Source organism: Homalodisca vitripennis, chromosome 4 (genome assembly GCF_021130785.1).
Source record: "Homalodisca vitripennis isolate AUS2020 chromosome 4, UT_GWSS_2.1, whole genome shotgun sequence".
Lineage (NCBI taxonomy): Eukaryota > Metazoa > Arthropoda > Insecta > Hemiptera > Cicadellidae > Homalodisca > Homalodisca vitripennis.
Window position 1 is genome coordinate 84,550,248 of NC_060210.1, and position 144,179 is coordinate 84,694,426.

General features: G+C 33.9%; 1 long non-coding RNA gene across 1 annotated transcript; it reads right to left on the bottom strand.

Annotated features, from left to right (window-relative positions):
* Positions 1-6,488: 6,488 nt before the first annotated feature.
* On the bottom strand, positions 6,489-105,117 carry LOC124361459. Its single transcript, XR_006922303.1, has 2 exons — positions 104,967-105,117; positions 6,489-6,922 (listed from the first exon to the last, which is right to left on the bottom strand). It is a non-coding gene; the product is annotated as an uncharacterized LOC124361459 (long non-coding RNA).
* Between the last annotated feature and the right edge of the window lie 39,062 nt (positions 105,118-144,179).

A 144,179-nucleotide genomic window follows, 5' to 3' on the forward strand; every position in this document is an offset into this window, starting at 1 on the left:
TGGCTAGATTTGAGTCTGAGATTCTCGAAACTGCCACAAAAATACAAAAAGTTACAATATAAGTAAACTGTACAATATATACAAGATTGCAATATATTAATGTCCATGGTCTGAAATAAAGTGATTGTGTCTTTTTAAAATTTTGCCCGACATTGTGCCTTAATGATGCCCTGACTATCTAAATCAGCGGAGCCCTGAATTTCAGTGGAATGAGGAAAACAACTATAATTCCTGAACCACACCCATAAAAGAGACTCCATGTAAAAGAGAAATTTTTACATACATAATTCATTATGATAGCTTCATCGCCTTAAAATCAGTATGGTACCAACAATAAATTATCTAAACTAAGTAATAACTAAAGTAATAGTTATTACGTGTTAAAAGCTATGTGTCTTAATAATTGAGAAGTAGTGAAGCATTGGAGCATTAATCACTTGGGCCGAAAATCACTAGCTGTTTTACTTAATGACTAGATATTATATATACTATCTGGGTTAATTACTTCGGCTGTGACATACACAAAAACGCTAATCGTCTGTAGCCCTGGTTTCTTGTATCTTGAAAATTAATTGTTTGCTGTAAATATACTGACTTCTTGCGAGTGAATTCCTTTCAAATGAAAATGACTTCTGTTACGGTTCATATAGCGCTGCAACGAAGAGTAATTTGCAGCTAATCTGTTTGAAGTTAGAACCATATCCACGACTAATAACTCTGCCGTTTCTGTCTGGCATTCGTTACGCGATCTATTCAGGGCAGAAGATTGTTGAGACTTGCCTTTCAAGATTATAGTAACGCGAACCGGCTGCGGCTGTGGGTCGACCTGTGCGACGGAACGGAACTAATCCATACTCTTGGTGACAAAAACTAGCGGAACGACAGAAAGACGGAAGGCGGAATGGAGGAACAGACAGAGCAGTGAACATGTGACCACGCGTGGCGAATCGTCCTCGTGCTGCGATCTCTCGGCGTTCATCGTAAGCTCTTCCCTCGCACACCGCAGCCGATTGGGAAGAAGCGGGAAATTGTGTTTGACAAGAAACTCCGAGTGAGACAGTCTTGAAGTGTCAACACCCACAGCTGTAAAACATTCAGGAGTAATTCCTTGCTGATATTTCTAAATTTACAGTACTAGAAGTTACCCACTTCATCACACATAATTTTCAGTATCGTGTGTCTCTTCAGAGCAAAATGGACCCACTGCACTTGATAGTTTTCTTCCATAAAATATTGCTGTTTGTGTCCATTGATTTTTAATTCCATTTTCAATGGTCACTGGCTCACTGCGGCCGTTTCTTCCCCCAAATTATAATCACAAAACGAATGGTTTGTATAGTCATGTTAGTACCCGATACCTCCGTTTTTGTTGTCGTCCTACAATGGAAAAGGTATCTAATTTCGAGGATCCAAAATAAACTAAATAGTCAAAATTCATCAATACTGCTATCCATAGTTAAAGTTGATACCATGATTTGCAATTCACTACGTTGGTTGGCATTTTTCATAAAAATACAAAATTCTGATATTTATTTTATTATGAGCAATATTTTGTAATAAAAATATGTATATATGTTATTTACATATGTATACATAAGCAATATACATGAAAAATTACGTTTTAAGTCTTTCCACTAGAATCAAAGCAGTGAATTATTATAAAAAATCTAATCACCCATAATATTTACAATTATTAAAAATTGCAAACATTATTATTTACATGCTTTCGCATATTTATAATGATAGGATGATATTGGTATCATTCTCTGTTTGTATTGTTAAATGTCATATTGAATAGAATGAACGTGGCATAATTTCGTAATATCTATGGTACTAGTTCCTGATAATTTCTTATCAATCTGTATAATTTTAATAATTAAGTTTTACATTTTACATTTTTACAATTTTTATACTCATATACTCGTAAATATATACTCGCATATATATGTTTAAGGAAAATATGGATTAAACTTTTTGAGAAACAGTTATTCCTATTGAATGCAAAAATTGTAATTTTGTGATTAACTGGTTAGTATTGCCTGAAATGTTTTGATTTACACTACTGACAGTGTATACCAGTATATAGCAAACAGTACAAACCAAAATTCCGGATGTAAAAAAACCAGGTGAAATCGTTAAATGGTTAGATAGCAAAGATTTTCCAAAATTAATACAAAAATATTATTCAATGCGCCATAGTCACAGCATAAAAATAAAAATTACAAATTCTAAATAACATAATCAAACTTTGGCGGTAGTTATATTTCAAAGGAATGTATCTATTGCAATCCTAACCTGCCAAATCTGATATTGGCAAATTATTAACGTTGTCACAAAGAAAGAGTTAAAGTGAATAAAACCCCTTTGTTCTCCAAAATAACAAAATGTATATAAATGTTATTTTTGCATCTCTTTGATGTCATTATCTCCACAATCTCATGAGCTACAACAACAAAGCTACCGGGTTCTTCTACATTCGACACTGACATTGTATCCTACTTGGGTCCGAATTGGTACTGTGTTTTTATCGTTTGAAAGGTCGTTCAAAATAAGTGTCTTAGAAATGTATCCTGATGTTCTACCGTCTACCTCTGGTTGTTTACATTTAAGTACGTAGTGTTTATTGATGAATACAAATGGAAATACATTTTTACATTTCAACCGTTATTAATTACATAACAGTATTATTATTATTTATATTAATTTCAAATTTATAAATGCTATGTGACATAAATTCTAAACTAGGTAATTTAAGTAAATTGGATTTAAAGAAGAGATTAAAATAATTAGAAACAAAACTTGTAAGCACACATCACTTTCCATCATAATGTTCCATGTGAATATATGATACAGCGCGCAATCGTTTCTGGGTTAAGGTCATACAAAAATGTTAGTCGGCCATTTAAGATACATTTCCTAAAGACAAAAACAAAAGGAAATTTTTTTCTCTTCCTAGGGATTATTTGCATTTAAGTTATGAAATTAAGTAATTTTGTAACTGGGCGCAAATAAAAATGGTTAAAGAAACTGCCCATTTTCACAGCATTTATATGTCGTTTCGGGGTGTAATATTTTTTAATTTCGGGGTGTGATATTTTTAAATTATTTATGAATTCAGGATATTATTTTTTTGTTATGTTGTATGATTTTTATATGAATAGGTAAGGGAAGTAATTTTTGATAAATAATATTCCTTCTAATCATCTTTTAAAAACATACAGTAAAAAGTTCATATTATTATATAATTCAATGATTTTCTTTAGCCCTGATGAAAAGGTGCACCTAAAATCACCTTCAAATGCTCTACATGTCTTGCAATGATAAAAATCTGTACATTGTTATTTTAAAGAATTGTAACCAAGACTCTGTTCTAAAAACTATTCTAATAAAAAACATGCACTATTTCAAGTAATCGGAATTCACACATTTTTCCAACTGTTTTAAATTTGTCGACTTAGCACTAGAATTGCAATTAGTTACATTAAGTGAAGCAACTATTGAAGCAAACTCTGTGAACGTGATTACGAATAAAGCTAATCAATAGACTGTGCCAATTAATGGTTAGTAATCTGACTTTACAGATGTAATAATAATTAAACTGTTAAGGTTCTTAACTGGGTTATCGAATCGGATTGTTCCAAGTCACTGTTAAGAAGCGTTCTACCCGATTCCAGTGTCTGCCTTGCAGAATTTATCAATATAAATGTCATGTTGGGGTTTTATCTTGTAAACATTATACTTGATGGTAATACAATAATTAGAATATTCTTATCAATTCCTGTGGAAAGATGTGTGGTTCTAAAGACATGGCTCTGTGAATAGATGCGCAACTCTCACATCACTAAGTAACCTTTATTTCCATCAATTCTTTTGAAGATCCATGTGTCCTTTTATATTTCAATGAAATTCTTTGATAATTTCTTTATCATACTGTCGTATATAGTTATAGACTTTAGCTTACTGGTAATACACATCGAAATAGAAGTAATACTAATGGAGCTAAAATCAGAATTCGCATTACTAGAAATAATTGTTTTTCCTTATTCCAAATGCTTTAAGTCACGTGATTTTTTTTGTTGTCCTATATATTCCATTCTTGAAACTAATATTTTTCTATGTGAATTTGGATAGACTATTAACAAAGCCCTTTATTGAATACTTATGCCAAGTCTATAGTTTAGCCAGTAAAACCCCAATTATTAGAACCATTGATTTTACGAGAGATAGACATTGGAACTATATGAAGATTTTGTGCGGCAAAGTTAGTTCTGCACGGCGACATGTAGATAGCGCTACCATCCCAAGACTTTGTTTAGAGTAATAATCCATTTGAAAATTTCTGTAACGTCCTCATTTCATTTAATTAATTCCAAGTGTTACTTATTTTCATTATTGTCAGATTTTACTCAAAATAACACGTTTAATAATTTTCTATGATATATTTTTATCACAATTTCTATCATTTGCTTCTATATATTAACGCGCTGCCAAATCGTTTCAAGCTACAACGAAACTTCACTAAATAGGTAAATATTTGGTTATGTGTGAACTACGAAGCCAAAACAACACTGTAAATTTGGTATCATAAGTCTTATACAGTAACAACTGAATATCGTAGATTAAAAAGTACTATCCCCTAATTTCCTTCTAGCTCAAAAGATAATATTTTAAAATGTTGAATTACTTGTCGAATATGTCCAATACACAATTTAGAAAATGTTCCAGTACATTCGACTCTCATTTAAATGTTGTAACTATAATTATTATATACATTACACATATACTAATCAAACATAACTTTCAAAGTGGGATTCACACTTACGCTCAGAATATACCTCAGGGCTGAAATACCCACGTTATTAATGTACCTATAGCACATACCATATGTAGCTTAATGTAGTAGAACTATGCCTAATAATAAGTTTTACACTAAATTTGTGTCACAATTCTGTCTATATCAAATTAAATGATGATTTGTAGATAGTTATTAATATATACATCGGATGCCTTCTACATCTTCTTTCTATACGAGGCACTAAATAGTTTAAAAACTTCCACATGCTAATGTAGTAAAATATTAATAATTGTTTCTAATACACAATACGAATTCGCATGTCCTATCACAACAATCATTAAATGACGATTATGCAGTGCAACTAAAATAGAAAATTGTTAATTTTAATCCTCTGCACATCAAATAGAATACAACGTCAAAGGAGCTAAACTTCTGCGTCACATCGGCAATGTTGAATAATCAAATGCTGCTTTGTTTTAATAACAGCATTGCATTGCCAGTTTTTAAAAATAATTTGTTTTACGGTTAGTGCTTTATTCTGTATACAATTCAATCCTTTTGACAAATAAAGGGTTTTAGTTCAAGGTTTTAACGCGTTAACAATTGTTTTCTTCTCGATTCAACTATTGTATTACACTCATATTAGATTAAAGTACTTGTATAATTATGTAAAACTGAATAAACTGCTCTACTTTTATCGCTTTCTTGTAAATTTTATAGTAACGTTATTTTATATATAAAGTAAATTGCAATTATTGTCTGCAAAAAAGATTTTTCTGTAACATTTTTGAGAATATAATTAATAACTACAATATTATCTGTAAAGAAAAAGTTGAAAATAGCCATACATTTAAGTTGTAGATTTCAATGGCTACACAGAAACCGATAAATTAGGAAAGCAAAACAAAAAGGCCCAATTATTATTTTACCCAGATACGAATTTTCAATGTGTATATTTAAAAAAAAATGTATTTTGTATTGAAGTAAATAATATAATCATAATGTTTACGTAAATGGTCAGATCAATCGATTTTCTTATGGACGCATACGTGACTTGGGATATGACAAGTCTATTTGGTTTATTAACCATTACATAGGAACTTAGTCTTGAATCCGAGCAACTAAACTAAAATCTCTCATCAAAATAAAAATTATATTTGGAATTCAAATTCAAGAACTCCTAACAATTTCAAAAGTTTGGGAACGATTCAAATAATATATTTGTAATTTGAAAGTAATTATATAATATATTATGATGTGATTACTATTCGATTTACTATTGTTATTAACATTAATACGATTATTTATATTATTAGTAATACATCCATTCATTTTTTACTATGGGAAAATTAGTTTACAGTAAGTGGAGGAATCCTATGCATGAAGCAATCTAAACATATTATGTTGTGCATGAGGTATATTGCACAAATTAATAGCCTCACCAAATATTTAGTTTTGGACTTAATAATAATCCTAATTGTGTTATTCAATAAATACATTAGATAAAAGTTTTAATACTACATCATGTATTTATTCTTTGGGAAGAATTGATAAGAAGTTGCACGCTTTAAGTTTTATAATTGTTTTAAATTGTCGGTACTGCAATGTCAAAATGTAAATTCGTAAGAAATAATCAATTACGTATTTTAAATTGGGAAAAAACCACAATATCAGTACACATTATTTCTATTCCTTTTTATTCTTTTCATGAATTCTAAGCAATTGAAAAGCGTAAAATCAACAAAACACAAGACCAACGAACAAATCCACCATTTCATGCATGTGACAAAGTATATTCAGGAGACCTCAACTACATGGGCGTGATCTATGACATATTCATCAGGTATTGTCAAGTGAGACCAATTTTACAATTTTGGATACAAAAGGCCTCACAGTAGTGTTCCGAGGTTGGCACTCCCTTGTGTTGGCGACACTGACACCGCACCACTCCCAGTGTCCATTGTTCCAGGATCTTCCACATAGTGTATGCGCACCACGCCACTCCTGACCCCACGTGCGTCCTCCTCTTGGCCCGCGAAGGCGGCGGGATGTCTCATTCTTCTGAGTCAGAGGCTACCTTTGACACCCGGATTCAACAGAGAATTGGTGGATATTGTAATTCTTAACCTGAAAGTAACCATAAGTTAAACTTCCTGCGTAATTGACACTACAAACGTGACAAAACAAATTACTTATTTTGTTTTAAGAAAGGCTTCATAATGCAAAGGCTGGATCGAATCCGTGCATAAGCAATCATCTACTTCGGTTTGGGTTTTAATTATTAATACATTGGGACAGAATCCTTACGCAATTCGTATTATGTTACCTTTTCTTAAATGTGATAGAGTAAATGGAAAAATATTCCATTCTTACTCGGAGTATTAGGATAAATTACTAGTACCAAAAAAACTATTAGTTTAGTTTCGATTCTGCATAAAACTTCTCTTCATTATTAAAATGTAATGTATGGAAATCTTGTGAACATTACTTAGGTGTACTGTTTGTTTGATGGGCAGATAGATACCCAGTGAGAAAGACGGAGGGGCTTGCAAACTGGCTTACAAGAAAGTAACCCAATGTATGTTTTAAATTTATTTATACTAATAGCTTTCATGGTATATTTTAAATAGTAATATCCTATATCAATACCAATCTATAGCCAGTTGCTATGTGTATAAATAATCATTTACTTCTTCATTGCGACCAGTATAAAATAAGTATTTCCAATTCAGCTCTACCAAAACTCGGTTTGTAACGATCAATCAATCAAGTCGTACGTTACCTGGCTCCAAGTCAGTTACATAATTGTCACCATAGAAACGATCGAACATTACAATAACAATCGGTACAGACCGGAAATGTCCGTTACACCGGCTCGTGGGGTAGGCCAACTTCCGTGTCAGGGTTGGGGGAGGGCCACAAATTACGTTTCGAGGGCTGGAGGGCGAGCGACTGCTGTCCAAACACAATTAGCAAACGGTTCCGTGTTTGACGAAACAGGAATCGGTCGATAATCCGCTCGGTCGGTAATGAAACCGTCAAATCTGCGGGTCAAACAAGGGAAACTGTATCAACATCCCGATTGACGCTTGGGATTTCTTTCTGATTCCTTCATACTTTAGTTTTAAAACTGGTGCTCACTGTTTTAATGGATTTCTAAAACATCAAATAACGTTCCTATTTATTATTATTTTCTACTATTCTGCAGACTAACTTATCTCAGATATGGTTTGTTCTTTGTTAAAACGAGGTGTTAAGAAACTGCATTGAATTACTCCCTTGGAAAGGTTGGAATGAATAACAAAGATTACACTTTGGCCTTTTGGGGTTTTATCAAAGTTAATTTATAAACTCACTAGTATATATGCATTGATTTCTGACCAAAAGATATAATTTGGTTACAATGTTATTTCTTACACCATATCAATAGTGTTCTCTACTTGGTAAACCGATGATCCGTTTCAGTAATTCCCAAATTAAAAGATATGACACTCAGTCAAATAAATATTTTTAACCATTTTGATTTAATTTTGTTTTAAAATTCTCAAAATATTAATGGTTTAACATAAATAAGTGTTAACTTAAATAAATAAATGAATTCTTTACTAAAAACCGATGGCATATAAACATAGATTGTCTTAGCCCATGTGAAAAACACATTATAATTAGCTTTAAAACTATCAGAAACAGGAAATAGGAGGGTTTGGCTACAGGTAGCTCATTATATTACTGTAGCCAACAGAAGCTTTTGGCGCTCCTCTCTTTATTGGCTATTCGCTGTAGATAAGAAGACACATAAATAATAAGGACCCGCCCTACTTAGCAACCCAGCCCAGACGTCTCGGACCCGTCCCTACCAATTTCGAGTGGCGACCACCAGTGTCTTGGATCTCGTCTTCTGTCATATAGCGCAGTCGGTCCCAATCTTACCCCAGCTGTCTGGCTCCCAGTCCATTAGGAACGGGTATGCACTACTGCAGACGATTCCATCATGGATTCAACAGTAGACATTGTAAACTAAAAAATACGTCGTTTTCTGGAAGGGATTATAAGCGGCAAATATTCTCACTAAAAGCTTTACGAACCTAATAGTTATCTTTCAGTCAAGCTAAGCCACTTCAAGTGCACATTTTAATTGCATTTCAAACCATTTTATTTAATCTAATAACCAATATAAACGTATATAAAACTAAGGAATCAAACAGAATAACGATTTAATCCCTAATTAATTAGTTTGAAAGTTGAAAGAAGCGGCATTACTTAACCTGAATAATTTACTAAGTCTTGATAGCCAGCAACAACCGTTCAAAGAGCGATAAATTATTCTTTACGATCGCGCTTAATTAAAAAAGGTTTATCATTAGTTCCTATTAATTTTACAAGTGTTCATTTTTGCTTAATTCCTCCGAGCGGTTCAACCTTTTCATCAATTCGTGTTCTTTGTAATCATATTAAATATTTATTAATCCTCCTCATTCCATTCGTAATGATTTTTCACACATTATATTAGAGTGCTATGTTATATAAAACATTTTTGGATGTCAAGATTTTAATTCTGTTGTACATAAATAAGGATGTATAAAATATAACAGGTATTATTCCAACCAATGTATTTTACAGACGTCTTCGCATCTTTTTGTCCTCTTTAAAGGTTACTCTTCGGTGGCTTCGACGAAACTCACTCCCGACTTAACACCACACTTCAGCGCGTCGTAAACTAGTTTTTACGCGTATTTTATAAGACGATTTGCGGCCAAGTGGGGGCATTAGCGAGGATCGGCGCGGCGGCTCGTCGATACCGCTGTATTTCATCGGTTAACTCCGCGCCCGTTGACAAGCAACAATCATCTTTACGACGTTCTGTTTACGGCTCATGTCCGCCTGCTCGCCGCGCACCTGAGAATCCACGGGGCGGATGGGTTTATGAGTCTTTGTGCAAGTTTTAGATCCGGTGGTCCTGGCCGGGCTTGACTACTGGGTGACCCTGCGCGACCAGGACGCACTCTGCAGGAAATGTATAGTGCACGACATTTGCCGCGCAGGAATTTCCCTCATACAGGAAATTAAATATTGCGCGAACTTTGCTGTCACAAAAACTATAATACTGGGAGACCTTGGCTACTACTGTATGTTTACAGCTGCCAAAACTTTATTCTTACAGGAATCTTTCTACTTATAGAAAGTTTCTTTTCTAGAAACGTTGCTGAAGGTTACTGCTGATGGTATGTTACTACTGCAGGAACTAAATTTTGATGAGGGACAGTTGAGATTATATAAGGAATATTGTTAAAGCTGCCAGTTTTTATATTTATTAAAATATCATAGGATCCCAGGGTTTCTCAAATCCCAAACTGACTATTCCCAGCGAGATGTAAGCATACGAATACCACTGCTTCAACCTGTTTGTAATAATTATGTTGTAATAAGCATAAGCGATACTAAACATTACGGAACAAACAATGGACACCACACGGGAAAGAAAATGAAAATACCAAATATGAAAGAGCACATTATCAAATTAATTTCTCAATGGCACACGGTATTAAGTAAGCAAGTAATGAAAACGTTGGAAAGAACTCTTCCTCCCTACATTAGTTTGAAAATAAATACTCTTTGTTCGCGTTCGCGGGAGAGCTACATTAATAAAACACTGTTTTGGTCAATGGCGAACTTCATGTTTGTTAATTTTAGAACATTTTCTCTGCTGTAAAACAAATACTGGATGTTTATTCTCGTTTACAAGTTCTATTTTGCTTGTTTTTGTTGGTTTTTTAATAGGGGAGAGATAAATGCAACGGGTGGAAGGGAGGTTTCAAAGGCTACAGTCAAGAGAATGAGGTTTTTAATTGGTTATGAATTAAAAGAAATTGCTGTACCTGTACTGATATGTGGCAGTATGCTTAAATTAGAAATACGATTTACTGCCACTTCTCGTATGTATACATATATGTATGTGTTATACATATATACATGGTAACGTTATACATGTGCTTATACTTCTCATACTGCCGAGGTAGTGTGAATACCCATAGCAATATTACCTTGTTATTTGAGTAAACGAGATCTTTGATGCGATACTAAAGCAAAATTAGGTAATAATTCTATAAACTATATAATTGTTATCGCACTCAAATTATTTAGGTATTAAAACAGTTTTGAAATATTCACTACCACAAAGAACACAGATTACAGTATAGTTTTTGAAAAATGTATTTCAAAACTATTTCTATAGCATTATTTATGATTCATTAATAAATGATTTTCTGTACCGCAATTCTATAGTATTTTTCTCCTCGCAAATTGAGCTTACAACAATTAAGGACAATAATGAATCATCACTACTATTAAAAGCAACCTGAAATTTCTAAGATTTTTTATAATTGATGTTTTACATTTTGCTATTTCAAAATTAAATATAATATAATTTATACGTACAATCAGTTAAATATGTTCAAATATTTACTAAACTTTCGTACAAGTTACTCGGTCTCTACCGACAAGGACAGTGCCGTAACACGTCACCTCGTTATATCTGCGGTCATAGAGTGACATAATGTATCAGATCCACCGCACTACAATGCAAGGCTGCAGTTTATATAATATCCACCGCACGATGGTTTATTTGCCGCAGCCCGGACAGGGACATTAATTAATTATTTGCTGTCACAGTTGGCAATATTGTTCCCACCCCACACCTCGCCATACAGTGCGATTTATTATTCCGCTTTATTGGCCCACGTGTGTATAACAAATGTTTCTACTTAATTAAACAATTAATTTCTCTAGCAGTAATGAAAAGAAAGCAGAGACAGTGTGGGGGTTAAAATTAGTTTATAAAATATTTCACGCCTCGTTAAAACAAGTTTGTTGGTGTTTCGTGTGTTTGTGCTGAACGTCACCACAGTAGTAAACATCGTCTGGTTAGACTCGTGTTCCGGGCCTTCCATGCACCGCAGTCTACCCCGTCGCTAAAATCACTTTATTGTTGACGGAAGGGACACAGCACATCCCCCCGAGTCTCGTCGCCCGGGGCGTTGTCACGTCCGCTACTGAGTTGACACCGTCTACAGGCCTCTTTCCCTTGAAATTGCCGCAATCTACAAAACTACCTCCTTCAGTTCGTCACCAAACGTGACACATGCATTCTGCAGCAAATGAGTCAGGGGGAAACGAGTTTAGTGACACGAACGCTGGCGTGTGCGCTTACGTGTTAAGTGCTCTGAGCGAGGTTGAAATGTGAACTCACAGTTTACGATGTGAAAACTGCTAATGGCTGAAGAAATCAGCCAGTGGTGTTCTAGAATCAGAAAGGGAACTAAGGTTTGTGGTTAGTAATAAAAGGAAATAATTACAAAAGCGCGAAAATAAATGTTAAATTAGTCTAAATAATGAGAACCTATATATAAGTTTTATTTAATGCAACTGGATCAATGGATCAACATGAAAATGGATCAATTTCTATAAACTTATATGGAGAACCATAAATATAATATCAAATGTTTTTCTATTTGATGACTCCATTAGAATAATTGAGTCAAGATATTACTATTAGTGGGTACAGAGTATTTTTTAAGTAATAACATTTAATTTTTCCTAGTAACATATTCAACGTTTTGAGCGCAATAGAGTAGAAACATCTAAGTTATGAGTTATCAGACTCAATCCGAAATACAAGAAAATTGGAAGTTACTTTAAGTCGTGAACTGATTACGAATTCTGATCACATTCTGGAGTGTTGGGTCGCGACTCTAACTTTGATTAAAGGATTGAATGATAAAACCCGTCGTTACGTGTGAAAACTAGGGCTAAGAACACAAAAAGTGCATTCCTGAGGATTGATGCCTGCACACCTGCTCTTGGCCTGTGCGTGCCATGTGGTGCGTGGTCGGCCAGAGAATCAAGGGATGAGCTGTGAAATTGCCTGGCCGAGGCCTAATAATCCTTCACCCCTTCACCTTCAATCCTGTGATACATGTCCTTCGAGCCGCCGGCCGAACCCCAGGGTCGCGCATTACTCAGGCATTCTCATTACTTTTTCATTTTTCATCAGCTAAGTTCTTGGACGATGAGTCACTTTTGTAATCCGATAAAGGGATTACAGCGTCTGTACATCTCTAATAGGACAGTACATTCCACTGGTGAGAGGTGGTAATGGTATAGAAGAGAGTGTGTCAATCACTCATTAACGAAGTGTGTTATATTGTTTTATCAAGATATTTTGAATCCAAAATTGAGATGGAATTAAAAAGGCACATCATAGTCTGTCGTCATTATACTTTCTCTTGATTTCTTTTGATGAATTAGTTTATTACGGTAATCTTATTTTTCACTTTACACTTTGACTTGGAAACTTTATCTGATTATTAAAAGCTACTTAAATTTCTCAGGTTTCAATATCTCCCTTCGTGCTGTATTCCGAAAACCGCAATATTGCTGTAAACTCCAAGATTATTTAATTTATAAAGATAAAGTAGATCTCCAGGTTGTCAACATTAATTTCTCGTAGACTTTATTTTTTCAGTTCCTGCATTGAGATGAACCAAATCTTAATCGTTTATTCTAACCCTTAAGAGTCTTTTTCTTCATTACTATCACCATCATCATTAACAACCCAGTCTCCTACCCGTAGTCTTTACTTCGTAAAAAACATCACAGCCTATCTATCAAAGACCAAAGTCAGATCCCAAAAGGGTGACCGGGCTCTACGAGCTTTCGGATCCCAAAAAGGGTCAAAGACAAAAGTCTGATTTGCAAAATGTGGTACTTTGGCAAGGCGATGCGGATGTTATTGTTTACATTTTACCATCCACATCCTGTCCTAAGGTGTGTGTGTGTGTGTGTGTGTGTGTGTGTGTGTGTGTGTGTGTGTGTGTGTGTGTGTGTGTGTGTTGCAGCGAAAATTTGCTGCTTCTACGCACGAACTTCTTAGCTTAAGAGATGAATCGAAGTCTAAACAGAAAATCCGCAAATATGTCAAGAGCGTTAGCTCAAAGAATAAGTTTCCATTTACACGCAATTCAAAAGCGTTTTGGCCGTCACGGAGTAACGTATCCCAAAAGGGTGACCGGGCTCTACGAGCTTTCGGATCTCAAAACGGTAACCGATCTCTTTGTAACAAAGCCTTTTCGTCTGGACAAAGTATCTTGCAAAATGGGATCACAGGGATCCCAAACTTCGCCATGCTGATGAGTTCCGAAAATAGAACGAAAACAGGACCAAACGCAAACTGGGTCATAAGTGATTGTCCCATTTTCAACACTTTGTCCAGACGACAAGGCTTTCTCACAAAGAGATCGGTAACCCTTTAGGGATCCGAAAGCTCGTAGAGCCCGGTCACCTTTTTGGGATCTGTTACTCCTTCACGGCCAAAACGCTTTTGGATTGCGTGTCAATGGAAACTTATTCTTTGAGCTAACGCTCTTGACATATTTGCGGATTTTCTGTTTCGACTTCGATTCGTCTCTTCAGATAAGGGGTTCGTGCGTAGAAACAGCAGATTTTCGCTGCAACACACACACACCTTATGACAGGACGTGGATGGTAAAACTTAAACAATAACACTGCCTATTTATTGTGCTTCTTATATCTCTATTATTTCTATTCTTACAGTTTAGCCCTATTTTTTTCTTATGTTATATCTTTTTTATACAAGTTTAACAAACATTATATTCTTTGTTAATATATTTGTTATGATATTTTTTAAAAGGAAACATTATTATTGCTACAAACATGTAAAACGGTCTACACTCGTCAAAAAAGGATACTAACAACATTATTGTCACCAATAGTTAGAGATAATCGGGCAGCGAACAAGACCTTAATTGAAGGAAAGTACGTCTTATAGAATTTTAATGGACACGCGGCCATTTGATATTACCATTAGTTATTGCTATTCCAGACAGACGACGCCTGGTGAACTATTGCGGGCCGGTAATTGGCCATGACTCGAGAATTAGATGTCCTGATGATATTTCCGAGTCTCGACGAGTTTTTGTCACGGCCCGCGGCCGCAAGATGGCAGGCGCTACCCGCAATTAAACCGCGTGCCATCCATCTCTGGAAAGGTCAACGCTGCGCTCTCAAAGATGCGCGCTAATATAACATGCACACAGAGCGGCGAAGGGCAGTGCTAGGCCAAATTAACAAAACCATGGAGTAGGGCTGGAAGTGATTAGTTTTGAGATTATTTCTATAAATGGCAGTTACATCAATAACCTGATCGTGGATGAGAATGAAGATTACGTCATAATCGTCACCCATGTCTCATGAAGGTAGTTGGCTCTCATAAAGATCGGCAGGTTGGCTGAAACCTATCGTTCCATGTTTTAGAAGTACATTTTAATTTTCCTAGCATTAACTCGGAATAGGTACTTAAAGCAAATTACTTATTCACTGCATTGATTAAAAAGCAAAGTACTAAGAGTAAATATTGTTAATGCGTGTGAAGCTGTAGTCCAGAAATAATGTATAACAAATATTCAGGCAAAAACCCGCTAATATTTGTTCTTGCGTGAAAATCCAGTGCTCTACATGAAATACTAGTCCAGGCCTTTTCTTAGGTGATAAGCTGAAACCATTCAGCTACAAGGTACGGCTAAGTTTGAGGAGGTATAATAGATTTTATAAATTTAGGCATTTTACTATAAAATTATTAAGAATGAAAGTGTGAACATGAGATTAGTAAGATTTTTTTATTTCCAAAACATTTGTTAAGTAAAAAATCGATTGAACTACCAAATAGCAATAATTGTATAAATAGGTGTTTCGGTTATTATCTCTACTAATAAAACAAGTGAAAATAGATACACCCATTAACAAGATCAGTGGTTCACAGATTTACTTTTTCGCTTAATGTTTTAAATTAATGTATCACAGTTAAACACTTCATGACCATACTACGCAAAACATTTTTGGTCGTATTTTCTAAACTAGGACATCATTTTAAGCACATTAGAAAATTTCAGAAATTTTACTTTTAAAAATATAGGTTTTATGCACCACAATAAAAACTAAGCATAAGTCTCAGACAGCTATAATGTCATTTAAAATTTAGGTATAAATACATCATTTCTAGACCCATTATAAAGTCTTACCGTTGGTTATACAAGTTACACAAATTGTTTTGTATTAGCAAAACCACAGGTCTTTCTTAGGAAGCCAAGTTGTCTTTTTAATAATGAAGCCAACAAAGCAGTTTTATTCTTTTTTATGCAATAGTAAACGTTGATCTCACATTTTATAAAAGATTTGTTATTGCATAAAGGGTGCTTAGACATTAGGCTGTCCTCCGTGAAGATCGATCAATGTCCGACACTGTCATGACAGACTGACTACTGGAGGTGGTATGGGTTTTGTTAGCTACCATAGCACGTTGTCATAGAACTCTCTATCAATTCTTGTTGCCAATGTTGCAGGTTACCCTTGCTTAGAAATATATGTCACCAGTTTTCATTTTATACAGACTCTGCCATTCTTAAATCAAGAAGGTCGAAGAGACTTGAACCTTTTAAGAGAAGATAAATTTTTATGAAGCTTAAAATTTATGGAAATAATCCATAATACAGTGCACGAATTGCATTTTCTTGAGTATTCAGTGATTGTTCATATATAGCCTATTGTGTGGTACTTGGCACGAACTGCACTAGACAGTTTTTTACTTTGGTGCCAGGAGACCCATTTGTGGCACAAACACATTTTCATTCATGGTTTTCAAAATGGTTATATACAGTAACATAATTATACAAACATACTGGAAGGTATTTTACAAAATTTCCTTTATGGCACGAATTTATAAAAGAGGAAGCTTTCTCTTAAAGAGGTAAAAAACATAAAAATATTTAATAACTTTAAAAACTACAGTGTAACTAATAATAATAATATTCTCTATTGCGTGAAACAATTACAATATTGCATGGCATGCGTCAACGTAACTATATAAAGTACATAATTACTTCAGATAAATGATGTTGGACAAGGTAAATACAAACAATACAATACGATTCTTGTATGTATCAGAACCGGGGATTTCGTGGTTGTTAATTTCAAAAATTTTCAACCCAGCGGCCCATCATGAGTTGAGTAAAATGCCTTTGACATAAGACAATTTTTTAGTCAAGATTTGAAATTTTTTGTATCATTAAGTTGTTTGATGCCTTAAGGGAGCCTATTGATTAGTCCGACTCCAACTTGAGATGGTAAGCGTTCGAAAGCTGCCGTTCTGTGCTGTTCGACTCGAAAGTTATTCCTGCCTCTAGTCCCATATTGGTGGACATCCCTACCCCGCACCAACTCGCATTTAAGTCGGCAGTACAAGGCCAACTTAATAATAACTGGGCCATAACTGAGATTAGGACCATCACTGAACTGAAAGAGTTGAAAAATAAAACGCCAGAGTACTTTGAGTGTTGAGTGTTCAGGTCTCATAAGGGAATGTGCCACAGAGGGACCAATATGACCAATGTACGACATTGATCAATAGGTTTGAGTAGATAAATAAATACATGTTATACCATATACGGCACTCTGCTCGTTAAAAGATAAAGTGGTTAAAATGAATAATGTTCAAAAACCTAATTAATTCGACTTTATATAGTGATTTTGCAGAATCTCTAAGTAGAATCAGTGGGTTTTGTATAATCTATATTACGTTCTATCGATCTGTAGCCTTCGCGTATGTTCTAAAAATAGTTTCCAATAAAATATCTTGGATTGAAACACATGAAACCGATTATTTAAGTTCACTATAAAACCAACAACCGATTGGGAATTCTTGTTTAGAACTACAAAGCAAATAGTAAAGGAGATGAGTTTCTATTTACTTTAGCAAGGTGAACCGTAGTTTAGTATGTCTAGTGACCTCATTGAAGAGCTAGTCACAGCTTCTTTACTCTGACCAGAACCAACGGTTTAAAGTTCAACTCCTCTCCCGTATTACTTTTATGTATTTAACGTGTAATCAAATATGCCACTGATCAAATTACCATTGGTTAAGTCACCTTATTAAGTACTACAACATTAATTAACATTTAAAATTATTTGAATTTAGTTTTCATAACATTAGTTTTATAAATCTTGTTCCTTGGATGGTGATGGTCACCCTTATCATGGCTCCATACATGTTATAATTATTTGGCTACCAATTCCCAACTACAAGGTAGGAGTATCCCACACTACATGTCACATAACAGGAAAATTTCAAGTCAATTTGATATGAATATGAAATATATATATCAATATGATTGTACCCTGTTTACAAATTTACATATTCTAATATTTTCCTCTTGTCAAAATGGTTACCCATAAGACCATTGTAAAACTTTCCTCTAACTCAGTTTAGTAAGGAATAATATTCCCATCATCAAAGTAATATGCACCATCATCGAACTCAACACTACCTATATAGTTGATGATGCAAAATCTTAATAGCTTATATAAAATCTTCATTCATTAGGTCTGTTTGTTTTCGTGATATTGTGCACACAGGCAGAAAGTTAGATAGGAAGAAATTAATTTTTTCCAGCCACTCGAGTGATAGCCTATTTATTTATTATTGGTCTTTTAAGGCACCTAATCTTGAATATTTCTTTAAATTATGTTATGTTTATGGCAATGTTTACATTCCCCAACACTAAGACCAGCACGAACAATTCTGGCATGATTGCGACCTGTTCGTGTGGGATTGCGCGTAGTTATTATATTTGTATAAAAGTAGCTGTGTAAAAACACCGTTTAATTGTTCAGTCATAACTACTTTTCTTTTATTATAAATTCTTTAATTAGCATATCAATGGAAACTGAAATAAAACTACGAATGCTTGCGCAAGTCAACAATCATTTGCTGTTTACGTAATAAATCATGAATAATTCTGTACCTAAAACATTAACCAGATCCATACAATTAGATTAGCAAGGCTTCAGGAAAGAACCACTATAGAATTGTATATGTTGTATATGTAGTAGAAGAGAAAGAAAAAAAATATTGTATTGTGTATGTTAGTTTACTGACAGTAAGTCTATAGACAGGACCTAGATTTGACGCAGAGAATGACATTGTTTCATCCATCCATTATATACCATTTATAAGGTTTTAGTTTACATTTTCCACACATAAAAATCTATAGAAATAAACAAATAAATCAAAATAACTACAATAACAAAATAATAAATAACAATAACATTAATAATTGTTAATAATATTTTGTTATTATAAAATAATAATAACAAAATAAATAAATAAATCTATAGTAACTGTAATAAATAACATTTCAAATAGAAGAGATCGAACTTCTCCCCCTTATTTGATGTTATGTAAGATAATATTATTTTTTTACTTACCTTTCCAATTTGATAAAAGTTCTCTATCTCATTCTTAAAATCCGCGGAGTGTATATAGAAATAAATGTTTTAGGAAATACTCACAAAGACATGATAAGAATGATTTGTGCATTTCAAAGCATGGTCTGTATATGTTACTCGCTTTCAATGATTGAATAACAACATAAAGATTTCTCCAAATTATAATAACTAACTAATAATAAGGATTTATGAGAATATGTCGCTGTAATAAATAAAGTTTCTATGTTTTCAACTTTAATGCAATCTCGAGCTTACGATCTGGTACAGCGTGACTGGAAGTGTAGAGGTATCATGACTTCTAGACGACTAATGCTAACTGACCTCAGAAATTATTGGTGAATATGGTAGTGACGGGCGCGGCGTGAGGAAGGTCGTGGCCGATTCCATCACGCGTTCTTATTGAAAATTTAACTTGTAGTATTTAATACGTAGGCTCTTCAAAATTGTGGAATTTCTCAAAATTTAATCATAACACACATAGTCTAGAACAATTAAACCACATTAAATGTTACTTACAGAATTGAGTATTTATCCTTATTACTTCCTTAAATATATTTCACTTCATCTGACTCCATCTTTACACTGTGAAATTTTAAAATTCAAACATTCTAGAATGCAGTGATCTATGTTAAAATGACTGACGTTTTCTGGGATTCTGTAATTGATTAATGTTTGCATTTCTGTTCTAGATTAAGAAAATATGTAATAGACATCCATCATAATCTGGAAAACAGAGTTTTAATTTAAAACTAAGTTATTGAACTGTTATAAAATACCATCTAGAAACTTGGGTTAGGGACAATCTTTAAGGATTATACGTCTTATAATTTGAAATAAACGAGTGCAATTTAATTTTCTGTGTCAACATAAACTTGCAGTCATATTAACAAACTTTATTGCTACTTTAGATGATGAACTCGATAAAAATATCGCATCTAAGTCCGCAATGGCACATGTAGAGAAAGTGAGTGTATGCCAGTAGGGCAAGTCGATACTGCCAGACTCCAGCTGTTCCTGCTACCGGCTGGAGAGCTACTTCACACTCGACACTTCAGTCCTGCTAGTAGTCAATTATTTACCGTGCCAGTTGCAGCACTATGTATCTACCTCCGCCCCGCCCTCACTCCAGAAGTACCCACTCTAACGTTTAAGCGAACCTTGAGTTAAGTAAAAACGTGTGTTAAACAAAAAGGTAAAGATGGTCTTGCACAATGTCGTTTTTAATTTCAAAAATTGCACTTATTTGACCTGTACCAATATTTTTCTTTGATACGAATCTGTACCCATGTGTATGTTGGATGGTGATATTTTATGGTATGTAACTACAGGTGAATATTTGAGGTTCAGGAATCGGGTACAAAAATGTTTTATACTAATTATAAAAACAATTAAATACACATTAAAGTCAAACTCTTTTAGTAACATTTTAAAATATAAGCTCTGAATGTACTCAAAACGTGTGTATATATGTAGATATATATAATTTTTAATAAACATTGAATCAAAAACAGTAATTGCTCCGCCGGGACACAAACACGGATTCTCACTTGCCGGGTGAGTGTGCTACCACTACATCACAGAGCTCCTACTTTTTACAATTCAATTATTTTATATTTGGCTGTATCTGTCACATATGCGTTTAAATAACCAAAGTAACATATGATCGGAAGATCAAATACCTGTACAACTACTTTTATTTTCATTAATAAAATGTGTATAAATGGCAATAACCTAATTAATTTTTCAATAAAGATTGAATCACAAAAAGTTCTTGCTCCTCCGGGACAAGAATCCGGATCTCTCTTTGCAAAAGCTGATGAAGGAGTAACAGTATCAAAGCAACCACTCCATAAAAATGTTGTTAACGACGAACCACAATATTTGCTTATAGAAAAGTATTAATTAGAAAATCTTATAAAGCAATATAAATCCTCGAACAATTACGATACATTCCATCTTGATCTTGATTCATATATCCATATGTATGTACTGTACCAATTTTTGTTGTAATGACAAACGTATCAGAGCCACTTTCTTTTCATTGATTGCAAATTAAATTGTAATTGATAACTATTCACCACCACCGAGTTGTCTATGATCCTTGCCAGGTGATTCTGATCATTCAAACCAGTCGCAGCATTGACTTTGGATCGATTTAGTTACCGGGAAAAGTAAGCGAACGGTGACTTGCTCACAGAATAGAGTTTGCTACCTTTGGATGTTTGTAGTCGTTCTGTTTATTTACCGGCGACTCTGTAAACATAATCTTCAACAAGTTTTGAGATGAAGTTATTAAAATATATGTAAATATGATTATTAACTTATAAAATACTCCTATAAAAAGCTCAATAAATACTGAAGTACAATAATTGTTTTAACGCCGGAAAGTTCATTTCCTGGCAAATCTAGCACATGATTTCCAATAATTAGACGCTTTCAGATACTCTAATGGTATTAAAACGTGACTATTCGAGAACTGTTTAGTTTCACTACTAGCAATGCACTGTGGGTTAGTCATCGTAGTCATAAAGAAAACAGTTTATATACTGTCTAAAGAGTTTATATAAACAGTTCCTCTACACAGCAATGTAAACAACTCGTGGGTTACATGTGGGGTCAACCTAAACCTGATAGAAGTATATTTATTGAACTAAATTTCAAAGAATAATACATATTATATATTTTAATACCTTTTATAGAAAGGACAGCGCATACAAGACATATTTATAATATTAATTCAGTTATTACCAAGTGAACCAACCTCATCAGGTAAAGAACCACTTTACATTGATTTACTAAGCATTTAAAATGAAAGTAGGCAGAATTTAAAATTGCAACGATTAAAATGGTATAAGAATAGCAAAGGATTCAAAATAGGTTCAAGAATATTTCATAATTTTATTAAGTTTTTAGATTTTTCTCAATGTACATCACCGCTCTCGGCTAATTCTTGCAGGCGACTTGGATACCTTTGCTTCAACATCCCTAACCCCAGCATTCTCTAGTTAGTGGACATACTGTAGTGCGAAACGCAGTCTTAAGTAAAGACGGATTTGGTTTAGCTTATTGCCCTTTTGTATGTGCCAATTTAGTGGCATACCTGGTGGTCTTCAGATTTCATCCAGAAAATTAAAAAAAAAACTGTTTTTTTAGAATCAAACATCCAACAAAGCGACTGCTACCGACATTCAGCACCATGAAATGTAATGCGACTATCATGCGTTCTTTGACATCTTCATATTACGTACGCATACAGTTGTCTCAAATACAAACCGACCGGCACAGTACAAATATGTATAAAAATATATGATACATATAAATGCCACTTTCCCGTTCTAATTCAAGCTCTTGTTGGAAGACAGATGATTTTCAAATCAAAAAATTGATGGCTCTGTTCGAAATGAAAAAAATAACGATTGGATGAAAAAAGCTTTGTAACCGACCAAGTATCAAACTAAGGATAGTAACAACCAGAAATACTAAGTATATTTTATCATATACACATTCAGGGGTCATACACAGCTTAGGCTAGACGAAATGCAATTGAACTGAAACTGAACAGAGTAATGTAACAATCACAATATTACTAGCATAATGGACCAGTACAAATTTGTGATAAAGATGGCAAATAAAAAGTAATGCATAATTTTGAAACATTGCTGTGGCTTCAAAAGAGTTTTCTTTATTCGATCAGGATGTAAGAAATTTTCTCCAACCACATTTTTCAGTCCCAAATTGCCCTTTAGTTTGAATAAAAAGGGTTTATAACGGACTCCTAATTCTCAAAGCGACAACACTAGCTTATTGCGCACCAAAACGGTTTGCCTACCATATAACGTACCCATGTACCTTAAACCTTAGGTCCAGGAATTTCTGTCCAATGCTGTCGTTGGATCCATAACCTGACTGTGAGGTTCCAAATAGGGTTCTTCTCCTAACCTCAAGCCTCTCAAAATCCAAAATAACGTGATTAGCAGTCTGATTATGTAGTACAAACGTAGGATTTTCAGTACTGAGTTCCAATGTGTGAATGTGTTTCCTGAATTTAACATATCCAATAATAAAGAAATTGACTTGTGTCAGAATAACTTCATTTACCTTCATCAGCCAGTTCGTGATTTGAATGTGTCTCTAATGACCTTGCCAAATTATTGCCGAGAGAAACTCTAACCAACTCCCTAATAACTTGGCAGATGCTATATACCAAGTATATATGCTATACACTTGCTTATATCAAAACATTTTGCAGGTGCAACTTGATTTGAACTTTAGATTCACGCTGTTATAACACCATTCTCCAAAAGCAGATATCTAAGGATAAAAGCAATCCTAAAAGGTATAACTATCAACGGGGATGCCTAATGGTAATTCTTTTTTTAAACTTCATTATATAAATTTGTAGAATAAAAAGAAACTCCCATCATGATTAAGAACTATTATCTCCTGATTAAACTGTTAAATACGAAATACACGTTTTAAAAGCAAATTCTATTCTGCAAATTAATACTATAGAACATCTTAATACATGTCAATTTGTTAAAGTAAATCTCGTAAAAGCCTCTGAAAAAGGAAGGAGCACTGAAGGTTTTCGTAACTACAGCAGCAGCGACTTCAGGATTCGGTCGTCAAGTCCTCTTTGACAGGCGGAAGACGTAGATCTGAGAGGCGGACCTCCCAGAGTATTCTGGTTTTGACGTGAAGGCGTCTATAAATTGATCCAGATCTTTTTGTTACACCCATTATTTACTTAACAATGCACAATAAGATGAGTCCAGTGCCTGTGTGACGCGCCCACGCGCACTGCACAAACACAAGCACGATCTATGCATTATTTATTGCCATGATTATAATCATATTCATATCACTGGCTTGATTTGCATTGGTGAAAGGTGATCAGGGTCATTCATTAGGCGACGATTTGTCGCCTGTAACAATCCTCCTCCACACCATGTTCACTATGAATCTCATGTTTCGATACTCACATGAAAGCCACCTCTCTAATGACTCTAATGAGTTGGAATTGCTTTCGTGTCTATTTTTGACGTCGTTTTTCATTCGTCATACACGTCTCTAGTTTCTTTGTTTTTGGGGAGATAAAATGTTTACATTATCTTAACATCAACCTCCAATTTTTCTTGATTAGTCGTGTATAATTTTTCATATCTATTTAAAATTCCTAAATTCGTCTTTGCTCCACCCTCATAAATGATACATATTTTATAAAATTTGAAAATTATCGTTCTTTTGTAATTCCCTTTTAACAGAAATTATATGACGTGTCAAATCATCAGAATATTAATGTAAATACTATTTATTATTGTTACCTTGTTACATATCACATTATTACATGAAAACTAATCTTTGATTACTATATGGATTTGTTCGCTTACTTTGCTGAAATAATTTCAAAACTGAATTTACTCATTGAATATAATTTACAAATACAAAAGAACCAGCAAAAATATAATTGTCTTATAAAAATATAAGTCTTAGGCGATTTAGTGTTAACTAACAATCCGGATATTATATGATCAAAAATTATACATATCTAATCTTAATTTCTACATAAAAATACATGAATATTCATTTTGTTTTTTAATTAATTAATTTTTTGCCATGTAAATAAAAACAAAGATATATGATGTTGTTATTATTATTATATACGAGTATTCAAGTTTTATATTTTGAACATGCAAGTCTTTTTTAATAAACTACATGTTCTGTTAAACTGGTACCACGACAGTACCTCAATAGAGGCCGCGGTTCCCCGTGTACTCCTCGGCAGATGTATCTCTTACCTAGCCTTTCGCGTGCCCCTGACCCGTTACAAGACGCTACATAACTTACAACGGTTGTATAAATCTTTCACATACTCTGCCCCTCTCTTCTCTACAAGGGAGCTTTGAATTATGACTGGTGCATTCCTGCCTGTCATCCTTTCCACGAGGGAAACTTATGCCCTACAAGTAAACTTTTCTTTCGTAAAAAACAAGTTTTTTACAATATTTTCCCGCTGATGAGTTACTTTTCATAATTGTGGCCATTTTAATTTTTGTGTAATACTACGTATAATTTTTTAAATGCAATGATATACCTAGTCAACGATTGTTTCTTTAATTAAAAGATTAATAATTAAATTTAGACACTGATAATAATTTATTTCAAATATTATTATTTAGGTGGAATAATCCTCTTCTGAAAAGGGGTTGGAAGGGTAGCACAAAATGAAGAACAACACAAGAAGGGAAATGAGGGTAAAATTAGAAATGCTGGCTCAATGTATCGATAAAGCACAAATGAGGAGAAACACTAAGAATATGTAGAAATAAATGTTTGAGATAGCATTGTCATTGAGAATTGTTATAAAATATATTTAATTATCTTCTAGAGATATTTTTGTAGAAAACAGTAGAAGCAGTTTTCCTCTTTAGCCTTATTCTACCTCTCCTCATGGACCACCTGTCTTTACGAGGATCTTATGAAATAGTAAGGGGAGAGTCAATACAGTACAAAGAAGGTCAACTGTACTGATAAAAAGCGCAAAGGTCACACACAGCCAGTATTCTAACCTGCGCTATCTTAACTGAGACTCGAAGTCCAACGCCCTAGATCCGCTTGGTCATCGGATTTCCCCATAATGTACACATTTCATTATTGATCGAGAGTTATAAAATGTCATTAAGTTATGAGTTATAGGCAAAGAGTTTTAAGAGCTTTTGATATCATGTAGATGACAGATCAAATGGGGAACTGTTCTGAATAAAATGAACAATTAAATTATTTTTGCCATATTACGCACCTCGGAACATCTTCCTGGAAAAAAATAAATTAATGTGCAGCTTGGCTTGAGGTGAAATTTGTAATTAAGACTGAGCTATAACAAATCTGCCAATTTATTATCTGGGGGTTTTATCAGTTTCAATATAAATTTGTTTTCCCTGAAAAGAACCTTGCGGATTACGTGGATTCTCGCGACGAGAGCTTTTTGAATGTTATTTCTGGGTTAATGGTATCATTTTCCTTTTTGCATACTTAACTTTGTTTATTTTAATTTAATTTACTGACATTTCGAGATTATAGTTACTCTCAAGGATCCCAAAAGGACAGAGATATAAGAATATTTAATTATTTGTGTGTTTTTTATACTTAGCACACATTGTTATTTCCAATTACTACCTAAACACCTCTGTTCACTTGTCAGACAATCCCAGATCGCTACACTCACTTGTGTGCAAGTATTTTAGTATCGTCACGTCGTTAGAACGTACATAAAGTTGAGTCCTGTGCAGCCAGCATCATGTTTCGCCTTTGTACTACAATAACTAAAACCAAGGCGTAAAAGTACCTTTAGAGGTGGGGATGTTTACATATATACATAATGCATCCTGTATATATATATATATATATATATATATATATATATATCAATTGAATTTGTATAAATGGCAATAGCCGGAAAATTTCAATAAACTTTGAATCACAAAAAGTACTTCCTCAGCCGGGACTCGAACACGGATCTCTCACTTTACGGGTGAGTGAGCTACCTGCCACTAGACCTTACTTCTTACTATTCAATTATATTGTACTTGACCGTTTCTGTCACAGCCAATTCCATCCCCTTTTTATCTTGACTGAAGATTAAGTACTATCAAGTACATGGAGTTTATAATGAATATAAAATAAATTTTTACTTTCTAAATTTCGATTAAATTCATATAGGCTAAATTATAAATCAAAACTCATGTTGAAGTAAATTTGGCAAATGTTCTGTGACATGAAGTCTTTGAGACACTGAAGATATAATTTTGGCAAGAAATGTGTTGGGGAAAGGGTTTTTTCGAAAACGACCAATTTACAAGACCGTATCTGTCATTAACTGTAACAGATAACAAACAACTATAAGAACAATATATGTATATATGTATTAATATTTATCCGCTTCAATTTTATATACTTTTAAATTTTCTGTAGGACAATACCCTTCTCATACATTGGTGAAAAACCAAAAAAGGGAAATTTGAACAGTTCAAAGAATTTCTTTTTCCTTCTTCCGCCGCCCCAAGGTTTGAAGTGTTTTAGTATGTGATATTACTAGATACCACGAACGACGTCCAATAGTTGGGGTTTCCGCTTACTGACTTTCCTTATAAGCGAAGAACTTATAACTAAACCCTGTGGCATTCAACAAGTAACAACTCCCTATTCGGAATAAAGTTAAATGTGTAACTTATACACTTGTTTTGCTTTCTGAGCTCATTAAAATTCAATAAGTGGTCAGAAAATGTAGTAATCTTAATCCAGCTAACTAAATTTAACTTAGAGAGTGTATGTATACGCTCTAGAAATCTTTTAAAACCAGAAAGAGTAATAATTGTGCCTATCTGTGATTGCAAGCGTTACGACACTAGCGCCGATTTCTCATTGTGTGGTTTCTATCAACAATATTGGTTGTCATTGAAGATTGAGTTTTATTTATGGCATGAATGTTATTTTATTTTGTAGAGATACTTGATCAAAATCTTGATAAGGGGACTTAATACCAAACAGTATTATCTTTCTTTTATTTCTTTTTTCCCACCTGACTTTTTTTTCTTTTGCAGAAGAGGAACATGGTAGGCGTTGTTTTCCAACAAGAAAACCCGAAGAAAATTGGTAATTTCCAAAAATTTTCCATCTAGAGAACATAGAAATTCTTATACGTAATACTATTATTAGTGACCTGGGTAAGATATAAATTCACTTATGTTCCCCTTGTTATTGGTCTTACTAAGATAACTCTTACAGGTCTCAAATCCATTTGGGTGTTCTATTTTATTCCTCCATTCCGGCGCACTGATCCTTGATGGCGATACATATCAAGAGCAAATGTTTCACCAAGTTTTACCAACGCACTACTTCATTAAATGTACTATAACTGTGTTCGAGTTTAATTAAATTTGTATCGTATTCTATTTGGATAGTGAATTGGACGCCGCATAGGCTGAGATGCTTAGATCAAAATTAGAGATGGCGCAGGTTTAGATAAAATATTGATAAGATTTGTACTTGTCACCAATACTGTCGACCTTCTGTTGTACCGCTCTCCACCTTATTTTGTTTAATAACATCCTCACAAAGACCAGTGGTTCTTGAGAGTGGGTAAAATAAGGCTAAAGAGGGAACTGGCTTTTCATAACAATAAGTTGTTTGAAAATATTACCCATGAATTTAGCAGTTTCAGAGATAAAGAAACATTACCTCCCACTTCGAGGATTGTAAGGAAATGAAAAAAATAAATTGGAGTAAAAATATTTATTACATTGTTTTTTTGTATTGTACATACCGTGGGAAGACATTTAGAGTTAAAAAGAAATAGTGTAGTTAGTAGAATCGTTTTGGTTGGTAAACAAAGCCCAAGTTTTGGTTGGTTAGCTACAGTGTAGCGTTGGACTGGCGGGGGTATCAACCACCACAATCAGTCTGATGACCTTCCATTTACTACCGGCTGTTCCAGAGACAAAACTCTCGGTTTACGAGCGAAGTGGTTAGCTACAGTGTAGCGTTGGACTGGCGGGGGTATCAACCACCACAATCAGTCTGATGACCTTCCATTTACTACCGGCTGTTCCAGAGACAAAACTCTCGGTTTACGAGCGAAGTGGTTAGCTACAGTGTAGCGTTGGACTGGCGGGGGTATCAACCACCACAATCAGTCTGATGACCTTCCATTTACTACCGGCTGTTCCAGAGACAAAACTCTCGGTTTACGAGCGAAGTGGTTAGCTACAGTGTAGCGTTGGACTGGCGGGGGTATCAACCACCACAATCAGTCTGATGACCTTCCATTTACTACCGGCTGTTCCAGAGACAAAACTCTCGGTTTACGAGCGAAGTGGTTAGCTACAGTGTAGCGTTGGACTGGCGGGGGTATCAACCACCACAATCAGTCTGATGACCTTCCATTTACTACCGGCTGTTCCAGAGACAAAACTCTCGGTTTACGAGCGAAGTGGTTAGCTACAGTGTAGCGTTGGACTGGCGGGGGTATCAACCACCACAATCAGTCTGATGACCTTCCATTTACTACCGGCTGTTCCAGAGACAAAACTCTCGGTTTACGAGCGAAGTGGTTAGCTACAGTGTAGCGTTGGACTGGCGGGGGTATCAACCACCACAATCAGTCTGATGACCTTCCATTTACTACCGGCTGTTCCAGAGACAAAACTCTCGGTTTACGAGCGAAGTGGTTAGCTACAGTGTAGCGTTGGACTGGCGGGGGTATCAACCACCACAATCAGTCTGATGACCTTCCATTTACTACCGGCTGTTCCAGAGACAAAACTCTCGGTTTACGAGCGAAGCGCAGCCATCGACGGTTATTGGTCGTAATTCTCAATAGCTTGTATTGACATCTCTGCCCCGCCTACGTCTTATTTCACTATCTCGGAAATGCTGCGTAAACATTTCTCCAACATACAATTCCTCTATATCCGTGCACATAAACATTAATTTTTCCGCAATGATTTATAAATAACATTGATAGTAAACAAACTTGAATGATTTGATTGATTCCAACTTAGCTTTCTATTGATAAGGGGTTTCAGTAAATACTAGGGATATTATAATACTTAACTATGCATTTCTACTACCATAATTAAATAGAGCTAGTATATATAATCTACATTTTCAAAATATTATATCTATAATCTTTGAGATCGTGTTTATTTACGTATCATGACTCCCAAAGTACCATAATCCAAAAATAAAGTTTCACATCTCATAAAAACTTTACAAAACGGCAAATATATCAACCAATACTCATGGAGGGATCGTTATAAATCGTGTTTTTGAGCTAATCAGTGTTACATTTTTCCAATCATATACATAAGTATACATATATTGTACATATTTGAGTGTTTTACGTTTTAAAATTCTCATATTTTACGATTTTCGATTTTTTCTTAGAGTTTTTTTGGTATAACCTTACAGTCCACTCACTACTCAACTTTACAAACACATACGTGTTTGACAACAAAACCATTATTATAAAAAATGTGTATACAGCAGTTGTTTTATTGTAGCTAATGAACTATGAGCCCAATAGTCTTTAGAAGTTCATTTATAGATAAGATAAACTATTAAAACACCAAATTTTACTTTTAAAATATTTGTTTTATCGTGTGAAACATAATAGAAATATGTATTTCAATTTATGTTGCCTTATATCAGGTGACAGAAGTATGTGTTACAGTAAGATTTTTAGGGAAGAGCCTTTAAATTTTCGGCATCCTATTCTACTATCTAACATTACAGAGAATCGTCTAAACGCAGATGGGCAGTATATGTTTAAACCTTGGAAAGGAATCTTTAGATAAAATATAACGGGACAGACAAGTTGTTTTGTATCGTAATTGGTAGTTAGTACGCAGTGTCTGGCCCACTAAGGCGCATTCATGGCGTTGATCGTTATACAAAGCTTTTTTGTTGCATTCTATGACAACTTCCAGTATACTCAGCTCGTTATAGCATAGCAACTCTCTTTTATTTTTATTGTATAATTTTTCCTTGAATTTACAAAGGACATTTCTTACTGTTAAAATTACATACTCTTTAATTTTTAACCCTTAAGTCTCTTTACAAGGGTATGTTATTTATTGCAATATATTGTATAAAATGAAATGAAATGAAAAATGTCTTTATTGGAGGCGAAGTTAGGACTATAAAGTCCTCTCTACTACTTAACCTCGTAAAAAATTAAACTAACATACATATACATGTACAACTAAACACACACACACACACACACACACACACACACACACATATATATATATATATATATATATATATATATATATATATATATAAATTAACCTTATACGTTACAAGAATCTTAGCTTTAAAATTAAATAAAAAAATAAAAATCTATAATTAATGTAACTTTATAAGTATTATAAGACATACACGCATTCATTCAACTTGCATTCAGTTGCCCTAAGTACCACATTCCAAAGCCGCCAACCGCTATACCCCCTGAGCCCCCAGCATCAAGGCCCCGACCTCCGCCCCAAAGCGAGCGCGCCTTTCAATGGCTCTGATGTTTATAGGTAAGGCATTCCACAATCGACAGGCAGAAACTGTAAACGACTTACTAAAGGTAGTTGTTCGATGAACTGGGATAGATAATAAGGATGTACCCCTCCTTGTACTTCGTTCACTTATTTCAGACATAAATTTCCTAGTAATAACCTAATATTAGTAATTTATTAGTAATAACCTAGTAATAATTCCTAGTATTTTTCAGTATTCACTGGATGGTCAACCTCTGGATAGAGTATTCAAAATTAAGGACTTGGGTGTTACCTTCTCTGCTGATCTTTCCTTCAATGACCATGTCGATGAGCTGTGCAGAAGAGCGTATAGGATGTTGGGATTCATCAACAGGTCTACTCGTGGAATGACAAGCTCTGCAGTCTTAAGGACTCTCTACTCATCCTTCGTTCGCCAGTTATTGGAATATGCGAGTCCTGTTTGGTCTCCCTACCAGCTGGGTCTTGTCGACAAACTGGAAGCGGTCCAAAGGAGATTCCTGAGACTGGTGGGACTGCGGCGAGGACTGCTGTTTAGAGACATTCCTGTTGCTGAGCTGCAGGCCGAGCTTCTTCTCCCAGATCTTCGGACCAGGCGCTGTGTGGCGGATGTCTTGTTGCTGATTCGGCTGATAAGGGGGGAGCTGGACTGCCCGTCGCTGCTTTCGCGAGTGGATTTTCGTATACCATCGGGGACTCGTTCGAGGGAGTTGTTTGGGAGGCGCCAATATTCAAGAAACTATGACTTCCATGGTCCACTTGCAAGGATGATGAGGATTGGCAACCGTCACTGCGGCGGGTTGGATCTCTTCCACGACGGGGTTTCGACCATAAGGAGAGGAGTATTGACAGCCGCACAGCAGGACTCTACATGAAGCGTCCTACCGTATCTATTCTTCATTTGTTATTATTTTTTTGCATACGTACAGATAGTATTTATTGATTGTTATTGTTTTTGTTACTATATATGCATTTTTATCGATTGTTATTATTCTTAGTATATTTTTCAAGTTGTTACATACTTTGCTCGTATTTATATCTGCATGTATTCGGTTGCTGGTATACTTATTGTTTGCTTGTTATAGGTTTGATTTGTAAACATTGGTTTGTCTTTTATTTCTTGCATACGTACAGATAGTATTTATTAATTGTTTTTGTTTCTTTATATACATATTTATCGCTGTTATTATACTTAGTATACTTTTCAAGTTGTTGCATACTGCTTGTATTTATACTGCTTGCATGCTAGTATTCTGTTACTAGTATATTTAAGTATCTGCATGTTATAGATTTGATTTGTAAACATTGGTTTTGCCGTTGGAATGAAATAAATAAATAAATAAATTGAAAGTTGTTTGAAAGATAACTGGGACAATTTGTATTTAAAAGAGCGTGCAACAGAATGAGTGAGTGATAGTCTCGAAGATCTTGTAATTTTAAGATAGATAATTGTTTGAAGAAGGGCGTTACGTGATCATCACGTCTGAGATTGAAAATGAACCTAATGCAAAAGTTCTGAGCACGCTGGAGTCTATTTGAAAGCTAACTGTTGTTCAACATTTAATAGCCTACACTTTAAAGCTGATAAAGTTTCACTATGTACAGTAGTTAGTTCTAGCTGGTTGTCTAAAAATAAACGGTTCATTAAATGTTTACATTTTTCTTGAAATTTGGTGATTTCTAAAGGTGAACTATCACTGTTCAATTCACTGCACCCATGTTCTAATAAAATCACTTTTTCACTGAGAAATTATACTTCCTGATAGTGATCTATTTTTAATAGGCTACTTGCAGTAGGTAAAATATTGTTTCTCAAACACTGTCTTAAGGACTTTCTAAGTTCATTTACTGTACTGTCACTTTTTAATTTAACACCTCTAGATATCAGTTCAAATAATAACTCATCTTTAGACAAATACTCTATTTTAATGGCAGGCATTCTAGCGTTTTCACTCAGTTTCACCTAGTTGATGGCAGAGTAGGCACATCAATAGCAGATTGGCGCAATCAGTATGTGTACCGAATGACGATAGCACATGGGGGTGGTGACTTCTGAGGTCGTAGTAATAAATACTCGAATTGCAAAGTTTACTTATAAGTTCAATTTAATTAATGAAACTTACAAGCACCACTTTTAGTTGGTAAATTAAATGTATGCCTTGCCACGTTGCTGCCAATTAGAGTACAAGAACTAAAAATGTATATCCGATAGGTGGCCTAAAAATATCCAATGTTCTATTGAATTATGCCTACGATATTTTACTTTATAAAACTTTAAGATTTTACTTCCCTTCGCAATATGTAGACTCACAACCTGGGCGTCGGCGTCTTGGCACGAGACATTGAAGCTGTAGTCTAAGAAGGGTTATTTCTACTCGTAGTCGGTAATTACTAGAAGAGGAGTAGAAGTAATGAAAGTGGTAGCAATCTACTCAAATAATACGTGAGCTCGTCTAAAACAAATTCGCGACGGTATTAGCCATTTAATGAGACAAAAAACTTATCACGACAACGTGCTCGTCAGAAGGACGACGCCACAACTTGTATCCATTTCAATCAAGCAAATAAAAGATCTTCAAGGGTAAGTTACTTTACTATTTACAACTTTACTTTACGTTACATGTATTTTTATATATTTGGCATCAAAGGGCTAATTTAATAATACGAAAATATAAATTTTACTTACGGACATAGCGCGCGAGGTGAAATCGGTCACGTAGTTGGGCTGCTACGAAGGGTTACAATAAAATATTCATACGCGTGCCAATTAGGTAGTTAGTCCGTCGATAATTTAGTTCCAGAACATTGGATAAAAAATAATATTAAGTTGTACTGGCTAACTAGGTTGTGAAATGTTGCATTATATAAAATGGAACTAACTAACGGTACATATTTAACTAGCATTATAAAAAAAAAATATTTTCGCTATATATTTGCTAGAAAAATCTGTAAAACCTCAACTTATTATTGTTAACAAAATTTAAATAATTTCTTAATATTTATTCCTTTTCTTATTGCAGCAGAAATATTGTTAAATTTTTAATGCAATTTTCTAATCGTTTAAAATTTATTCTAAATGGCCATTCGACACAAAAATGTCATCACAAGGTATAAATCCATACCCGGCATTTTTATGTCAAAAAGCCTTGTGGAATAAATTTAACACTACTGCAAAATTGATAATATTTTCTACTGCAATATAATTTTTAACAGGCTCCTCTTTTAGTTCAATGTTTGCCATTCATTACTTTATTTAACAACATAATTTTAGTGATTCAAGCTTCATTTATGTTAAACTCGTTAATGCAATTAAAATGAAGCCATTCATACCTATATTTAGGCCAGTGGATATTAAAATGTAAACCTCTGACGATGATGTAGATATATTGTTTTCACCTAGATACATTTTTATAGTGGAAGATGTAATTATTCCTTTCAGGAACGAGCGTGAAAGCTTGAAAGAGTGATTTATTACCGCATGTCTTATTATGTAAATAACCGTTGGTTATTGTTTTACGTTCGGTATTACCTTCAGGAAATGTTGCCACTTTGTGCGGGCTGTGTCTGCAGTAAAACTTTTCCATTTATTCCCACTTATTACTTCTCGTATATATAATGGTAACTCCGCATTGTTGACTTTTCTGATGACAAAATTAGTTTTGCATTGCTTTTTGGCTGTAATGTTATATAATGTGATTGAAAACAGACATTCAAAAGATTATATTTTGATTAATTTTGTATAACATAATGTTTCCATTATATGCTTAAAAAAATAAATTTGTTACGCAATCGATGCTATATACTCAGCATATTTAATAATAACTATTCATTTATGTGAAATTGATCGACAAAGCTTAACAAAACTTCATGATATCGCACCAGAGATGACACAGTATTTGGTTTATTATGTTCGAAGTTGTATACTCAGAAGTTAAAGTCTCTTGAATATTTGAGAGTAGCGATCTGTTATAGCACAAAAAAGAATATCTAAAAAAGTGGCCTCTTGGCCAAATATTATGGTGTTTTGTTACGTAAACATTGTTTTTTGACATCCAAATCATGCGTTTAACAAATGGTTAATTAATTTAACCGCTATTTTTCATTTTTACATTTATAGACTTGTAAGCATGGAGTTAGCTTGATAATTTCAAAACATAACTTAAACCTGCAGACGCTGTAGAGCAATAAATTATAAAACTATATAAAAATATCCTTTCAGCTGTACATTTTAGCAAGGGCAACACAGCAAACTCAGTTGCGGCATCAGAAATATCTAAACTGGAAGTAAATTACAATGGCGGAACGTATGCTTAAAGTAGTGCTTATGATAGAAATAGGCTTCTCAGACTTATGTACGTAAATGTGTGTGTGTGTGTGTGTGTGTGTGTGTGTGTGTGTGTGTGTGTGTGTGTGTGTGTGTGTGTGTGTGTGTGTGTGTGTGTGTGTGTGCGCGCGCGCGCGCGCGCGCGTGTGATTGATCTGAGAAACAAGGCAAAACTAACTATGGATAATACCAGAGTAAATGACAATTAATTCCCACTAATGTATTAATGTATATTTCTTGACATATATTCTTTATTGTGGTAATCTTAATATTGGACCCGGAAATATAATCCTATCGTATCCGGGGTCTTGTGATGAAATTGCGTGTGAAGCCACGGAGAACTGCAGTACAAATATAATTACAATATTATACTATCATATGGGTACAATTATCAATATATAATGATTGATACAGTAGCGCCGAAACACAGTTGGTCGGTATTTAAACCCGCCATCTAGAAAAAGATATAACCAAAATGACAGGTATGTTTAGAATAAAACGTTAAGACTTTGTAATAGTCGTTACTCCCCTATTCCTTTGCCTCTTAATCCTGAGACTGTTCACCGTTTAATTATCCAATCGGCATTTTAACCCGGGAAAACCGAACCGTTCATTCAGGTATCTTCTATCTATCTCAAGACGGAGGTTGGGTGAGTATGTATCGTTATAGTGTTCATTGTTGATACCCCTGTGTCAATCACATAAGATAGTATAAAGTAATATATTATCTCATCAGTATTTTGACAACGACTATCACTTAAATAAAACATTTAGCTGTAGTTATTCGTACAATACACAAGAAGAATAATTCATTTTCTTTATATTATCTTTACACCGTCTTAATGGCCTAAGATGATCTAAAAAGTTCATGTGAAAAATAAAAAGTACAATATAAAAACAAGAATATATTTGTTTATTTTGGATCAGTAATAATTAAATTATAAATACTAAATCAATCTCCAAATATGCTTCCAGACCTTCTATCAAATCTCTCACACGTGTTTACGAACGAATAAAATTACTCAAGATGGAAAATTACGTGGGGATTTTTTTATTATTTTGAAACACTCAAATATAAAAATAAAAACAATTTTATTTATTTTCCTATTAAACTTTGTGTGTTACAACTAAACATTGCAAGAAGAAACGTTTACAAATTAATATTCACGATTTAGATTATTATATTCCTTTATTGACCGGACTCATTGAATTAAATTAACTCTAGGTAATAAATATCGACAAAATATACTAGTTTGTATAATTTAAGAACTAACGAGCTTGCGCTGTATTACAAAATGAGAGCTTTACAGGTAGACAATGTACGCTGATGTGGGTTGGTCAGTAATATCCACTATCCAAATCTAATTATTCACAGGTATAATCATACCAAAAATGTAATTGTTAATTTTCCTTTGAGATTAGTTTCTAATTCACTTTCCATCGGTCGATTATCGCACTAACACCGTTCCAGCAGAAACTCCCGGCTGACGGGTGGGTTAACCGAACGTTTACCGACATTCACCGCTTCTCCTCTCAGTAAGGCCATGCAATCTGCGATCTGCGACCTCCAGAGGAGAGGATGATTTGACCAACACCGATTATCGTCCCAGTAACCGACAATTTCCGCTGATCTAGGACACATAAATACCGATTATGGGCTCAATGCCACGAGAAATAAACTTTCTTGAGGGATCTTCACTAAATTCATTTGCTGTGGTATTGGAAGACCTACTATTGACAGAAGCTGCTATATTTCAAGTGAAACTATTACAAGTGAAGCTTGACCTGTTGATTTGGTACTTTCATCAACAAACTTTCCATGTTTTATTCCTTTTTAATTTTGCCAATATTGAATTATTTCCAGACAAAGCGTATTAAAGAGAGCTGGGAAAACAACATTTTTTATTAACAATAATCCTTTTCTATTTATATTAAATGTGCCTTTATCCTGTTAAAATTTAAACAGCTTAAATTAAACCGACTCTTATTCTTATCCAATACCTAGTTATTAGTTTTATTTGTAGAAATGTTTTAAAAGGTTTTCTGATAAAATACTTACTAAGCGATACTCGTGATGTTCTTTTTCTCTGCAGACAGAACAAATCTTCCAACGTTATTATGAACATAATTAAGATATTTAATCCTATAGTATTCTACCTAATTGCAGCACTGGCACTTAATATGGCACTTAATATAATATTATTTATAAATATTTTATTTCGGATAAAAGTGAGTTTAGCAATAGTTTAGCCTGCAATTTCTTCCATTTATAGAATTTATCTTCTACGGTGTATTTTTTTAAATTTGAGCAATAAACGTTAGCAATATATTACAATGTCAGTAGTGTTTGTGTTTGTATCGCAAGAATTCCCTGTTTCACCAATCCTGCACATGATTTTTCAACCTCATCACTGAGGCCACATTACCTAAAGTGTTTGTAAAAACTTCTGTTAAATGTTCATTTATCGTTTATTAAATCTGTATAAACCACAAAATACAGGTCACCACCAGATGTTGTGGTTGGGCTTACTATCTTAAGCAATCAAGATGTCGAATCAATAAAATGTGCTTGTGAGCATATGCGTTGTTAAGGTACAGAAGGTAAGTATAAGGAAGTGAAATTAAAATTATTTAATTTTTAATCCTCCCTTCCACTCAACATGTAAAATTAGGGTAATTCAGTGACACAAATAAAAAACGAGGTCGTATTAATTAAACTAGATAATAGAACTGCATTAAGTCAGGTGTGTTATAGTAGTATCATGTAACATATTTCTCTGAAAAAAGCCATTTCTGAACCATTAATTTTTTGCTGAGTCCTTATTAAACGAAATAAGGAGAAGAGTCTGTACATTACAATGTCGAGAGTAGAGACTTGAAGGTCATGCTGGATTTTTGAGCCTTTGCTATATCTAACCCCAACTTCTGACGACTTTTTAGCGTATCGCTACCAGCTCCCTATGGAAGTAGTTGAGTGGATACGTTATCTAATATTGAGGAAAATTTACTTTTACTCCAAAAATTAATATGGAAACAGTTAATTGTTTTGTAATTCTCACAAAGGGGTCTAAAAACGTCAATGGGAACAAACAGAAAACAGTATTCTTTTACAAGAAAATATAGCACTTTAAAAAAAAATGCGTATTCACTAAAAAAGCATGTTTTGCTTTGAATGAGTTTTAATACTTAACAAATCCATAACGACCGGACAGCGTTGACCGTTCACGTGGCCTCAATCTGATAATGTCAGAAGCAGTATACAGATGGAAAAAAGAAGTACATGAAGTGACAGTGACAGTGGAGGGCGAGAGCGTCAGTTGTCCATTTTGGACGGGCAGATAACATCGATGGCCGAGGTCGAGCCCACTTCTACCAGCGCTACTCTACCGGCCCAGCTGCGTGTTGTCGTGTTGGGTGAGCAAATAACAGCGATGGCGAGGTCGAGACCACTTCTACAAGCGCTAATCAACCTACCCAGGTGGGTGTTGTCGTGTTGGGCGAGCAAATGAAATCAATGGACGAGGTCGAGACCACTTTTACAAGCGCTACTCAACCGACCCAGCTGCGTGTTGTCGTGTTGGGCGAGCAAATAACACCGACGGCGAGGTCGTGCCGACTTCTACCAGCGTTACTCTACCGGCCCAGCTGCGTGTTGGGCGAGCAAATAACAGCGATGGACGAGGTCGTTCCCACTTCTACCAACGTTACTCTACCGGCCCAGCTGCGTGTTGTGTTGGGCGAGCAAACAACATCGATGGTCGAGGTCGAGATTTATCCTAAAATAAATTCTTCAATTTACAAATACTTTTCCATAAAATAAAACCAAACTGCAGAGTTATTACTTATTTATTTGAAAAGAGTTTACATGTACAGGATCAACATTTTATTAAATACTTTTATAGTTTTAGACAGATTTATAACACAGTCATTATAACACAAAAGGCAGACACAATACCATGTACTGTAGACCATTACGGAGGGTTTTAAGTAAACTAATTAACTACTTCAAACGAAGGCGGTGCGCCCGAAACTTGTAACGCCAACACAATGAAACGACTTTTACCTCAGCCTGGTATAGCACAAAATAAATTTGAATATACTGTTTTTTAAGTCCATGATTTTTTCTATTTTGTCAATGTTGATAGGTAAAACATAATGTTTAAATATATTTAACATATTAGAATGGTACGTTGGGAAACGACTGTATTACATTTAGACTGTCAATTCTCATACCCAATAATCCAGAAAGGTAAAATGCTTGTTCATCGTGCTGAAGAACTAAAACCAGGCGAAATATGGAGCAATAATCTTAAAGGAACCCATTGTTATACTAATAACTATTCCATTGCCACATAGAACGTTAACACAAGTTTAAATCCCATAAAATACATCAAATATATTTATAAATAATGCACCTACAATGAACCAATAGAAAAGTTCCCGGATTATACTCCATTTTTTTGCACGGGTGATCGCCATCATAATCCTAATATTGGTCACTGGTCAGTTGTCAGTAGTTAGTTACAGTATTGCGTGCTCAAACTAAAGAAGAATAAATATTATTTTTATTTATTTGACTAACGGCAATGCCTTTTAAAGATATTAAAACCGTGTGAATACAATTATAATTATAATTATGAAGCTCAATAAAATATACGTACAATAACAATACAGTTAATAAAGATAAAGTAGGAATTAAAGTACTTGCATAAATTTAACTATTAAATTCAGAAATAGTAGCAGATATAATATCAGTTTATCAATAATTACACATAACAGTGAGTAAATAACTAGATAAGACAGTAGCAACAAATAAATATAATAATAACAAATACAAATATATAAACAATTATGCTGACCTATGTGACTTTATTCCTTAGCTTAGTTGATAATATTTTTTTATTATTATTAAATTCACATCTTACAGATAGTGAGTGAGCTTAGAGTTTGACACACAACGTGCTTGTTGTAATTCCTGACTTGATGTTTTGTAAGACTATGGTACGATTTCTTTATTTAACCTGGTTTGTAGTTAAAGCTTCGGTTTGTTATCCACCTGAAGAAGAGTATCCGTCTGGAAATGTACTGTAACCCTTTCTGTATCACTGAACAATGGCTAATGTCCGAGAAAAATATTACCTCAAAAATCATTCCATTGTTAAAAACAAACTTTAAACCAGGAAAAAATATTGTTTTAATTTTAGAACTGGACTTGTGGGGGGTAAATAATACCCATCATGTCAAAATGTGAAGTTGGGTAGCATCAACGAGAAGAAGGTTGCTTGTTTATGGAAGTTAAAACGAATTTAATCGTTTCGTTTTCGAGAATTAAACTGTACAAAATATTTATCCTACCATCAGGTACTTAAAAAACGTGAAAAAGCTGTTTATTAGGGAGTAACTAAACGAGAAATATTTTATGTATGTGAGCTTTGATTTCTAAAAAGCATAAATTGCGTATGCGTGTGTAGTTCGCGTGATACCGCATCAGAGTCAGTTACATTTAGAAATCGCAAACGATCGTTAACTCTGCATATCGTAGTCCGTTCTGCACTTGTTATTCTAAGTTTTTCTCGATTAATTAAAGATGTCAATTCAAATCATACTGAACTCTTTTAAGTTTATATTCATGTGATTGTGTAGTTTCCATAGCAATAATATCTAGAATTAATGCGACTTGTGTACGAGAGAGTGGAGTGTTTTAATATTTAATTAACTTCAATATAAATATATCACATATAAATAAAAAACTAGATGATCCTTAATGTAATTTCTGATACATACAGTGATTAGTAAAAGATCTAATATAAAACGTGCCATTTACATTGTCACACAACAGTTACAATTATCAAATAAATTATTGGAAAACTTGTCCACTGCAATTAAGTATGCTTTAGAAAATTTATAGTTTAATTTTCTATTTTTCGCTATCGCAGCTTTTATCATGCCTTCAAGTATACGAGTCGACTTTTGTCACTCTAAAATCTAAAATATCTCTAAAATGTTACTCTCATTTGCAGGCTAATTTTTCCCATGGCCACCACTGACCTCTGCGAGGATCTTGACAAACAAAATAAGGAAATAATCGGTACAGTATAAGGTCAGCATTACTGATATGCCCCAAGGTTCCGAAAGACAAGAATTGTATGAAGGAAGGGAATTACACTCTACTGCTACGTATTCCTAAGTCAGTCGCATTTCAATGGGTCAAGTATTTATTGGCTGAGCAATAGTGAAGCCTATCACTCGAGAGGCTGGAAAAACTGAATTTATGTTTGTCGACTATCTATCTGTTGATCCACACGATATCTCGAAGACGATAACCTATACCTTGAAATTTTGCATGAATCTTCTTAGAGTACGATGGTTCGAGTTTAGAATTCATTAGTAAACATTTTTACATTTGTTTTATGGGTATTCATGACGACAACGAAAAACGTAGCTGGTGGTTACTAACACATGAAGCCTAATGACATAAGCTATATACTTGAAATTTTGCATGCAACCTCAGCGAGGCCTGTTTACGCGACGCGTAGTGTGCAAGCACTTCGTTGATCTCAATAATAAAGACAACTAACTTTAAGTGCTTGTTTTAATAGTATTCCTAGTGTAACGCATTTCATGATTAACTGCAAATAGTAAAACAAGTTTAGACAAAGTTGGCACTCTCTCCAAAACTAATCTGGATATGCAGTCAGTAAATTGAATAAAGTGTATTGCACTTAACTCGATTCCAGTGATCGAATTTACTAACGAAGTAGCAAAATTAATACCACCACATAAATCAATTACGTAATGTAGATTTTATCAAACGAAATCATGGTTGAGATGTTTTATACTGTGTATGATACCAATCACTCTGAATTTATTTATATCTACGGACAGGATATCAATAATTTATGCAACTAGTAGGATACTCGGGTAAATGAGTACGAAATGCTCTTGAAGCTGAAAATGCTGTTAAATGACAGCACTGTAATTCATTTATGGACAAAATTTTTAATCGAGTTTATAAAATTTTGGGAAAAGGTGTGTGAAGTTCTGTACACAATTTATAACATTCGTTACCGAAATTTAAATAAGTGGTTTCAATAAACTTTAGACACTGGACAACCAAAATGTTAATGCTACTTAAGAATTTGAGCTTTTCCAACTATGAAAATCTCCTGTTTAGCACTTTGAACAGCAGGAAATACAATAACTATTATAGTTCTATTAACATGAATGAAAAACTAAGTCTTTATAACAAAAATAGCATTTACTGTTCACAATTAATGATCCTGATGTATGGACATGTGAGTTTTGGAAATTTTGTTAAATTTGATAATTATTTAATAGTTGTATAGGTAATGTTAAAATTTGGAAAGAATAAATAGATTGTATAAGGATAAGGACATTTCTAAAAATATTAAAATCAAGAATATATTCTTTTTGTTACCAATTTTATTTTCCAAGGACTGCTAGTTGGTGGAATTTTTCCAAACCTCAAAACCTATAAAGCATAAACACTTGTTTAATTGAATATGCCTCTCGAAACGTATAATCCCTGAACAGTAATTACGTAGAGAATAAGTCACAAGAAAACATTCATATCACATTCACAACATGACAGTTTCAGCAGTTAACTAAGCCGGTGACAGGTGCTGATGTCGTGCTGACTCGCTCACGTGAGCTTGGTGGAGAATTGCGTGCCCTACCGGTTGTTTCTAGTCCGATAGCGCTTATCAATTAAACATTCCAGTCCGTTGTGCCCTACCAGTTCAATGTTTAACACCTAACTGGCAGCCAGGTCCCGATCTAACTAAATACCAAACTGGCTGCGAAGGGTTCCTACAGTAATAAACAAGGTCGAGACAAAATTATCGACATTATACAATAGGATAGGAGTACACACATCTCTTAGGCTTCACTGAGGTGATATACAAAGTTTACGTTCTGGAGATGTCCTGCGAACAGACCAGCAGCCACGCATTCAGATAGAAAGCATATTTTATAGGCCCTGGCTTACAGGAGAGAAACCCTGACTGACTTCAATGACACTAAATCAAATCCCATGGCTGTGAGGTACATGTACCATCATCGAATGCTGTCTTGTGTGCATACACATTACTGATATAACGGAGTATCGAAGGATCTGATAGAATGTAATGAGAGTCTTAGCAACCAATCCACCCCATATTACATCATATATTACGTTTAAATGTAATATGTATTATTCAGCTCTGTCCTTTGCTATTAATTTCTAACAATCAGACAAAACTCTTGGTGGCATGAACCATCATTGAACTCAAGGTTTCTAGAGTATAAATTAAGCATCATTAGAAAGATAAAGTCTACAGGTCTATTCGTTTTTCGAGATATCCTAAGAGGATAGAGAAATAAAATCTTTCTAGGCTCTTGAGTGCAATGTTCAGCCAACATGATCTAAATAACAATTCAACCAAAAGCAAATTTTAGTTAGTGTTTTTATATTTATTCGTCAAAATTAAGTAAAAAAGCAATATAAGACCCAATCAATACCTGTATAGCGAAACGTCCTGTACTATATATGTGTAATACAATGTATATCCTATAGCTTATTGTCCTAGTATATAGACCATTAGTTAATGGGTCTATTGAAGGATCCTAGTTTGCCACTTACACTAAGTATATGGATAATAATGTTCCACAGTATAATAGAATATTCATCACAGAATTAAATTTGACAACTATGTATAGTGTTTTCTGAGTGTTTTAACCTAATGGTAGAATATCATTAAAACAAAAAATAATATTTTTAAATTTCAACTATTGGAATTGGAATGAAACTGTTGGAAATGTAATGTTTCTTTTCTCTCGCCAGGCAAAGTAGTTGCATTTCCCTTAATGGCTACTAGGGATATTAACGGTTTCAGCAAAGGTGAAAATACAAATATTTATAACAGTATTTCATATTTAGTATTACTTAACAATGAAAGAAGTAACAATTTAATACTAATTTTACATTAAATCCACAAACATTGGATTTACAAGCATTTATCTATAACTTTACAGCGTATGAATTACTTTAAATTATTTATAATCCGAATTTAACCCAGTACATTTTGAATGTAAGGGTACTTATAATGGAAGTCTATTATAATTTTGCATTCGTGTAATATTAATGTGATAACCATGGGCAAGGTACAAATTATAATATCTGATTTTGTACCTTCTTATGTACTTTGTCAAAACAATACAACTACCTTCAAATCGCACCAAATAGTCAAAAGTTATCAAAATAAGGTGTAATCAATCACTGTTCTATATGATAAGAAATTAGTTATAAAGGAATGTTGTCATGTATACTAAAACTATTAGTAAATAAATTAGATGAAAATTAAAACTGGGGAAAAATATGGCAATTAAAAAACTATTAACACGGTAAAAACTATGAATCAAACGTTTGAGAAATTCTAGAAGCCTCTGCTACATGTTGGTGCGAGATCAGGTTTTCTATAACCCACACATTTACAGGCTGCCATCCCACAAGGTCCGGGGAGACAGACGCAGGAACGCTCTCGGATAGGCTGTGGCAGAAACAATGTGCCATTGTCCAAGATAATTAAAGTTTTGATTGATGGCAGCGCCTTATATCGACCACAATCGATGGCTGGGATTCGTCATGATTTCTACTCCTCGCGCCTGGTGCCGTTATAGCCGTACGTGGGCTTTTGACGGTCGTACCGACTACTACTCCTGTGTGGTGGTCGGCTACTTCAACTTAATTCAACAATAAACAGCAAAAAACACACTCTTGTGCACGTTTTTTTAAACCCTGTGACAAGTTGAAACAGACTACTATATAAGAACGAACGCAACTACAAAATATTTTAGATAAATATTATGAGATTTTCTTGTACCATAGTTATTTAGCTGTCACTCAGATATTCACTATCCGTAAAAAATAATATTATTAGGAGTAAAATATCCATCACGATATGTGTAGTAACATATTATTGTAGTTTCTGATGAGAAAGTACGTTTCCCGTATGTACAAACTAAAAAATTGTTGATTCATTATGGCTTTCTAAGAATATCTTTCCTGCTACCCAGGCATCTAGGAAGACAAGATGGTGATTGCAACAGAAACCTGAGGCATTCACTTTCATAATTTGTTGGTTTCCGATGAGTAAAACTCGCTTTTACATAAACATATAAATTATTAATCCAATATTGACTCTCTCAATCCAAAGTGATCCAGATGGATTTCTAGGAATATTGTTCCTGGAGCTCAGGAGTGAGGAACAAGATGGTGCCCACAGAAGAAACCTGAGGCACTCTTTCAACATTTTGATAATAACTTAAACAATTCCTAAGATTCAGTTTATGTAAAAGACCTATTTATGATAGTCACTAAAATAATCATATATTCCTATTCAATTCAGTGCTCATATATCTCCACTACCTCACACCAGATATAATTTTATTACAGTAATTATGTTAAAATATATTTGAAACCTATGTGCTGTTTATCTTTTTTTATGAGTTCCATTTAAGAACTACGTTTATCATGTTTAATTTTTAAGTTAAATTGTTTACTCTTCTATCCGTTATTTTCATTTTTGTTTTTCAGTCAGGTTATGTGATACATAAATCCAATAAGGTCCAATACAATAGTTGCCGTAGCCCATCTTCCATTCTACCGCAGCCTCTGTAGAACTCGCCTCATATCCCATACAAGATTAGCTGCCATTGATTTGTCAGGCAGGAACAAATGGGCGTCCAGTCTCGGCCTCAGGCCGCTACTCACTCTTCCCAACACTTGCCTAATTCCAGTTGACGCGGGGTTAATGCGGCCATATATGCAGACAAATAACTTTGTTATTTATCTCTTCTTCTTACGTCACTGACTGTGTTATTGAGCGTCTCCGATCGGCTAATTTCTGAATCCCTCTGTTTCAAAACTTCGGTTGAGTCAGATTCTCCTCTTCCCATAACTCACTCGTCTCACTATCTGCCCAAACACTTATCCTAGAGGAGGATAAGTGTTAGAAGTGTTAGAACAGAGGCTTCCTTGATTACCTTTATCTTTCTTCAGATATTCCTTCTAAAGAACTTACGACATACAATCATAAATTAATATAATACACGATTAAATTCGCATTTATGATTAAGTACGGATTTCTGATAACTATTTAATAGATCTCTTATAACATCGAACCATCAATAGTTATTATGGATGGATGGTTCATACCCACCACCATACATTCTTATTCCTAAAATATATGTTAGGGCATAAACGCACTTCTACCCACTTCGTAAATTAATTTTATTTAGGGGAAACGAAATCCTTTCCGCAAAATCTTTTTAGAAATGTAGGAACTTATTAATTAATTTAGCTTGTAATAATATATCCTTCGTAAGGATTTATAGTACAATGTTGTTCAAAAGTTTGTTCGAAATATGCTTATTCTTCTTTTACTAGTCAGATCCTCATTTCTGCGAGCGGAGATGAGGTTTTTAAACCTTAATACCCTTCAGTAACGCCTTGGTGTAAGATAATGCCACTCAGGGCACGTGTCGCTTATAGATTGATAAAATTTTAAATAAATGACTAAAGGGGAACACATTTCTCTTTTTAAATAAAGGATACCTAGTTATTTAATTAAGTATTATAAGGTGTAGCATCGTGATTTAATTCTGATCAGAAACTAGGAATTCTGTATTAAAATTCAATTTTATATGCCATTAAAGGGAGAATGGATGTGTTGTAGTTTAGCTCTACGATCAAAGACCATATTACGATTTTAAAACAAGTTTCTAAACAACACTAAAATAAATTAAAGAATGAGAGTGATCATTAAATTCAAATTATCTGCACACCCTAACAGCTCCTCGCCTTGTGATTGATTATGAAAAACAAAGCAGGTTGTGTTGTGATATCAAACATGGGAGGAGTGGACTACTAGAGGGGCGCTTAATAAGCCAATTATAATAATTAGTGGAGCCAGAGGGAGCAATTGATTCCCGTCCTGTTGGAAGGTGTCGTCAGTACGGCCCAGATCTACCCAAGTAATAATTATTGTTGTGAAGACAATCATTATTAGTGTATGGGCAAACACACCCACTAGCATTATGGACTAACCCTGGATGGCTTTGATGCTTGTTCTCCCGGCTCCGATGCTGTAAAGTTTGATAAAGGGTCAGAGATCACTATGGTTTTCAATACGTTTTCGAAACTAAAAAATAACAATTTTTGACCATGGCACGAGAATTTGAAATTAAATTTGAATCTGTACAACCTCCGAATTTCAAAATCTCCGTTGTTAAACAGAAATCTTTTTATAAACATCTCTGAACACAATAATAAATTGTAATTTTGAGAGTTTTAATTTAAAAGTAGGCATTAGTATGCGTCAAGATAAGATTTAAAAATAAGACAAAATTTTAACAAGATATTTTGTTTAATTTGTATTCCTTGTACATTTGCAAGTTTGTGCAGTATGCTACTCAGTTTCAGTATTAGAGAAAGTATAGTCGTAATCCTAAAATAGAGTTTTACATATGTAAATCCTGAGTTTTGATGAAGCATGAAGTGTTCTTTGCTTGAGGATATGTCACGGTCAATGCAAAATTATCCGGTGATGACACAATGGTGTAGACCTTGAAACTCAGAATTCTGGTGTCGAAGACGTATAGAGATTAGTAGAGAATCGTAATGCCCATTATTGATAATATATAATAGAACATCTGTAGGCGACGAGTTCAAAGCTTCCTAAAACGACCCTGTTTCTAGTACCGCTTACAAATTAGCCCTCAACTACTTGTATAGTATTTGTTTGAAGTCAATCTGCGTGAGCCATTATGAAGGCCAAGAACGGTTTATTTATAATTGAGTTGAATTCATTTCAGATTAAATGAAAACCATCAATTATTGAAGTGTGAAGAAACAGTTTCGTCCAGGCGTGAATAGCCAAAATTGACTGTGGCAATATCTATCATAACATTTTACTTTAGGCAGGACTGAAAACTGTGTCGAGTCTCTAAGTTATAAAGAATATCTTTCGGCAAGAAATAATTATTTTAATTTCGTTCCAAGGAATACAACTTTACATGTTTACAAAATAACTTACGGGAAAGACAAGAACATTTCATGAAGATTACAAAATGTTGTATCTGTGATACATTGGAACTTTTATTTCCCACTATCTAAACTTAAGTCCAGTTACGCCTTCCGCTATATTTTGAAAACATCCTTTTTAGAAATATAAGTTAGCTGTGGATTGGCAAGGTTATGACCTATGTGGCTATGACTATTTTAGTCATAAGTTTCATCAATCATTCAGAATTTTACACATCACCACAGTAGCACATTATACATATAAAGATTCTTCAGCAAGCGAAGCAAATTATCAATTTCATTTTCTATTAATAGTAAAGTTATTGATTTCAAAGACCATGTCCAAAATTTTGATATATTGAAAATATGTGATTATTATTAATTATATATATATATATATATATATATATATATATATATATATATATATATATATATATACATACATCATACACACTCCATAACTAAAGGAACAAATATCAGGGCTACTACAAGAGCGAAGTCCCTTATTTGAAAGTGCGGCACTGATCATGCACAGCTGTTAAGAAAATCTACAAGTCTACAAGGTTTTACTTCATTGCGTCACTCAGTGTATAATACATTTCAAAATTAAACCACAATGGAACACTAAGAGTTAATATATTTTGGTTTGAGTCAATTAAATAAAATAAATATTATCTTAGCAGGTGGTTCATTCATAAATCTTCATAGGTATACAAATTTACAAGATAGCTTCCTAGTTGTTATTGAATAAAACTAAGTTTCCAAATATTACAAGATAAGTATACATACATAAAATATATAATTCCATTCAAGAATAAACGAAACCGAGGTGATTTCCAGTACCTGAAAAACATGGGGCTATAACCACAGATAAGATACAGTCTTTAATTTTCTTGGGAATATCAGTACATTTAATTTCCTTAGACGGCACTACGAATGTGATACGGAGTAATAACTCACAGCGCGACTGACGGCTGCAAAAAACCAACGTGGTCGGAAACGAATTGCGCCCCAGACAATTTATTTTACGCGTCAAAGCTCCTTCCTTCATTAGAATGTTCTGTTTGTTTTCACTTTTAAGCTGTTACGGAAGTAATGCAAGGAAGTGCTTCACATTTTATCGTTAAGCAATACTCGTAACCAGAAATACAGTACTAAAAATGTTTTTTTATTATTATTTTTACACGGTTTTAATGGATTGAATTATGGTTTTTCTGAAAGTTTGTTTTCGGACATTTTCCATCGTAATGTTACAGAAATAGAACACTGTGTTTATATATGTGCATTAAATATATATATATATGGATATTCGCTTACGTGGTTTGTGGAAACGATAACAGATCCCAAGAAGGAAAACTAGGGATAAATAAAAATTGCTCTGAAATGGTTATCATTTCCTGAAGTTTTTATGGTAAACAATGATTTGTATCTCAAAAGGAGATATTGATTATATTTAAATCCAATGAGGCTGTTTTGAACACCAAGAAATTTGATAATATGCTGCTATAAATTTAAACTTGGTACAAACTTAATTAATCTTAGAAATATCTCGGCCATATTCATTGCCCAAGTTGTACGCAACTCTTTTTGCAATATATCGGCCATTAATATTATGTTATAATTAAGAACTTTGTTATTTAAGGATATAGAATCAAAGTAAAAAGTGTTCTGTAATGCATGTAGGAGATCCTAATAATTTTATAATTGCATTTGTTTTATCCCGAACGGTTTTTCAAATGTCGACTTTCATATAAAGGTTATAAGCGATACATTATTTGGAGTTAGTTGTCTCAATATCAATCGAATGTGCTGGAAAGATTAATTCATTTAATTATGTTCGCTTTAAAGATTAAGGAAACAAAACATCAATGCTTATGTAAAGTATAAAAGGTACATAAAACCAGCATTAACTATCACTTTGTTTGGGACATTTTATTGGAAAGAAGCATTCACGTTAATGGCGTTCCCAACTGTAACATTCTTAGTACGGTCATGTTCCTTACATTTACATCACAGATATGAGATGTACTCTAGACCACTATATACAGAATATAGGATAGAAGCGTACATAAAGTAGTGTAGGCAACAGCCGCATTACCCTACAATACAATCGTTAAACATAACGACATTGTACGCCAAAGCTCTGTTGTATTTCAGTCAACTTCAGGTATTACGTATTATATTCTATTATTTTCATAACCAATATGTTTATTACTGGCAACAGTCTTACCGCAACTATATTGTGATATTCAAGTGTGCTGGGAAAAGTGTTAGATATATATTTATACATAACTAATGTAGTGTTGTGGAAATAAATGTTTCATCGTTACAATTACTTCCTCGTTTCTTAACAGAACTTTTTGAAATATTATATGAATAAGTTGCATCTTAGAAGAAAATGAAAAAAATCGAGTTCGTTGTGGAGGTTAATTGGATCGAAGACACGGGACTATTGTATCGGAGGCCAAAACTATTGTATACACAAGCGGTTTGTAGTAGGGTAGATTTAAACAAAACAGGCATAAACGTGTAGAAAAAATTATAACTAAAGAAAGTTCAAGAGTGGCTTTGGAGCTAAGTAGATGAAGCAAAGGATAAAACTAATCTTATTTCTTCAGTGGATTGTGAGACAAGAGTATAAACCCTAGATCAAAAAGCTATTTCTGTATTACTACCCTGCATGGCTTATTCTGAACATATGATTTACTCCAAACGCGCTTCATTTTAAGAAGCTGAAGCTTTATGAGGTAGAGAGCTTCTGGTAGTGTAAAAATTCCCTAAATATTCCAGAGACTGGACCCTTAACACGCTTCTAAATTAAACAAACATCCAGTAGTCGTTAGCTGTCAGTTAACAAAACTTGATAAGACAAGGAGCTGGTTCCCAGAGACTTGAGATTCTTTTGTCCAAAATCTTATTCAGACTGTCATATAAAAAATCCACATGATTATAGAGGTTATAAGTCCCTGGACGCTGAGGGTTCGCTCAAAGAGGCCGAAACATGTCAAAGACAAGAAAATTCTGAAATCTGTATTTTCCAGATGACATAAATTCTAGGGGCAAGGAACTACTATTTGATGGAAGGTTCGAGATGACGAAGTATTTTGAATAATGGAAATTCGTCCAGAAGCTCGGAGGTCTCAAGTACTACAATAACCTAGAGTTTGTAGAGGATCGTATCTACGAGAGACCAGGACCAAAAATGTCTTTGGAGACCGAAGGCTCCCAGTAGTAGAATGTTTCCAGAGCGCGGGAACTTTCAGAAGCCGGGTGTTCCTAGGGTATGTATAATTGAGGTTGTATTGTCCAAAGATATAAATAGTAACATAGTAGTAACTGTGGAATAAACAGATACAAACTTTTAGAATTTTTGTTATTTAAACCCCCTGAGCCATATGGGGGTGCTTAAGATTACCGGTACAAATCTTTTATTCCTCAAGAATGTAAGCATTTCCTCACTCCACGAGTGTAAGTCACCTGGGAAGTTTCAGCCATAGTAGGTGATATAATCTGTTGCATTTAGGACCTTAAATCTATAGAACAATTACCAAACAAAAAATTTTCAGAGAAAATGAAAGTTGGAAAATTATACAACGTTGAGTGTGTCAAAATATGGCACGCGAATACGCATGCATTAATGCGATGTGTTAGGCACGGTTATGAAAGGGTCACCCACGGATATATTGCCAATCTTGGAGATTTTCTTGCACGTTTCTCTTTTGTTCAGTTTATATTGAACACGCTGATGTCTACGCAACATTTGCATCACAATTGACAAATTGTAAGAACCTTTCTATAAGATATTGATTGTTCTCTTAAAATTGTTGATCGGTTTAAGAGAAAGCCTTCGCATGTCATACTGAAACGAAGCGTCGCGTCGTGGACGTCTCCAATGGAGAACGTGGATCAGTGGTGAATGTTCGTGCGATCTGCGCGTGCGCCGTGCACTGTGCGCCTCTATGTCTATAGTGTGTAGTAACGTTCTGTTTTAAATGATAGATGTGTGAAGGCCGTGTAAGTCACGCCCTGACTATCACGCTAAACACCTCACACGATCTGGACACGACACTAGCTCCCTTCAGGATCCTTCATACACATGTATTGTGTATAACATAGCGAAACAATTTCCTTTGCACAAGAGTATTTATAAAAATTAATTGTTGGTTATTAGCGTAATTATTGTGATCAATCAGATCTGTATATTGAACTATATAGAACCCATTTATTGAAATTTTCATCGCTCTTTAAATTCTGCACCATTAATTAATTATTCTCTAAATTATTTAAATTCCTCGAACGTTGATGCTGCGTTTCTTTTCGTTCGGTATCCAAGATGTTTTTGGCGTAAATATTGAAAAATTATGTATTACATGAAACATTTTACAGTAGCATTATTCGATATTTGAACCCCAAATCTTGAATACCAACACATATTTTACTGAAGATTCATGAAAATATTTTTAAAATATTCTTAAGGCAACTATATTGAGACAGTAATGCTTATAATATTAAATGCTTGAGTAAATGTTATATTATTGACACCTAAATTATATTTATTTAAATCGGTATTCATACAATATGGAAGGAATAAATGCATATCTGGTGATTACTATAATAAAGACTTTCCCATTCAACGTCAGGGCTCCAACATATAATTATAATTATATCCATATAATTTGGTAGGTATATCTTCCACCTTTTTGTTAATCCAATGAGAAATTCGAGGATATTCACATTTTTTTATTTTGGAAATTACTTGAAATCAGACTGACCGAAAAAGTTGCTGAAAACCAAACACAAATTTTTTACAGTATGTCCATTTAATGTGATAGAAGGAATAGCATATTGTTTGTATTAAAAATTTTAGTTTCCTTAAGCTTATTTCTTTCAGAATGTGTTAACACACTATGCTATAATAATTAATATACATACATAACAAAATCATATCGTTACATCCTCCCATTCTTTTCTTATCCTAGTTGGAAATTTGTCCAAAAATATTATTTTAAATACATATAATTTTGCTGCTGTGAAAAACATTTTACTGCATTTTCTGTCTCCAACGTAAGGTATTCCAAAATGCTGAGACTATGGAATTAATTACCAAAAACAGGTCGATACACCTTTTATTAGGCTAGTCGATACTCATTTCTGAATGTTATCTCAATGGTAGAAAAATGGAATATATCTCTATCATGACATCTATATTTTGATACATTGCTGTGTTGACATGAAAGTTTGTTCATGTTCAAGTAAGAACAAACAAGTAAAAGAAAACTCATATATTTAAAGATGAAAACACAACACGTACTAGAGGTTATAACATTATTCGGACGAGGAGTCGGAGATGTTGATCGGGATGGGATGTATGAAATGAAACTAACCCGGCAGTGTACAGCAAACGGAACTAAGGTTTGGAACAGCACTGGAACACTGGAACACTAGAAAGCTGTGACAGAACTCATACAAGTACGGAATGAGTGGAGCACGTGCCACACCGGCTGAAATTGCTCATTTCACGCTCCAAAGCTCTCATGTTACTTTCATTATTTCAGGGAAATGTTTTCTTTACTGGAATGCCGCAACATATGTTCATGTTTATGTTAGTGTCCTCATGAATATTGCAGTGCTACTGGTAATATTTCTTTCTCGGTACGGAATAGTATCTAGAATTTTCATAATTTCATGTTAGTACTCAGAATAGGAACGTAAGAAGTTATGCTGAGTTTAAGTACCCAATATACAAGTTTGAAAATAGTTTACAAATCAAACTTTTTTTAACAGGTATTTTAAGCACGTGCTGACATAGCCGAGCAAACAATTCGCGCATTAATCTTTATTAATCTTAAATTAAAGTGTATCGTCCTTTGCAAGCATTTAAACCCATAAGTACTTACAAGTATTATATTGTAATCTTATTGCTCCTTTCATAGTTTTGTCTATACAGGCTTTAATTTACTAATTGAAATATAAACACACATTTTTATATAACAAAACTTGTAAAAATAAATCATAACAGGCTTATTTTCTTGTAAATAGCGACAACAATACCATATAATGGGATTTCGGACATTTGCCATCGTTATATGATACAAAAGGTCAAGAGATCTTCTTTCTGTTCTTTATTTTTATATGTATTAATACCTCGCCCCACCTGACGAAGAGAATAGATCGAAACGTTGTGTTATACCTTTTGTAACGTATAAATTATGACAAATTTCCGAAATCCTGTTATCCTTTTATATCTTTCATCGTAAATAACTAACTTTAAACAAAGAATTACAATATAATTTTACGTTTAATGTGTTAATATTGATGCTATATAATCTCAAAATTTAGTTAAATTATGCAAAGTCAAAAATAGTAAAAGAAGAAATTTTGCGATTCATTTAAAACATTCTCTTACGGGTGTGAGTTATTGAGAATAATGCAAATGTTTACTTATTGAACATATAGATGTATTTCCTAATCACCATTAATATTGAGAAGAGTTAAAACGTCTAAGAGAATTCTACGTATAATAGTGTACAAGCTATGTTTAAGAGAGACGCACATGAACAAACAAGAGACGACATTTTAGCATAACTAGTTTCATTAAAAATAATACAATATCTTCTATGACCCATGTTGATTTTTAATGACTATATATGTTTAACGCATGAAATACAATGACCTCTAAACGACTCGGAGTTAGCCTAACACACTGACATTGACCCCTCAGCTCGTGATGCACCCACACTAACCGCACAAGATAGCGCAATATGATACGTAGCTACAACGCGGTATCTGTAGCAGGATCTGCCGATATTTATCAAGTGAGTCCACAATTACCGGGCAGCCGGAGCGCTATCATGTCACGCTTCCTACAAATGATCGCCGACTCTGTCACGATCGTAGTGTGTGGAATTGGAAATTGGGCCGCTGTCTGACTGCATCCCCACGTTGCGTTGCGATGCCACTGTGGCGTCAAAGTAGAGAGCTCCCTTGCAACTGTGGCGTCAGAGCAGAGAGCTCCCTTACCACTGTGGCGTCAGAGCAGATCACCCTTGCCACTGTGGAGTCAACATAGGTCTCCCTTGCCACTGTGGCGTAAAAGTAAATTATCTTTGTCACTGTGGGATCAAAGTAGATCACCTTTGTCACTGTGGCGTCTGAGCAGACCTCTCTTGCCACTGCGGCGTCGTTATAGACTTCCCTTGCCACTGTGGCGTCGTTATAGACTTCCCTTACCACTGTGGTGTGGCATCGTTATAGACTTCCCTTGCCACTGTGGCATCTGAGCAGATCTCCCTTGCCACTGTGACGTTAGAGTGGATCTCCTTTTGACGCCGAGGCATCAAAATAGACCACCCTTGTCACTGTAGCGTCAGATTATGAGAATGTAGCCGATGACTTCTGAGTTTAGATAGTTCTTGAGCACCACAATATGACAAATATGCTAGGTAATGAACAATGATGTTTATAAGCTATTCTGTGATTGCACTTAGGGGCTGAAACATTCTACAGCCGTTTAAGAGTCCATATAAAAAATTGTTGTCAGGTTCAAAAACAAATTAAATTAAAATAACGCGTCAACTACTGTTGGAATAAAGCCACATTTCTTACGTGAATATATTATTGTAATATGAAAATGCTAAGTAGGGCCTATTACTAGTTTTGAAAGTGTATAACAATATTTTTTATTTATATCGAAATGTAATCAACAACGGTACAACATATGTTTAAATTTATGTAATCTTTCCAATTAAAGTACTCTAAAGTAAATTAGTTAAGTTGTCTTTTGATAGTGTAAATCTTAATACTTGTTGTAATAACGCAGAGTTATTAGTACCTTCAATACATTAAGAAGATCTACACGCCAAGTTGTAAAATTGGAACTGCAGTCTTGTAAGGATTTGTCAAACGAGCTTTCAAAGCCTGGATCAAGCTTCTGAGCTGACATCTGTAATTTAATTCTGCTAGTGGATAGACAGGGTGATAGAGGAGTATCGGAAGGATTTATTATTACCTGGATTTGAAATTGCGCCTCGAAGCATTGAGATGAATACTATTCATCTTTATAACCAGAAACTCTTTAAAGGCACAGGGCAATTATAGAACAGGAGATAACGAACAGTTTAACTGCCACAATAGATATATGTTTTACGTATTTTAAATGTTTTGATAGATGTTAGAAAACTAGTTTACAATACATTTTATATCTATGCTAATAATTTTGAACAATTTTATAAAGTTCATGTTTAATGAGACAAAAGTTATGAGAAATAATGTAAAGTAACAGTCAAGGTGAAAACTTGATATTTATTGTATTTTATGTTTAAAAGACGGAACTGACACTAAGTTTAGCTGCTTTAACACATATTTTATTAGATGTTACATTTACTTTTGTTTCTATATAATACTACCAGTTAGGTGCTGCTTCGTACGCAATTTATTTTAGAAAAACAGGGACACCATAAACACACTCTTTTTAAATACGAGTAACATTCCACACAAACCTGAAACAAGTGATAGTCATTGAAAAATATTCAAATCTCCTTGAAAATGTATAACCAAGTCCGTAAATAGAATGGATAATAGAGTGTTATGGATGTTTCCAAGACCAGCGGGCCGTAGTCCGAAGAGATTTTCGAAATGGGAATAGCCCTATACATTAACCAGGGACCCACAGAATGTTCATGTACACTTTCAATACAATCGATCCAGTAATTTTTAATTGATTGGGTAACACTCTCAGATAGACTCACTTCGATTTTTATATAATAGTATCGATGAGAGTTTGTAAAATAAGTAATGTCGTATATTCCAAAATGAAATTAAAAAAAAAAACAAGCTAAACATTGTAAACACTGAGTTAGGTAAATGTTAAGAGAGCAGACATTGTTGATATAATATCATAACCAAAAAACGTTAGTAAACATTTTACATTTACATTATTGTATTTTTAAATTTATAACACTCAACTAATTTAACTATTAATTTTGTAATTTGTAATTATATTCAGTTGCACTAAGACATCATTTTCAAAAGTAACACTTTTTACTTCCATAAACAGTACTTCGTTGGGTGTGAACAAAATAGGCAGGAGAAGAGGAATTATGAGATTGAGGGTTATTGAAAGACATAATTTGAATAGGCTATACTATCATTTAGTGCAGTTTAAAAGAGGGGAAGTAATTAGATGGCCGAAATTAAAAAAAACGGATTGATTGTTATGAATAGGTATAAATTATAATGCTTTTTATTGTAAAAAGTATAAACTTACTGTAAGAATACTAGTATTATAAATTCAATATAAATGATCATATCTGATAAATAAAACCTAAAGTGATAAATGTGATTTTGATAAAACACTTAGTCATAATCACAAAATAGCATTAAAAATAAATAGTACTACATCATAGGAGCAAGCTCTCTCCATTACACTTCATAAATAATATTGCAGTAAACTAAATAAAGCTATTCTATTTTCCTTTTTTCTTTCACCTAGAATTATTGACATAACCCCCCCCCCCCAAATCACTCTCACCATTTTCAAGGCAGCGTTTTAAAAAACATCAGCTTCAAAGTGACACTCTCTCTCTCTAATCTCAAGGAAGTAGTAGGAATACTCCGGCTTTGCTAACTGCTACCTTATCTTATCAGCTGATAATTATTTGTATTGGTGTACACTTTCTTCCCTGGTAACCTTATCTCACCGACTTATCTTACTGATATCAGTATATGAAAATTATATCTAAATCACTTACAGTTGTAATCTATTACCATTTTCCAGTGATTAGCCGTTATGTACAGATTTTTTGTGACTATGTTTTTCAATTCAGTTTATAATAACCAGTGTAAGTATTAAATGTATACAGTTAATACACAATGTATTTCTTTTTAATTCTGATTTATGCGTATCAAAACGTATTGGAAGAGTGTGACTTGTTTTGTGTGGTTAATCACCTGAGGAAGATATCAGATTGAATACCTCGAAACGTTGTGTTTCTGTTTTTTCACTTAACTAATGATGGCAAATATCAGAATAATAGTTTCATCATCATCAGATACAAACTTTAAATTAAGTATAAACCTTACATTTCATTAAAACAATAAATATTCATGAAGTAACACTCCAAATGTACAAGAATTTACAATAATCTAGACTGTCTGCACTAAATTATGTAAAAGTTTCGATTTCTCGTGAGTGCTGTTTTACGTGGTAGCTTGTAGCTGTTTTACAGCGTAGAGCTAAATAATATAGTCCGGGAAGCGAGCGCCAATTTACATTACGTAAGAACATAACCTAGTTTTTTGTGAAATCGATAGAAGTTGCCCTGGGAAAGGAATCTACAGACAGGCAAGTTCGACTTGTAGGGTCACTCTCATGTGTTCCTTTATCTCATTTGATGACTTTTGTACCAGCTGCAATCTTGTAATTATTATTAACGTATCAAACTAAAGAATTGCCATTGATGGTTAAAATAATATTTTTCTACGTTAAAATTCTAAATTGTTGGTTTTTATATAGTGACTAATATTTATTTATTTTGTCTTATTATGATTATTGTAGCTACATATAGCTCCAATAAACTTATCCCCGTTTAAATTCACTAATTATCTCTTTAAAGGATTCTGAAGTAAAGTAAAAAGTTCTAAACACTATATCATTATTTTTTTATAATTATATATTTAAAAATATTTTGTAATTTATCATGGACTTTCCAAGTCTAACCGTTAATATTTTGATAACTACACCGTATTTTAAGTTTAATTCTAAATTTAGTGCACTCGGATATAAATTAATTACGAGTATGTGTTCCAATAACACAAATCATACCAACTCAAAAACCTAAATTCAATATATTCTTTTATCTTTTAAACCAATATTTTGTTGAACAAATTCAGCTTCTTTGTTTTAAAACTACGGTAGATGTAAACATTTATTTGCATTCGAAATATTGGTTATTAATAAAGTTATGGACAAAAATGTATATTTTGTATTCTCAATTTATTGATTCTAAAAGAATTTTCAAATGTACTATTACCCCCAATTATTTCATTTAACAATCTTCTTTTTAAACATTTGGCCTTAACCATTCATTAAAAAGTATTTTAACTAAAGTTCTTTCTTTTATAACTTTCGAAATATACCTTTTATAAAGATACAGAACAGAGTATTTTTGGGTAAATTTTAAAAATCCAGACTGCTACAATATTTCTAAATTGACTTTCGGCACAACTATAAAACTATAGATGACATCACGTACTGAATATGAGAGAAAGTAATGTCGTGTATATCATCATTTTCGTTGCACAGTAGTTTTACATATTTTCACACATACTATAATGGTAGATGAAAAACTAGAGCTCAAAAATAGATGGTATTCATCCTTACATCGGTTTATAAGAGCTGAGAGATAAAATACATAAGCGTAGATGAAAAACTAAATAATGTATTTGAACACAGACAACAATTTAAGGCATTACCTTAACCATCCAAAGGACATTCAAAGGAATAACATATTTAAATTCCAAACTATTTAGACTCTGATAAATCGTAATGGACAGTATCGGATGAGTATTATTAGAATGTAGAAGTTATCACCTGCCTTAAACGGGCCTCCAAGTGTGAAACAACACGCGAGGCGAGAGGATGGTATGACAAGGTCCTTGATTGCCCTTGGCCAGAACAAGACGAGCACTTCCTGGTATGGACACGTGAGTGACGCAACTAGAAGTACATGCAAGGCTACATGCTGCACCTTCTGCGGTCTTGCACTGTATTGAGTACAGGCCAAGGATGAGTCTAGAATGTGCGTAGGACCTGTTGCAGTGTTTATATCTTTTTATGGCCAACAACGAAGAAGCCTTGGGAATACCATCCATTTGAAATTAATATAAGCACAAACATTGCACATAACACTTAATTACGCATACACATTATATGCTTCATTTGCATTCGTATTATTTGTAATTTAATCACTTTAAACAGTCTATGAAAAATATACTTTCTTATTATATACATTGTATGCTCATAATGAACATTATTTTTGTTGTTCTGCCAGTGTTTGAAATATTGTTATATTATCAGTGACATTAATTAACACGAAAGAAGAAGGAGTGGGAAAATATCCAAAATACAAACTCCTTGTAATTGACCCAATACTCACATACTGGGGAATTTACCTCACGGCTTGAATTCGTGTAATCCCTAATGGGCACCATACTTCACTCTATAAAGTTAGAATGGCTTCCTTGGAGATATCTCAAAAGTATAATTCTTCTAAGCAGCTGATATTTAAGTTCTAAACTCAAAGAAACTGATTCCTTCCAGAAGACCACATTCTATAAGAAGTGATTGACCGTGATTAGAAGACTCCCTCTCAATTCAGTAATTTTGAAACAAAGTCGTCATGAATTTGTTTAGCTGAAATTTTGCTAAGCTGTTATTAAATCTTGTAATTTTTGAACAAAGCTAGAAGCGATTTCATTTGCTCTTATATTCTTAAAACTGAGCGAGCCTCCATCTTATATTTCTGGAATATAACTAGCTTCAACTTATGTTATCAGAAATTTGGTACGCTAGCGTCTATCTTGTAATTGCGAAATAGAACTGTAGTCTTTAATTCTTTTTATACCTAATTTAAAAAGTTGGTCACAACCTTTTAATTTTAAAACGGTGCTAAACGAAATGTATTATAAAAATTTATTTATATTTTTAAAATTTGTAAAACAGAGCCTAGATCTAGATTTATTTTAGCTAATAGTTGGCATACTGGCATAACCTTGTGTTTTGAACAGACATATACTCAATTTATTTTATATGAAGTTTGAAACGCTGTCCTCAACCTTGTTTTATTGACACAGAACTAGCTTCGATTTTTTTTGTATCTACTATTTGGCAGTCGTCATCAACCTTCTATCATTGCAACAGACATAGCCTGGAGCTATTAGTTCATAAACTTTCACACTGCGGCTCGAATATCAAAAGATACATTTGCAAGACATAATGAATTAACACTTGGTTACGATCCGTGAAATGTGTTATGTCAAATCACATACTAAAACCTTTCAATATTTAGTTTCGTCAAATAAAATCTCCCCATCATGAAGTATTAAAGTACGCCATTGTGCAATACAACGATAACGTGTGGTTAGACATTTAAAACAGCATTCGGACAGACCACCATCACCGCTACTATGATGTTGTCAGTGTAAACAGTGTGTTTACAAATTTAGCACACACCGGTACCTCGTGGTTGTGTAGTTACATTGTTATACCTACGCTGTACCGAACCAACGTACGTGTACTAGCTTGCAATAACAGAGAGGTGAGACAGCAAACAGATGTTCGTTGTTTTAAAACTCTTTTACAAGTACGTTGTTGTTGATGCAATTGTTCCTTACCGTTGCTCTAAATATCTGCAGACTGTATATGTAGTACACAATGTGGTATTTTGTTTAATAGGTATGTATTTCAAACTGCACTGTACTTTTAATTTAATCCAGGTACATAAATAACTTTAAAATCTGAATTTCATATTGTAATAAGTGTTTTTGTTTTCAGTCTGGCTGTGTTTGCTTAAAATGTGTTTGGGTCTAAAATAAATATTTTTTAAATCTTCTTTGATTGGTTTTATATATATATATATATATATATATATATATATATATATATATATACATACATATATATACATATATAAACCGTCGTAAATGTATATAATGTAAATAGAAAACAATTTCCACAAAAACTGTCTTTCAACCCCTATAATATTATATTATTAATCCGTATATTATTCCACAGTGATTATGCCCAGAAACACATACATCAAATTACAATACTTTTTGGTTAGAACACAAGGTTTTATCATCTACCATACGATTAAATGCCAAAATATAAAAGGCTACCATTTTGTTGCTAGCGTTGAATTGTTTATGTTCTTTCATTTAATGGGTCGTACGGTGGAAGGAGATTGGCGTCTGAATATGTCGAATTCCCCCCCCCCCCACCTTCCCATTCTTTTGTTTTTAAAAAAAAGGGATAAAATAAATGCTTGAGAAATAAAAGAGATAAATTCTTGAACATATTCTAAAAGGATATTACTGTAAGCACTTGGTTTTGTACTCATCATATAAAATTTAAAATGATTCTATCCGCTCCCAGTGTAATGTAACATAGAGGATTATTGTTCTTGAAATTATGTGATTTGCGTGATGTACATAAAGATTAATTGCCGACAAAGCCAGTTTAATTCCTACTCCTTAGCATTGATACTTTCTTCCGATACTGATACATTTATATTTCACTCGTGAACATGACGTGATTATATTGAATGCGAAGCCTGTATATTCATAATAGAGCCTTGAATCTGATATGGTCATTAATAGTAAAAGTAATCATATTCCTAATACAGCCTTTAACCTGTTGAAACGAGAACGAGTGAAGCAAATATATTCCTATTACGGCCTTATGCCTGGCGAAATGAGATATATGGCAAATCCAGTGTATACATGTACGAAACTGAAGATGACAGTTTATTCCTAACCCAGCATTGAGCATGGAGAACTGTCTCTAATTAGCCATGAAGCATGAGCCATGAATTCCTAATTAAGCCCGAAGCTGGCAATACTAAAGGCTTCATGTACGAAGAAGCTTATACGTTTCCAGTACTCTGTACTGTTAAAGAAAAACGTATTCTTAATTTTCAGTCTTGGCAAGAAATAGAGAATTCCCAGACAAAATCCATCACTCCTAATAAGAAATTTTTCGTATTATTCTATAAAGGATCGAGAAAAGATTGAGCCAATTTGTTACAAGTATTTAAGTAAGTCTTTCTTTTTAAAAACGCGACTAAGGTATACAGCATAAAAAAGGACGAGAACGAGGAGAGCTAGAGAGGGGGTAAGACAGAGAGATTAGGAAGGAGTAATAGGCAAAAAGTTACAAGGCTATTGTAATCCATTACTCTTTGATTTTCTCTGTTTCTTGAGAAAACAGAGAACTCTAGTTTGGAGCTGTAAGATATTGGATCCAAGTATAAATATATAGTTAGATAAAAATCAACCGGTATTTATATTGCATTATTCTTTAACAAAGTATGTAGCCTAACTGCTAATGAGTCTATGTTTATTATGTTTTTACCTAATTATTTCTCAAATTTCTACTTTTTGGGTCACAGACATAACCAGCCTAAACATGAACAAATGTACATATCAGCTAAAATATATTTATTTATACACTAACAGAATGTTTCATTTTTACAGGTAAATAATATTAGAGTTTCAACAATAGTTGGTGAGAATGCCAGAAGACAAACTGTAAGACCATGAAACACCGATGCAGGGTGAAAAGTACCGGGCATTGTGATTAACAATCTTCCACAAAAGAACAGTTCTTTCTGAAGGCTGTGTGAGGAGATCAAGAGCATCCTAAACCAGATCAATAAGAACGTGAATCGAGTTTAGTTCCAGTTAACCTTCCTCGTAGTATATCGTCTGGAATCTTACACTGTCACAGACTTGACTCATGGAATCTGGAGTTATGTTCGTCTGAAGAGATCCAAAAACGTCGCCCACAAATAAGCTCATAACGAACTGTTTACGTCGTTTCTAGAGACACCTAGACTACAAAATATAGTGTGATCTAAGTGAATAGTTATTCTCATTGCCTCATAAGGTCCACAGTTCTATGCACTACGATGTTTTAGACACTCGTAAATCTCTAAGCAGTTTTCTACACAATAACTTTGTCGGGAAGGGCCAGCACCATCGTATTTAACGAGGGAGGCCCTTTCACTTAAATGAGATTCAAACCAGAAAATTCAGACTGCCTGATGCCCACTCATTTTCCCTTTGAAACTCCGTGCTGATGCGGAGCGATGACAGATGTACAGAACCAATAGCAGATCTTTGAAGAGATATCCAGTAATTGTAATTTGCGTTTAACTTCCTCAATACGAAACCTGGAGGACTAAAGTTTGATTTAAACGTTGCACTCATACTGAGGAGAGTGACTAACAGAAGTCCTCAAGACGGAAGATAAGGTATTGCATGTTTTATCCTCATAAAATAGGATATGTTATTTATATACTGCTTTCATTTAAATACTTTACGCATTTAAAGTAAACCACCAGGCTCATGCGGCTGGTGTTATAATCAATATTGAAGTGTTAAGGTTAATTATACGTGTAATTAATAGTTCAGTGTGGTATGAACCAAACTTTGATGTTAGTTTTAGAAGTTTATTATACACTATAAGGAAAATAATGTTTATAATTGCTCATCAGTTGAGTTCCGATATACAATTGAGCTGTTAGACATTAGAAAACATCAGTTAGACTCATCACATTTTTGAACCGTTTGCTTTTAGACCAAGATTATTTTTTACTTCAACAGTTGTGCTGACGGCAGTACTCAAAAAATGTTTTTTTTTTGCAGTTGTGTTGGTGGAGGCGTATTATCACCTACGTATCAAATATTGTGGTTTTATTTTAACTTTGGTATTAACGTTGGTATTTCCCGTCGACTCTGTATCAATACTATGTTGTTATATCAACAATGGTGTCCGACGGCGGCAAGCTTGTTGTCTTTAAACTAACATTGGGTTGGCAGCACAACAGTGGTGTTAACTGGGGCAGACCGTGTCATGTATGAGACCAATATGATGTTAATGCAAAGGTCTTGTAAACAGTGGTAAATCATTACATGTTTTAGCTGCTGTTGCTAATTCTGAACATTACGACTATCCAGAACAAACTCAATTTTGCTACTTCCACATGATGTAGAACTACAGATGTAATTCATTTGCTGTTAGTACAAAGCCTATGAAAACCCATGTAACAAACTTCAACAAAGGAATATTTTAAGAGCTCCCCTCCCCTTCTCTAAGTCTCTTAACCAATATTATAACCAGTCCCTTAAGTAAAAATATACAGTGTTAAATAAAGTTTAAGAACGATCGAATCAATGTTCCATAATATGTATTTTCAACCTAAGGAAGAAAGGATTTTTTTAAATCTACCTTTACGAAATACAAGTATAATATAACTCGTCTGTGGTGACAACTTCTATCAATTCCAACGGTGTCGTATGTTTGCCTTCACTTCGTCCCAGGATGGAGTAAAGGTGTTTGTCTGTTCAGTGTGGCCCCACACGTAGAAGAGAAACAAGAATTTGATCATAACGTGTCTCCCGTTCCTGCACCCGTCCTATCATCTCACCCCCATTCCGCCTTCCCACCGCGCGCCCTGACGGCGTCTCCAGATAAACAACTCAGTGTCACGCTTGAGGAGCGGAACGTGACGCGAGCATTTGAGGTTAGATTATCAGCTGATTTCTTATTCCGGAAACATTTTCCGCGCAGGTGTACCAACTGTCCCCACAAGAATATCTAAAATGTCCCCGCGGTGCTCAGAATTTCCCGTCACGTTGTCGGATCCAATAAATGGTGAGAAACAAACTCCCGGTAAACGTTTTCATTTAAAGAGTTTAAGTAGGTCGTTCGGATTCTGTGAATCCACCAGGATTCTTACTTTTGTGACTTTGGAAACAACGTTTAAAGTATTTTTAATGTTGTTTATTCATTGGTCCAGCGAGTTAAACTTACATGCTTCTTTGAAAACTAAAATCCTTTAATTAATTTATAAATGTTATATTTTTGTTTATTGTAATAATCGTATATAATATTATTTTTTCAATCAATTTTGTTTCCGAAAAATCTTTTTACCTTGAGTCTAAAATAACTGATGAAGTTATGAAGTCATTTATAGAATTCTTGTTAATGTACAGTTAAAGGCCTCGTCTCAATTCTTCATCCAGTTGATGCCGTATATTATGTCTCACTTGCAGTATTTTTTAGATTTATTATATTTAAAATGTACGGATGTGTTATAAAATCTTCACATTCATAATTAACCAACATTTTAATGAATTTTCTAACCCATCACGTCAAGGAGGCAGGTAAAGCTAGATCCGTGGACTGTATACGTTAATTTAGTAATTTGCGATACCATTAAAAAGAAAATCTAATATAGAGGTTGTGATTTTTAGGAGTTAGCGTGATCATTATCTTTATGTACAACCAGGAGATTTAGATGTTTTCATTTCTAGTTTCTGATTTAAATTTTTACAACTATAACATTTTTTACAATTTTTTTTGTAAATTGCTTGCCTGAGATAGTAAAATAACTTACATAATTTTTTCATATTACGTATGTGAGGGTAAAACATCGTGAGTCTTAGCGAATAGTTTTGGAGAGAATTGTATCACATGTCAGAAAATAAATTTTCAGAACATTTTTATCAGACTTATGATTCCTCACAAGTTTACAGACTAATTTACATAGAAGTTGTGTAGAATATGACTATAAAAAATAAACACATATACAAATCATATTAAATTATGTATTTCATATATTTTAGTAACAAAATGAAACAGAATACCAAATTGAAAGTGTATATATTTTACGTCCTTGTCTTCCTAGCTCTCTTAATTTTAAACATAATGTATGTCGCATTCATTACTCTAAACTTTATGCAAAAAGAATCGGAATTCGCGAAATGAATCGAAACAAACACACGCGGTATATATTTGACTGGTCTATGGAGGTAAACATTTTTCAATCAATGTCATCGTTTGTCTTCAATAGTTATATATGAGTAATTTATAGTTTCTTGAGAGTTTAGCGATCATGAACTAATACGGTGACATAACACGGTAAGAAATCTATTTGTGCGAGCACTTTATATTTGAATAGCTAGATTACTTGAAATATTACTAACATTGGTTACTGAAAATCAAACACACTACTGATAGTTTTATTAAAGCCAATTGATATTTAAATGTAAAATGATGAAAATGTATTTAAGTAAACCAATATATATCACAAACTCTAAATAAGACTCGAAAAGTTAAAAAAAATTGATTATTCTAAAAAAAATATTCAGTTTACCCAATTTTACAAGATCAATACATTTTTTTAACATTCTAACTGCAGGAATGTAATTAAAATAAAATAAGAGACATTCAAATAATATTTTATACCTTAATATAAAATAAAATTGGATCTTAAAATTTCATTTCCTAATTTTTATCCCAACAATAAATTAAAATATTTTAATTCTTTTATTACATTTTTAAATTTAAAAATGTATGTATTATGGATAGATTTTCAAACACGTAATATTACCATATTGGTACACTTCATTAAGACCGACTAGCTCAACGTTAATTTAACTATTATAAATAGTTGGTTTATTATAATAAAACCAAATGCTAAATTTGACTTTGTTTGAATTTTGTTTCTTATGTAAAGTTGTAAAGTTATGTAAACCATTCAGTTTCGAGTTTCCTCTATAATATCTAGAATATTCAGAACTGTTCACATTGAAAGTCTGACTGTATAAGCCAATAAAGTGTTTAATAGGATAAAGCTTAACAAATTGTTTATACGGGTATTTTAATATTTTAATGAGTAATAACAAATGCTGTAAAAGATAAGTAGTATGAAGTCACCTACTGAAAACTTAAAATACAAATAATTGTCTTGGAAACGCGAGTATTACACATAGTTCTAAAAGTACTAAGTGTTATTTCCTTTTTTTTAAACTGGTTGTAATGTATACAGATGCATTAGTACCTGATAGACATATACGTGATTGTGCTCAATACACGGGATTAAAATGACGCTGATTATATTTACGTTTCAATTAATTATTTATTTTCGTAATGAAATTATACTATTAATATTTAGAATAGTTCATCCGAATTCGATGTGTGCTAAACACAACATTGCTAACCTTACAATGTTACATATGTTAGTACTTTTATAGCATACTATGTAAACATGTTTTGCATAAATTTATCTCCAAAATGCATTTCTTTCACTTCCATGAACCTCGAATTCCACAAGTTAGAAAATCAGGTTTACATGCAGTAACTCATGTGGAAAATGGTCGGGACAATGAGCAAAAAGCCACAGGATATATCCTTATTGGATCCTTTATGAGAAAACCTTTGTTTGTATACTTCTTCTTTCAAAGGGTATTTTATTTAAACCAGTGAATATGTTGTATACAGTTTATAATGGATCACTGCAGACGTAGTTGACTCGAAGTATGTCATCCCTAGCACAATGTATTTTTTATTATTATTTTCTATTTTAAAATTAATAGCAGTAGGAAACTAATAATTGTAAATTTATTTAAGAGAGATATCACGTGAGACTATGTGTTCTCTGCTGAAGCGTAGAAGCAGGAGAGTTTGGTTGTTTATAGTTAGTTGTAAGAGAGAATACAACTTCTGTTTACTTTTCAACGAACCTCAACATTCCGTGGTATTACGTGTTTTCTATATTAAACTTCAAACTTGGGAACTTCCTTCATCAACGTACATCACATCAGAAACACGAATATACGTGGAATAAATAAACTATTGCGGAATGTGATTTTCTTAGAGTATTACCATAAAGGAAAATGTTCTTTCGTGGCTTCGTAATAATACGTACACCGAACAAGCTTGCGCAAGTGTGTGTGTGTGTGTGTGTGTGTGTGTGTGTGTGTGTGTGTGTGTGTGTGTGTGTGTGTGTGTGTGTGTGTGTGTGTGTGTGTGTGTGTGTGTTATAGGTTTCATTAGAAAATTTGCAGTTAAAAAGAGGATAAATTTATTTTTGTAGTATTGTACAAAAATAGAACATATTTTCGAGGATTAGAGTCTATCTTCTCCTTCAAGGGCCCAGTTTGTTGCAACACAAAATAATTGATGAAAATGTATAGTTGGCGATGGATGATTTCAAAGTTTATGAGGTATACGGACATTTCCGTCGTTTTATCTCACAAATTTAGGACATATATTTCTAGGATTGGAGTCCTTCCTCTTTGTTGCAGTACAAAATAATTACTGAAACTGTATTATTAGCTATGGATTATTTAAAAGCTTATCATCTAACCATCTGTAGTTTGACTTATGTAAAACAACCCCTGTACTAATTTTTTAAGTTTTTCACGAAAACTTGCACGTGATTGAAGTTCTTTGAGCTTCAAGTTAGAAATGTAGAATAAATAAAAAGAGAGAACATCACCTTCGACCAAAGTCTTCAAAGCCATCGTGAGTGAAACTCTCACTCACTAAAACCCCCTTAGACAAAAGTATCCTGGCCACATTACTTCAAAAGGCTACCTCCAACGTCTTCTGCTACGATTCTGTGATGCCGATATGCTATACCGATGTCGCATTACCCATCATCTGCTTTCGTATTACATCTGCAGTGATGCCAATCATAGACTATTCTCCGGATAGGAATGTTTCACGAGAGTTCTTGTATTTCCTCTTTTCGCTTACAGGAGAAGAAGGTTTGGCGTCGTCGAGATACCCTTTAGAACACTCACGAAGCTGACCATCTGAAATGGATACAGTCCTCCATGATGCACACTCAGAGGGAGTTCTTAGATTCCTGTCATAAATCTTTCTCTTGTAAAAAGCCTTCGCAATCACAAGAGCAATTAATTTGAATTCATTCTGGCGTTCACTCACTATCAGGAGAGCAGCCTTCCTCCGTGCTAAAAACATAATCCATTAATACGCTGTTTCATTTTTACAACAGCGCATTCTTCCATATCTCATACTCAGCAGGAAGATGGAATTCGTGATAGACATGAAAAGCCAGTCACCCCTTACCGTCGATCTTTCTCAAAAAGACAGTGCTTTCCGCCACCCTGTATGCTATGCCAGAAATCTGTTCCCGTGCGGTGAACATGGTATCAAACTTCTTCGAAAAATATTTCTCTGAGCTCCTGATCTCAAGTATTCTCGGTATACCTGAATTCGGATAACTGTGTACAGATAAATCTCTAGTTAGAAAAACGGGTTTCTCTGTTGCTAGAGTAACGCCACGGCACGCAGGCCAACATTCTTCTGATCGAGAGTCCTTACAGTATCAACCGAAGCTATATTACCAGTGCATTTATGATATAGTTCCCAAGCATTTCCAAACGGAGAATCCTGTCGTAGACCACGACATATGAAGAACTTTCTGAAGTTAATCTAATATTGATGTATATCAGTCCATAAGTTGACCAGCCTGTCAGTCCATCTGACTGAATTGAAGGAGTTTCACAAGTCCATCTCGACTAGCCGGACCAGAAGATGACGTCTTTTCTGTAAAGCTATTTGATCCTACAAATATTGAATGTGTCAAACCCACCGACAGCCCTCACTGGCCTTTACTCACGAGAGAGAAAAGTCGAGCCGTGCCTATCTATGGATAAAGGACCAAGACCACGTACTTCGTTTACTGCTGTAGTTAAATTTTACCAATTAAGTTCCTTTCCATCGAGTACTACCATGCTAGAGGGATTTTCCGGAGTGTTAGGTTCTTATGAACAACAGTAATTGTACATATTACCAGCAGCACCTAAATGGGAGTAGTATTGAAAATCACACCCCCCCTTACCATTTTTTAACATTTTTTATTATTATTTATATGGTTTTTTATGTGGCAGGCAGTTTTTATAGAACAGTAATGAGCAAATAATAAACGTGAACACTGAATAAATACGTTTAATGTAATGAATAATGAGCCAGAGAAGAGTATATTACGTCACGTATCACGACACGAAGGGGTTACGCGGGAGAATTCTATAAGGCCACCTTACATTCAACATACAGGAGAAAACAATGCATTCATTACTTTAACGATACATTCTCGAGAATATTTCAATATTTTTACCACACGAGGCTCAGAATTTACAACTTAATCACACCTGTATCATATGAAACTATTATGTAATCTATTGAATGACGTCTGAACGCTGAGCAGGTGTACCAGCTGAATCTTAGAGCAGAATGAGAGATTCATCACCATCCAATGTTCCAGTTGCGATATGTCCACACACAATAGGGTCGATGCCACTAATAACAGAGGTGGCTAGGACAAAGAGCAGATTAGAGGCCCTCGCGCTCCACGCTGACCGAGCCATTAGTAAGGCTGCAATTATGGCGGGACACATAACAGCTGACTGACTGCCTCACTGCTGACAGTGCCTGCTTTATATCGCTGCTCTCTGATTAATTCATCATATTTACGGCGCGGCAGGGCGACGGTGACGCGGCTGTGCGGCGAAGCGGTGAAGCGCTAATGATGAAGCCGTGGAGCGGCTTTGCTCTCTTCTGTTCACACCTGACACTCCTTTTGTTTGGCGATTTCAATTTTTCATCGTTTGGTTTATTCCCTCACCCTTCTCCCTCACTCTTAACCACTGTCAACAGCCGCGCCGCTCGTCATTTTTATGAAAGTGCTGCATGAAAGGAGTTGTTTTCTTGTTTTTAATTGCGGAAATAGGACAAAGACAATATTTTGATAATAGTTTTATAGTTTATTTGCATTAGGTGACAAATCATTATTTTATTTATCACCATGTATTTATTTTTATACTAATTCTGCATTAAACAACTGGCTAAAAATTGTATTATAAGGTTATATTATAATAATGACTTTTTCATCATAAGACATTACTGTTAATTTTATAATTTTAAACAAAATACTGGAGGTGGTATTTTTATTTGAAAGAAGTGCTGTACCTTGGAGACAATATCCGGGGAAAAAGAAAACTCTGGATAAAAATTAAATTGAATATCCTATTGGATCTTTAGGTGAAGTTAGGGCTGTTCAAGTTCAAGTTCAAAATCACTTTATTCAGGAAAGTACAATACACTTTCATCCCCCAAGGCGCAGAACTGCGCGTGCGGGGCGCAGTAGGTGCCTAGATTCTTATTGAAATTAACTAATACATACTAAATATTATAAAATTTATAGACAAAAACGCATATTGCATGTTATGCACAATGCTGTTTTAGTCCTCTCCTCAACACCCAACCTCAATGAGCCATATGTGATCTATAAACGGATTTATAGATAAAGAAGAAATTACCTGACTAAATACAAATTGTACACGACAAAGCTGGTTTGGTTTGTATTTCTTCTGAGCTACTAAATCTTAACTTCCAATTCTTCAAACTTATAACAAGAACAAAAACCATTAAGGGATGATGTTTAAAATAGGTGTGAGTCAGAGAAACATAGAAAGAGTACATATTAACTACGAAATATAATTTTCATCTCACACTGGTACTTTTTATTTATATAAACTGTGACACACCATATCGGAGATCAGTTAGGCCTACATTTGTTCATACAGTATTCCCATGTATTTGAATTTCCAATAATCGTTTGAGTATAAGTCATTAAGCACTGGTTATCATATATAAACCGAAACATACAAACGCTCTAGAAGTTGTGAGGTCATAAACTTAGTTCAGTCATGGAGGCAAGGACGTAGCCAGTGAGGGTGCCAAGGGGGCCGGGCCCAAATTTTAAATTTTGTTCGAGTACTTTTTTAGCAATCGATTTTTTAAATAATTCATTATTACTGACGTGTACTTCTGAAAGATCGTTCGCAACACTGAAACGGGTCAAGAAACTTTTAATAAACAAAAGGGGAATGAGCAGCTGACTGCACTTACCTAACTTTCTGTCCGCTACGGGAAATTATCAGTCGTCTTGATCCCACTATATATTACCAAAATTTATTGGCAAAGAACGATGGCAGCGTGGTGGGAGCAAGCGTTGCGCGAATTCTGTAAGCTCTGCATTCGGACTCAGTAATTTGTGTTTGACCGATAGTTAATCTAGTGACAGACCGGTGACAAAGGGAGGTCAAGAAACAGTCTGCCGTTGTGGCCGCGACTTTACGTACCTCTTCTGATTGTTTCCGGGATGCGGTCATGGTGATAAACTTCCGGCTCCAGTTTTTGTTAATTCGTCCAAAATAGCTTCAAAATACATTTATATATTTATTTAATAAAAGAAACAGACAATTATATCCAATATAGACAACACCTGGTCATTTGTATACAAGATTATATAACAATTTATGTAAACACAATTTTTTCAGTACTAGTCAATTATTGTGCAGAGCCACTACATCACTGCGTATATTACAATATTATCTAATCCCATATCCATAAGCATCTTACTGTACTACAGAAATGTATATTTTAATAATTAGTCTGTACTGCAAAAAAAGGTTTAAAAGTCTAAACATTACAAATAGTAAGTACCTAATTAGAATAAATAATCAACAATATACATAATCTAATATAACAAAACTGATGAGGTGAGAGACTGGATTCAATATGATAAAATATTAGCTTTAATAGTATAAATAAAAATTAATCGATAAATACATTCCTAATCTCGAGAACGACTGGACCAATGCGGCTAGTTTTTTTTATATATCGTAGGGAAATTTTGACAAAGAGAAAAATAGGAAAAGTTTACCGGAATATATAACAATTCGGGTAAATACTTGTAATATTTACGAAACGTAATCCAAAGTTAACAGATACTAGTTGTTGAGACTTTCAGCTGAAGTTCACCAAGGAGGAAGAAACATTATTTTAAATTTCTAAATGAGAAAATGCTAAGTATACAAGTGCAGTGTTTGATCAGTAGTGTAATATAGATAGCAAATACAAAGGTACATCTAACTTCTACTGCAGATTACGTCGGTGACGAATTTAAAACATCTCATTCATTGTACATACTATTCAAAAACTGTTATAAAACCCACCTACATGAACAAAGCTGTGAATGTTTGCACATAGGGCACTCAAAACTTGGTTAGATCTCTTGCCATTGTGACATGGAATGGGTAAAAGTGGAAGAATAGAAGAGTGAACACTGACAGGCCTCAAAGAACTATTCTTTCCCGGCGTACAGTCCGAATAACAACAAGACTTACATAACGCAAACCTATTAAAAACGATTGTTTTTAAATCTTCAACGAACTTTGAAAGGATTTCCCTATATACTAGTATTATATGCTTTTGACCGTAGTACGCTGCTCAGCCCTACTTATGTATAATATTTTCATTATCACGTCATGACAAACTCAACTGTCACTGGAAATATCTTAGACCTACTTGTTCACAAGTAAACCTCGTACTGTATCGACTCTCCCCTTTATTATGTTTGATAAGATCCTCGCACAGGCCACTGACCCATGACAGACGGCCAGAATAAGGCTTAAAAGGGATAGGCCTCTCCTTAAAAAAAAACCCAGTGTTGAGCTAAATATTGTTTCTGAGACCCACGCATGTTTCTTAATTGGGGCAATAAGGCAACCTCAAACGTGATGCCGTAAATACATTAGGCTAGAAGTGAATTTGGAAGGATGGAACTAACCTTTCTTTAAGTACTCTTCTCAGTATCTTCTTATCCGTACAAAAAGGTAAACTAAACTATATCAGTAGGAATACCTTAGACTATAAGTAGATTACAAGAGCTGGAAGTAAACTCGTTTTAACCGAAGAAGGTTTTTGAGGCCTATGTATATACTTTATTAAATGGCACAACAAGGCTAACTCAGATGTGGTGTCGGAAATATAATTCATTAGAACTAGACATGCTTTTACACGCGCAAAACCTCATATACATATCAGTCACAATTACCTTTACTCATGAACACTGAAATAATTTGTACTTGATGTATGCCCGCTTACATTTGAAAAATATCACAAGGCTCCGTCATACAGTATCATAAGCACTTTTAATAAGTACGCTAAGGAGTTAGATTATCAAAATTACGTGCGAAACCGCGGGAAATATCTCGTTATATAATAAAACTAATACATTAACCTTATTACTTGGTCGAAAGTGGTCGATACAAGAACAATGTTGTTTATCTGTTGTAGAATATTAAACTATTGTGCAGTAAGAACAGAGTGCGCTATAGATAAGAATGTCTGCATTGTGTACTGAGACTTCATCAGTGGCAATAATAAATATTGTTTTCTACAGCATTAAATTGATCAAACCGTTTTTCCTGATAGGATAAAAAACCTATCCGACTACCGAATGATCACTTTGACGTGCCACCCAAAATTAGAAGGACGAAATATGCAAATGCTATATACTATGGAACAATTCCAGGAGGGTTCACTTCTGTCTTGTCTATAACTTCTAGTTAAAAGTATAACAGTGGGTAGAGCAAACGGATATGTCATTTAAATATGGATCTCATATGGACGTCCAGGAGTAGCACAGCACTAACCGCAAATACCGATACATTAGTGTGCAAGTGTGGTAGGTCTAGTCTACTGCGGATGACTGTTGGAGTGGTGTGACACTCCTCTGCCTTCTTTGGTAATCTTTCAATTCACGATAAACTAGTGTGGTATGGCAAACTCAACTGAGTTTTAAAAGAATCCAATGGAAGCTATGACGCAGTTTGCTATAGATCTGGTATTTGTAGGTGTGCAGCTCTTGTCTCAATTTACAATAAACTATAGTTTTGGTATGACGGAATGAACTCGGCGCTAACAGCAGCCAAGCGGAGCTATGGCGCAGTTTGCTATAGATCTGGTATTTGTAGGTGTGCAGCTCGTGTCTTAATTTACGATAAACTATATTGGTATAATAGACTGAATGAACTCGGCGCTAACAGCAGCCAAGCGGAGCTATGGACGCAGTTTGCTATAGATCTGGTATTTGTAGGTGTGCAGCTCGTGTCTTAATTTACGATAAACTATATTGGTATAATAGACTGAACTCGGCGCTAACAGCAGCCAAGCGGAGCTATGGCGCAGTTTGCTGTTGATCTGATACTTTGTAGGTGTGCATCTCGTGTCTTCAATTTCACGATAAACTATATTGGTATAATACTGAACTCGGCGCTAACAGCAGCCAAGCGGAGCTATGGCGCAGTTTGCTATAGATCTGGTATTTGTAGGTGTGCATCTCTTGTCTCAATTCACGATAAACTATATTGGTATAATAGACTGAACTCGGCGCTAACAGCAGCCAAGCGGAGCTATGACGCAGTTTGCTTTTGATCTGATATTGTAGGTGTGCATCTCTTGTCTAATTCACGATAAACTAACTATATTGGTATGATAGACTGAACTCGGCGCTAACAGCAGCCAAGCGGAGCTATGTGCAGTTGCTGTTGATCTGGTATTGTAGGTGTGCATCTCTTGTCTCAATTCACGATAAACTAACTATATTGGTATAATAGACTGAACTCGGCACTAACAGCAGCCAAGCGGAGCTATGACGCAGTTTGCTGTTGATCTGATATTTGTAGGTGTGCATCTCTTGTTGACTCAATTCACGATAAACTATATTGGTATGATAGACTGAACTCGGCGCTAACAGCAGCCAAGTGGAGATAAGACGGAGTTTGCTGTTGATCTGGTATTTGTATTTGTATAGACGCTCTGCTTGACACTCTTAGCGCCGATTTCGGTCTGCTATGTAAGGCGCTAGTTTAGCCTGAATTGATATAAAAGCGGCAGGCAAACAAATACCAGATCAACAGCAAACTGCGTCTCACCTCCGCTTGGCTGCTAATGAACAAGCGGTTCTATGCAAATATACTCTCACGACAGGTCTGCTGCTAATTTCCTCATTATTTCCATAGCATTTAGTCAGCACGAGTTTCAAATTTGTACGTGTAGCGGCTAATCTTGTTTTCAATTAACCCTTCAGACGGTGTAAAATTGTGGTCACGTGGCTTTCATCGTGGCCTTCTAGCTGAAACTACTTCACCTTATTCTTGTACAATTGTTAAGGGAAGACGTTTTAAAGATTTCATTTTATTTATTTATTATTAATTTATTTGATATGTTGTATGTATGAGAGTAATATAAAATAAAATGAATTATAATAATGTAAATATAAAATCTTTTGAATAAAAGTACATGTAATCCTAAAGTTAAGCTTATATCCACTTTCAGTATAATATTCTACCAATACTTCAGATATGGGTTTATAGTACAAAAATAAGATAAATATATTGGAAGATTTGTCTTTTTTGTCTTGTTTAGTGTACCAAATATCATTACTGTGACTTCAACTATTTTCGAAATAAAAAAATATTTTTGCATGAAATACAAAAAAGAAAGAAAACTTAAGAGTTTTTATTATGATGCCTTGAAGCGATTTATGAAATTTTAGACACCAGTTAATTTACACTGTGTATAATTCCTAAATACCGTTTACTTGAGAAATAAAAGTACTACTACATAGAAACCCATTAAACAACTAACCAACGGAATCATTTCATTTTTTCTATTTTGTTTTTAACAACTACACATTTTCTTGTTGGGAAGTCTTCATCAGAGTTTCTTGCTCAATCTGCTCTTACCGACAAGATAGGTAAATCAGCACGGCGAGATACGTCGCGGCGCGGTGGATGTTCGATGCTCAGAAGCTCGCTTCTCCCTCACTCTTACCGTTACTGACAGACTAATGATGGTGTCAGAGCAGTCGGCGGGTAGAGGCTCATCATTATTACCTCAGCAGCCGTCATATTGCGCTATTGGTGTCTATTTGGCTGCTACAGTTGTCGGCATTTGTATCTGTGATTGTGATCGTGTTCTTTCAGCCAGAATCGCTTCTATAATCGTAATTTGTTTTTGTATTGATTCAGCCAACCATTTATCATGGCTTTTCAGTCAAGGAGAAGTTATTTTATGTTGGTTTAAATGTTTTTTTGTTTATCACATTGACTGTTCTCTTGATAAGGGCGTTTTTACGATTGAAACCATTTTAACAACATCCTCTGTCTGACGATAGCTCTCTACACCGATGCTAAAAAATTGTAATAATCTATTGTGTTAGCAATGTTTGGACACGTTTTGAACATAAGAACCTGTGAACAAGTGACTACCTAAGTTTATGAACTTAAGATGGTTTCTTTACCATTCAAACACATTTTCCCAAATTGATCCTACTGCTCGCTTTTTGTTATAAGATTTTCTTTAATGTTTAACTGGAAAGTTATTATAGAATTAATATCTAATATCTCATGTAACTGTTCTTTTTAAATATTTTCTTTAAATATTAAAATCGCGACACATGCCTCATTACTAACTCCTATGTACCGTAAAAACCGTGGCGAGGGCTAAGGACTTCGACTTTAGTCTCCCTTTAGACTTAGGATTTCTCCACACTGGCCTAGCTAGAATATAATAAATTGTTACTGAAACATTGAAGCTATTCAATAGAATATAATGAAATGTTTGGGAGGAGTTCAAGATATTTCAGGGCTACATATAAAAACAGTTTCACTCTTTGACTTCGGGGCCCATCTTATAGAAGGATGAGCCCCGATATTGATCCATAGATTGGGATATCTTTCAGTGACTATCACTTATTTCAGAATTGTTTCAAATGCCATTTAAAAAGAATATGGTCATGGTGTTACTGTGTTTTTTTTTTTTTTTTTTTTTTTTTTCTTAAATGAAATTGCGTGCGAGGCCGTGGGTAATTAATAGTTTGATATGAAACAGTAGTGGTATTAGTTTTTTAAATTTGTTAAAATACCCTGATTGGTGGCTGGTATAGTAGTTGATAGCATATCGCATTAAATATGTTAAATAAGTATAAGGATATACATAGATTGTTTAATATTAAAACAATTATCTTCAAAATTTTTAGTGTTTTATCACCCTTACACTATGTTACATGCTTTGAAAAAAATCATCAAACAGATCAAGTAGATATACGAATAAAAAATTATTTGGTCTCCAAAATTATAGTTTATATTCATAATATTATAAATGAGAAAGTGCCTTTGTTTATTTGTTTTGCTTTCAAGCGTAAACTACTCAACTGCTTGTACTGAAAGTTCACATGGACATTGTTAGGACCCGTGAGATAAATATAGGCTTATTCTTATTTCCAAAATCGCTCTGGACTACGCCCCCCTGGTCAGTAAAGCAGAGAAAATTCCCACATTGATCTCTAAAGATGCGAAATATTAATTGAAAGACATTATATCAAATGTAATTAACTCTTCTGCTGTTCTGCGTAAACATAGTTTAGTGACAACACTACCACATGTTTAATTAATTTAAAAACTATTTTCAATTTGTTTATAGTATACATATTTCCTAAGGGGTAAATATTGGTTTTCTCGCCGCTTTTAGATTCTAACGATTAGTTAAATACTCATCTATCTTAGAAAATGTCTTAACAAATAAGATGGTCAGAATTTAACTCCAAACACACCCTTTGAAGCAGTCTGCAAAAACTATGCTAGATAAGAGTTCGCTGGACTGTGCTATAAAAAAAGTAGCTTCACTTGTTCTATATATTTAAAGTCTGTTATTAAACAAATTTTAGTTGTGCTTTGACAGACAAAGCTGTGTATGTATATAATTAATTATATTCTTAATTGGTTAAAAGGCAAAATCAACAAAGCTGGAAAAAATACTAAGACCGGAATAATTAAAATGACCATAAATATACATACGTTTTAACATATTTTTTGATCGTGGCAAAAAAGCAAATTCTACATAAACGTCGGAAATATAATTCACTCGAACTAGTAAAAATTTGATAACTGCTGGTAAAATATAATTTCTCCGTTCGTCCTCCAATGGTATTTTACAATTACAACAATTAACAGAAACAATGTTATCAATTAACTCATAATCCGTGTTGACAAAACCTTGGTCATGGTTAAGTTTGAGGTTATGTTGAATGAGAGACACAGCCTCTGAGATTCGCCCGCCATGCCGCTACGACAGATGACGGCGCACTATAATAAGTGCCAGTCTAATAGAGGCCGGGTTCAAAATGTCCCTGACGCAATTATGGAGCTGTAATGGCTGGCCTAATGGGCCATCTCTCATCTCGGCCCCGGCTAGGCTCGTCCATAACATTTTGAAATATGCGTAGCGTCCTGCGCTTTATTTGGTCGGACAGCTTTCGATTCTCTGTCGTAATAGTTTTCCCTGCCGTTCAACGCATAAAACAATTGAGTAATAAAAGTTTAACTCCCTGTTTATATTGGAATATAAACATGAACTATCATGTGGAACGGAATGTCCACACTGGAGCAAACAGCATATCCCAAAGCAGTATAGTGGCAAAGTTTGGGATAGTTGGTATTGACCGACCAATATTAGTCTTACTTGCCAAACTATACTCAAACATGGGAGTAGTTTGACTGCATTTAAATGTAACATACATCACACCATTATACCAAAACAACTGTATATTTTAATTTATAAATACAATAGTCATATAAATAACTCGTGATACAGTATCTAGAAATAGAATTGAATCAGCAAGCATTATTATGGATAACGTAGTTCACAATAACGTTAGAAAGACTAGAGATGTTTAAAAACAACGAACGTTTAATTAAGTGACATCATAAATGACAAGTATCAGACGAGTAAACACGTGTTTGGACGAACGATGCGGCTACTTGAGAAATGAAGCATGAACGCCTGGAGCTTATCGACTCGGAGTTGCCAACAATTTATCATCCAGCCACTAGTTACTCAATGTCTACTGCTGCTTCCTCCTCATTTTCGGGGAGACCGATTAATACTTTGGGCTTATCGTTTACACAGTTTTAGAGCATTACATGGCGAAAGTATTTTAGTTTTAATTGTTTCGAAAATTACTATCGTGGTGAAATCTAAAAAATCGTTTTCTACTGTGGAAGTCACAGAGGAATAAAATTTAAACTTGACCATCAGATTTCTTACTGGAAATTTAGAAAAGACGTCCTCTAAAAAGACACAAGAACGTCAAAAACTTTTTAATTGGTTTTCAAAAACTACATACACATTTACATGATACTATCAATTGTTTGTGTGCTCACGTATGCATGCACAGGTACGAGGATCCTATTTGGACACTCAAATAAGATATGAGAGCGGTACAGTATTTTTAAGAGAGGAAAGAGAAATTTACAAATATAAATAAGTACATAATTTATAACGTAAGCCTTAACACATCTCTTAAAATTTTAAAGGCAAAGACAAGATTTAATTTTTATGCTAACTTTGTAGTTCATGCATTTATTTTTGAACTTGCGTTTCTCCCAAGTGATAAAATCTGGATCTTTCGGACCCACGATATTTTATCTAGATTTATGACTACACTCATGAATGATATTTGGTCACCAGTTTTTGTAATACAACATAACCATAAAATACAAAATGTTGTACTTGATCAGAGAAAGAAGCAAAGAGATATTTTGAGAAACCTCAAAACTTTTACTGGACAAAAACAAAAAAGGTAGTTTTTATAGGTATTAATAACCTCACAATTGGTTTCGCGGATTTTTAATTTGGTAGCATAAATTCTAATGATAACCTTTACTTAGAAGCGATTTGCATAAGTACATTCTACTGCCTTGATTTTTGCATGGAATGAAATGACTAATCCACATTTCAAGTATGTTCCAATAATGAAGTATCTAATTATATTGAACCAACTTGCTTACCGAGGACAAAGATATCAAACTCAGAGTAGGTGAATAATAGATACGTTCTCGAATTCGCTCTAGTCAGGAATAGGCACTTTAATAACAAACTCTAAGCAGGCGGAAGACCGTCCGATATTAGGAGTGAAAGGGTTAATGTTCTTGATCGACAACATTGTATTAGTCGTTATTAAATTCTCTTCACCATGACCTCCGTACACTCAACATCTATTTTGATATAAATCTATATATGTATTGTATGTATATAATATGTTAGATAGTTTATACCCATTTTAAAATTTAATTAGTAAACGTTTATAATTTTAATTTCTTTGAGTATAATCTTGAAAAATGTTTACAATATTATTCTTGCTTTAGAGGCATTATAGAAACTGTTATACTGGAAAGAGTTGGAGTTTAGGCAAACTAAACAGTTAGATATCAAAAAGTAGTGAAGAAACGTCAGGAAGCGTAATATTATTGACATAATGTTGTTAAATAGTATGATACAAAAGAAGCAACCTATACAAATATAATTAATAAACACGTTTTGTTTTTCTTTTCATTAGACCCGTAGATATAATGTTAAGGAGAAAACGATACTAAAAAGATAGACACGTGATGTCCCCTGTTTTCTGCTACGCTCTTGCTGAAACATTCTATGGTCTGTTCCCATTCCTGAGAGGAAACATTTACTCTAACAGATGTATAGCTAGTAAATTATAAATAAAACACGTACTTTTTCTCTCTATATATCTTTAATAAACGATATATTTCTAGGTCCGGAAAAAACCTAATTCTAAAACTAGGGAGGCTAAGTCATTGGGACTCCATGATTTCAGTACAATTAGTATCACTTGAGTCTCTTTAAAAATACTCGAAATTTTCAAAACCCAACATTGTTTAGCTGGTTCAATATTAAACGCTAATCATTTATTTATTTAGAGGTGCTAAAAATATCAGATGTCTCAAAAGTTCCACCATCTGTTAACTTTCAAATATGAGTATATCAAGTAGTACCAATGGTAGAGGTTTTATAAGACTAAAAATCGTGGTTTTTGGAATATACGAGAACTTCAACAACCAACCCTAAATACGGAATTTGCGGGAGAAGTTAAACATTTTTAATTTAAACCCACAACAGTGATTTTAAAGGCAATTGTAAATCAGAGGTCTCTATCTCTATCTAATACAAATCGTGTCTAGGTTTTAATTTCACAAATATGCTAAAAATACTTCTTTTTATAATACATTTTAATAAATACATTCTAAACCAATAATCAATTCATTTATTTTGTCGTTCTTATAATGTTACTAAATATTTATGCTCACAGTTGTTAACAGCATTTTTAGTGTATTTTGTAAAGTTTTATAAATTTAATTTATATATTTACTTGATGGAGGTTTTACGTTTAAAGATTTTAAACTTCCTTCATCCCTTATTTTGGATTGGAGCTAAAATTCTCATATATCACAAAAACACGAATTTTAAAGATCCTCCCATGGGTATTGATATGAATCAGTTGATATACTTCAGTTCTAGGTAATGGTGGGGACGAGGTAGGTACGTTTGAGACACCTCGTAGATTTGCATGCCAAATTTTGTCAAATTAAAATCATTATCTTTGACAACTTCAAACGACAATTTTAGGTATATTTACGAGCTACATACTATATATTGTAAGATCTACAACGTCATTACCTATACAATATGCTTATCACAGTGGATATTAATAAAGTTGAAGAAATTAATGTATATGAAATATTGAGAAACAAGGTCATCCCAATCTATGATTTTATATTATTCCAAAAATTTTCTTATGAACTACGCATGTGTGATGAAGAGAGGAGAAGATAAAAAGTGGGACTAAACTTCTTGGCTGTTGATTTTGCAACGAAGGTTTTTTTTTATTGTACCATAAATTATTGTTCTACCACACGATGTGTCAAGCCGTGACTGTATTGTGAAGGGCGATCATGAAGAAGCCTAGAGAAGTAGAGGTTGCTGGCGGGAAATGGATCATCTAGATAGGTAAACCGCAAGGCAATGTCAGAGAGAGGCTAGGGAAGCCAGAACAATCTGGACTGAATGGGCCTCCTCTGGTCAATGCCTCCGTAATGTCTCGGCCCGACCTTGCGCTCTCTTCTCATCGATCACTATCTACCAGGCACTGGCTGAGATTGAGGGAAATAGAATGAACCGTCTGAAAACGATATTGGGTTCAAGGTCCCAACCAATTCTCAAGATTTAATCTTCTGAGAATTATTGATTGGATTTTAATACAAGATTAGTTCTTTTTTTTTTTTTTTCCTTTGGGATATTGGGGTGGATTCATAGATCCTCACACGTCAACCTGAGCTTATTGTGTGCCCCTTTGATGTTAGAGGGGTAAGCCTATCTTCGTGCCCTTAATTAGGCTAAGAAGCTTTTCCCCGATACTAGCATCTGGTTCGTCGCCTGGTTGTTTATCACCGAAAAGAGCCCTTCTCCTTGCTCCCAGTCTCTCACAGTCCAGTATTATGTGTTTTGCAGTCTCTTCAGACTTATTGCAGAGTCTACACTCCGAGTCCTCATTTCGTAAACCTAGAGTGTTTAGGTGTTTCCTGAAGTGGCCGTGTCCAGTGATCAAGGCAATCACTTGCTTAACCCGATCCCTGCCCAGCCCCATCAGCCATCTGGTGAATCCGGAGCTAGAATCGGTAAGCAGTCTTTTGCCGAGTGCTTGTCCTTGGTGACTCTGCCACCGCAAGCGGTGTGTCTTCCTGGACCATTTGTTTATACTTTGGTAGGCGGCTGACTTGCTTATACCACAACTCGGTTCTGGACCGGTGTATGGCATGCTTGCTCCGCTTTTGGCAAGCCTGTCGGCGCATTCGTTGCCACCTATGCCTGTATGGCCCGGTACCCAACCAAGACGCACACAGTTGCGTGATCCAAGCTTGCAGAGAGTGTTTAAAGCACTCCCACACAAGCCTGGATGAAATGCTGTTGGAGCAAGAGCTTTAAGAGCTGCCTGACTGTCTGACATTATACAGATGTTCATTCCCTGGTACCTTCTGGTGAGGCCTAGGTTGGCACAGGCTAGGATACCATAGATTTCGGCTTGAAATATGGAGCAGTTCCGACCCAAACTGCCGCAAAGGGCAGTTCTAGGGGATTGACTAAACACTCCATATCCAGTTCTACCCTTAATAAGCGAGCCATCCGTGTACCAGACAAAGCTCTTTCTTATTGTTGGGATGTTATCTTGCGATTTCCACTCATCTCTGGAGTAGAAGTCAACAGAGAATGGCTTATTGAATACGAACTCCGTTCTCATTGTGTCGGAGACCATTTCGAGAATAGCGCTTGGGTTTACAGCTTCAGTGATGGCGCCATGGCTCGCGTTAGACGCGCCATTCCTCCACAAGCCAGCAACCATCAGCCGATAAGCTGACTTACGCGCTTCAGCTTTTATATGGACATCAAGAGGTAGAAGTCCTAAAGCCACCTCGAGGGTCGCTGAGGGACTGCTCCTGAATGCTCCGGTTACAAAGATTGTGCCAAGCCTTTGTAAGCTTTCAAGCTTGGCTTTGGCAGTTACCTGATTCACCTTTGTCCACCAGACTAATGAACCATAAGTGATTTGAGGCCTTACAACTGCTTTGTAAAGCCATAGTGCTATATGGGGTTTTACGCCCCATGAGATTCCTGCAAGTCTCCTGGACGTCATGAGCGCCCACTTTGCTTTGTGCAGGATATTATTAAGATGATCATTCCACGTAAGCTTATGGTCTAGAGTCAGTCCTAAATATTTGACTGTCTTTGACCACTCCAGCTGAGTGGATGCGAGTTTCAGCCTAGAAAGAGACTCTAGGTTCTTTTTTCTAGTGAATGGTACAACTACTGTCTTAGAGGGATTTACTTTCAGTCACTCTCCCTGACACCAGTTGTGTACATGTTGAAGGTTGGTATTCATGATATCAACAACAACATTTGTATATTTTCCCTGTAAGATTAGTTCTTTAATCATATCATTGTATTTTGGAAGCAAGGTAGAGTGATGAACCAAATTAAAATGTGTGTGTGTGTGTGTGTGTGTGTGTGTGTGTGTGTGTGTGTGTGGTGTGTGTGTGTGTGTGTGTGTGTGTGTGTGTGTGTGTGTGTGTGTGTGTGTGTGTGTGTGTGATTTTAACTAATACATGCGAATTATCAATATTTCATTTCACTTATGTTAAGTCAGTACGACACATTGCAACAATACTAAATAAAAATACATTTTTAATGATATATCCTCGGATTTCATTTTAAATAACAACATTCGATTTGTCTCGAACCAAAATCAACTCTTTTAACTTTTAAATAATATGGACATTGGAGATAAACATGCCGCAAGAAAGTTGCTGTATTTTATCGAGCGTGTAAACTTAAACACGCATGTAGTGTTTAAGTTTACCCCCATAAGAAGTATGTTAAACTTCAATATTTACGTCCTTGTCTATGTAGAATTATGGAATAAGAATCTAAATGCTTTTTGGTTTTCTTTGTAAAGTTTGTACTTTGTAAATATTCAAACGATGAACTACAAACAGTTTTAGACTTTTTCTAATTAACGAATGAGAAAATCGGAAACCAAATAAAAATGTTAAACGCGCGTTAGTTACACCTTTAAAATAAAATATCTTCCGTAAATCTCCAATAAAAAGTCTGTTACTTTGTTTACATTTTTAAAATATTCTTATGGTGTTACAACTAATATTCACCAAGAACGATCTTCGTGTATCTAAATGAATGAGAGACTAAGAATATCTAAATAAAGAATAGAAATGTCGAATTGTGATTAGTCTATAGTTGTTTACGTCCTTTGCCTGGAGAAGGTGCGTCCCACTACGAAACGGATCTGTACGCAGACTGGACAATCGACCAAATATTAAAAAGAGATTGCGTGGACGATGTATGCAATCGTCCAAGGATATGAGGTAAACCAAGCCACATGAACTGCGGTAGTTCAAGTCTCCTAATGTTACAGGAATTGACTGGAATAGTTAGCAAGTCGATCAAGTACCCCGTATCTCGTAAAGAGACAACCCGCTGATTGTGTGGACGATGTATGTAATCGTACAATGATATGAGGCAAGTCGACCAAGCACCCTTTATCTCGTAAAGAGACAACCCGCTGATTGTGTGGACGATAAATGTAATCGTACAATGATATGAGGCAAGTCGACCAAGCACCCTTTATCTCGTAAAGAGACAACCCGCTGATTGTGTGGACGATGTATGTAATCATACAATGGTATGAGGCAAGTCGACCAAGCACCCTTTATCTCGTAAATAGACAACCCGCTGATTGTGTGGACGATGAATGTAATCGTACAATGATATGAGGCAAGTCGATCAAGCACCCTTTATCTCGTAAAGAGACAACCCGCTGATTGTGTGAACGATGTATGTAATCGTACAATGATATGAGGCAAGTCGACCAAGCACCCTTTATCTCGTAAAGAGACAACCCGCTGATTGTGTGGACGATGAATGCAATCGTCCAAGGATATGAGGTAAACCAAGCCACATGAACTGCGGTAGTTCAAGTCTCCTAATGTTACAGGAATTGACTGGAATAGTTAGCAAGTCGATCAAGTACCCCGTATCTCGTAAAGAGACAACCCGCTGATTGTGTGGACGATGTATGTAATCGTACAATGATATGAGGCAAGTCGACCAAGCACCCTTTATCTCGTAAAGAGACAACCCGCTGATTGTGTGGACGATGAATGTAATCGTACAATGATATGAGGCAAATCGATCAAGCACCCTTTATCTCGTAAAGAGACAACCCGCTGATTGTGTGGACGATGTATGTAATCGTACAATGATAAGAGGCAAGCCAAGCCACATGAACTGCGGTAGTTCAAGTCTCCTAATGTTACAGGAATGGACTGGAATAGTTGGCAAGTCGACCAAGAGCTCTCAACTATTTGTAATTTGTTGGGTTCAACTCCTCAGGACTATCCCACGGACTCATTCCTCCTCTACTTCCTTGTTCGTTTGATAGTTATGTTCTAATGTTATTTAATGCTCTACGAAAGGTTAACTTCAATTTTTGTTATTCCTTTAATTATTTTTGTTTCTATAAGGAAACATTTAAGTTACGATCTTAAACTGATCTTTTGCATATAAATAATGTTTGCTTAAAATATAATTTTGTCTGTATTAAAAACTTGTCAAGCCCAACAAAACATGTCAACATTAATAACTCTTTTTGATTTTACAGAACCTTGGATTACTTCTTTACTTACTCGTATTTTGGGTTTTAAATGCTTGGTCTTTTAATATAACTTTTGTTAATATAAAATTTTGAAATTTTTAATTAAGCTAAAAAAAGCAAGGTAAGATTAGAATATTACATTTTTATTATACATGCGCTATGCGTTATAGCTTCAGGGAGTGAGACATTTTACGCATTTAATATTTTCTATGATATTACATATTTCTAATTTAAAGTATTTTAAACAAATGACGTTTTTAATTATTTGTTCTTGAAAAACAGTTTCTCTATAAAAAAAATCAAATATAGATAGATATCTTCAGTCACATTTAGTGCAGTAAAAACCTCATATCCTTAAATACTGTCTACTTCTCGTAGGAAAACAAAACTACTTTTCTGTTTTTCCTGTCTTTAGAAATAGTAACTTTTAATAGACTGTGAAAAACTTTACTTTAAAAATAAAAACTATTTTCCATCTGAAAACGGATTGCATCACCTTGTAAGGTTACATATGCTGACTGCCAGTAAAAATCCCAACAATTGAAAGTTTTTGTGTGAGCGACTTTTTAGATCTAAATCATGTATCACATTACTTCAGGCTGGCCCAGATAATTTGTTAGAGTGCGGAATACAGTACGTAAACCGAAAACCAAACCCAGATCCCTTTGATTATAAGGTGAGATGTTACCACTGATCTACCAGAAAAGCTACATTACTTCTTCTCTAATATTCCAACCCAGATCCCTGTGTTGATAGGTTGAGATGTTACCACTGATCTACCAGAAAAGCTACATTACTTCTTCTCTAATATTCCAACCCAGATCCCTGTGTTGATAGGTTGAGATGTTACCACTGATCTACCAGAAAAGCTACATTACTTCTTCTCTAATATTCCAACCCAGATCCCTGTGTTGATAGGTTGAGATGTTACCACTGATCTACCAGAAAAGCTACATTACTTCTTCTCTAATATTCCAACCCAGATCCCTGTGTTGATAGGTTGAGATGTTAACCACTGATCTACAAGAAAAAGGTACATTACTTCTTCTCTAATATTCCAACCCAGATCCCTGTGATGATAGGTTGAGATGTTAACCACTGATCTACCAGAAACAGTTACACTACTTCTCTAATATTCGAACCTATATCCTTATGACGATAAGCTCAGATGTTAACCACTGATCTACCAGAAACAGCTACATTACGTTACTTTTTCTGTAACTTACGAACTGTAACACCTATACTGCTCTATATAATATCCTGTTTTAAGCCTCTACTTTGCTACGTCTCTAAAACAATGATCAACAACACAAATAGTAATTTAAAAAAGTATTGTTGTTTTACATTATGGAAGGCTTTACATGACTAAGATATGCCTTAGTAAGAGTTGATTTTTAAGGCGTCAAACATACACAAGTTAATGAGAATACGATTGAAAGATTCAACAAAAGGTTTAAGGGTAAATCAATTTATTATTTTTAACAATAACAGATGTCTGTGTCATTATATTTACTACATTCATTGTAACAATTATTTTGATTACAATAATAAAGGTTTTAATGAACAAATACAAATTTGAAACTTCCTTTATTGACAGTCACTCAGGGTCTGACCGCAATAGGCATAAGGTGTTCCGGAGTTGACATTTATTCCATTTTTGTAGTATTAGCTAGCTGCTGAAAACCTCAATATAGGCTTTGTTTCGTCACATTAATTTTGCAATAACTGAAGTTATTTATTTTATATTTCAGTTATCTGGCTGAATAATTACAGTAGTTGTGTCATTGTATTTAGATTATCGTTCAAACAGGAAAACATGTTATTCTTGTAATTCTTTTTCAAAACCGATAGTTTTTAAGTTGTTCAATGTTAAATATTATATACCAACGTAAAAATTATTTTTATTAACAATATAGGTTTTCATGATGAAACACAAATTTCAAACTTGATTTATTAACAGTCACTCGGGGTCTGACATTTATTCCATTTTTGTAGTATTAGGTATTAGTTGAGAACCGCAATATAGGCTTTGTTTTGTCACGTTAGTTTTGCAATAACTGGAGTGATTTATTTTCAATTTCAGTTGTCTGGCTGAATAATTCCAATAGTTGTGTCATTGTATTTGATTATCGTTCTACAGGAAAACTTTATTCTTGTAATTATTTTGTAAAACCGCTGGTTTTTAGGTTGTTCAATGTTAAATATTATATAGGTACCCTTGTACATAGCTTTACGGATACCCTTTATGTAGAGATATAAAAATTAATTAATATTAGTTCTATTGTTACAAGAGGAAATATTTAAAATCCAACTATTCTAAGGGTTAAAACTATTCGTTTTCGAACATCCTCAGGCAATTTGTCTCTTCACAAAAACTAAGTGATATTGTAATGTTTAATTATTTCATTGTAATTTTAACAACACATCTAAATGACGACAAAGAATATCTATAATCGGTGTAGGTAAATCAATCTTTGGAGATTTAACTTAGAGCTATCAAATTTAGAATAGTGTTAAATTTAAATTTACAATCTGAAACTTTCGATGTTTTAGATAATATTCATCTAACGTGTCACTAGTTCCTGACACCAACTGCTGACTGAGTCAGACGGGCGGACAGATATTTAGACCGCGTGACTTGCTATTGTCTCATGATAATTACCACCATGTCTGTCTCTACCACCTGGGTACTGCCATATGGTGGTCCTGGGTTATTATAATATCCTGCTGAATGTGGATGAATGGCACCGGATATCTACACTCGAAAATATTCAGTAATGAAGCTGCTACTTTATGAATTATAATGATGCATAAAAAAGAAATAACATAATAACCTAGTGTCTTACACTAAAACAATTAGTTTACGTCTCGAAAGCAATAAGCTGAAAACATGTTTCTCTGACTTATTATTTAAAAAGCTTGCACATTTTTCCTATAAAGGAAACATGCACTACAAAAGCACTTTCAAAATAAGGTTTTTTCTGTTTCCTTCAATTACTTTATGCATTTACCTTATAATAATCATCCACATTATGCATTTTTTACAATCTCAGGTTATTTAAAACAGTTTTTGCTGTATTTTTTTGTGAGCTTTAGCTGTAAGTTTTGACTGTTAGGCGATAATGCGGAAATGATAGTAGACGTGATTTTCTAGTCGATTTATAATGAACTTCATACAGATATAGGCTTGAATCAATAACCAGTCTCAGCCATTAAAAGGTTGTAGATGGTGACACTCTAATTAGTGTGACATTTGAATCTAGTGATTTTACAACATAGACTAAAAGTAACGCATTTTAAGAAATGTGAATAATTGTCAAGGCAATTTTATACTTACACGTTTTGTACATTTCTAATTTTGGGATGGTGACTGTTCAACGTTCGGGAAATGAGTTTATACCGCAGTTGTTATCCAGAACAAAACGGATAAGTGTTTCAAAAAACGTTTTAGTCATAAAATAAGTGTTGTACATTAACTGCAACCACTAAAGCATTTTCAGTTAGATATTTCGAGATAACACCTACACGTAAGACCTACTTTCCTCCAACAAACCGGACATAATATTTTTTACTACATCAATATGTCACTTATTTATGAGTGTGGGTACTCAAGTAAAGTTATGGTAATGAAATAGTTGCTACTAATTGACTGTAACAACGAATTGTATAGTTCAACGTTTGTGATAAAATATACACTCCGATCATTTCAGGTCTATATAGTTTTGGAAAGAAATATGTTCCTCCATTTACGAAAAGCAGACAGAAAAAATACTGAATTATACACAAAATACTTCAAAATTGGCATTTAGATCACTGATCAGTAGGAAAAATCCTTTTGGATTTGTTTTGTTTGTTTCCCAACAGTGAGAGGTGCAGGAGAGTAAGATATTATTTAAAGAGTAAAACTCCACTTACTGAATGGAGTACACTGAGATCCAGGCATTGGCGAGAGTGAGATGTGTAAGTGAAATGTTAGGCATGACAAGCAAGTGAGGAAACCGACCTCTATTGTCCTCTCTACAGACGTACGTCACGTTACTACATGTATACGTAGCGTCTATATAATATATGGAGATATATTCTAGAATATTAACTCCAGTTCTTCGTACGCTGGTGTTTGTAACTAAGTGAAATTATGCATTAGTTATTTAATTAATTTCATTACATAAATTAGCTAAATTACTTCACCTAAATTCTGTTTTAATACACTATTTTATTTTTATTTTAGTACTAAATAAATTTACTTAGTAAATAACATGTTTTGTCATTTAGCAGTAAACACTTATTGTTTTTAAGTTCTTTTATAATTTTATTATGGCCGCAAATTTTAAACTTTTTATTAATGATTAAATGTTGAAATATTTATATTTGGAGACGAATTAGCCGTACAATTATCTCTGAATCATTAGGTTAGAGCAGCATAAGCTTATTTATTATAACGCATGGTCATAGGTTGTTTTAAGCCGATATTTAGAAGCCTTGAGTTCATTCATTCTAATACAAAACATACCAAACATGCTTTTTTAATAAGGTTAACGAATTATTTTGTCCGGAGTTTAGGCTCTCAAATTACTCTAATTAAAATGTTTAAATATATATCTTTAAGAAATCATTAAAGAGGTAATATAGTGTTTAAACTTTAGGTTTGACTTGAAAAATGTAAAAAATAACCCCTTAAAGTGAGAACTTAAAAAAATTAAATCAAAACGTAACTCTGCTTTACAATAACTTTGTTATTTTACGAATAAACAGAAAAATGTTATGGACATTATTAAAACCTTAAAATAAAATAATAAAATTCTTAATTTTAATAAAAATATTTGGAAAATTACAAAATAAAACAACCTTTTAATAAATTTCGCAAATGTAAAACTGTAAAAAGTTTAAACTGTAAACGACTAAAATTTCATTAGAACTATGCAAAATAAATATAGATTGCCAAAACAATACAAGAGCTGCCCAACACAGATGTTTTCAATTGTAGAGTAATCGAATTAGTGTGAAAGCTTATAATTTTATTGAATTCCAGTTCACGTGTGTATTGCCCCATGTGAATAGCATAGCCACAGCATTACGATTGAGAGCACAGACTTTTTGATTGAAGTTGATGCAATTGTTGAAGTAGTGAAGCAATTCCTTATTTTATCTCAGAGTATTCTGATGGAGAATTCATTTACAAGTGTATTGCCCCATGTGAATAGCATAGCCACAGCATTACGATTGAGAGCACAGACTTTTTGATTGAAGTTGATGCAATTGTTGAAGTAGTGAAGCAATTCCTTATTTTATCTCAGAGTATTCTGATGGAGAATTCATTTACAATTTGTGTAAAACCATTGTTAAGCCGTTATTGAAGAATTGGACCCGACAGAGCCATTTTAACATCATATCGTCATCCGATCGTCTATGTAAATGTGCCATAACTGTTTATAGGAAAATCATAGAAACTTGAATCTTGGTAGATAGGTTTCTCTTGGCTCAAAGGTGAACTACCTATATTGTTTTGGGGTCGAAATATCAACTGTTATTCCGCGGCGGACGCGGCTACGCGGCGCGGCGCGGCGCGCTCTAGTGTGCGCACTCCCATTTGAACACATGCAAACTATTAAGCCGGAATTATTTCCAAAAGGCGGCGCGGTTCGGCGCGGCGCGGCGCGTCTACAGTGTGCGCCATGCTTTAGTCCGTCCGTCTGTGCGATAGCTCTTCCGTTCTATCGGGTCCTTCGTAACATTTATTTTTCTTAAAGTATAACACGATCAATAACTATTAGAGCAGCATTTTACGAAAAATGGACTACTTCCTTTCTTAAAGTCTTCAGTATAAACTAGTTCCTTATTTTATCTTGAAGGTTATTATATTTTATTATTTCCCACATTTGATACTAATAAAGACGAACCCTAATTTGTTGCTGCCGTTTCACGGTGTCCGGACCACAGGAAAGACATAACACAGAAATCTTGCTGAAACGCTTTTCAAAGCGCTAACCGTCGGCCGGACCTACTAGCTGATACCATTTACGAGGGCATCTGTCAACTGGTCTAGTATATTCAGTGGGACGTTTGGTTTGTATTGTCTTTGGTTCTCCTATTGGTAACCATAGACCAAAGGTTGTGTTTGATAACACCTATTATCAAAGACAACCCAAGAAAAGTTGCCACTCTTCAATATTTTAAGTTTCAGGAAGCGTATTAAAAGAGCCTTTTAGGTCAGTATTTATTTATTTCAAGAAGTATTTCAAACTTTGAGTTTCGTATAACGGAATAATTTAAAGTTTTCTTGAGATGCAGTATTTTTGGTACCTACGTTATTTATATAAATATATTAATGAAAGTCTCAGGCATTGGTACGACACTCATTACTGTAATATAAGAGACACTCCATTGTTATTGCAGTTCACAAGCCCTCTAAATTTCAATGTTCTTCTAATAGAGCGATTGACTGAGTAGCCTCGATCCTAGACGGAAGTTGGTATTCAGACCGCGGAAAGGCTCGAGGCATGAGCCTCAGCACAATACGGTGCACGGATATACAGTAGCCGTTATGTCCGAGTTGGGGCTGGGCATGCTGAGAGTGCGTAAGTAGAGCGAAACAAAGATAACCGCATTCTTGGCCAGGACGTTACTAATGACACAGCATTAGACCTCAACAACGGCCTTTCCTTATCTCAAGGCAGATGAGACAACGGACCACCATCCGGCCCTCGGGGAACAATAGTTCCGAAACGGTCTCTAATTAATCCGAAGATTTCGATTTAAGGAAATCATAGGAGAATTATTTAATATTTGTACGGTCTTAGTACAGTCTGAGTTGACTGACTAAAACAGGATCGTCATCACTGACAGATCAGTTTACTTTTTTACTTAATAATCTAACTTTGCATGATGTTGGTTACACTGTTTATAGGAGCGCGTGTTTTTCCGGAGGAAGACGTAGGAAGCTCTATGATATCTGCAAAAGAGGAAATGACCTGCCATTTAGGTGAAAAATAATAGTGGTAGATGTGAAGTTAAAGGCAAAAAAGCCTTATTTCACCATGTGAAGTCTATGACATGTTAGTGTCAAGTGGTTAGTTCGCACTGAAGACGGACAATCATTTAGATAACTTAGTTTATGTTGTTCGTTCTGTTTAAAAGTCCAATACAGAGATCCGCAATTTAGTTAAAGAATAGCTTAGGACATTTTTTACTAGATTTCTCTGAAAGGAATTCTATTGTGTTGAACAAGCTACCACAAAAGGTAAATGTGGTTTCAAGATAAGGAAGTCTATCCAACTCGCATGAAAAAGTGTAGTGTATTAAAAAATAAGTCAGTGTTGTAAGTACCAATGCCTTCCTTGCGCCTTCTTATGTTCTGATTGTTTAATAAAAGGTATTCGAGCTATCTAGGTATTCTATAGACACTAAGCTTCAACTCTTCTGCTTGAAAATCCTCTCAGTGACAGTATAATACCTACTCACCTTTTTACGTTCCTTCACCCAAGTATAATTTGACCATATTAAAGTATCTAAGAATGTCCAAATTGTCCAAAAATCGTTGAAAAATCTAGAAAGTTCAAGTAGGCTGTCAAATCCTTATATCTGTAAGTCATCAAATCATCTAAAAAGCTGATGAAGACAGTTTTCCATGGCTATGCCACTACTTGTAGTGAAGTCTACTTCGGAGATTTGAAGAGTGTGATTATATCACGACATTCCAACTGACATATGAGGTGGTGTCACTAAATCTACAGGAAATAAGTTCCAATCCGCTTAGACCGAAGAACCTTTCATGAGTGTTGTATACAGAAAATTAATTCGTAGGAGATAAAACTCCCGGAGTATGACTGGGAGTATGGAACAAAAAGAAAGTTTCCTGGAGTCCTAGCATAAATATTTGTTGACGTCATACTCTAAAATATTGTAGCACATCTGGTTAAGTAGACACATTCAACAATAATAAGGGTTATAGTGAAATGTTCACTTTTAAATCCCTTTTTAAACCGCCTCTGAAAGCACCTGCCAATTAATATTTATATTATGTTAGGTAAATTAATAAATTATGCCAAGCAAGCTTGGACCGTTTTATGTAGGTTATATTATCATCTTGGAATCAACTTTTAACAAATTAGATGTAAAGTAATTTTTTTTATCGAAATTGAAACTTATATCACTTCTTGTTTTACAACCGAGGCAAAATAGTTTTTAAAAATTTAAAAATTAAAAATTGTTGATATTTTATACTGAAATACCAATAATTAAAATAGACGCAGACACTCTGCTTAGTAACGTCAAGCACGAACATTGTGCTTGCTAATCTATAGTAACAAGCTGCACAACTTTTTTATGTATTTAATACGTATTTCGAAATTAGGGATGGGAGTTTGTCCATTCTTAAACACTTTCCTGATTATAATTATAACGATTCATAATTTATTTAAATTGTTTACCTATATGCGTATAGTAAATGTATATACATTTTCTCCTTTCTGTAAGTATAAAATGAATACGTTCAGATTTATGTTCTTTATGATACACTTTTTTTAATGCTGGGGTTCAAAACGTAGATTAGCTGGATAGACATCAGAACTCACAAATAGGTAATGTCAATACTTCAATGATTCGTAATCCATGTTAAACTGTAGACGTGTAAAGCACTAAACACTGTCTTCAGAATTAATCGATTCAACACATTAAAATGCCATTTGTAGAGGACGTTCCCGTTTCTTTAACAAATTATTGAACTTACATTCCCCTCTAATCTGACGTACAATTTCTTACGAAATTAAAGGTTATCTGTAAAATATAATTGCCTGCCAATTATGGACTATTACAGTAAAATAATGGTAGAGCAAAAGAAACTCTTTGATCATTGTCGTTTAATGTCAGGCAAGTTTCGTCCAGGTTGGCGTGATCAAAATTGTTGACGTTTTTTGCTCAATAATAGATCGAGCACATCTGCAAACTTCTCCCATAAACTTTTCACGACATGGACTGATTCATGATTATCGACAGCTTTGCAACAATTAACCTCGTTTTTTATACATTGCTCGGAGCAACACTCTGCTATTATTGTGTCGTCGGCGTTGCTGTGTCTTGTCATTAATTCAATGCTTTCCTTGCGCTGTTCCCGTTCTTTCTTCACAGAAAATAACATTTAGATTGTGGGTCTAAACATGTTATTGTAAAACTATTAATACTTTTAAAGAGGTCAACTTATCATATTTAGTTGTAAACATTAACTGCTAAATTTTCGAAGGAATCGATTACTAATGCCGTTTTACAACGAACAAAACGGTGTATTTGAAATAATTTTACACCTATTCGATTACGTACTGAAATTCACTGTAGGAATATATTTTTAAGGTAAAGCTCTACAATAAAAGTATTATCTTAAACAAAGCGAACGTCTGCTTTGAATAACATTTTAGGTGTCGGAAAGTCGAAATAAACTACAAATAATACTTCAATAATATTGAATAAAGCTAACATGTTAAAAGCCTACACTAAAGAGGTAGGTAAGTACGTACGCGTTATAGATAAGTATAAGTTCAATTTAAACTTTACGAGCGCTTAAGTTATCTGAGCTAGAATTTAGATACTATTTCGATGAATGTTTTTTCTCTTTCCGCCAGAAGTGTAAAGTAGCACCGAACTGAAGGCGGAATGATGGCATGGGATATTTCCCGTGACAGACCATGTGCTCTGAGGGCGAGAAAATACTGATCAGAAATGACCCTGGCCATCAGAGCAGGCTTCACTGGCACTTCTATATCTGTCCACTTATATCGGTTGGTAGTATATATATATATATATATATATATATATATATATATATATATATATATATATATATATATATAATAACAAATAGTAGATAGAGAAGAGGATTACTATTTTATCATCATTCAATATTTGTTAATTAAATGTTAAGTACGTTTCGTATTTTCGTTCTGCAATCGTCTCAAATGCTATTGAAACTTCGCTTTGTAATATATTTCAATAGGAAAAAAGCGAAGTTATATTTTTCCTATTGTAATATATTCAGTTTATATTCACTTAATACAAATATTAGATACAGACAGAGGATTACCTTAATTTGATATTTTTCAATTAATGCTTTCAAGTTACATCGTCTTTCATACGTCTGTATTGAAAACGTTGACTTTGTAAAATATTGTAATAGTACAAAATATTAGTTAATACAGTAATAATGTAGAGAACTACATCAGACGCGTTGGCGAAAAGAAAGAACAAAGAAATATGACGAAAAGGCATTTATAAAACTCGACGCCAAAATTAATTGCTGTAGTGCTGTGGCTACTAACTCAAAGAAACTGGATGCCAAAGTTTCCGGTACCTACCTAGTAGCACCATTTTCAAACTCCTAAGTATTACATTGGTTCTACTAACATTTTATCACAATTTTACGATGATTTCATCTGTAGCCGTTATTAACTACTAATTAATTAATTTAAACATATTACATTGTTTAATTAACTAATTGTGTAGTTAATGTATTGACAATATGAAGTGATTTTTGGAAACCGGTTTCAAGTGGATAGATAATGTAGAAATGCAATGTAATGATAGTACACAATTCCTAATAAACACATTTTATCTTTTGTTCAAACCATTGGGTACTTTGGACTTTATTATTAACTGATATGCTTGTTCTAAATAAACCCTTGCTTGAATTTTCTGTTACTTTGCAAATACCTTCCAGTGAGTAAATATTTTCAAGGTTTTATTAATGACCTAAAGCGTGTTGAGAAATCAATTTTGACAGTTTTTTTGACACCCAATATACTTAGAAATAATATATGTCTTTCTGATTCTAGTAATTACTGGAAATTATTTACCGTTAACAATGAAATCCAACCCCAATAATAACGTTTATTTTCCGAGAAACGTTTGTCTACTCACATGTTTGTTCCCTTTATTGTGACGTTAATTAATGATAAAATATTTGTTATATAAATCACACAATTATAATTTTGGATTTTTTAGTGTGGTAATCGGTGTAAACTATATTATTTTAACTTGTATACAGCCCTACATAATCCAAAAGCATATATTTAAATTGCATTTATAAGCACATAACCTAGTTTTGTTTAATGAAATAGAAAGAAGAATTTTTTCCTAAGAAGGAAGTCTATCGTCAGCCGCGCTAGTTTTAGCGGGAGGCGAAATACGAGAGTATCAAAAGTGTTAAAAATAATATGAAAAAAGGTAATAATTTATCAGGTAGGTAATATACACTTATACAGACCAAATACTCGGAAAATTTCCGTCTCATTACCTGGTTGTCTGATGGAGACATAACTGTTATTTGCGATTCTGACCGTTAGTTTTAAGTGTATAAGCCAAATTCTGACCTCTAAATTCTTCTACAAATTACAATAAAAACACAACACACACACAATACAAATTGGTTCTGGACTAAGATGATGTCACCAGCTGTTGTACAGCCAGGCAAGACTCCCGCCAAGTTGAAGGTTAGAAGTACCCGACCGGGTATGTCACGGACGTATAAATACAGTAATCCAGAGACACTTAATTAAACCACAGAGCGGACATCTTTCTGAAGTCGCTGCTGGGAAGAGGTGACTCCTTCGCCGTTTATGAAATACTGCATTTTTTATTTTTTCCTTCATGTTTCTTTGTCTGAAGAGACACGGATTTGTGAACATAGAAAATTCTGTATGTACCTATCTTAACATAATTAATATTTACCAGCTGTTACTATTAACGTAAAATGTAAATAACGATGTTGCTGCTAAAAAGGTTTGAAATAGCCGAATAAAATAATAAGTATATACTTCAATTCCAAACACAGCCAGTATCCATCGGTTCTACATAATTGGTTATTGTGAAACAGTCCGAGAGGTGTTTTAAAATCGATAGTAATTAGTTGTACCGTATCCTGCTCCTTGGAAACAGTTCAGAGTTTCTTTATTAGAATGCGTTAAAGTCTAAATAATTATTCAAGACAAACTGTTGACAGGGGAGGAGAAGGCGTACACCACTACATTTCTGCGAAAGACGGTTTAACGTGGTCAGATTTAATCTTACTCAGTTTAGGAAAATATAAACCCTGCGGTTATCACTAGGAGATTTTTAGGATCAGCAACGAGACATTTTTCTTTTAGTCAGTTGTTTTAAATTACATCTATTATATAAAAATGAAACTGTTCGTGTGTAACAGCATCCACTCACAAACGGCTGGACGGATTCGCCTAATTTTTTTTTTAATTTGTTCGTCTTGATCTGTAGAAGGTTATAGGATACTTTTTATCCCTTTCCCGATTCAGGATTCCGCCCCACTGGTTACAGAAATACCCGTAAGAAATGCATTGCAGCAAACATATGTTATTAAGTGAAAGAGTCTTTTCAAATTTTTAATCAGCTGTTCTTTGTAAACATATATAATGCGACAAAAAATATATTTATATATAATTTAATTACTACACTTATAGTTTTAAAGCATAGAGTAAGCTTAAGAGAAACGACAAATTTTGTTTAAACTGTTTCTGCAATCACTGTTAAACATAGACTTTACTATCCAGATAATACAATTCAAATTTGACGTAAAAATTCACCTTTAACTGCAATATTTATTTAATATAAACCATGCTCATGCTTGATCAGAAGAGCAATGCAGATATCATAATTACTATCTTACGTTGGCTACAAATATAAAGAATGTTATAAAATCAACCTTAGTTGTTTTTTTTTGACAGAAGTATCAGGAATGTGGTACATACCTTCATAATGCGCCCAAGAAGCTCACGAAGGAACGACTATCAATTATCTCAGCAATGTTTAGAATGTGATAGAAAATGAATAAGTGAATATAGTGTACTGTTTTCAACGGGAAATTGCGTGCGAAGCCGCGGGAAACTTAATGAAATGCGCAGCGAAGCACGCCGGGTCCGCTAGTATTCATAAAAAATTTTCGAATCTTGTCTTTAATAAAAAATATGTTAAGTGACATTTTAACTAAAATTTGGCATATTTTACCATTGGAAAAAATCATAAAATTAATGTACGCTTGCCCAAGTTAAAAATAATTATTCCACAGTCGAAGTATAGACCTAATATCCAGCTGAATGCGATGATGGTATTAATTGTTATTATGAACAAATTCATGAACAGGGTTACGTAAAAGCATAACATAAAATAGTTTAGATTACAAAAAAATCTGTTATGGCATTATAAACAATATTTAATCTTGAATGTTGGTAACCATGCTTTGTGCATATATTTGATTCAGTTTGTGCTCCAATCTCTAAAAACTGCAAGTGTTTCATTCTGACCAAAAAAATATAACTCTGTTTTAACCCCTTTAAAATATAAACACAGTAACCAATAACACATTTCCATTTTATTTTCATCACAATCAAGGAAATTTAATGTTGGACTACACAGAGAATAGGATCATTACTTTTTATGGGCATCTCTAATCTGTTGAAGGCTGTAGTTTCTTTACAGTATGGTTGAGTTTATTTTTTTTAATATCTTGATTATAAAAAAAACTATATGTATCCCTATCAAATGAATAAAATACAAAAATTTACTTTTATTTTGTTTTTATTCAAAAATCTGGATCCCTTCGTTATAATTCCGCCTGCAAAATTTGGTTTCTTTAGCAACATTTAAGTGTTTCCAGTGTTTTTAAATATATAGTACTGTACATAAATATTATACTAAAAAGTCACCACCAGAAAAAATTGATGGTAAATTTAACAATGCTGCCTCGTATCAGCTACAAAGCTTCAAAGCGTTTTCTGAATGAAGGTAGGCTGTGCTTCTACACTTCTTGGCAGCGATTGGGTGGATTACCGGTACGGTGGGAAGCTCATACATGGATAAAAACCTACACTCACTCTTTCCGCTTTCATAACATAATATTCATTCCTTTCAAATCACCAATCGTCACTATATCACTATTGATAGAAGTTTTAGGCTGTTCTAATATTATAGCAAAATAAGCCGGGTTATGTAGCCAAGCCAAGTTGAGTTCCTTTGTTCAGTTGAAGGCGGCTCCGGATCATATGTACGCGCGGCGGTGGTGCTGGCGCGCAACAGATCACGTCCGTCTGCGGTCAAACCGCTCCGATTTTGAGCGGAGTCGAAGAACTTTTTCTGCCCCGCCCTAATGCCCTCGACATCGCTTTCAACCAGATCGGACGTGCCCGGAGCGTGTGTTTGTACGTGAAGCGGAAAAACTTCTGTGATCTCCGTTCTTCTCCTTCCGACCGCAGAGGGAACTACGATGTCCTAGACCGCAACTGGTGTAGCTGCTTCCGTCCTGGCCGGCGTCTACATTCCAGTTTATACAACACCGTCTCGACAATTCATCTGAAAAAGTAAACCGCCAACACCGATTGAAAAAGTAAACAGCTAGTAAATAAAACCGAGGAACAGGATGTAAACAGGACGCATTGTAATGGTCTGCTCGTGTGGACTAGACAGTGCTGAGTTCTACCTTCGTTGGTACCGTACTGTAGTAGTTATACAAGAGATAACCCATTGCTACAAGCTGAGCCATGTCAAAAGTGAGGCCTCGGATGCATTCTGTGGTGTGGCAAGTAGTACAGTGGAGCGCCAATGTTGTCGTAGCATGAGGTAGCAAGTGATGACTTGATATAGTTCGGGTTACAAACAATTTTGGTATCCGCTTCGCAAGTGCTGCGCTGCTGATGTTGAAAGAGGAATAAAGCGTCGTTTTAGGCTATTTAGGGTACTCCGAAATATACTCGCGCAAGCAACTGGTCATCTCGCAGTCCTAGCGGCGGACCTCGGAACTGATTCAACTAATCAATGGACCTCAACACACATCGTCATTATGAATAATTTATCTCCAATGCAACTAGTACAATCTAAGTTTTTATTCTAAATACGTTCTCGGTTTGGAAATATAAATAAAACGAATACCTACAGCTGGCCATTTCGTTCAAAGGTATAAAGCACTATCTATACACAACGGTTTAATCTTTGATGAGAGACTTTTTTAGTACAATGTAAGGTTAAAATACTTGTGAGTTTCAAAATAACAGTAGTTTCATATATTTTACATTTGAAGAATTATTACGGTATTTTTTAGATTTTGGTTTGAATGTGTTTCATTGACAAATTGTAGTCAAGTTATATCCTGAATGTAGAAACTATTACTCGCATTTCATCTTATTAATATTATTGCTAACTAAATTCTCAGGAATTCTGAACTTGTTTTGAAAATTTTAATGATTCAATTTGTATACTAAAACAATTAAACAATAATGTCAACACGGGATCTAACTATCATTTACATGTTAGTTTGAAGGTCACGTATGAGTGCCGTACTTGAACGACTCCTAAATTTATATTTATTTGCTAACTCATGGATTTTTGCCTTATGAAATAAAAAATAACCAATGGCTCATTCGGAAAATCTGTATATCTAAAAAATTAATCAAAAGTACCGAACTACTTATATTGATCAATTTCTAAGCAACGAGAAAATAGCAGAATATATAAATTTGTAAACAAACTCAGTACACTGATAACAGACTTACATGTAGCCTCACTATCCCAACACATGTATCATTTAATGGTAATTAGGTGTGTAAGCTTTTATTACTTAAACACTGATATAAAACCCTTTTAATTAACAACAATGAGACTGTGTCATGAGGCTAGAAATATTTCACATGTAGACTTTAAATTGGGAACAAAACTTTATTTCTAGGTAAACGGAATGAGTTCTATGATGCATTACGCGACACGTGGTGTGGTGTATCCTTATCGTGTACATAGTATTAAATCATGTAAAATATTTTTCCATTTCAATTTTAGCCAAGACTTTTATCTGAGTAATTTCCAAAACCTTTCACAATCTTATGTCAGACAAGCATGCCATATTATTCGATCGTTTACTTCTAAAGGAACGTTCTTACCAAAAACAGAGTTATTTTCCAAGTAACTATGTAACATATACACAAACGGACGGATATTGCCCGACGTGGTAAGTAAATTGATAGGTATTCATACATTCCAGGTGCACTTATGTGAATATCGAGTAATTTATCCACGCCTTTGGGACTTTTGGCTATTAGTCTTGCTATTAGGCCTATAATATTAATTGAGATGTCAAACTTTCTTTCAAATATGTCCTATAAACTTATACTTCAATAGCATAGAAATTTGAAAATATATTTCAGCAGTAAACGTTACTTATAGGTATTATGTCTTATTCATCCGTAACATTGAGGAATTTAAAGTTAAAACAAATAACTACGCTTCAGAATAGGAGTTATTGTTCATACTTTACTTTACATACATACTTTTCAAGGTTTTAATTTTGCAGCAAATACATTCACAACATATTCCATGCATAACTTGGACAAATACCTAAAAAATGAAAACATCGAAGGAAATTGAACTGAAGCGTAATATTCCATTGTTATCAACAATTTAAAATTAATTGCATCGTACATATTGTACAGATGTGGTTTATGCGGATTTAACAATGGTTCATAGTTACTTTGGAATTCAATAAAGTACAATAGATCACATTCTTCTTTATTCAGACCGTCTCGAATCCATTATTGTCGACCTTTTAAGCCGTGTCTCTAAGTTAAACCACACGACTAACAAAACCTTGGAAAAACTCCTATCGCCAATTAAATGAGCAATAAATAAAATGTATATACTGCTCATTTTATTTATATGTGCTTATTTATTTAAATGTGCCTATTTAATAGGCACATTTAAAAAGGTTTGTATTTTATATCTCAACTATTTTAAGGCTCCTGCTTTCACAGAAAACAATATAATTCACCTATATAGTTGTACCAACCTTGTTATCGAAGTTGGAGTAAATGGTTCATACGTCAATATTCAAACAACCCAATGTTTATTACATGTAGACGTACTGCTTCATGACAAGCTCCTCGAATTAGTTTAAAATAAAGCCGCAAGAGAGCAGCAGCACCAATGTGTGACTCCACTCGTTCCTGATGGTTCCAAATACTGCCACAAGGAGTAGCAGGCGATTGTACTGCTTTCAACTACTTCTCTCCAAGCTTCTCCTAATCCTCGTAGGAGAGCAGCACTAGTCAAGTAACGTAGTTTATAGAAGACGTAAGTTTGATTGGTTTTTGTAGAATAATAACAGTAGTGACATTTAATCATAACTGACTAACTATTTTATTGACATTGTTTGTATAAATCCTGTTATTAAATACGTTCCATCATAATACTCTTCGGCAAAATCCAAAGAACTGTAACAGTAGCCTCAAACAATTCCTAATTAAACTAATTCCGATCACATTTTAAAACCCCACATTAGCCAACAGAACAACAATATAGTTCTCGTTAGATGTAAATTGAAGATTTTACATATCTTCGATGAGAGGTGTATTTGTATTCTATATATTTATTTATACCCAGATCACACAATGGCCTACAACTTAACTAATATTTGGAAACGACATAACACATTACATAACAAACTATATATTTTATAAGTTACTTGATTTTATTTTTAAATTACATTTTAATTATAACTCAATAAATATTATTCATTTTGTAATTAACTCAAAACTAAGTGTTCGATCTTTACCAGTTTTATGACGATCCGAAATTGGCTAGAATGCTGAATCAAGATGGTTACTTTATCTGTAATGTAGGGCTTGACCAGTAGTGTATATTTGCAAAACGTAAAATGCGTTGGTTTATTTAATCTTTACTTCAAGTTGTATTTAGTTATGTAATCATATGTTATCAACAATTTCTCGGACTTGTGTTTTACTAGTTGTGTAAAATTTTTTCATACATATGAGCCAAATTTAATTTCTTAAGCTTAACGAGTTTTAGAATATTATTTTTTTTTATAAAAATTACAAAATGGCGGCTAGAGGCTAAAGGAGACATTTCTCGACCTATACTTATATGACATTTTTTCTTTGAAACTATGAGTACTATTGCCCACAGGTTCGTGATACTTTTTTGTGAACACCCTGTCTATACTCGTATACTGAAAATAACATGAAACTTGGCCTTTACGTTAAGCTAATTAAAGAAGCAATAATAAAAATTTAAATACCTGTTAATTATTTTTATTTCCAAACGGCGGCAGTTTAAAAGTTTTCAAACTTTAATGTCCCGAAAACTGTTAATCCAAAATAAAAAGTGTCAGAATAACCATTTATTGAAAATTTCATTGCAAAACTAATGATACCAAATTTGTTTTAAATTTGGGGGGGACCATACCTAGCAAATGAAGTTATAGTGAGAAATATTTATAAGTGAGATAGCCATTCTGTGTCAAATTTTATCTAGTTTCAGAAAAACATAAACATTATACACATTTATGAAAGCATCATAAAGCTATAGAACAAAAAGCAGCGATGCGTATAAATTCTGAAAATCGGGTGTACACGTAAGACTTTGGTAAAACAAGTTTTGCTAATACATTTATCTATGAATACATGTTATTTTGCATATTTTATTACTTAGAATAAAATAGAATATACAGTAGTAATGAAATAATTACCATAAATTATTTTTTGAAAAGTAAAAAAGTTAAATTTTGCCATTATTCAAAAATTTTGCGAAAAATTTTCATTCAGCAAAATATAAAATAGTTTCTAAAGCTTGTACTATATCAAAATTTATAAATTTATGGTTTATAAGTAATAGGAAATATTATGTAGTTAGAAAACTATAAATATAACTAAAGATATTGAAAAAAATATAGAATAACCCAAACAGTTATTATATATAACCAAAGAAATTACAGGCAATATATATATATTATTGTGAAAACTATCTATTTACCAAAAATAAATAGTTACTTCAGAGCTAAAAGAGTGCTATAAATAACGTTTAGTAAGTGAAAACAATAACAAACTATGTGAAATGAATTTTAGCCAAGTCATTTTGCCATAGCCTACACAAAGCCGGTAATTTCTCAAACATATTTCAGTAAATAGAAATTGATTTATTTTAAAATATATATGTTTACACTACTACGACATCAAACAACACACTACACATTAAATACGACACTAAAACACGCGTAAAACTATTAAAACTTACAAATATCCACAGCTCGGCACGAAAGTGATACAGAACGGCAGCGGCAATATGGCGGTCACAACAAACGGCGTCGCGTTTTCTTTTACGTTCAAAATAACAAGCTTGCTACGTCATAACCATAATACAAAGAGGAATAAAACTCATCTGTTCCTTAGCATTTTTCTTCCCGAATCCAATGGTGCATGAATTATATCGATACGTTACCGGAGTATATTATAAAAAGTAATTATACGAGGGAATGTTTGATCGACAAAATTTTGCCGGTTAACACCACAAAAGCGGCATTAACCGACATAATTATGTCGATTAACAGTTCTAGGGTTAAAAAAAACCTTGCGCGAAGCTCCAAAACAGCCCGACACTACAGGATGAAATGACCGCCAGTTCTAGGGTTAATCGGTTGATAGATAACATGATTACATACATATTTGTTTCTGAGTGTTTATGCATCCTTACTGGAACTTATAGAAGCAGTCCGAGTTTTTTATTCATTGATGTTTACATTACAACAGCTGTTTTTATATAACATGGAACATTTAGGTGAATAAGAAATTGCATTCTATCTCAAATTTAGATTTATACTCAAAATTAAAAAATACTGCTCATTCTCTTTCTGCAATGCATACTTCTGTTCGGCGGTGTAAAGAATTCCTTGTTCTTTCAAAGATCCCAGGTGTAGCCGTGATGTTTCTTGCATCTGTTGGAGCAATTTTTGTATACAAATAAAATTTAATATTTTCCAGACCTTATGTTTTCAGATTACGTTGTTCAAAAAAAGCCAAGCATATTACATTGAAACTATACTGTATATATGAAGTATATAACTGACTATATATCAGAAAATTAACTAAGATAACAATCTTTAAAACAATACTTTAGAAATGTCATTCACAATACACTTTTGCTAATTGTTACAGCAATACAAATTAATTATACACTTCAGGTGACCCCATAAAAATAATCCAGTCGGTTGAGGTCCGGTGATTTAGCTAGCCAATTTACAGTTCCCCCACGCCCAATCTATTTCAGATGGTGTGTGGTTTTGAGGTAATCAGTCACAATTAATCGGCGCATCATCACGCATAAACCATATGTATTCACTTGTTGCAAGTCGAACATCATCTACTAAAACTGGTAAAGTACTTCTAAACATTCTAGGTAGATGTTTCAATTGAGACGAAGCGAAAAATTTTTCTAAGTCATAAGTTTTTGCTAAGTCATATTAATTGCTCCAATGGGTTCTGAGGTATGATTTTTAAATAAAAATATATGGGCAGATAGACGCTAAACAAAGGGAGATAAGACATAATATGTTCTTATGAACATTTTTGCTATTTTGTGTCTACTATCATACCCTGAAGTTGTGCCAACATATCTGTGTATGTTGTGGTAATATTATCTTTAGGTTCAATATGTATTTTATTATTGCATGCAGTTCTAAGAACTCGTTCAAAAATAATTGCAATGATGACCGAATAACCCCGTAAGGGAATCTAGGATCCATAAGCATTTGTATTGCAAAAGGAGGTTAAAATGAAGTACTTTCAAATATAATCGGTAAAATGTCGGAAGATTTTGTAAGATCTGAGTTGTTAATCATTTGTTTCCCATGGCATTTACATCTACTAGATATCTTTAAAACCGTGTAAGATAAAATAAATGTTTATGACAAATACTGTTGAAATCAGCTGTTTACTGAAATGCACGTGTAAATATTTTCTTGATCGGGGTAACAAAAAAACTCAACTATGGCACCAGAAATGGACCGGAAGAAACTTGCAATGCAGGAAATAAACATTTATGACCAAAGTGGTCTCACACCTATGTATATACATATATTTATTCTCTTGATCGGGGCAACAGGGAAAACTCAAACAAAGCTTCGAAAATATAATTCAATCAAACCAGAAGTGCTTATACACGCGAAGAAACTGAAATAGAAATAATATGGAATTTCGCTTAACGCCTGAAACTCTTTGCCATAAACACTCCAATAATGTGTACCTAAAATATACTTATTTAAGTTTCAAATACATAGAGTCCCACCATTTATTACGTCATATACGAGTTAGCGGAAAATCTAAGGTCTTTAGGATTACTCCACACTGGGTATAAAATAATAGTTCAATTGTTATTGAAATAGTTAGAGCTATATTATTTAAGAGCTCTATCTCTAGAATATTCTAGACATCATAAAGTCTAGAATATTGAGTGACATTCTAGTAATCATACAAGTAATTGTATATGTATATCTGTATATCTAAAATGTTTTATGAGTCTTTTATATATTTCAGTAACTATCACCTCTCTCAGGATTGTTTTAAATGCAATTTAAAACAAATATGATCATGGTACCCCCGTTTACCAAAAGTGTAACTACTAGTAATAAAATATCAATAAGTTTTAAATATGTCAATGCCTGCTATTTTGTGATACTATTTCTAGCACAGTACAGTATGCATGTAGTATCACACTTTCTTAAATTGAAGGCGCTCTCATTTAATACCTTAAAACTTAAAACAATATTGTATGCAACATAAACACAATTTTATTACTTTTGCATTTAGAGCCAAATGGTGACAATTCCAGTACACGCTTCTTTTAAATTTGTATAAGAACAATTAATAATAACCGTTTTTAAAATATTCAGTCCTTAATTAGGTGATAATCTGCAATATTATTAAACATTATCATTTTTATGACATAACCATATCCTTTTTTTACTGTATTGGAAATCTAATATACATTTCTTAATTTGGTTTATCTCTAAAAATAACATCTCCTATGTTGATGCTTTGTTCATTAATTTGTAGGAAATCAGTTCTTTTAAAAATTCAAGTATTTAAAAAACAAAAACTAAGCATTTTTATTTTTGACGTGACAACGTCTTAAATTAGGTTGCGGCTCGGAGTCACTCATGAAAAAAGTGTAACGCCCGGTAACGTTACGATGCCCGTCCAGTGGGTCCGCCGCACGGGATCCGCACGGGATAAAGCAGATAACTGTGGGTCCGCCGCACGGGATAAAGCAGATAACTATGTTTATTCGTGAAAATGTGGAGTGCTTAGATTCGTCATTTACAACAACTACAACAATAAAGGTAAATAATTGTACACTGATATTTCATTATCTTAAACTATGATTGATTGATTAATTGTTAGATTGACACAAAAGTTGAGAAACTGAGTTTATAGGTTATGTCATACTATTGACAAATGTTGATAGTGTTAAGTAAATTATTAGTTTAAATCACTCTGCAATCAATCATAATTCAGTCGATTGAGAAGAAAACAGCGCGTATTGCTAGTCAAACATTTAAAATAACAAATTATAACCTCTAACCTGTCATAACAGTGCGACCAAACAAACGAACTAAACCGACCAATCACCACGCGCGGAGTTAGAATTTAACTGTGTTTAGCAAGAATTTCAAATTCCAATTTTAGTAAATGTTTTATTCAACTTTACCATTTACAATAACAAATTTTAATTAATTTCAAATTATGTACAATGTTTTAGTAAACAAAATATATTTCTATAGTTAAAATTTGTGCAATTCTTATTTTCATTCAATTCCTTGTTCCTATTGTGCAATTTAATAATATTCATATCAATAAATATTCTACCGAGAAAAAAGACGTTGTCACGTAAAATCTTCGCCCGTAAAACCGACTTTACAGGCAACCATAATTTTTTAATGAAAATAAAACTTTACATACCAAACAAGATCTTTTATAATGATCTTATAAAAGTCTAAAAATGTGTTAACCCTATTGGTTCAACTACAATTTAGGAATAATGTTGATAAATATAAAATTTGATTAATCTTATCTAACATATACTATTTAAACTTATAAACTGTATAAAAGAAACACTCCAATAATAAAACTTTATGTGTGTGAGGCCATTAGTTTTCAATGAAACCATCAGACCCACAACTGCAATCAAAATTGTTACAATAATGATATAAACAAAAAATTCTGAAACCAATGCACTGGAACTTTATTGTGTTACAGTCTAGCACATTAAACCCTTAATTTACTTAGAGTACACCAACAGCGTTATTAGAAAGCCGAAGTTATCCACGATTGAGTCTTCTCCCATAAAGATGAAATTTATCAGTTTGTTAAACTTATAAACGAAAGATAAGAAGATTCTTTGTTCCTTGAAGATGAGAAAGGTACGCTGAGTGAAGGCGTCTCTGACTTATTACTAAGTCCGAAGATAATGCAATGCAGATTGGAAACTGTATAACATACATGGTCCTCATTACCATTAATTCTGTGATCCTGAAAGAAAGGTTTTCCTCCAAATAAAAGGTGTCCAGAGAAATTGGTGTGACCCAGCCGCTAGATGCTAGGATGTCTTAGATTTTCACGACGATTTCGGCGGTTTCCTTGCTTACAATTCTTACACTCCGTACTTAATTATTTTAGAATTTAGTATGGAAATCGTCAGTAATGTGCCACTAAGGAGATGAAGAAAACTTCTTAATTTGCCTAACTTGTTCAAGTTGTGTTGTTGATAAGACATAAAGAAACAGCTTGGTTCCTACTTTCCACGGTGGTGCTCACTGTTAATGAGCAAATTGATTTCATTTTCCTGGTTCATTTAAGAAGATAATGTGTTTTGTTAATACTCTCTAATGTCCAAGAACTTTAAAGTCTACTCTTAAAGATTCCCTGTTGCATAGGATTAGTGGCGGATTTACAGTACATCCATGGAGGCCCGTCGCAATTTGGCGTTTAGGGACCCCCTGTTCTACAGTCAAATACTAATATTTTTCATATACCTATTGGAATTAATTTCGTTACATAATACTTGTATAGTGTAAAATATATTTATTGATATATTTTACACTATACTGGCACTATAGCTTCACAATGGGAAGTTTTTTCCATAGTACCGAAAAGTGTAAGGAATGTTGTAAAATGTTTTTTAAGGATCCATTGTAAATTATAGAAGTAAAATAATTTAATGATAATAGAATTGTAAGAAACTGTAGCTTATTCTTAATATCTACATTTTAAAGAACAACGGATAAATACATTTTTCTGGTTTTTTTGAGCAGCAAAAGTGCCTATCAATTTGTCGTAGCTGATATTTTTCAAAGAGCCACTTTTAACGTAGAGAATTTCCAAGTCATTCAGGTAATCTTCTGAAAGAGTCATGCGAAGATAGTTGTTAGTCTATTCAAAGTTATTCTATTCATTGTAAGAAAGATTTTCAAGATAGTTTCTAGATTGGGAAAGGTTTTCTGAGCCCATTGTTTGTCACTATAAGCCTGTACCACATTTTCCTGGAGAGTTCTGACGTTTCGTCCATCCTTCACCTACGGTGGACCTACTTTTTGCAATGGTTTCTTCTTGTACCATTTCACTTCTTATACCACGCAAGTAGACTATTACATGAAAGGTTGGAAGTATTATGGTCATCCGCTTTAACAAAGGCCAGCCTTTAGAGTAATTATGATGGGGAGTATACAATATAGTTTTTTTTTTATTATTATTTAATGTTCGAATAAAGAAATACACAGTATCAACATGTGCTGTGGCCACACTATGATCACAGTGTTCTGAATAGTAGACCTACTGTAGACTATTATTAAGAGTTGTAGGTCAGAACGTTATTTGGATTCCAATAGTCTCAAATTTCATTGATAACATGCAATTTAAAAATATATGATTTAATACTTTATGAATTGTAAAACAGACTCGTATCGAGTTTTAAGTATTTATGGTTTTAGAACGGTTCTATTTCAATTATATCGTTATTTTAACAGCTCACAATCCTTAAACCAAATACAACACGTAAACACTGTTATGTTTGTAAACGTGAACAGTGAAGTCCGACGCTGATGTAACCGGCCAAAATTTACGACTCCATTAGTACGGCAGAAACAAACGCAGCGCCACACCGCGCCGCCAGAGGGACGCTTACGCACGACCAACTCCCGTGTTTTGACGCTCCAGTATTGATCTATACGAAACTGGGACAACGAAAAAATCCCTTATGCCAGTTATATCTCTCGGCGTAAACCTGTCTTCTACTGTTTGTTTATGCGGGTATTATACTGCACCAAGCTCTAATAACGCTAGACCGGTCGTAAAGTGTTGCTTCTCTGTACATCTAGCGTGCACATGCGATCATCGTCGTTTAAACCAGTTATTTTAGAATTTATTGTTATTTCACTACCAGTAACGCTAGTTTAATGAATTTGAACACTGCAAAGTCCCATGCCATGCCTATGATCCATCCAAGTTAAGACGTGATATCGACTATAGAGCTAATACCTAATAGAAAGATATACATTCTGAACCACAATGCAATGACTTCGTTGTTATTTATTAATAGTAGCAAAGTTCATTTAATTGTTCCACAATAAAACCTCCGACCCATTCCGTTCAGGTTACCATCCATAGTATCCCATAATATGGAGATGCGATTCTCCCACAATTCGCTCGGAGTGCTGCGCGTTTCTACTTGCAATGAATCATATATCTGACATGTAAATACAAGTTGGGTTTTCCACTTCTTCGATGTAGAAAGTATAAATGTTATACATATGTAATCCTTAGACGTGAACTTCTGTCAAACAACTTCTCCTTCCTCCCCTTGTAATGTACTTCCGGCCTTTTGATATTTCTGAAATGTTAGTTCAGTTTGGTTCGTTGTTCCGATGAAGGAAATATATAAACATAGAGCTAGGTACCTAGGTATATTATGGCAAAAATAGGTCTATCCCGGCCATTTAAATTTACGTCTGTTATAATTTGTTAACAGTACCAATCGTGAGTTTGCCTTGTTGCTCCGATCAACAAAATGTATTAATATATATGTCTCGGAAACTGACGAAAAAGTGTCAACTCTCGGCCCTTGTAATTTACTTCCGGTATACGATATTTCCAGTTCCATAGTTGATGTGGCTTTGTTAAAAAAAAAAGTATTTTTATATGCATACATAGGACTGAGAATATTACTACGACGAAAAAGTAATCTTCACTTTCCTACTACTCCGACCATTAAAACATATACAATCTTGGAAGTCTACTCCAAACAAAAAGCGTCTATTTCCTGTCCTTGTAATCAACTTATGGTCTTAAAATATTTCCGATGCCATACTTGAATTTGGTTTGTTGTTCCAAAAAAAAAATGACATATACATACGTAGTGGGACTGAGAAGATTGCTACGGCTTTTAGTAAAATGTCTATTCCAACCATTTAAATTTACTTCCGGACTAATGCATTTGGCTCAACAGTTGAATTTACCTTATTGTCTAAATCAAGAAAATATATAAATACGCAGACTTGAGAAAAGTACGTTGGTCAAAAACCTTCTACTTCTGATCATATCACAATGTCAAGAAGGCATACCAGTTTAGAGTAACTGGTACGTGTGCAACCATGAGGGGCTTTGCTTATTAGTGTGCGTTATAATAGCATTCAAATAGTATTATCAATGTATCAGATGGCTTAAATTTGCCAGTGGTGCAATCTGCATTAACCAATGATCAACCACTATACACTACGTAATAGCCCAGTGTAGGCATATTGACATATTAGTGTACTCAGTATTCACATCATAGTGTGGTACCACTATAAATATTTCTGTTCTGATGATTCACTCACTTAAAAATCTGGGCTATTAAGGATTATTTTCTCAAATATAAATGTAAACAGACACTTCTGTCTCTATGGTGAACTTTAATTGAAAATATCAATAGCTGATACAGTTGGAAAATATTTATAATTCTATATTGTCACCTTCAAAATAACTTAATTTTGTAGCCACTCAGCTCAAGTCATCAGGAGATTGTTCTTCCACTCCTCATAGCAGTACTGGAACTCATTTACTGGAGTAGCCTTCAGCTGGTCGGTCACAGCCTTTTGAATGCTTTCGACAGTCCCAAAATTAGTTCCTTTGAGGTGATTTTTCAACTTCGGAAATAGAAGAAAGTTAAAAGGACTTATTTCAAGCGAATAAGTAAGTTGAGGAGCCACTGAAACATTTTTGATGGCCAAAAACTCGTTTAAGGAAAGTGCTGTGTGATCGTGATGCAACACCCACTTGATGTTCTTGGTGTTTTGGACTTACACGACTTTTAAAGAAGTCTTTCAACAACTTCCTTGCACAAGTGTTGATTAACCGTTTGGCATTGAGGTAGAAACACTTTGTGGACAATTCCGTCCACCAAAAAAAACAAATCAGAATGCATTTGATTTTCGACTTCACCATCCTTGCTATTTTGGGCTTGTAGAGGTTGGTATGCCACTCCATGTTCTGGCGCTTGGTTTTCTGAGTCGTACTTAAACACGCAAAACTCGTTACCAGTAATGACACGGTCCAGAAAATGGGGGTAGTTTTCAAGGGAATCCAAAAAGTCTAGGTACCTTTCCTTTCTGATGTGCTTCTAGTGATGTGAAATGTTTTTTTGGAACCACTTTTGCGCAGACCTTTCTAATCCCCAATTCATTAGTCAAAACTTGATAATCGGTGGTGTGAATCATACTTAAATCTTCCCCGATCATTCTCACTGTCTACCGACGATCTGAACACTCAAGATCGCGGATTCTATCAACATTCTCATCGGTTCTTGAAGATCGTGGTTCATCTTCAATCGACTCCCTTCCTACTGAAAATGCTTTAAACAACCAATGAATCTGGTCTCTTGACAAAAACACTATCTCCGTAGGCCTGCTAAAGTTTAGCAAGAGTTTCAGTTGCACTGTCCCTAAGTCTGAAGTAATATCTGGTAACACACCATTGCTAGAAATTGATGTCACTCATTTTTAGAACACTGTCAGTTATATTTGGAATATGTTTCGTAAATATTATCATTATTTTTACAAATTCTAAAATATTCTGTGAGTTTTTTCCGATTGTTCTCTTTATACAAACCTGCTAAGGCTTAAAGAATAATTTATAAAAGTATTAATCAAATTAGTCCAGCAGTTTTCGAGATTAGCGATTCAATTTCAATTTTAAGATTATTATTCATGGACATAAACACCTCTTGATAAAATGTAACTTGTCCTAGATAGTTTCGTTTTAACTTTTATAGCCCAACCTTTATCGACACATACTAGTCTTACATTAATTTCAATCAATATAATTTTTTAAAATTATTATTAAAATGTGCAGTAAGGTCAAATAATTAATTTAAACTCTTAGAGTAAACTGTTACATATGAACTCATATTCATAATCTACTCTTATGAGTTGCTAATAAACAGTGAATTAATAAATGTTTCAGATCATAAATTATTGTATATAAGAAATTTAACAAACAAGTTTTGTTGAATATTGTTAAAAACGTTTGCTTAAATAAAGGAAAATAAAGTAAATTATTTAAAAAGTAAAGTTGCTCTAGTTCTGTTGTACGCCTATGAAATGCGTCTAAATGAAATGTATGGTGGTACTCATTTTTGTTTTGATGAAATCACAACATCCAGGTGTGTACTAAAGTTAATAACCACAGATCATTCGGGTCCCCTCAAACCGATAAAAAAAGGAAAAGGTGTAATTAATAGTAAGTAGGGCACTCACGATACAAACTACGTAAACTACGGCACGTGGTGGGTGGGCTGGACAGGTTACTTGTAGTCTTAAGGCTCCTGCAGATATCTCTGGTGACTATCCTATTCTAATTAGATAATGTATGTACTCGTATAAACGTGCCTCGGAGAACCCAAGTGGTAATTCCTATAGATCTTGAAGAACCCTTGTGGTGATTCTTATACATGCCTCAAAGAATCCTTGTGGTGATTCATATACAGTGGTGGGTGGCCTGGATAGGTTACTTGTACTCTTAAGGCTCCTTCAGATTTCTCTGGTGACCATCCTATTCTAATTCTAAGGAGATCGGCTTCTCATTAAAAAAAATGTATATATATATATATATATATATATATATATATATATATATATATAATTTCAATAAACATTGAATCGCAAAAAGTACTTGCTCCCCGGCGGAGCAAGTACATTTTGCGATTCAATGTTTATTGAAATTAAATAAGGCAATTGCCATTTATACAATTTAATGTATATATATATGCCTCGTAAAACAATTGTTGGTTGTTCTATATATATATATATATATATATATATATATATATATATATATATATAGATCTCTAACTTGCCGGGTGAATGTGCTACCATTACACCACAGAGCCCTCACTTTTTACGATTAAATTATTTTGTATTTTTCTGTTTCTTTCACATAGGTGTTTAAATAACCAAACTAACATATGATTGGAAGACCAAATACCTGTCAAATGACTGTTATTTACTCATTAAATTTGTATAAGTGGCAATAGCCTAATTTAATTCCAATAACCTTGAATCACAAAAAGTAATCACCCGGCAAGTGAGAGATCCGGGTTCGAGTTCCGGCGGAGCAAGTACTTTTTGTGATTCAAGGTTATTGGAATTATATATATATATATATATATATATATATATATATATATATATATATATTATATAAGAATCCTTGTGGTGATTCTTATACATGCCTCAAAGAATCCTTTTGGCGCTTCATATACAGGATGCCTCAAATGATCCTTGTGATGAGTCACGTACTTGTCTCGAAGAATCCATGTGACGATTCATATACATTCCTCGAAGAATCCTTGTGGTGATTCATATACATGCCTCGAAGAATCCTTGTGGTGATTCATACTTACATGCCTCGAAGAATCCTTGTGATGATTCAAATACATACATCGATGAATACGTGTCTAATCATGTAAACAGCGGAGACACGATACCCAGTATAAAGAACTTAGCTCTTCTTGATTCTACCCAACGCTGACCGTCTTCGGCAAAATGATGATGTAGGTTTTGACATTGCACGAGACAGAGCCACTTTCTGTCAGCAGCAAACTTTGCAGTTGACCCCCGCTTACCACGACTAATAATAATACACAAGTCGTCACCTCTTCTACAGACCGTACCAGACTTACGGCGTCGTACACATCCTCGTGTCGTACATATCGGTAAGTAAGCTGATGGCAGAACGAGTCATATTTGTTCCAGTGTAAGAGCTGCGGTCGCAGAGGAACGGTAAAATACGATGCGGTCGCAAAATAGGCGGCTACAGAGTGTTCTTAAATCATTCTATCACACTACATGAAATGTTTGCTAGGCCACAATAAATAAGAGTATCATTTAAATGATAGTCCTATATTGCTACGTTTACCATCTATATATAAGTCATTAAAACAAATATATTTAAATCAAATAAATGTATAAAACCCAAACTATTACGAACTAGTAATTAAAATCAAAAGTAAAAGCCTTCAACCAGTTGTGAACGTTTATAACAAACTGTATCTTCAATCTCGTCACTTTTTTGAGTAATCCAAGGAATATATAATTCGAATTTACGTTGTATACAATTAATTAAATACGCGTTGATAGAAATAAAAGCACTCAGAAACGAGAACAATGGACGTAAGAATGATTTGTTTAAATAATGTATTGAACGCCAAGGACACCGCTGAGAAAAAATTAATAAATAAGATATGTCTTATAACACAAGATCTTGATGGGATAAAAACTAAAATAAGAAAATAAACGTTTGATTAGTTCATTAAGGTAAACTGCCACATCACCACCAACTAGCCTTGAGCTATTATTCAGCATTTATTTTATTGTCCATACATAAATTACATTCTTTTAATCATGTATGATAAAGAAGTCACTTTTATTTACTATATATATCCCACCAAAAATATGCGTTTTGAGATTCTACCTGTCCATATCAGTTACCCAGATCATTTTAAATGTAAATTTTTGGAATACAACAAATACATGTTTTAATGAAATTCTCCACACTATATAGAATAATGAAATAACATTTTGTTTTAATATTTACTTTTTTATATTGAAAATTTGTATTTTTCGTGATATCAGATTAGTATCAAATTATTTTTTTATGTGTTTTCAACTTGTTCTAGATGTAGGAAAATAATTACGTATTTGTTGTATCATGACGTAACATTTACAAAAACTAAGTTTATCACTGTTCCTAAGTTGTACATATAATAACTCTCATTTATTGAATAAGTGACTTTTAGCTCTTAAAACAATTGTTGGTTGTTCTATGAGAGCTAGGGAGATACACTACATTGAAAACACAGACGTCTCACTGGAACACAGTTTACAACACGACCGCACAGCCAGGCCTAGTAATCACCATTTAATAGATATAGCGTAATACTGGTGAATTATTGGGATGGAAACATGTAATTTCCGTATTTTTGTATGTCTGTTTATCCGCACGATATATCGAAAACAACCAAACCTATAGATTAGAAATTTTTTAAGAACCTTCATTTTTGTTTGAGCTGCATCAATGTCTATGGCGATACATAGCTAAGCACTAGCTAAGTCTATAGCTCAGGGTGATAACTTCGGAATGAAATGAGCTGTAAACTATTTTTTTTTACATGTTTTGCTTAGCTATCACTATCTAGCATATTCCTGTTCTGTCTGTATATACGTCTATCTGCCAATATGTATGCCTTCCGCTGGATATCTCAAGAAAGAAATCGGCAATGGACTTGTAGTTTGCATTAAATTTCATTAATATGTGGACAACGTCATGTTTGATGATGGAAAAGTCCCTCTATGGGATTTGGCTCAGCCTTTCATTAGCCTAACTATCTGCAGGCTATCTCGAGAACGAATTCATCTGTAGAAACTTGGTATACATCTTCATTCTACATGGCAAGAATTAGTTCGATCCTTGGGATTTGACTAATCACTTAATTGAAGTTTATTACTCAGTAGGCTGGCAGATTTCCTCCTTTGTTTGCCACGTTGCTGTAAAATATCTCTTCTGACTTGCTGTTTGTCAGCAGAACATCTACTAATGAAATGAGCTACAGAATTGACATTTTGCATGCAACTTTGAAAAAGCCTGTTACGCGACACGTAATGTGGCGTACTCTTACCTTGTTGATACTGATTTCAGCAACGCAGGAATAGGCTCAAATTGTCTGTGAATATTAAGTTAGTTGTTTCCAGAACTAGTGCACAGAAGGTTGGTGACCAAAAACGTCATAATCACAAGAGTACTAATAGTCACTTATAATAATGTTTTATTATATTTCCATAGCAATAATTATTTTTGTAATAATTTTTAGAAACAATACTAGTGTAAATATCTAAGTTTAAAGCAAATATTGTTTGTTTATAACTTTAAAGAACAATAATTTAATGCTAGAAACCCATATACGATTTCTAATAAGCATTTATGAATATGTTTATTCGTGGTTGCAAAATGAATTTGAGTTGAGGTCTTCATACTTTTTTCCAGAACTTCTTACAATGGTTTTACACGACTTTTAAATTAACATACCATATTAGCAAAAATATACCCAAATGAATTTTAAATAAAGTTAATTTATGATAAACCCTTTTAATAAATATAGAAAAATATTAAATCGAATTCAAAAGGAACTAAACGTAATACATGAATAATTTGCAAGGAATATTTCAAATCCAGTACCTATAACAGCTTAAATATTAGAACAACTCGATATTTTGACATGCATGGTAAATACATTTTAGAAGAACTTTCTTATAAAACAACAATAATGTAAATCCCACCAACTTGAACAAAAGTAATTTACACAGCCTCCTGAATAAGTAACTGTAGTAGGGAAGTATTTGTATAATCAGACTCAGAGTCCCTCTCATCTGAGCACGACTCAATTATTCAACTTTCATACTTAAAATTTCATTCATGATTGAGCTATACTTAGAAATACATATTCCATTTTAATTCCTTCTAAAAATGTTGTATTAATTCGGATGTGACTAATGCTTCAGCCGAAAAGATGTCAGTCTGACAATAATAACAGTTAGTTCCATACGTCAACAGATGTATAAATTAAAACATTTAACTAGTATTATTATTTACACAACCGACATCCCATTAAGTTTTGTTCAGCATTTTGTAAATTGATGTTCGGACCTACATATTTTAATAAATATGTATGTCTCAAACAATTTATAGTTTTCAAAAGGGAATTTTTATGTTCAGCTTTATTGATACCATTTATAATCATAAAATGAGTAATGAATTTTAAATACTAATAAAATCGTGTTGTCTTTTTCATTTTAAAGATTTTTTATTTTTAAGGTGGTTTATGTTGTAGTTTTATTTTTTTATAAAAAGCTATTTTATAGGGGTTTATAAATAACGTCTAATAGCCGAGTAGAGCCTATTAAAAAAATCAGTCCATCCTCATATTCTTTAAGACACTATTGCTCTATACCACAAAAAGTAAAAATTTAATCCCTAACAATATTATCATATATAACTAACTTTTTTATTCATTAGTTGTATCCATAAAACCATAATTTTTCAGTTATTAACTGACTTAAGTCTTAAAATCAATTTAAATCTCTTTATAACGACTTGATTTGAAATACATTTCCTTTAGTTTATAAGTTATACATAAACTGTATGTATATTCCAAACATGTCTCAAAAATGGATCGCCTTCAACTATGCGTCGATAATAAACATGTCTAATTGTTTATATAATGCGGCTACCAAAGTGCAGGCGCTCCCTAAAATTGTCCACTAATACCGCATACACTATGGCCTGACAATGGCAAAAAGCCAGTAAAGTAGTTTAAAAAAATATATCAGTTTTATTTTTTATCTTTATATCTCACTCCTACGAGCTTCAAGAAAATTTAATACACTTTGAACACTTTGCAAACCAGTTTTAGTTATTTAATTATGTTGTTTTAGTTAGTTATTTCATCAGTAGACGTGGTCTTTTTATAATACGCTGCTACTACAATATTGTAATGTAACGTATGTGGACAGATTTTAAAAGATATGGATATGGAGAAGGCGATTTGGGATTGCATTATGGTAACTGGCTAAGCGGTAGCAATGTTTTTCCAACGGAAGGGGCTGGAAAAATGTCATTTATGTCTGCCTGTCTGTCTGTCCGCACGATATCTCGAAAACGAAATGATCTAAAGACTTGTAATTTTGCACGAAGCTTCAAAATTTTATAATACGGGCAACACTGAGTTTGATGATAATGCATGCTTTATGGGTCAACTTAATAGCAATGAGAAACAATAGAAAAAATTAATTTCCAAGCAAATGGTACAATCATATGAGATTTCAACATGTGACATATTAAATAACACAATAAAGCCTCACTACTCCAACACACCATCACATATCATTTTTAGGTGAAATGGTGTGTTAGAGTGTTAGAATTTAATTATTTAAACACTGAAACACCACTTAATGGATAAAAGTGTGAATGTATTATATGGCAAGATGTCGCGAGAAAAGTTTTTATCTGCAGACTTAAAAGTTGGCATGAAACCTCATTTCTACGTAGACAAGAATGAAATTTAATATACCTGTTGTCTGAGTGATTGTCTGTCTGTCTATCTGTGCACAGGATATCTCGAGGATGAAATGATTTAATGACTTTAAATTATTCATGCGTCCTCAGCAAGCCAGTTACGTGACACGTGGTATGGTGAACGCATACCTTGTAAATGGGGCGCATAATATTCAGTTCCCCTTATATTATGTATTGTCTTCTTACAACCAAACTGATATTAGGATTTCGCTTTAAACCAGGAAAATCCATCCAACAGAAAAATTTACTAAAAATTACTGTTAAAAGTGTATTTTTTAAATATCCATATAAAAATATATATTCCGCCACGTCTCTGCGATACGGTGTTGTGTTCATTTATTTGTTATTCTAAACTTTCATTGTCTGGTTTTAGTTTTATTGTATAAAACTCTATTGTAATTCAAAACTTCATTAATCATTAGTTAATTAAAAATTAATTTCTCACAAACAGTAAAGTGTGACATTTTGGCGTATGTTGTAATAGTTTTTCAGCTGTTAACAAAGTCGGATTATTTAGTTATATAAGCCGCTATTGCGGGACTCATTGAAAGATCCCAACAAAAAAGAGTACTACATAAAAATTACAAAAACTGCTGAAAAGCCTCCGCAGTTTAAAAGTTTTGGTTTTTGGGATTGTAAAGTTCAGTGATAACAAAATACGTATAGTACAATAACTCTTTCTAAACAAGAGTTAACTCTTTGAAGCACAGACATTTTCATTATTAAAAACCCTTTCATGCACAGAAACATTTTTTTCTTAAATGTTTGTGTTTGCTAGTTTTATTTTATCAATCTTACCTAATTGTTAATGAAAAAAATAATTAATTCTGAATTAATACTATTCGTCAGCATTTTATGACATTATGAAAGGTGGTTAGCTGTGATGACCACCGTGCAACAAGCACATTATTCTTGGTGGTTAGTTGTACTAACCACCTAATACTATCATAATAAATCAAGTGTAAATATCTCATAAGGGCATTGAGTTAGTCAGAAATAGAGCTGTCCAACATACATTTTATTAATTATAAGAAATCAACCTTTAGATAAGAACAAAAAACAGTGTCAATATTTATTAAGCTTGAAGTTTATTCGGTATTTCACTACACATTCATTCTTGATGATGGACTTGAAAACAGTTTTTATCTTTGCCTAGACTTAAGGCCAGATTGCATTTAGAGCAGGTCCATGTTGATCTAACTGGCTTTTGTTTGGTACTGCATCTGGCACATCTCTTCATCGATGAATGCACTGGCATATGAGAAGCTGATGCGTTGCGAATGCACTTGTCAACATAAGGCTTGTGTGCTCTAATTTCTATTTCTACACTATTTGTTGTTGGGAAAGCTTTTGCTGTGTTTACTTCAAGTAACAATTGACTGTCAAGTAACAATTCATCCAAAACTCTTGGTGAATTTGTTTCATTAGATTTACCCATCTTACTCTGGCAAGAGTAAGTTTTTTTAGGAATAGCACACCTAGAATTAGGGCTATTATTAATAGCATGTTTCTCAATGTTCGATTTAGTATGTAGGCCTACTAAATTTTTAACTGGAAGCTCCTCATTTTCTGATTCATCAGAAGATGAACATAAAAATAGTGTAATAATGTCTCGTTTGGATGTTTTTTTGGGAGGATACCATGTCAAATCTTCATCTGTATAATCTGATTTTTCACAATCTGAATCACTAGGAATCTCTTCTAAGTACTCAGAAATCGATCTATGATCCATAACTCAAGAGTTCAGAAAAATCAATAAAAGTTCAAATATTTAGAGTTAGGTTAGGCCTACCGTAGATGCGTGGTGGTCAGCAGCACTAACCACTAGTTACACCACAAACTAATATAGTAAATTGGTCGTTTGTTAATTAAACACTACATGTATACTCAATTCCTTGTATAATTAACTAATAAGTTGTAGCACTTTCAAACACATTAGATGTTAAACTTAACATTCACAATAATTAATTTTAATGGCGGCACAGTCTTGCTCATAACACATGTTTACTATTTAGCAGGTTTGCATACATCATAGCTTTGACAAAAGTAGCTATATCCTGCTATCTGTCAGGACTTGGAGGAACTAAAATTGTGTATTAGTTCATGGAATCTCCACTAGGGTACAAACTAAAATGCTTTAACAAGGTGGTTTGCACTACTAACCACCGTGCTTGAAAGGGCAAAATTTAAGTGGTCAGTTGTACTAACCACCGTGCTTCAAAGAGTTAACCAACAATATTATGTTTTCATGTAAAGTGGGTTTGAGAAGTAAAAGTTTGAAGTTTGTTATCGATCAAGCCAAAACTTCTGGTCCAAACTGTCCCTCGGTTACGTCGAAAGAAGAACAGCTCTAACATCCAATTAGGCCATACGGTTTAATCAGAGGGGAGTCGTGAGTGATTGGTGGAGTGGGTGGGGGAGGTGGGAGCGGGAGGGGAGCCGCCCCTAGCAGTGCAGTGAGGTTGGCAACACTGCTCGCGGAGGGTGAGCATGCGCTGACCTTGAAGTGACAGCCGGCCGGCAACGCGGGACCGCGATCAGCTGGTCTCTGTCATATGTTTACACGACACTTAGTGTGGACTACGCGAACGCGACATGACGAGCACAGTGTACTCGTTGTGGTGACTGTGAACCGTGACAGAGTCCCGCCTCGCCTGACAGTTGGTGCGGTGTTGTGTTTACAGGAGAGAGTGCAGTTAGGTTAGTGTGTTAATCAATACCATTAACGGTGCGGCACAGCGGTGCATCATTTTTGGTAAGGGGCCACATCTCTCTCGTGTTTTAGATTTATTTTGTGTGCATGGTTCAGTTACTGTTACACACAGTGAGAATAGTAATTAGGTTAGACAAGTTATATGTCGATTCAAACAATACCGGCCCGTTACGCCAATGTTTATGTGTGAAATAAGACTACTTTAAATACTAATGTTTACATATCAATAACGTCGGTTTGTTTTTTACTCGTTTTTTATCAACGTGTTTTTTATTGTTGAAAAATAAGCAAACAAGTAAACTACCTTTGAAACACCAGCAAATTATTTTTACTATAGAGGAGTTCTTTAGTCATTTTTATGTTATGATTATATGGAATTTTTTTACCACCCTTTAAATGTTTTACCCTTCTGAGGCTACATGTTAAAAAAAAAGAAGTAACAAGCTAAATGAAAACATTGTACTCAGACCTGAAATATTAACTTCAAAAAATATTTTTACCTGGAACTCAATAAACAGAATAACAATAAATTGTAATTTTTGCAAGCGTAATAAAATGTTACTTTATCACGTATATTTTTATTAGGTATTTCTTTTCTATATGATAATGAAAGAATTTTATAAAAATAAAATATAATTTACTGCACTAATTAATTGATATAAATACTGCACTAACCAGTTTATCGGTTACAATATTGTCAATGACAGTACAACAGACATCAAGAAATTCAGGTAAATCTAATTCCCAGGATTGACGTATATAAATTGTATAATTCTTAAAATAAATACATACATAATTATGTGTATTTAAGAAAAAGAACGTATATTTCTCTCTTTTTAACCGAAACATTGAAAGGATTATGGTAAAGCTAACAACTAATTGTAAATTATAAGTTAACATTTTAAAAATATCGAAAACTGTACATGGAATATTCGAGTATTAACAAATGGTAAAAAATATACCATCCTATATCGCGACCAATCCATATTTCAACAAAAGAATGTTCCAACCTGGTCGTACAGGTTTATTGAGAATTTACAACACCATAGCTGTATACAGACCAGCAGCTACATATTTTTTTCAGGGGTCAGGCCCTAAATGTGCCGCCCTTTTCCACCACTTAACTCCGGCAATTTAAAAATTTAAGCTGCTTCTAAAGCAGGTTGTAAATAATCCAGAAGTACTTAATAATTATCATTGTAATTGTTAATATATAGATGAGGGCAAACCAAAATCATTTTATGTATGTACCGGTTATTGTTTTATCTGCAGTTAGGTATGTACATTTCTACAAGTATAAAATGTTGATGTTGACATAATGATATATATATATATATTTGAACATTGACGTTATTTACTAATTAGTATTTAAAACATAATAACAATAGTGGAATCAACAGTACTAATATTATACATCCTTTTAATTTAAGGCAGTTCACTATTTATTTTTCAAATGAAACAAAAACACATCATTTTATTAAAACAAACACACATAAATCAAAAATATAGAATTTACTATTTAGATCTTTCAAAGCACCAAATCAGGTGTTTATATCGCTAAAAACATATGATTACAAGGTAAGAGTACGACACACACGTGTTGCATAACATTCTTCGCCAAGGTAAAATACACAATTTCAAACCTATATAGCACATTGCATTCTCTAGATGTCCTATGGACATATAGACAGACACACAATTATACAGAAAAGAAATGTTATCATCCTCCCGGCAGACAAAAAAAATTTTCACTCTACTGATTGATACACGTCAATAACGCTCCGCCAAATTCTATGATGGATATGTACCATCATAGGACATCACGTAATCGTAGAAATTAATGCCATGCAACGAGTAAGTCTACACATAAAATATTTTTAAAGATATCTTGCAACAAGATTCATTCAAATTTTTTTTAGAAAGATAGTGTTTATAGCAGTGTTAATAAAAGTTCCGGTAGGCTATACTAAAACACGTGAACTGAAGTAAAATATTGTCACCGATTTTTGTTATTGACTCCATTCTACTATATTTTATTTTTACTACTCAATGGTTACTACTCATTGTTATAATCTCATATTATTGTACACAGTTTGTTTATAAACTTATTTATTCTCCTATTATCTCGTTGCCATCATGTTTATTCATAAGACCAATATACAAATACTCGTTCAGCCAAAAGCTATATGCAAAATTTCAATTCTATAGGTCAGTTAATTTTCGAGATAGCGTGTGAACAGGCAGACGGTCCGGTAGTGTTAGGCTTCACCAACGCTAAACCACCAAGTAGTTTATTACAATACGAATCAATATTTCTCCAGGAGGGTTCGCTTCTGCCTGGTTTCTACCTTCCGATTGAACCCACAGCAAATCTGATGTGGACAACCCTGTGGATGTCCAGGAGTGGCACATCACTAATCGTAAATGTCGAGTTATCGGGGTTCAAGGGTAGATCGATAGGTCTTGCCTACTGACGTGGATTACTGTTGTAGTTGATGTTCAAGACAATTAGACTAGCCTAGACATAAGGACGCTCTACCACTGCCCGCTTTGACTGGAAAGGCAGGTACAGAGCTGACTTCCTCTTACCAATCCTGAATATCTTGTCAAGACTGAAACAAGCTCAAAGTTCCTTTTACGACTAATTACAATTAGAGGTTTCTCAGCCTCTTGTCAAAAAAATCAAAACAATAACCATATTAATGTTACGTCAAAATTTAAAATACTTGAGACATTTATACATTAGTTTAAAATTTTGAGTAACAAAAAAAATTGAATCCAAATTATTTTTTAAATGTTATTCTTTAACTATAAATATGTGTAAGATATTTAACATTTGTCGAACATCAACCAACATATTAATGTTTTACAATTCTAATTACTAGTAAAAATTCGTATGGATTATAAGGCAGGAGTATATCCTTTAAACTTAAGTCATTTAGATAGGATAAAGAATTAGTGGAGAACCTTAAAAGGTATTTTTGTTGCTTTATTTTTACTTCCCAGGCCTGCCTCGGTAAGTCTGGTAATTTGTGCCTAAATTGAATAGGCTCCGGCCGCGGTAAATGAACAGATCCTTGTTCATTGAAATCTGTGTCAAAAATTAAACATTTAAATAGTACATTACAAAATTACAAGCCCAAGGTAACTTAAGAGGTCCATTAAATGTGATCAATGCCGATGTTTTTGAAGCGCTCGGTAATGGGTAAAAGTTAGGATGGTAATTTAATAATAAACGCCTTCATATGATTCTAAAATTACATAGTTAAACCAGTATAGTTGTACCTTTCTTGTATGAAAATGTAGTCTTAATCGAATATAAAGTTTCCGAGTTATGAATTCTCAAAGTTGCAGTTTGGTTGTCATAATAGTCATAAACCGGTACCTGTTTTCATTCTTACTGACATAATTAGAATGAATTATTTGTAATAATTTGTTTTATATATCTAAATGTACAAATAAACAAGCTAAATGTTAGTTAAATACTGTAATTGTAGATATAGGACGTAATTTTGTGAACGTACAAACACGGGTGAGTATTTGTACTTTTTCATCCGATAGTAAAGCGATTCACTCGGAGACTGACTAAACTAATCGTAAACAGTAGTTGTAATGCAAAGGTTATACCTTCTATAATTTTACCGCCCCTACAATTTTGCCGCCCGGGGCAAACGATCCCCCTCCCCTTACAACCCTGTAGCTGCGGCTCTGGCTCTATAGTAAGTAAGAACACCATTAGGTAAAATAAATACCAATTAACTTTGCTTAATGAACAGTTCTAATTAAATCATATTAGAATAGCCATAATCAAAATGGATAATAAACTTTAAAACGTTATTATTTACTTAGTAATTTAATAAAATATAAATTAAATTGATTGTTCGTAACTACTAAGGCTCAACAAGAACACAAGAACAAGAAAACAAGAAACTACACAATTCTAGAAGCATTGCAAGGCCATCAAGTGTGCTAAATGTATGTATGTCTAAGGATATTAGAAATAATTATACTAAGCAAAAAACCATATTAGGCAAAAAAACTCAAATAAATAAGTGTATCACTACTAGAAATACAAAAGAAAATATAAAAATATAAGTAAATATGTGTTTTACTTACAGTAGTGTTGTTCTTGTAAGGAATTTCATCTTACTCAACCAATCATTATAGCTTACTACATTATATACTAAATGAATCCACATAGCAAGAAGACAAATACAAGAATACGATACCAGGGAAAAGACACGTACTCGTATGTTTTCTTACACAAGGCAGTAACATGTCAGAGGGAGTAACTTTTACACGTTTAGACGTCAGGACTTGGATACAATTTCATTCAATTCCAACTTCAATGACATCTTCCGTGTTAGTAAAGTTGTTTCCTTTACATTTTGTCTGTTACATATAGACATTTATTCATAAAGATGTCTTTTTGGTTAATAAACGTCTTGAATTCTCTAATCAATTCATAGTGGAAATAAGAATTTACGTAGGACTTATTCATTTAAATATCTTATACGCCTTGGAAAAATACCATCAGTATTTGTCACAAGATACTCGTATATGTATTTAATACACGCAGCTACCCCTTTTTTAATTCTGAAATCACACACGTGTACTGTTATTATACACATTCTTAGGCAAAATAAAACGAATTAATTTGAGAAAAAAAAATCTGAAATAGGAAATGAAATGAAAAATGTCTTTATTGATGAGGAGGAATTAGAGCTGTGAACCCCACTCAATCTCATTTAATATACTGTAAATTTATAATAATTGAATACGGAGACATGTAAACTGTTACCATACTTATAAATATGCTAATTAATAGTTTTATAAGTGCGTTTCAGTTTACTTGTATGTATTCGGCCTTATGATTTATGTATATTAATTATAATTCACCTAATTACTGTGGTTTTAAAGGGGTTCATTATACACCAATAGCATTTTCATGTACTATATCCAAAAGGAAAAGGAAAGGGTTATGATCGTTCCAAAGGGAATCCTGTTCTAACCCATTTGTGAATTTGTATGTCCTTGAGGATAACTCTGATAAAAGAGTCGCATCCTTACCCTAGACCATGGTGAACGTCAGGTTTAATGACGTAAGATGAGCATTAACCCGTAGCAGCTAAGGTTATAAAGTAGCTTACTGTCTATACTGTATGTGTATTGCCCACATAGACAAAACAAGATTGGAGTACGCCACGTCACGTGTCGCGTAACAAGGTTCGCTCTGGTGTCTTGCAAAATTTCAAATCTATAGCTCCATGTGCTACTCTGTTATATGAAAGGAAATAAAATGAAAAATGACAAATTAGAGGCGAAGTTATATGTTATATGAATGTACTCAGTTTGTTTACAAATGTATTTATTCTGCGATTTTCTCGTTGATTACCCATAACAACAATGTAAAAAAGTTCGCTAAATGCTCAGCCAAAATAAATGGAATTACTTGCACGATCACTGAGCTTCATGTTGCTCGTAAAGACATCAAGCTTCATGCATAATTTCCAGTTTATAGGTCAGTTTGTTCTTAATATGTAGTGGAAACAGACAGACGGATATTTTCCACTCCCTCGAATGATAGGCTTCGCTAACGAACAGCCACCTTGAGTGTCATAGTTTAAGCTACAAACTATACTAGGTGTAAGATCATATATTACGGAATTGTTATAGTTGTAATATCAATTTGTTTTAGAGTCTCGTAGCTGTAAATATATTCCTGTGGGGAAAGTTACGGGGTTGGCTAACATTACAAATTGCCTACGGCCCGCCGTGTAGCGCGGAGCGGGGACGTGAGGTTTAATTACACGGGAGAACTTCACTTGTTTCGGCAAACTCGGAAATCCAGCCCCGGCCGCACACTTTATTGGTACTTGAACCATCTTTGCTCCTGCACATTCCACGCACCATTGACATAAACGAGAAGTGTCGTTAACCAAGTAATATCGTTTAACTTTCCACTAACTCAACTTGCTTTGTACCACACGGTGAAGGGCAATCATTTACTTATAGACACAACTTTTTAATTTACGTGTCTTGTCACTTTGGTTACCTATGGAACTAGAGTATATTTTGCTCTAAAGTGTTTTATTTGAAGCCCACGTAATGGTTATACAACTTTTAATTTTAATCTAATACACACGGTAAAAGAATAGATTTAACCATAATAAAAAGATATTCATGTGTTAGATTTAACATTGACCTGAGCATTAATTTGTGTTAAATAGTTTGTTATTAAGAATGATAGGTGGTCACGTGTATTTTATAACATAAAAACGGTAATATACTTCCCTCTATAAGGACGTTTAAATACATGTATTATAGCAAGACAGTAATTCTATAATATGTAAATATGGCAGAGTGCAGTAATACTTTTTGTACAAGACATGCAATTTTATAATTACTTTTTAGTTACAAATGTAGTTGTTAAAATTTATATATTTGAAATATAACTCCTTTAAGCCAGTTCTCCTTAAAGTGTGTGCCGCGGTTGAGTGACAGTGAAATAACACAAATAAAATATCGTGTAAAAATTAAAAAAAAATATTTCCTTTGTGAGTAGGGTTATATTGTCATATCGAAATATTTATTGGCCATTAATGTACTTGCAGCTCCATAAATTACTGAAACTTTTATATTAAAACAATTAGGCATACAAAACAGAGATTGGAACATCATCGTACGAAGAGTTAATCTCTGATGAGAGATTCGTAGGCTTACTTAACACCGCCTAGGAACGTGTTACCTTGACAACAGGACACGCTACACATCACTCCACCCAGACAAGCCAATAAGCACGACATTGACTGGCTATAATATATTTGGATATGTAGCCTATTGGTGGTGGCAGTTCAATGACGGGTTGAAAAACTGGCTTCAAGCTCCCGATCGGGCAAAACGAACCAGTGCGATTTATATATATATCCTATTGCATGATACATATCTGAACATCTCAGTAGGAACCTGCACTATATACTTAAGATTGGGTTTGGCGCAATCAACTACATTAAAAACACTCCTATAAACGGAAGGTTTTGTTAACAAATGTGTAAGGACATAAGACCTAAAGTTCTCATTAGTTGTCTCTTGGGATCCCGTTTTTAACGGTGTTTAAAATATATGCTTACCTGAAGAAAGGCATGCCAGTGAAAACAAATTAATCAATAAGGACTTTCTGTTGTAGTTTGCTTTTCTTACTGAATTGTTTGAAAAGTTGAACATACCAAATAAATAATTGCAAGAAAATAACACCACATATCTTAAATATTTTCTTGAGAAAGTGGAAGGTTTTAAAAAGAAACTCGATCTGTGGAAATCTATCGTGGCTAAAGGCGATTACTCTAGATTTCCTACCTTGAAACAGTTTGTTAAAAAAATTATTTGAATGTGGAAGACGGACTTTATGACGTGCTTTGCAGTATTTTTTCCAAACTGAGATTATGTTTTGATGAATATCTTCCTATCAACGTCATCAACTGTTTAATGTCGATTACAAATCCATTTACTGAAGAAATGCATCAAAATGTTGACTAGAGTGAAGGCTGGTTGATATCCAAACGATACTTAGTTAACGACTGGATTCAAATCAAAGTGTTTCCTAAGTTTTGGCATAACATCGAAAAACAATACCAGCAAATTGCCAGGAAAGTGTTGTATGTGATGATATTTTTTGCTACTTCCTATGTGTGTGAGGCAGGCTTCTCAGTTATGGTTATAAAATCAAAATACGGACCAAACGTAAACATTGAAAAAGAAGTGCGTGTTGCAATTTTGAATATAATCCCCGTTTGTGACGTAATAGTTGAAGGAAACGGGCTCTAAACTCTAAACTTTCCTAGCTCTAAACTTTTAGCAAATATGCCCGATTGGCATGTGTGAAACTAGCATGAAACAAATATGAACTGTGATGCATTTGAGTAGATATGATCTGTAATTTATTAGCTAAGCTGTAATTTTATAAAAGCAATTATTGAATTATTAAAGCAATATTTAATAAATTTAAAACTTTTTACATTATATGATTGCTTCTATACATTTACTTGTTATTACTCTATGTCTAACAATAAAATAATAATTGTGTTCTTGTTTAAAAATAAGTAAAAGTAAATAGTACATAGTTTTATGTACTTGATTTAAAAAAAACGATTTACTTGAGATTTTAATGGTGGCTAATTTATAGTAATATGCATACAGGAAAATATAGTTACCAATTTGGCTTAAATATTATATGAATTATACAGTCACAATGATTTATTGTTTTCTTCATCGACTCCATTAAGGTAAGCTGAGAGGGTGAGGGGCCGCGGAAAGTAGTACAAACCCTAAGAAAAACTTGAGTTCAAACATTTCATTTTTAAACCCTGCCATAACTCAGAATCTGTAAAAAACATTATATTTTACTTATCAGCAATTTTTTATCCTTGTAAGAAAAGTGCCTAAAATGACTTTTAAAATAACTGTGAAACGCCGGAGAGTGAGCAAAAACCTTCTACTGTAAGTCGTTGGCGAAGGTATCTAAAGAGCTGTGATTATGAAAATTAAAAGCATCGTATCACATTACAAACAATAAATAAAGACCTTTCTAGACCACGAATTGAAATTGTCTAATGCAGAAGTCGTACCTTATTATAAACAACAAGTAAAAATACTACTAACAATTATAATTGTGACAACAAATCAATCGGTAAAATGTGTTACAGCATGTCAAAGGCTGCACAAATAACCCTATCACTGATAAGAATTGTAGTTAAGTCAATAGGTTAACGTTATCAGTGACCCTTCACCTTTAGCTATTGACATTGGCTGACTGTAATGCCTGTGCAGTTGCCACACTTACTTGTGAAACTTAACTGTTTGTTATAATTCTGGTCACACTTGTTTGAAAGAGTTTGTGTATATAACCTCCTGCCGACAAAACCGATACAGGTTACGAGTTAAATATATTCTTTTTATTTCTAAATACTATTTTATAATTTTTTTTCATTACTGTTGAAATGTAACACTCTACGAATCTACAATACAAAAAGATGTTAATTTTAATTTAAATTTTTATGTGTTTTACCTCAACTTGATTAGAGTCATATATAGACTATTACAATTTCTTCACAACCCGACTATTATTTAATTTTTCTTTAATTCTTAGAATGTACTTTAAAGGCATTTCAAAAGCATTCTTTACACAGAACCTTTGTTTGTGATCTTAGGACAAGAAGCTTAAAATTGCACTTAGCCCTTTAAGAACCTTAGCGCTGCTTCCAGTGTGACAGAATATTCAGGATGGGTAAGGTTAGGGGGTAGGGGCCTCCTCCTATCGAGATCCACGAGGAAGAATTAGGTCACTAATCTCAAAGTCATGTCTCACCGGAAGAAGGGGAGGCCAGCTCTGGACCAGTCTCTCCAGTCAAAGCAGGCAGGGGGTGACATACCCTTGTTGAGGCTAGCAAGAACCTCTGATAGTTAGGGAACAAACCCCACCAACAGTTATCTTCCGCAGTAGACTAGACCTTCCGAATTGCCCTTGCACCCCAGAATCTCGACATTTGCGGTTAGTGATGTGCCGCTCCTGAACAACCATAGAATTGAACAGATTTAAGTGACACATCGGTTTTTGCTGTACACAGTAGTAGACTCAACTGGAAGGTATAAACCAGTATAAACCCTGCTGAGTATTGGCACAGAACCTTATATGGAAGTTTAGTACAATTTTTTTGCTGATAGCGATGTGCAATATATGAAGCATTCTTGCGATAATTAATTATGACTTTCAAGATATTAATATATGAAAATAATAATAAAGTATAAGCATTATTTTAATAAATAATTGGCCTAAATATTTTCTTGGCTCCTTTTTAACGCGTTTAAAATAGAAATACTATGTTAGGATATATTATTTTTACATTATTTCACGTTCACGTGTGATTGATTGGTAATATTTCCAATGAATTATTGAGAAGACCGTGAAAAATTGCCAATTGTCTATTGATAGTCTGCTGGTTTGTTCCTGGTGGACCGCCAACACCCCTGGCAATGCACATCACACCTCAGTGGTGACTCACGTCACCCGTCTGACCCCAGACCATCCGTCAGTCTGGGCAAAAACACTGGACATTTCCGACGTCCGTTTTTAGCTCATGACTCTCTATCTGACACGTGCATGTGAGAACTCAGCTCATGACCGTAGCTTTTTTATTTCTATATTCGACAAACGTTAAACATATGCACATAAATTAGTTCTACGACAAAAGAACGCACTTTGACGAGCTGTTTCTAATAATTGATAGAGTAATTTAAGAAAAAAAGTCATAATTAGATAAAGTAAAGTTAACGCATTTACCAACTTTGGCACAACCTGCACTTTTATATAAGTACAAAAAACTTCCTTATTCAAAGTTCGTTCATTATACGATCCAATTGTATCCAAGAGGGCACACTCCAATAATTATAGTCATTTACAGCAATTTTATGTTACTTTTTATTAAAGTGATATTAATGAAACATGAAATTGTGATTTTATAGGTTGAACCCAAGATAAAGGGCCAATTTAATCAAACATGACCAGAGAGAACGAGGCTATAGGATGAAAGCAATAAATAAAGCTACTGGTATGTTGTTATTGCACGGATTGTATCCGAATTTGACATGGGAATTCTAGTAAATATTTGACAGTAAGGAGACAGAGCTCCAAGGTGAAAGAAACATTTATCAATACAACAAAGTGGCAATATGCGCTTTTCTTCCAATAATAAATTATTGTATTCAACAATTTGTAATATAACTTTTTTTATTGTTAGAGATTGTTTACTTTATTCGTCTATATGTACGAATTAGAAGATTACAAATCAAATTTGTAGCAAAATGCGATATTTTCCCATCAGTTAGCACCGTCATACATACGATTTCTGAACCGTTCGCTCTGTGTGAGATGGTATTTCAGATGTTTATTATTTTTATTATATATAGCGTATATCATATTATTTTGTAATGGTGATTGTATTGGAGTGTAGATGTATAGATGTAGGAGTAACTAATGTGATTTAATCCGTCACCAAGTCCTCAAAGTCGTTTATTTAAACATACATGTTTACTGTGTTATTGTATTAAACTAAACGTACTCTAACCAATACAATTGTTTTAAATGCTGTATTCTTAAGGCTTAAACAAGTAGTAATTGGTATTATTGACCCGTGCCAATAATCAGAGAGGTAGTCAATTTGTTTAGGTAAAATAGACTCATCTTTCACACGGTATTGAGAATATTCACATTAACTATAGAAAAGAAAAGTTGCAAATTTGGTTGAAAATAGAAAATCTTTAATTTTAATTGTGTTACTTATGATATCAAATTTTGATGGACATACCTTTTCTTTTTACTACCTTTTTGCACAAAGGCCTCTATTTGGGGAAGAATGTATTGTGGGCAAATCTGTGGGTGCATATGGTTAGTAAAATTACAGGCTGGACCGCTGTACCAATTCGGCTTAAGTATAGCATTTATATTTATTTGGTAAATCATTTATTTTCTATGTAAAACGATAAAATATACGCTAAAACACATTTTTTTTTGTTCCAACGGTTTAGATTTCGTATACCACGTCCAATTGCAACAAAATAGTGCAAACTTGATACTATAATGTATTTTAAAAGTTATAAGCAATTCAATTTTAACTAGGCGTAAAGTGCAATGGAAACTATTCTAGAGATTAAACTTTTATCTAATTTATGAATATATCCAAAGAGCTTATCAATGTTTTCACATGTTTAAAAATTTTCATATTTTTTAAAAGCCGCACAGTACTTATTTTTTCCGGTGATGGGTTATTTTTTTCAAAAAGAAGTTTCTAGCGATTTTTTATTTGCTGACACAAACTACATACACATAACAATTCACTTACAATATGTATTTTAGATAGCTTCTACAAATGTCATTAAAATCTATGCGACGGAACCCAAACGATGTTATACACTGAATTTTCATAACAGCCCTCTGCTGTATAAACAGCAAAATACAATGCTTTATAGATGAAGAATTATTTTTGGATTAGTTTATGGATTATTTTGGCACTATTTATATACTTTTAAAAATGAGTTCATTTTAAATCATTTGTTATATTGATCGATTCATATTTTTAAGAGACATACATATACAACAAAAGGAAATCCTCCTGCAATCTCAGGGGACTAAACGTTCAAGTGACTCCCAGCCTATCAGCCAATGATGCCAATCAGGGTATGGTCCTCCGGGGCTGGACCGCCACTTGTGAGTTTCCGGCGCAAGCCCACTTCCGCCAGAACATCGCCCCCACCTCTGCTATCGTGGACGTGAATATACCACCACTTGAGCCAACCCGTGCTTCATATTCACCTCTATCATCCATTTTTAGTTACAGAGGTTTAAAAGTTAATAATTCCGATAACCTCGACGGTCGACAAGCAGGTAAAGAACAGATCCTATATTGGCAGAGTTAAGCTTTCATTTAAAGACTAGAGATACCATTACAATTAAATTTTCCGGAGTGTGACGACATCTTATCTGTAATAATTACATAAACTACACATACTAAAATATAAGGTACATGAATCATGTAAATTGAATTAAAGTTTATTTTCACCACGAACAAAACACAAAGTAAACATATTGTAAACGAAATTTGTCCCACATCGGCCACAAAGGATATCACGTGGAGACGAGTCTTTTGATTCAACGGAGCACAATTTAAAGTTGTTATAAAAAGAAAAACATTGTAGAGATAAAAATCATTTATTATTTTTTTCTTTGATTGTTATTTTTTGTTTCCGTATTAAAATTAACCTTATTACACAACACATTCTTTTTTTAGCATATTTATGTTACACACGTTAGTTTGTTCGTATTGTATATAACTTCTTCTCCCACTTTCTATTTAACAAGAAAAAAGTATCTCCGGTACTAGCATAAAATACGTATTATTACAGTTTGTTACACAATAACATGTTTCTAAAAACAAACATTCTTGAGTTATTGAGGCTATTACAATGTAAATTGGTTTTATCGTATTTATAATGGACGGTGATTTAGAAAATCGGAAAACATTTTTCTTATATCCCAAGAGATAAGTTGGGATATGCTCTTGTTATCCTCAAAAGATTATTTACTCTCGATTCTTCCTCTAAAAGTTAAACTGTTTTCTTTGTGCCTCAAGGTAAACATTTCCCCCCGGACATTGTCAATTGTATTATTCTAATAATATATTAATCTTAAACTGTTTATTCGAAGGTTTATTTCGTCCATAAAACACGAAAAAATTCTTTTATATTTAAAAAAATATAATGCACTACCAATTAGTAAAATAAGTAAGTTGTCCCTTCAAACTGGAGGTATAATTTACTATCCAAAAACTGAAATAAAACAGCTCGTTAGCTTGCATAATTTCTAATAGAAAAAAAATAATACTTGTTGTTTATAATAAACTAGTACAATGGAATATCGAAGGACCTGACAGAAATTTAACGGAAGACATCGCATAAAAGTACAGTCAATAAGATGGACTGCCCTTTTATCATTTGGTCCCAAAATCAATATAATTCTCCCTTGAAACAAGAGCAACCTATGTACAAGGTTTTATGCCTTTAGGACTTTGTATATCAAGATCGCTTAGGCGGCCAGACAACGAACTGATTTTGAGAAGACCCTGTTTCGTCCTTACCATTAAATGTAGCTTCCGGCAATAGCCCAAAGTGTGCAGTTATTCTATGAACATTTTTAATTGAACCATTTTTTGCGTGTATTAAAGGAAGAAAATTAATCAAAGTAAATCTAAATTTTTTTAGATAGGGAGTTACACTTTACTTCTTTGATACAGAACTGTTAAGTGAAATTTTATTTTATCTTAAAATATGAATAGCCTTCAATGAAGAGTTTGCATTGTAAATTTTGCATTGTATTATGTAGATACTAAATCCCGTATTTATGTTTGAAAATTATTTATCAGGAAAAAACCCGACACATGAAAGAAAAGTTTGAACGATCGAGGCTGAGCGAGAACGACAATTATGACCTACCATTGTAAACGGATTCGACCATAACTCCAATAATAGTGTTTGTTCGAAGTTGTTTGAAATGTTATGTCATAACTGTAAAACAGCTGTTTTATTTTACTCTTTGTATAAAAGGAGCATGGCCTAATACAAATCGTTCTTTGAACACAAGTCGTCTGCAGGTGAATCATTCTTTAGTAATTAATGTATTGTTTTGTTTATGAACCGTAGACAGATATTTTATGAAATATCTTAAATATTAATAACGACGCTATGGATTGTGTAGGAGCCGAGAGCGAATTTGCACTGTACAAACACACAATCTGTTTTTTCTTGAAATCGAAAAAATGATTTTTCCTAAGAATGAAACTGATCGTCAACCGCGCTAATTTTTGTCGATGGCGAAATGAGAAGGTATCAAAGGGGTTAAAAATATTAAAAGATATTTTAATCTGGTCATATTTTTCTACCTTCATACAATTAAAACCCATTATCGGACACAAAAATATTAATTATATTATCTCGTTGAACAAAAAGTGTGATATAAACTCGAGTTATATTGTTAAGCTGTCAGGAAAAGAGTATGAAGTCGCTACTTTAAGGGCTTGCATTGTAGGCGCTAATTTAAAATTATTTTGCGCGTCTGATGTTTCGGTTTTAAGAATGTCGAAAATATGGTATAAGAAATTATCATGTAATTCTTTAACCCTCTTCATACCCTTCCATCTCAAATTTATGAAAAATTAATGTGACTGACAGCCAATTTCTGTCTGAAAAATACCTTATACCAATTTAAAAAATCCAAGTTGTGTTCTGATACAATGCAAACATTTTTAATGATGTTATGAGTAACCAACCACAATGACAACGAGAAAACAACGGAATAAATAAATTTGTAAAATCATATGACATTTTAACATTTGTAATATAGTAAGTAACATCTTTAGGCTAATGAAATAAGAAATATACTTGTAATTTTACATGCAACCTTAGCGACACGTGTGGTGTCGTACTCCCTACATCATCTGTATTGAGAACATACATTACTTGCAAATAGAGTTTATAAACAACTATTCAAAATCGTACACATTTTTAATACGGTATGCTTGTATTAAAATTTGATGTAGGCACAATAAATTTAATGCATTTTCTTGATATACATACCTCTTAAACAATAGAACCCGCCTTTAAATTCAATTTTGTAAAATACTTATAATTATTCTAATTTCTAAAAATCAATCATTAATATCGTGATTTTAATTTTGTTTCACAATATATACAAGTGTTTAACCTTTCCTTTTACATATCCTTCTTTTTCTCTTCTATCAAGCCTATTTATTATCAAATTCATTGATTAAGCTAGTATTTCACACCGGCAAGCTCGAATGATCCAGTTACACTAAGATCAGTCAGCAGTCTATCAGCACAGGAAAGGCTGAGTACAGGCTACTGAGTGGCTGGGGGCGGCCCCAAATTGCCCACAACGAGGGCTTACGTCAGCTTCAATTTTAACTGCTTCTCCGAACCGCTGGCGAGCTCTCGCGGCGACCTCTCAAACTGTTTATAACTGTCATACACATTATATGGTCGTTGATGATATCTGTAACAACGTGTAAGCCATCTCCTTTATGTGCTTCTTAAAAATAATGTTATCATTAACTTATTTTCCGACAGCGATTTTCTCAACTAATGCCTTAACTTATTTCCAGCATCTTATGCCTTGTTTATGCATTTCTTATGGATATTTCTTATGCCTTGTACATAATACTATAATAGCGAGGTTTAAAGAAAATTAGGAAACTAATTTGAGAAGTTATATTGGATAAAGTAAATGTTAAACCTGATGTAGTCCAATCATTGAAGTCAAAGACCACAGAGATTGCGTGAGAAGTGCTTGTCAAAGACCACCGACAGATGAAGCCATACATGGTGCTCTCTGGCGGGAAAACATACAAGTCTGTGAGATGCTTAGTGACCGAATATTAGACTATATCCCTACTCACTCACATGATAACGTTTGCTGTGATTTTCTCTTTCATCTCCGTAAATCCGTTTCCGTTGCATTTCAAAGGTTATAACTTAGCAGGAATTCCAAAATTTAATTAGATGTTATAAACCTAATTTGACGCTAACATTATAACATTACAATAATTTGGTTTCGTAGTGAGGTTATAAAACGTACTATAAAAGATAAAATGAATTATTTTAATAAATAGTACTTGTTAGCTGCAGCAACAAAAGTAATATGATTTAACTGTATTGTTATGTATTGTAATGTTTAATACAGTTAAAAAGGAATGTGGTAAAATTTGGTTAACAAGATAAAAAAATAAAGAATTTACAGAAATAAAACAAAATGAAATAAAATAATTATATTAATGTGGCATAAGTGCATAGTGGCGACGAGTTGGAGGTGATTTTTCTGTTGACTTTATAATATAATAACAACTCAGAACGAATCGCAGTGTATAACAACTATACTATAAGATCTACCAATTACCATCCTTATTAGAGATTACGAGATTTTGCGAAACGAATTCTAATAACAAAAATTCTAGCTACAAAACATAAAAGATAGTGGTAATTCTTCTGAAGACCTTAAAACTCCAGTCTCTTCCCCAAAAATCCTGATTGAGTACTTGGATAAAAACTTATTTTAATGACAACTGACGTTGTCGGTAATATTTAGTTAGGTACTTTCCCTATGACATTCTTATGTAGCGAGTCCATGACCTTCCATGTACATATGAGATGTGATTAGCTGAGGATGTAAGGCTTGCTTCCAATGGGCATCAACAAAGCAAAGTCCATGAATTATATATCATTATCCCATTAAAAGTTAGTTTCTCGATATTGTCTCTGAAGGTCACGGGATTATAAAATTTGGTCCAGAGATGTATTAGGGTGCTAGGATGATGATTTGTTCTAATAGTCAATTACAGCTTGTAAAAGGTTACGAATCCCTGGTATTTTGCAGTGATAGGTGGTTCTTCAAATTATATTTGCGATTATGCTTTATTCTAAGACTACATTATTCTATGTGGTGTGTAATGCGTGGATAAATATGAAACATCTTTTGAGATTTGTTTGTTCAAGAACTTTTTATACCATGTAAAGTGCTCTGATTTGGGACCCTGTGAAGATAGCTCTCGAGAATATGATCAAGGCTCCAAGACATTTGAATAATGCGTGACTAAAAATAGCTCTGATACTGGATCGTTGACAAAAACACAATTTACTCAGAGCGGAACGTGATTAGAATGGGATGTTGGTGAGTAAGATTCAAAACACGAGGGGACGACAGGTTGAATTAGAGTTACATCGGAAACTAAAAATTAAAGATGTAAGTTTTTTACAAAGTCTTATGTGTCAAAAGCATTCGGTCATAGAATTTCCCGTGCGTAAAATTATCTTCATTCTTGAATTGTGAAGAGTGTATCGTGTTTAATGCTTTTAATTTGAACTACCAGGAATAAAAACATCTAGCATAACAATAATTTTCAGTCGCGAATTCCACTTTTCTTCAAGGCCAAGTCTACAGCCACGGCGGTACACTATTACTTGGGCCCAATTAGAGAGCCGGTGATGATTTATTGCTTGGAAATACATCGGAAAGAATATAAATCAAGGGTTAATAACTGAGTTGGTGGGAGTCTGGAGTAAATTGGCGGGTCGGGTCAGCACGACGCGTGACGGTGACGCGAAGGCCGAGAGAGGTTAGGTGAGGTTAGGTTAGCGGGACTGGTAGTGTTTGTTTACATCGCGACGCCGACGCCAGCTGACAGCTGTGCGGTGCGAGCGCTACGCTGCTGGGAGAACCAGCTGATAGTCAGCTGTTGTGAAACTGCGCGCGCGCTCGGTCCAGTCTATTGCTGGCTCCCGCCAGTGGTCAGTGTTGTTTTTCGTGTTTGGATTACGTTTGGAGATTTTCTTGTAAGTATTGAATTCCTGTGTTTTATACTATTTGTCTTCTCATTAAAATTAAAACTAATTAAAAAATATGTAATCGATAGTATTTTGAATTTATTTACAACACTTATGTTCGGAAAATCATAGTAGTTTCCGTAATAAATTTGATTTATAACATATAAATAGTAAGTGTAAATGTACAGTTAGCTATTACTTAGGAGTTTGACCTCGTTGCGAATTTATTTATTATATACATAAATCGTTATCAGCTTGACGTCAGTACACTGTCAGTAAAAAGAATAAAATCTATTTTGAAAACAATCACAGTTCAATAATTTCTTTTCAGGAAAGTCATAATAATTTTTAATATTGTTTTAATCTTCCGGTTTAACACGTTGCGTTGTATGAGATGTTTTATTTGTTTATCTATATCTTTCCCGTAATATTTAACGATTTATTTTATTATTTTCGTTGTCAAACTTAAACTATTGTTTTACTAAAAAACTGCTTTATGTCTTTAAAGGGTTTAAAAGACATAAGAAACACGTAAAGTAGTAGGTCTATAATGTAGATTGGCTCTGAGTCAAGTACAAGTTTAGATTTACTTTTATGGAATGATTTCGTGATTTTAGCTTTCTCTCGTATCTTAGTGTCGTATAGGAAAAATTATTTACGTCGTGTATGTTAACCTTACAAAATAAATCACTAGAGGTTATTATTATGACGTTAATTCTGTAAATGTCAGTGTAAAGAGAGTGGGTTACTTCTTTAGGGATGGTGATTATTAAATTCAAGCCAATTTTTAAATTAGATTTCTGGTAGCTATTTCACACATTGATGGTCTGTTCTATCTTTGTCTTATAGCGTTGAAAATATAAAACACATTTAATATCTTTGCAGCGTGAGATGGGTA